The sequence below is a fragment of the Scomber scombrus genome, chromosome 14, assembly GCF_963691925.1.
Source record: "Scomber scombrus chromosome 14, fScoSco1.1, whole genome shotgun sequence".
NCBI classification, from domain to species: domain Eukaryota; kingdom Metazoa; phylum Chordata; class Actinopteri; order Scombriformes; family Scombridae; genus Scomber; species Scomber scombrus.
The window spans coordinates 22573634-22701551 of record NC_084983.1 but is presented as its reverse complement, the minus strand read 5'-3'; the positions used below and the strand labels follow the sequence as shown (position 1 = coordinate 22701551).

Here is a 127918-nt window from a genome sequence, read left to right as displayed (position 1 = left end):
ACATGAAAACTTGAAATCCCATCTCTCTGTTTTTATCCATTTATACAAAACGTCCCCAAAATGCAGGGGACTGTGGGTATAAGCGTGCACTGATGATCATTCCAGCTGTTTCCTGGTATGTTAACTGGTATTAACACTAGAGGAGAAGAAGACACAAACAGTGGATCATGCTGAGTTAAAGTTACAGGAGATGGAATCTGATTTGTTCACAAGTTTGTTTTTAACAGCACTGCAGAGCGCAATCATATGAGGTCATGAATATATATGAGGTCACAAACATATGCCCCATTTTCCAGCAGTCTGTGGATCTACACACTGTTCCTGCCCTTTGGAAAAATTCTATTATAGTTCTACTAGCTAAGAAACTGTCTCCAACTAAAAACAATGATTTTAGACCTGTGGCCCTAACTTCGAGTTTTATGAAAAGTTTTGAAAAATACATGTCTATGCTCAAGACAGAGGTCAATTTGGCACTTGACCCATTCCAATTTGTTTATAGGCAGGGGAGGGGCACTGATGAGGCTATCACCGGCTTCACCCACCTCACTGTCAAGCACTTAAAAGACGCCAAAGCCTTTGCAAGAATTGTATTTGTTTTTTGCTCAGCTTTTAATACACTCCAGCCTCATCTGCTCATTTCAAAACTGAAGCAGATGAGTGTCAATCCTTTTTTAAACCACTAGGAAACTCCTGTATTTTCCTCTTTAACCAATTGAAGTCAGCATATCAGAGTCAACAACACCCTTTCCAGGGGCGATTCTAGGATCAGACCTTTTAGGGGGGCTCAGCTCCTAATGAGTATTTGACATACACATTGCAAGTGTTCAAACTCCCTGCTAAATTCTCATTTCACTGGATAATAATAATAATGTGTATAATAATTGTCACAACCAGAAATAATAGGACCCCAGAGCAGACCAGAGACAAGCGAACACACAGGAGGTAACTCAAAAGCAGGGTTTAATGACAGGGTGAGTGGGGCAGTGAGGGAGCAGTGGCTGGGTCTGGGGTAGGGTTCCAGGGGAGGTTGGTGAGGTAGGTCCAAGATGGGAAGGCAGTGCACAGGGAGAGGGATCCAGGGGACAGAGGCAGGGCACCAGTGGGTGGGGTAGGCAAAAACTGTATAGGGAACAGGAGAGAGCGGTTACAAAAGCAATAATCTTCACCAAGCAAAAGACACAAGAACACACTAGAGGTTCGGCCAAGCGTTACCACATGAGTAGCGGAACTATCTGGCAGGGGATGCAAGGGTGAACCAGGTCTTTATGCTGCAGCTGTTGATTGAGATGAATTTCAGGTGTGCCAAACCTCCACCACTGAGCCCTGCCTCTGCCAATTGAAACACAGAAAAACAGGGGAGGAGCACAAGGGGAGGAGACAAGACAGACAAACAAGGAAACTCAGGAGGTCACAGCTGGGGCTGTGACAATAATAATAATAATGGTTCAGAATAAACTATCACAGATTTCTACAGAGAGGACCCTAAGAGATTTAATGAACCCTGAGGAAAAGACAATATTAATGACGGAACTATACAAAATACATTAAAACTGTTAAAATAAAACCATTTGAACCTGTAGCATAATTGTTTGTCCCATCTTTAACAGACGGGCAAAATAATTAAAGTCGTATAAAATCATTTTTAGAAGGAAAAAAAAAAACAATTATTTTTAGGGGTGCTGAGATCAAATTTAGGTGTGCTTGAGCACTGACCCTTTCAGAAACCAGATAAATCAAAATAGGTGCCATGCAGGAATGTGTCAGCTCTCCAGTTCTTTTCACACTATACACAAATACATGTTCAAACAGCCATCCTAGAAAACTTTGTGCAGTGGTGTGACACCAATCATCTAATTTTAAATGTTGTTAAAGAGATGGTTTTGAACCCTGCATCAGTAGGGGCTCATAGTCCTGTGGTCATACCTAATACACACATAAATCAGGTTTGCTCGTACAAGTATCTCAGCGTTCACTTGGATGACACTTTCAGGCAGAAGGTTTATGTTCTTGTCTACAGCAGAGACTATATTTTTTTTACACAGACTCAGATTGCATGTATGGACCACAGGATTATGTTTTTATTTTACCAGGCTGTACTAGAGAGCTTAGTCAGATATGGGATGAGGAATGAATACTAGCCCCTCCAGTCAATATATGAGAAGTCTGTTTTTAGCCAAACTCAGAGGATAATGACCAATCCATCACATATCCTCAACTCAACACAGAATATGAACTCTTGCCCTCTGGCAGACGATACAGAGGCCCCTACTGTAAACTCATTTGTGCCTATTTCTATCAAACTTTTAAAAAATGCTGCTTGACGCTTTTGGAATTGTGCAATGGTCTCATGGTGTTTTATTATAGGGTGTGTGCAATATGTGTTATGTCCATTGTGTTTTACCATGAGGTGAGTGCAAAATTTTATGTGCAATTTATTGTTGTGATTGACACAGCTGGTGCTGTTTTGTTCATATGTAGTTTGTTTCTTGTAACTGCAGTTACAAAGTATATCATATGGTATTGTAATATCTGAACTGAATTGAATTGAATTGAACTGAACTGAATATGCTTTTTGAGGTCATAAAAAGGGCATAAATATTTAATGCAATTCAATGGGCTTTATTGGCATGAAAGTTTTGAGTGCAATATTGCCAAAGCATCGAAATATAATTTGTCCAAATATTTGTACAGTACAAAATAATAACATGAACATGATATATGATGATGATATAACATGATAATGAGTAAGAAAAATGATACTGCCACCATTTCGCCACCCAGAGCACTGACAAATTACATTTTAAGAACAAACAGCAAACTTTTCTTTCCTGGTTTCTCAGTTATCTACTTTCTACTGAAGAAAAACCACAAACTATTGACACTAAAGTCTGGATTATCAGAGTAATCAGGACATAATTTCTGGAAAGACAAGTTTCTGTTGAGTTTGTCAAACATAAACACAAAATAAAATGATATTCACCTCAATTGTATTTAGATTGCTGTCAATATTTGAGAGGTGCATATCTTAAAACATCAGCACAAAAACTAAAACATATCTGCATGGATAAATACCCTTAGGGGTAAGTGCAAAAATGTGTTGGTTTTTTTTCTATTTGCTTGAACTGTTCCAGTAAAAATTGACAAATTTGCCAGCTAATAGTGACACCTTGTGGTTAATACACATAATTACATTCTGAGAGGATTTTAGATCAGGTGAAAATTGATAATTGTTACTGCCTTACTCTAACCAAAATCTTTCTTGACTATTACAATACAATATTTCAGATGTTCCACTTCAGTTTACACATATATTATAACTATGATATGAGCATATGTCTTGATCTAATGAATTGTTAGATGTTTGACATTCATGTACATTTATTGTAAGCAGCAGAAGCAATCATTCACAATGAATTATGATTAGACCAATGAGCAAAAGGAATAAACATCAGTGAAGAAGTGTATTACAGGTGCTTAAAATACACATGTAAAAAGCCTGCAACTTAGACCCCTCTATGTATAATGTATTGACTACTACTTAGCTGATACTCCTTGTTCCCTGTGACATTTCATTTTTAATAACATAATTCAGTCAGAGGGTTTGGTTCTGTATGACAGTGTTGTGTTTTGTCATTTTGAAGAGCTACTGAATGAATGAGGGAAATGTCACGTACGACTTTCCTTTTGGGAACACCATGAGGGCCTCTCCACTCTTCGTCTCATCTGTCACCAGCTCAAGGAGGCACTCGGCTACCTCAGATACACTGAAATGTAAACATACAGTGGCTTCAGTAAATACATATGTACTAGGTGTCATACATAATCATGTTTAATCTGATGTCACCAGGAAGTCTGTTTTTTTAATTGGTTTTTTGAGGCTTTAAATTTTATTTTTCACATCTAAATAAGTGGTTTAGATAAACTAGTTAAACTGGGAACGTGTTTAAAACATTCCCAACATTCATTTTTTGCCATGATGGGTTCAGGGCTGGAGCCTGTCACTGGTTGTCACAGGACATTCATACTCATATTGTGCAACAGCTGTATATATATTGTAAATATATGAAAAATAAATAATAATAATAAATAAATAATAATGTAAATATATGCAATATATAATAATTATAAATATCAAATAATGACAAATTTCCTCTTTTGATCACAATCTTTTCACTGAGGCTGCAGGAAAACACTGTCCACCGAGACACAAAGAGGGAATATATTTTACTGAAAGGACTTAAACTTTCAAATATTTTTTTCTCAAAACAAGGACTGTGGATTTTGGACCCTATCACACACTGAAAGCTAATTTGGAGGGGGATCTTCTAATGGTCAGTATGAACCGTAGGAGTGATTATAGTAAGAAAAAACTGTTTCAATGTTCTTTTGGGCGCTTGAATATTGTTTAAAGACAGACTTTAAAAATTGTGAACCTATCCTTTAACAGTCAATCCCTAAATGTCTCAGACTAGAATTGGGTTTAGTTAGGCAATCTGTCGTTTTCACTGAACTTGCATGGACTAACAATAAAAGTATGAACAATCTTTGATGGGATATCTAAACACAAGCAACCACTCACGTTAGAATCCCAATTTTGTCTACTATTTGTTGGGTTACATCAGCCAAGGAGGCGAATAGTCCCAATTTGGATGAAATGGTAGAAAGGAGGTCAGTTTGGACGAATCCTGGGCAAAGGGCATTGAACCGTATACCATAGCCTGACACAGCAGAGGCAGCCTAGTAAAAGAGACACACAGTTAGGCTTTAACTGTTCAGAGTCACATTAAACAATACAAAAAAAAAAAATAGTCAGACTATTATTATCTTTTTTCTGTTTGTTTGTGACATTCAAACATTAATACACCGTTCTTTCCTGGCCACCTGGGGGCAGGAGAACTCAACAATAATCAGACAAAACAGCCCTGACATTACCTAATTAAATGGTCATGGGTAAATTGTTAGCATACAGTTGTTAGCATACAGTTGCCTATTCAAACATCCATGATACACAGAACAACATTAGCATCCCATTGTAATCATATTTCAGTCCACCTGACGAATGTAAGTTCGTTTAGCTTGGTCTCCACCAACACCTGAGACAAATATATCCTGCAAATGTTTTTCCTTCATCTTCCTGGATTTAACCCTAACCCTAACCCTAGAAAATTGTCCTCACCGCCATGGCTCTAGTGAAGCCAACCACTCCATGCTTGGTGGCTGTATAGACAGGGCAGCTTGGTAAAGGGCCAATACCTGTAAGACAGTTATATCAGTCAACTAGGCCTCAGACTGATGATAATTTTCATTGTAAATTAATCTGTTGATTATTTTCTCAATTCATTCCTTTACCGTCTGGTCTATAAAACATTTAAAAAAAACAATGCAAAATAATAATTACATTATCCTAAAGCACAAAGTGACTTCATCAAATGTCTTGTTTTGTTTGTCAAATAAGCCAAAACATCAAAGTATACTTTATTTACAATAACGTAAGACCAAAATAAAAAACATGGAACCATCAAATGTTTGGTATGTTTGCTTGAAATAAAGACTTAAAGGATTAATACACTATAAAACATTTTAAAAAATAAACAAAATGTGGCCCATTAATTTTTTGTATATGTCTTTGAATTTGTCCAAATCCTGACAAATAAGGATGAAAAAAAAAGTCTGTCCCTGTCTATATTTTATCTTATTTCATGCAACAAATCTCTGTTACACAAAATAATGTTGAAACCTGGCATTTGTCACATGTCCCATCTGCGTGTTGTGACTGTGTGGAAATCTTACTATTGCTTTGCAGAGATGGGGCCAAGATATTGTCAAATTAGGCATATTCGGCATATTGCCAATTGCTAAATTAGGAATGCTACAGGAAACTTGTATTACTTGTGCCGGACATAGCTTCTCTATATACCTATTCTCCTCTGGTCTGCAGACTGTTAAATTAACTGCAAACCAAATAATACATGTCTGCACCTTTAAGTATCTTGTATAATGGTATGTAAGTTTTATAATCTTAACCTTTTTAGATGTGTATCTAGTCATGCCATCAGCTGTGTACAGATCTTAGTAGGAGCTTACTGTGGGGGTCTCTTTACGTGTGTTATGTCTCTGTACTGACTACATTTTCAGAATTTACAGAAAGTACACTGTCCTGTCTTCTTTTGTTGAATAATGTAACCTACATGCATTCCATCATGAGCTTTACCTGCCATGGACGCTGTGTTGACAATGACCCCTCCCCGACCGCCAGTCAACTTGTTCATGTGCTCCAGAGCCAGATAAGTCCCTCTGATAACACCCATCTGCAACACAGAGTGCTTTCTGTTTATTTTGGTGTTGGCAGCTGTCCTTTGTGTCCCGAATGAGGAAATGTAACGCAATGTAAACTTGTTAAATGTGAGTGTTGCCAAATCCTTGCTTACACACCAACGATTTCTAAAGAAATGTTAGCATGTCCTGTTTGCGTTTTTGTTAGCAGCAATTCATTAAATACACTGAAAAGTTCATGTGTTGTAGGTTAAATGCTCTTGTGGGAGTGGTGCAGCCCCGAACACATAGTAAGGTATAATCACAACCAGGTGCAGTCTTTCGCTCTTACTGCTTCTTACAAGATTTATGGAGACAGTTTTCTCCCACTCGCTCTCATTCACAATGCCGGCATTGTTGCATATGATGTCTATTCCTCCGAAGATTTCAGCAGTTTTCTGGAAGGCAGCTTCAAAGCAGAAAATAACACAGATCATTTTTCATTTCACAAGTGCGGCATCAGTCACCGAAAAAATGGAATTGTGATTACTAATAATTTCCTGCACTGAAAACAACTTATTCACGTTATCAGTCCCTCAGGCAATTTGCAACCAATTCATATAATTTCTATTGAAGTTATTGGAGACCGACAGTTGATATAATTGATCAAAATTGATGCCAATGCAGTTCAGCTTTATTTTAATGTGCATTATCAGTGTAGTCACCCAAACACTTGTGCTCTGGCAATGTTCTGATGACTAATAACATAAAGTATACTTATACAAACATCCACTTTGATACTTTTTAAAAATTGTCTTTTGTGAATCTAACAATCAGTGCAATGCTAACTTGGTTCAGTACTCTAAATATGTTAAGACTGCTGTACTATACTACTAACTATAATTAATGTAATGTAATACCTCTAACTAATCCCTTCTTAGGGTGTGGTTCTTGTGAGATTAAATGTCATCTAATAGTCTTAACGCAGGACAAAATGTCCATGAGTTTGTGAGCTTCCTGGTATCAACCATCCACTGACTGGAACTTGTATTTGCAAGGAAAACTCACAAAAAGTCGTTGAGATCACAGTGGGACTGATTAGCTTCATGTGTTTATCAGCATGTTTATTCTAATAAATTAGAATGCAGCTGTTTTCCTCTCTATAGTACTTCTGACATATACCACATTTTGTTTTTCAAGTTTGAGTGTGTTTGTGTTACCTTTGATCTGCTCCTCTGACTCAACATTACAGCTCAGGAACAGAGTCCTCTCTTGCCCGTACTGTTTGTTGAGGTCTTCCGATAAACTCTTTCCCTCAGTTTCATTCACATCCAGGAAGGCCACCTGGATATGTGACAGATCATCAGTCAAAGTCAAAGTCGGCTTTATTGTCAATTTCTTCACATCTTAAGGCATACAAAGGAATCGAGAAGACGTTTCTCACTATCCCACAGTGGAACAGATAAAGTGCACAGGCACATCAGATGAACTCAGTAGCTTTGTAGTAAATTCTACCTTCATGAAGATTATGATGTTTATCTTTTGCTGTAGCAGCAGCCAGCTTCATAAACCTTCTTATCAGGGAAGGTGATGCTGACCACAGCATTTCCACATGGCAAGCTAATTACCATGCAACCAAATAAACAGAAATAGTTTTACCGGATTGGTCTTTCTGAGAAGATGCTTTGCTGGTTTTGCTTCTACATTAGTGGTTTCTCTTTTACTTTACTGGAGGAACATTCTGCATTAGTCATTACAACATATTTCAGAGAAGTATGACATATCTGGTGTTGGGCAAGGCAGTTTTTATATGCATATAAATGGATGTCCACTACATTAAAGCCCTTATCAAACGAGTTCACACAATGGAGATTAAGCTTATCACTGCCAGGGAAATTTCTCTGTATTTAATAGTAGGCTATACCAGAGTTTTTAAATGTGTGGTCTGTGGTGGCTCTCCTGTGCTGGTGCACCAGTAATGCTGCATTTTTAACTTTCGAAGACACAGAAAAACTAATGAATGCTTTTATGTCTAGTTGACCTGACTATTTTAATGCTCTTTTCGTGGGTCTCTGTAAAAAAAAACTAAACAGCTGCTAGTCTGTTGCTGGTCTGTTAGAGGCTGGGATTCTGCTTGATATAATTTTCTACTAACACATATCAGAGAGGCACACCCAGTAGCTCCATATATTCTGGTTTTATCTACCTTTTACTCTTTTTATGTCACTACTTCTCTGATTAATCTATTTCTTTAATTTGACTGTCTAGATGCTCTGACATCTGCTCTGTCATTTTGAGCTGCACTCTCTGTATGAAATGTGCTATACACATAGAGCAAGCTAAACACATTATTTAAATATGTACATCAAGGTATCCTGACTTTTAATCTCTAGTATGGATCAAGCCAAAACATGCACACAAAATACACTGAATCCTATAATTCCCATCACATTTCACAAAACCCTCAAGACCTCAATGTAGACAATACACAGTATTGATGCAGTATTTTGCTGTAGTAAATAGAAGCATTTCTCTATGCAAAATAACTTTACTGTGGCTTTAAGTTAAAGAGCCTAAAGGAGATTTAAAAAGTACAGTGTTCCCTCTAACACTTAGAAGTATAGTATAAAACAGCTCAGTCACATGCCAGACTTCCTCTTCCCCTTTTTTTCTACACAGAAACAGATGTTTGATTGTTCATTTGCCTGTAATGCTGTATGCCCAATGAACGTATGCTGGCACCAACAATATCTCACATATTGTAGGCACAAATTTACCTGAGCACCGTTTCGCACAAGTATCTCCGTCACTGCTTTTCCTATTCCCATTGCTCCTCCGGTCACAACCGCGATTTTCCCATTTAATGCCATTTCACTTCAGTAAAAGAGGAGGAGATGTTCTGCTGTAGTATGCAGACAGGGAAAATATTTTAAAAGGTTGAGTCAGAGGAACTTTGTGTTTTCAAAATGCGACCGCCCATCAGGAGCGTGTCTAAACATGATGACAAGGAGGGCACAATGCGAAATGAAGAAACTGAAAACTAACTGTGTCGTTTAAGGCATAAAATAAATTACAGCAACTGTTTTAAATAATAGCAAAAAAACACGTGTTTTGAATTAAGTAAGAATAAACAAGGAATCAGAGAAAAAAAAATGCGTTGTGAACATTTTTTGATTGTAAATGAATCCAGACCTTTTATGTAGTTATAGTAGGGTATAATTAATATGATGAATATGATAATGCAATATAATCTTAAAGAAATACTCCTAGGAAATATTGCCTCATACTTCCATTTATGAGTGTAAATCGCTGCACATGACAAGACACGAATCTCTGCTCAAACCGTTGGCAACTTAATCTGTTATCTATTTATTGCATGTCGTGTGTAGTTATGAGCTGATTAACGAGCGAATATATTTTATGTTTTGTTGAAACACCCTTTTCTCTTATGCATAGCTACGTGCTTTCCTCGTTTGACCTCCTCTTCCTCCTGAACCAATGGCTCTCACAGTGCGGGGAACCCTCAGGGGTCGATGAGGGAGGTACCAGAGGGTCCGCTGCAAAAGGGGGACTCATTTTTTTTTTTATTATAATCTGATCCATAAGTAACACAATGACAGAACGTACTACTATTTTGGTTTACTACATTTTCTGTAATAAAACATCAAAATATCTTATCAGACTGGGGACCCACTGACCCAGGGACAAAATCCTATCAAATGGGTTTCCATGGTCTATAATTTGTGTCAGTTTAGGGGTCCATATAGTGAAAATGTTTGAGAACAACTGACCAGAACTACCCCTGTTGGCGATGGATCAGCCCTAACCAAACACGAAGGTTCAATGTTTAATCGGTAAGAGTTCATATTGATTGACGGAGCTCTCAAGTCTCACGCATTGATCGCGAGACACACGCATTTCAAGCAGTTCACACGCTCACACGCCACACCTGTCATTTCTCACACTGAGAAGTGATAGAGCCCACCGCAAATAAATGAATATATAATATCTGCCAAGCACACACACACACACACACACACACACACACACACACACACACACACACACACACACACACACAAACACACACACACACTGAGCCCTGCTGCTTAACTCTTACATACTGTTCAGGGTCAAATTTGACCCATTTTTACATTTGAGAGCTGTAAAAACACCCTTAATACTTTTTGAAGTCTGCTCTCTGAAAGCTGCATTAAGAATTAATCTTGCTGTTTATATGTGACTGATGATGGGGTATTCATGAATGTGAATGGTCTGAATATGAACAGTGTGTGAGGGTTAAAAAGCCCATTTTGGGCCAAATGGCTTTTTCTTATTGATCTATGTGTTTTGATTTTGCATAGATAAAACTATTTATTTTATTTAGCTGTATTCGTCTTTTATTGGATTAACACATTATTTTCATTTCTATTTGTGCTGGTCAATTATGAACAGTATGTAAAATTTAACTGGTTTTTAAGTAGCAAAAATAATTGGGAGAACTGGTAGACTGCGGCCAAAACGCACAGAATTTCGAGTCGCTCGGGTCCTAACAGATGTAATCTCACTCCAAACTTTTCATGAAATTTGAGAGCCCTGTTGATTGATTATATGTAGCCTATGCCGAATTTAATAGTGTCTCCTTGCAATTTTGACGACTTCTTAATAAATAAAAACTCAAATGGGTTGTATCTTTGTTCATGTAGAGAGCCAGTTAAACCGCTGGATTGTTCAATAGAGTTTGGCAATCTTCAACCAGCAAAAAACGTTTCCTGTGCCAAACGCCTTCATTTTGCATCAGTTGCATTAAGCGGCCACTAGATGGAGGCACAGAGCTGTGTGACTTGAAAGCTCACATTAATCAATAAATCATCAATACAGCAATGGATAATCAACAGAGCCCTTACATTTCCTGTTCAATATGTCATTTATTTTCTCCAACCTGTAACTTATTTGTTACATTTTAAACAGAAAGTAATTGAAAGTTAGATAAATTTAGTATTTGGTGACTTTTTTGGGGGGGACATCAGGTGACAACTTGAAAGTACTTACATGCAAAATCTGACTCACTGTGTGACTTCTGTGGGTATGTGTCATAGGCTACTTTCAGGAAACATGTTCAGACTAAAGACAGGTTAATTGGAGACAGCTTGTCCAATTGGGGACAAAAGTTGTCTCCAGTTGGGAATAAGCTGATTTTTGGGTCAGTGGTTAAGGTTAGGGTACGGGTTAGGCAAGTAGTGGTGATGGTTAGTGTTAAGGTATTACTTCAGGAAATGAATATAAGTCTATGTAATGTCCCCAAAAGTGTCCACCGTCTGATATGTGTGTGTGTGTGTGTGTGTGTGTGTGTGTGTGTGTGTGTGTGTGTGTGTGTGTGTGTGTGTGTGTGTGTGTGTGTGTGTGTGTGTGTGTCATTGTCTGATCATTACTTAGTGTTTTTTTTATTTTCTGTGGAGAGGAGTGATCAGTGGCACTATCAGCAGGTCTCAGCTTTGGCACACCCTGTCCTGATAACCAAACGAACCTGCTCTGACTGGGACACACTGGCAATGATCTGGTGTTTAACACTGGTTTTACTCAGATAATGTTTGGAATTGAAATGAGTAGCGGGGAGTTGAATCAAATACTATAGATGAGTTAAGGCTAATTTTATTTGAATTAAGTAAGTAACACTTTATGTAGCACTCAAAACCAGAGTTGAAGTGCTTAACAATTACAAAAATGTAATGAATACATGTCTAGATAAAAGACAAGCAATAACTGTTTTAGTACAAACTGTTTTAAGTACAAACTGGGACAATGATACATCAATACAATACTATTTATAATAAATAGGTTTTCATATGAGATTTAAAATTGTTTGCGGACCTCTAGAGGGAGACTGGTAATATAGTGCTCAATGAGTGTATAAATAAACATGTACAGTATACACACAGTTTGAGGGGGAGGGTTAAACTGGTTGAATAGTATTTATACTTGTAGAAAAACAGGAGCAACTCCCCCTTTTTTCAGGTACTGTAGCAACCTGTATAGTAGGACTTCCACCCATGAAGTGTATGTTCAGGACGACTGTTGCTTAAAGCAGTTTTGATAAGCATACTTGGCAAGACTGTGCACGCTGCTGTAACCGTAGCTCACTGAAGGAAATACTGTGTGGGAGTCTGGCCAGAGAGCTGTGTCACAACCACATGAAATGTGCCTTGAACTGCTGCAACAAACATTACAACATAGCTGATTCATTATGTGGATATTACTGAATATTTGAAATATTGTCTCTTTTTGTAATTCAGCAGGAAGGTCAAGAACTTACAAACACAAACTCAAACTGTATGTGGTGATGGGAGATTATAATTATTCTACTGGTGCATTCACCTTAAATCACGCTGGATAAGAATAAATGATTACAGCATTGAGTTTTGTTTTCTTGACTATGCTGTGGAGAGGTGCTCTGTGTCCTGGACTGCCACTAGGTGGAGCGTAGAGTTGCCACATGATGGCATGTTGCCACTTTCACTGAGTCCATTACATCATAGTTACAGCAAGTTTAAGCACATGGATACAGAAAGAGGAGAGTACCTGTCCGTCATGTGAGCCTTCTTCTTCTTCTTCTTCTTCTTCTTCTTCTTCTTCTTCTTCTTCTTCTTCTTCTTCTTTGTCTTCATCTTCATCTTCTTCTTCTTCTTCTTCTTCTTCTTCTTCTTCTATCTTTTTAACAAGTGTTTGTAATGCGCTTGTGTACTTTTTATATTCTTCAAAGATTCAATCAGGTTTATAATTTGCTATATCCACTTTTTCATGTTCATGGTGCTATTGTCTCCATGTTGCAGCCTGTGGTAAAGCAGAGTAAAGTAAAAAAAGAGCAAAAATTACAAAAACAGCAACTGATGTAAAAAAAAAAACATAGTTGTTTTTAAAAAAAACATTATTGATATATATTTTATTGAAATTATCACAATTTAAACTGTATTGAATAAATCACAGTACATGACAAGTTTATGTTATTTTACATTGATTCATATGTACCATCAATATTTTACATGTACTATTAATATTTTTATCCTCATTCCTTCAATCTTGTATTATTTTCAAAGCATTTTATAATACTTTTTGCCACTGGTAATGTTTTTAAACATGTTTTATAGCATATCATATGAACAATTGTCGAATTAAAACCATTATTCAACATTCCTATTTTAACAATGATGACCAATGAACGACACTAAAAATGCTTCCAGTCAACACCAGTGTCCAGCCAATACCAGAATGAAGGAAGCAAGAAAATCTTTGCTGTCTTACATTTTAGATCAATCGTTTTAATTAAAAGGTACTTTGAAAAATATCAGAATTGAACTTTTCTCAGAATTTAGAGACCCCTTAAGCCAATTCTGGTAACAGTTTAGGTTGTGAAAACATGTCTGTGTCTGAGAGTTTTGTCAAGTGAAATATATTAATATATACCAATAAAAGTTCAGAAGCTTGTCCTCACAAGCTATGAATCTAACTGATATCAGTGCTAATGAAAAAAGTCTCTCCTTCAAACTCTGTGCACTCACAGAGCGGGTCCACAAAGGCCCCCCAAGCTCGTCTTGCTTACGGGGCAAATCCACCATTTAGCGGCTTTCAACTGTGATTTGCTGACCAGCTGCTGACTTGTGTTTTCATCCCAGTGGCCCATTGCCATTTCACTGGTGATTACACTGCTAAAGAGCTCCAGAGAGCTGGACAATGCCAGAGAGCTTTACATGTCACCAGTGTCATCGGCCACAAAGAATAGGACGCCGCCATTGATCGAAATATCAGCCTGTTTACAGTGAGGGGCCACGATGGGAGGCAGGCAGAGGGAGGGTGTGCGTGTGTGGTGTATGCCTACAGGGCAATACCTACAAGAGACTATGTCTGTGAATGCAGCGGCTTTGGTGTGTGTGTGTGTGTGTGTGTGTGTGTGTGTGTGTGTGTGTGTGTGTGTGTGTGTGTGTGTAGTGTATGTGTGTATGTGTGTGAGTGTAGTGTATGTGTGTATGTGTGCGTGTGAGTGTGTGTGTGTGCGTGTAGAGATTATGTGGTCTGAGGGTGTGTAACTGATGATACAACTTAGCAGAGAAGGGTGTTTGTTGTTTGTTCAATGACGGTTATGCACTTCTCTGCTCATACACTCAGACATGCTCATGGAGTTTCATTCACATACACAAAAACAAACTGTGGTGTGTTTAGAAACCCACAAAACTACGAGTCAAGCAACAGACGCACAACAGATGACATGTCATCAAGCCAAAATCACTATTGTGCTATTTAAGTGCTTCACACAGTAGATTCATGTTTGTTTAAATACTGTTAATAACAAAGGTGAAGTGTAATGCTTAAAGGTCCACCCCAGACATGTTTTCAGACACATGAAAATCCTCACCTTGGTATAGCTTGCAAAAAATGTTCAGGTACCTTGTTAAAAATCCTTAATATGACATCTACCCCTTCTCCCTTGTAAAATTCAGAAACTATGAATATGTAAGTATTTTCCTATCAAACGTTTAACTGATGGATATAATATGTCTCCTACTTCACAGAGAACTTAATTTCCAGTGTGGGCATTAAATGTCCACATCACAGTTGTTTAAATTGAATATTAGACCAGAATTGACTCCAAACTCCCAAATCATGCTCGTAGGGATGCCTAGGAAACTCAGATTAACTTTCCCTCTTCAGTACATGGAAGAAAATAAAATAAAAAATTTTGACCAGAGGGGGACTTATCTAAGCCATGATTTTTTTAAAGCAATAAACAACCAAATTCACATCATATTTTTCACAGCTTCAAAATGTGTAACATAGTTTATCAGTGCAAAAACCCTCAGATCCCCGATGCACACAAACATTTTAATGCACCAACAAAGAACTTTCAAAATGGTCCCTATAGTCATGATGGCTCTCAGGCAAATACAGAGTGTGCAAAACTATGAAAATGCACTAAAACCAGTGGCAGTCTGGAGTGTAGGAAAACACATCATCCACAGTTTTTTAGGACATGTACTTGGCATGGACCGATGCCACATAACAAAGCTTGTTTGCAACACCCGTCCCTAGATAGGCCTTTATACAAAAACATACCACTCAACAGTAAAAAACTAAACAGCACAGATGAGTACAATAAAAATATGATACAAATGTAATGCAAAGCCGCTGAAGAATGCTACTGTTTCAAAGATAGCCACGGAATTCCAAGATATGATTTGACAAATATACACAAGAGTTATGATAAACTTCAAAAGATAACACGAGAATAGAGAGGTTCTCTTTAAAAAACTATTTAAGCAATTCGGTGGAAAAAAGAGAAAACAAGTAAATGCATACCAAGACTTCTGGCAAAAGCCAAAGGTGTAAAATAAATCTATTCTTACAGAGAATCCCATCATTTACTGCAGTATTTGTATCTGTACTGTTCTTCATCCTCCTATCTTCAGCAACAGCCTGTGAACACAGTCAGAATTAGTAAACCTTATCTCTTAATAAATAAACTGATCCAGTGTGGGATCACCTCAAGATAAACCAGATATTTGAGCCACAGGGCGTGTGTTGTGTGTGTGTGTGTGTGTGTGTGTGTGTGTGTGTGTGTGTGTGTGTGTGTGTGTGTGTGTGTGTGTGTGTGTGTGTGTGTGTGTGTGTGTGTGTGTGTGTGTGTCTCGTCAGCTGTGTATTGTGTTGATGTTGTTATGGACAGGCCAAACAGTTGCCCAGCAGGTACAAAATAGAGAGACATGCACAGAAAGAAGGATGCAGGACAGAGGGATTAGAAAGTATTGTCACTGCTGGTCTGACACTGAGGTGTCATGACTTGTTTTTCATATGTGACCAAAAACACAAACACACACTAGTGCCATGTCAAAGCACATTTTCAGCATTTCACTGTCCAATATATATTTCTGCTAGGAATATGATATTGTCTAATTATAAAGCAGGCACTTGTTTGTTGTGTAATTGTTACAAAAAATGTGGGGAGATGTCCAGTGTGAAATCCATAACCAAAAAACTACAACCCCAGATCCTCCCGTGCACCTAATCTACAGTGCTTTGAATCTTACCTTACAAGGCAATCGCAGGTCGCATAGCAAGAAGAGTCCAAGTGTGACTTCCTTTCCACTGGAATACCTCAAGGATCAATGCTTTGTCCGCTTCTCTTTTCATTATGCACCACTTCCAATTATCTAATTATCTGCTCAAATATTCTGTCCTTCCATTGATATGCAGATGATAATCTGCTCCATCTTAAACCTCCAGTGGTGTAACCTCTCACCTCTCTGCAGTGATGTACAGGTGCACTCCAGGACACGGATGCATCTCTTTTAAGTGTGGTTACAGGTGCAACAAAGCACATCTCTAACCACACCCAACCAGAACCACTCCCTCATTCAAGATAATGAGCCTTCTTGTTCTCTATGATAAACTAGCAAACAATGACTGGTTCTACTGTCAATGCAAAGCAGGAAAACTGTATGCACTCTGTATCCCAAATCACAATCTGTACAGCAATATAACATCCTGTATCCTTAAACCCTCGATTCAAATAAGGATCAAGGGTCTAAGGTGTAATGTTTACCATGCTCACCATCTTAGTTTAAAGTGTTAGCATGCTAAAATTTGCTAATTAGCACACAACACAAAATACAGCTGAGGCTGATAAAAACGTCACGAGTTTTGCAATTATTTGGTCATAAAACAAAGTATTAGACACATTTTGGCTATATGGAGCTAAAGGAAAAGTTTAATGATCACCAAGTTTATAGCAATTCCTGGGACCATGAATGTCCACATCAATTTTAATGGCAATCCATCTACTAGTTGGAGACATTTCAGTTTGGACCAAAGTGGCAGACCAACCGACCACAAGTTTTCCCTCACTGCAACACACTGGTACCAAGTTTTTTTTTTAAGTTCCTTCTCATATGTAGCTACTGTTTGTCTTAATGCACCTGCAGCCTTGTGGCACTTGATGGTTTCTCCTTACTGAAACTTGGTTAGATTTCCGTATATTTCACATCACTTTTGACTAATGTGTTTACTGCATAATTTATCCTGGAGCCAGACTGATACAACATCATTAAACCATGTCAGGTTAAAGGAACACACTCTCTGGTTTTAGATTAAATAAACAGACAACCATTAACAAAGGAGGGCCAACTGAAATGTAATGCGCACACTTTGTTTACTCACAGGGTACAAATTAAGTAAATAGATCAAGATTTGAGTAGTTTGTTAAATGCTCTCAACATACAAACAGACACATCCATTATAATGACACAGGGAGAATTATTAGTCACAAAAAAGTCTCCCCAGAGACATTTTACACAAGGTGTGTACTGGAAAAACAGGATATTGTGAAAGTAAACCTTTATGCAATATGTGCCATCTTTAACACCATGGATGCAACAACCTGATTATTTTCTCTTGATTTTTGATTGGAGCGGGTTGTTCAGTCCTCTTCCATGTCTGATGGTTAATACATGTAATTTTGAGCTTGATTGTGTGTCTCTTCTCCTACAGTGGGGTTTTCCAAAAGCACCACAGGCAGAATATTTCTCTGGTCTGTTTGTTAATATTAAGTCAGCTAAACATGCCTTGGAGGAATCCTTCAGGTTGGGGCAAATAATAACATTTCTGCTCTGCAAATATAATGTTATTGGACAACAATATTACAACTTCAAATATTTGTCTTTTCTAATATAAAGCAGGCACATCTCCATTTTGATATTGTTATAAAAAATGTGGGAAGATGCTCCATATGAAATCCATAATCATCTGGAAATTACATCTCTAAATCCTCCAGTCCATCTGAAGCAGTTTAAATCTTACCTAACAGGGCAATTACATGTAATTTTGAACTTGACTCAGTGTCTCTTCTCCTTCAATGGGGTTTTCCCAATATCAGTCATCAGGTTGTCACAAGACAAAAAGTTAAATTTTAAATTTTCCTGCAGCTTTTTCTGAGGAATGGGTTGATAAGACCCTCTTGCCATGTTACTGTTACCATTTTGACCCCTAAAGTAACTATTTTGCAGATGCAACATTAAAGAATAGTTTCATAAATGCTGTGAATGCATTTAAGTTTTAATTCTGTCATTTTTTATCATAATTTTAATCTGAATGCGTAGTTGCCAACAAAAACTCTTGCATTTGTTTTGTCTTTTTAATCTTTTCAGTTAAATGAAGGCTTAAAAAAATTCAATGAATATTTCAATAAGAATATTTCAATAAGAAACTTCATATATACAGCACTTATAAAGTACTTTACATGGTTAAAACATTTAAGTACTATGGTTAGGTGGTACTAGTACATGATTTAAAATAAACAAAGAAACAGTAAAAACAACATTGGTACTAAAACTGATAAGACATGCTGGAAATAAATTAGTGGTTTCTGTTAAATAAAGACCTTATTAAAAAAAAGAAAGTAAGTTTTCAATTCAACTGTGCAATATTTATTTTTTCTCTGTGCAAATCAGGTATATTATCGTTCAACACCTTTATTACTCTTGTACATAATGTTACTATTTTCTTTTAGTATATTTTTTACTACTATTGTTTTTTATTGCTTGTGTACTTACTTATTATTTATTGTTCTTTATTCTTTTATTGATGCTCTTTCTATGTTTGCTATACACTTGCTGCTGCAATACTGTAAATTTCCGCACTGTGGGACTAATAAAGGAATATCTTATTTTATCTTATCTTAAAAAGAAATATGAAGTTAAATCTACCAGCTACTACTATTTGGCACAAATGTCCACATCCACACATTCCTCTTCATTACATTACATTCAGGCAGGAATATGACATTTGACTGTTTGCTTTTATCACCCGCGGGATGGATTTGTCTGATGTGACTAAAATGTGAGTAACAGCCAGAGGCTTTACAGCAGCTAGAGAAAGGAGGCGGGCCCAGTCTTGTCTGCCACATCCATTCAGCTGGGGGGTTGTCGCTCTAATTTGTGAGTTTTCTCAGTTTTATATGGCACTACTGCTGGTTTTATATTGTAATGAAATGCATTTCTAAACAGTCATTTTGATGGTGTTTCATGTGGTAAATCATTGCCTGGAAACAGGAGACCTCAAATTTCACATATCTACCTGTGTTGAAAGAGGATGTTTAAAAGTTTCTTTACATTCTTGGAAAGTTCTCTTTTGCTTCTGCGAGGAATCAATACATATCACAGCTTGATAAGGCTGCCCTGCCACTGAATCATAGCTCACTTTACTAACATAATGTTTATAGGCATTCACATACAGTGAAATCAAGTGTACAGGCAGTTTCAGTATTAATGAGGGAATTTATTATTAACTGCTGGTCGACCTCATGAGTGAGCGACAGCACAGGTATGTGTCAGTAAGTGGTGGACATGAATTTATTTATGTATTTTTTAAATTTACTCTTTTTTGGCTTCTTCCTTTCTATTTGCTTTCATGCGCCACTCAAGTTTCTCATGAACTCCCCATTGACACGCCTATCATTCAAACACAGAGTTGTGGCAGCGCCCTTCATAGTCATTTACGGTGCATAGTGAAAAGCTACACACAGGTCATCATCAGTATGACAGCATATTTCAAGCTTTAGTCATGAACACGAGGAATCCTGCAGGCTGTATGCAGCAGCAGGAGCTCCTGTGCTGTTTGTAAGTGACAATTAGACTGCATTTCTAGTCTTATGACCGCTCATAGCACTTTAAACTATGTCAAGATTTGCACACACATTCACACACTGATGGCAGAGGATGCCATGCCAGATGCCAACCTGCTCATTGGGATCTAATCTAATGCACATTCACACATTCACACACTGCTGGCACAGCTATCGGGACACAAGGACATGCAGAGTGGAGGAGCCAGGAATCAAACCGTCTATCTTCCGAATTGTGGCCGAGCTGCTCTACCTCCTGAGCCACAGTGTCAACACTTTTTAATACTTCAAGTCACACCTGGTATAATTTGAATTGATCTATTCTGTGTTAAACCTTGCAGTGGTTGAAAGAAACTGAGTACATCTACTCGGGCACAGTTCTGAGGTACCAGTGGTTTACAACTTTTTTGTCTTTTGACGTCTTACAAAAAGCAGTGTGTAGTTGGGTCACATTTCAGATGAGTTGTTAACAGCTCTGCCAAATAGTGATTTTTCCCTCTAAACTAACCCTCACATGCTTTCATTTTAATAAATGTTCAAATGATTTAATATTTCACTAAAAATCCAAGATTACGTAAAAAGTCAAAAAACTGAAAACATTTGGATGAAATGAGTAGTTTTACTTTAATAATTCTAGTACATTTGGCTGCTAATATTTATGTACTTTTACTTAAATAGGATTTTCAATGCAGGACTTTTACTTGTAATGGAGTATTTTTACATTGCTGTATTGGTACTTTTACTTAAGAAAAGGATCTAAGTAGAAAACTTCTTCCACCACTGGAGGCTATAAAAGCAGAGCAAACTCAAGTGAAGCTCTTTCATTTTCAACAGAAGCCAAACTTTCTTTCTCAAACATAAATAGACATTTTCGCTCTCTCTCTCTCTCTCTCTCTCTCTCTCTCTCTCTCTCTCTCTCTCTCTCTCTCTCTCACACACACACACTCACAAAAAATCACACACACAAAGTATCAAATGGCAAGTCCGACGTGAACTCCTATGGCGATTATATAATCAACCACACAGACTTAAAAAAGCCATTTAATGGACGTCAATACACACACACACACACACCCACACACACTCTCTCTCTCTCTCTCTCTCTCACACACACACACACACACACACACACACACACACACACACACACACACACACACGACCGACACGGACTCTGTAATGACACAAACTTAAACTTCCACTCTGTTATGGTAAAAGTATGATGTTAAAAAAACAAAACAAAAAAAACCTTTGCTAAATTTCACTGGAAAACTGGACTGAGGGCGTGAGCGCACACGTGCAGCTCCAGTATGGACACGTGTGTATAAAGTAGGAGTAGCGCAGAGGGACTTCAAGCGCATTTTCCCACCTTTATTTTACAGATAACGTAAAACAAAATAACTTAAAATAGGTGACTACATGACAAACAATTGACACAACATATCCACAAGGCTGTGAGCCCTAATGGTTACAGTAAAAACTGATATTTTCAACAGACGTTCAATGAGTTAAAGCTGATTTGTCGAGTTCAGAGGGCGACGACGACGTCACGCAGGGGTCCGCGCTGCGTTCAGGTGTTTTCGGGGAAAAAACATGTCGTAGGAATACATTAAGTAAGAAAATAAATTGAGAAATGCAGTGAAAGACTAAAATCTGGAACCCTGTACCTGAACACTTGAAATTGGCTGCACACTTAACCCCTTTCAAGACAAACACAATCCTGGTTAATTCAGCAACAAAAATTTACTCATGGCTAGTTTTATGTGTATCTTATAGTACCATGTATTATGTAGATAGATAGATAGATAGATAGATAGATAGATAGATAGATAGATAGATAGATAGATAGATAGATAGATAGATAGATAGATAGATAGATAGATAGATAGATAGATAGATAGATAGATAGATAGATAGATACAAAGATACACAATGAAATAAGTTGACCTTGCTTGTCTTCTTTTTTATTCAGTGCTGTATTGTAGGCCTATTTATCATTGATGTACTTGGTTTATGTGCTTTTTAAAAATATTTAAAATATATATATTTTCATCTCTTACTTTCACAAAAGCCATTGGGCCTCATTGGGACAGGTGTTGCAAATTAGCATTTGTTCTAGCCTGCCTATGTATATTGCATCTGCCCCTATTAAATAAACCATAATAAATAAATAAAGAACAAAGTGACTGCCTGCATGCTGCTGTTTTTTTATTATTTGTTTTATTGATGTATGTAATCTGTAAATGGTTTAAAATGGTCCTTCCTAGCACTTATGGTCAATATAGTTCTTGCATGTTCCATCACAAAAAAATTGCATAAAAATAAAATAAAATATAATTGTATCAAGTAAAATAACATTAGGTCACTCAGAAAAAAAATAGTGCTGACTAATAAATTACATTGTTTTAACTAGTTGCACACACTTGCAGTTGTTATGACTGTCAGTGGTAAAAAAAAAAAAAAAAAAGAAGTAACAAATACTTAACTTAACTTCTACTCCATTACACCTATTTGACAGCTATACTTACTATAGTTTGCAGATTAAGATGTTTCCATTAAAACATGTGATGCATTGTTATAGATTAATCTACACAGAAATCAAATAGTTAAAATTAGCTCCAGCACAACCATATAGATCATTTAATATGCTGCTTGCATGTTAATGTATCACATAATTATAACTCAGTGATTTATGTTATAATGTGCTATCATGCCATGGTTGTAGGTTGTACAACTTGTACTTAAGTCAAGGATCTGAATACCTCGTCCACCACTGGTGACTGGTGTTGGTAAACAGGCAGCAAATATGATGAATGTGTGACTGCCTCTTTGAATTTGATAGCATGACTGATTGTGAATGATCTTCTTGTCATGTGTTACTTTGAAATGTTACTGGCCATGTTATGTAGGCCTATACTGTATGTGTATCTTACTGGCTATAAAAAGCAATCAGCTTCCCTGAAACAAAGAAAGCTGTAATTTAATCAAACCATACATAAAAGATATGGCAAGATTGACTTACAACTAGTACATTTTTGATTATCTCTAATCCAAGTAGTGAGATGAGCTGCATGAACAACTTTATATGACAATATGATTGGTATGTTTTAGTTTATTGGAGTGGTATGTGGTAATTAACATTATATAGTTCAATTCCATCTTAAGTTAAGGCAGTTAAGTGCAGTTAATGTGTAGTTTGCGTAGATTTAATGCTGCAGAATATTTAACAGAAACAGAAATAGTGAGCATTTTCTCACATACTGAAACACAAAACTGGGTTTCTTACTTTCTTAATTTCTGTTTTAAACACTTAACTAAACTTGATTAAATAACTAACATAATACAAATATTTTCCCTTAATAAATTTAGTTACTAAGAGCACTTAAATGCGACCAACAAAGTGCCACTTTATTATAATATCAGAAATTGGTCATCATTTACATTGAAAGCACATTTAAAGGGGATCATTTAATACTCAGTATGATTACAGCGAGGACACTTGGCTGTTGTTTTAAGACGGACTTTAAAAAAAACTTTGAACCTTTCCTTTAAATGGGATTTTCATGACGGGGGTGTACGTGAAAGCAGCACCAGCTTGCTTTGACTCAAAAGCGCGCTCCCGGCTGTACGTCGCTACACACTGTACGTGCGCGCACCCCTCTATCGCGTGGTGGGGATCATCCATATTGCTGCTAGTGGTGGAGATAAGGTTGTAATCCTGAGACGCCCTCGGACACGTTTCTTTATTTTTATATATGTTTTAATCCAGCGCGGACTGCTTTGCGTCTTAAACCGAAGCTCTTCTGGTCTGGGAGTGACAGAGGAGCTGCAAACAACCCGGAATAACTTCACGTTTCCTTGAAATTGAAGGCGAATTCGGGCCGGGGAGGGGGGGGACAGAGGACTGGTAATCCTGAGGGGGGAAGAAAGACGGTGGTGGGAAATGGCCACTCAGGTGGAGGCTCTCCTGCCCGGCAACCCGCTTGCCAAAGCGGAGGAGCACGGCGAAGTGATCCGTGGCGAGCCGGAGGTGGAAGAGAGGGGCCGGGGCGACGGGGCCAAGCCAGAGACGGGTGTCGCCGAACAGGGGAGCAGCGGCGGCGGCTGCTGCCCCGGGCAGGGAGGCACCCACGGCGACACGGCTGAGGAGCAGACCCCAAAAGAGGCGACAGAGGGGGGCAAGGAGGATTGTGACAGCGGCGACAAGCAAAACGAGGAGGGTGTTAAAGGCAGCAGCAGAAAGGAGTTTACTGAAGCTCCCCCGCCCAAGGTGAACCCGTGGACGAGGAAAATGAATGCGGTGACCGTGGTCAGCGTGAATGGACAAGCACACCACGGTTTGTACCCTCCCTTCATGTTTATCCTCTGACTGTCAGTGTCTTGGTCTGTGTGTTGTTTGTCCAGTCCAGGTGTGGTCACACTGGATGACCAAGCAGCTGTCAACTGGATCAGGTAGCATTTATTGACCCCCCCCCCCCAAAAAAAAAATAAATAAATAAATAAGAGAGATTTTAAGTGAGTGGAGTGCATAAACAAGCCCCTCTTGTTGCTCCCCCTGCAAAGCTCGGATATATTTGGAGTGAAAGCCCCCTTCCTCCTCCTCAACTAGGTGAAGGCTATTCCTGGAGTTTAGGGTGGCAATGTTGAATGCATGGGGGTGGCTGGTTGCACAAGGGATCACACCTTTTTTAAATGAGTTAAAATTCTCCTTCCTCACACCTTTTTTATTGTAGAAAATTAAAAGATCTTAACTGACTCATCTGGTTTTAAGTGTTTATTAACTTCCCATCTGGTTGATATAAGATGCAATTGTTATGTGTGTGCAGTTAGGTGTTTATAAGAGGAGGGGGGAGAGAAATGGGCATTTGGCTTGGTTGCTCTGCACGTTTATGGGCACGTTGTGTTATCGTGCAATGCTGGCGCAAAGTTGCTATGCTTGGTGTCATCACTCCAGACAAACTGCATTTTAATAGGTGTTTTTAATGTGTGTGGATGATTGTTAAATGTGTGGCTGTTTTAAAGGGGGAGGGGAAACAGCATCTTTCTTTATTTTAAAAGTTAGGAGTGTGACTTAATCTTTGGGCCCCCCCACCCTCATTTTTTTTAAAAGCATGCCACACTCCCTGCACTTTGCCAAATATTTGAAGCAGGATTTACTATTATTTACATGTATGTTTTTGAGACGCACAGCCAGGCCCAGACATTGCATCAATTAGTAGAAAAAGCCACTAGCAGCTTGGCCAGCTCTGCCAGCTAACAATAGCGCACAGACAGACTCCTCTTGGCCTAGTGCGCCGTCAGAGACCTTCCCATTCAGATGGTGAGTTAGCTTAGCTTCTGGGACTGGGGATGTGCTATATGCTACCGTCCTCTATCCTCCTTAGACAACCCTGTGAGAAACATGTCAGCTTTTTCGAGCCTCTCTAGGATCGATTCTGGACACCTAAACGCGACCAAACATGAAACATCTGTTCGTTTTTAGTGTGTAAAAAACGAGCAAGGTTTTGTTGTGAGACGTCACGTGTTCACTCCACGTGTTCCCGAAAGAGAAAGGCATGGCCGCTGCTAGCAGGGGCTAACCACACCGGATCCAACTCGCCAGGCCCTGGCGGATGATTTCTAGGTTATCCGGTGCAAGACAGTGTGGTTGTTCCGTGGTTTATAACCCCGGTTGTCACGTCGTGTATTTGTTGTCAGTTCAAACCCGACGTCTCCCTTGCTAGTCCACCCTAGCTAGTTAATGTTAGCATGGGAGCTAGCAGGACAGACAAGCAGTGTGCAAGAGTCATCATGGCTCCTGCATGATCTCACAGTGATCCACTAATTAATTATGTTCTGTCATCAAGAGAAAACATACTTGTTTGCATGCAAAAGGCATAAATATGTCGTTGGCTTGCATGTTTTATTAAAAAAAGAGTACATTAAAACACAAACCACATTCAGACAGGAGTCATTAAAACACATTTACTTAAAAATACATTAGAAATACATGTGTATATATGATTTATCTCAAATGAAGGGGTTGATTTGCCAAAAAAAGCCCCATTAATCCTGTATGTCAATACAACATGGTTTCTTGAGACTGCCCTGTGTGTGTTTTTTTCTGTCCTGTCGGTTTTGCAGTCATACAGCCAGGTCATCATGCCTCTGCCCTGACAGCAGCCTGTCTGTATTTTTGTGATGTCTTTTGTTTGCCAGGCGGTTTGTTTGCCGTGCTGCAGCATGTGTAACTAACATCCACATTCAGGGTACAGGTTGTACCCGAATGTGGACCAGCCTGGGTGGATTTGGATGGATGTGCTTCCAAAGCTGTCACATCAGCAAGTTAACCCTGGCTGGCGGCCAACAGTTGAGATAACCAGGCAACGCTGCTCTGTTTTCAAGCTGCACTCAAAGACCCAAATTGGCATAATTGGCAACAATCTAGATTCATTGTTTTTCAAGCAAAAATAATGAAAATTGCCAACCAGTCTCTGGTCTCAGCCTCTCAAATGAGAAAGTTTCCTACTTCCCCCTGTCATAAATTGTAAAGTAAAATCTTTCTTTTGGTTTATCAAAACAAGACATTTAAAGATGTCTCTTTGGACTGATGTAGGTTTGTTTATTCACATTTCATAGACTGAATCATTTGTCAATTAACTGAAAAAAGAATTGACAGATTAATAGATGATTAAAATAGTTGTTACTTGCAGCTCTAGACTGTGTAGAAATGTTCTAATGTTTTACTGGTTCAAACTGCTCCAGCGTTATATATTGAAGATTTTAGCATCCTTAGCAAAGCTGAAAGTCCTACATGGTTTCTTCTAATCAGTCGTGTGTGTACTCAGTGTGTCCTTGAACAAGAACCTGGATAAGAGCAACAGCTGAAATACTGGAAATGTATTTCCACGGCTCAAACAGCTTGATTTAGGATCACAGGGTGGGGGTATGTTACTGTCATGTGTTAATGGGTTAACATGGGTTAATTTGTGGCCAGAGAACGATTTGGGCTCAGAATAAGCAAAGCATTTCCTACTTTTGTTGGGGGATAAACGAGTTTAGCCAAAAGTGGCCGTCACATAACCAGCTACAGTACACACTAGAATTGAGAGGCTGAACCTGTCATTGTGGCATTCTCCCCAAAGAAAATGCACAAATTTGAACGTGACACATGATAAAATAAATATGACACTTTTCTGTGTGTGTAATAAAAGTGAATCCTGCTGTACATCCAGCCATCAACATCCAATCTGGCCTTCAATGGTTAAGCATCATCATCACTACCCACCTCTAGTTATATACATGAGTGATCATCAGATGACTCATCATGAGCCTGATGACATGAAGGATGAAAGAAAGTTTCACCTGTTAGACCTGGCCTTTGATACTCTAATCTCCATCCAGAGGAGAGTAGCTCAAACTCTCAACCCAAAGGTCAGAGGGGACATTATTGGAAATGATTTGAATCACTTAACTGTTCTGATGCAGCCTGTTCTTGTCAAGAGATTACCACATGCTCGCTGGCTTCAGAGAAGAAGACTCACTGATGTTTGGCTGCTTGTATTATTAGAAGTAAACATGATTGTGATTTGTCTCGTCTTCAGGGTGCTTGTGGCTGTGTTCTTCAAACTATCACCAAAAACCACTATTGAGACTCTGACGTGAAACAATAATTTCCTCCAGGCTGTTCTGTAGAAAGTACTGACAAGTGGCTACAGGCTTAAGACTGCATTCAGACCAGATCCAGGTCTAGCCATTTTAGTGACTAATAGCAATACCAGTTGATAAAAATGTATTTTGCACATACAGACATCGTAGCATAGCGACATGTCCACAGATAGAAGTTGGACAGCACTGCATGTATGACTGATTCTATGAGACACAAATAAGACAAAAGTGCTCATAAACAGGATTTCACTAGAACTTTCTCACTTGGATTTTGAGGTCAGGGCTGGAGAGGTTCGTCAGATATTCAAAGATCCGACGTCAGGGGGCATTCCAGTTGGAATTTCCAACTGTGAAGTCGGATATTTTGACCTCGGAGTACAAATGAAATGTACCCTATGGTCCAAGAAGTGGAGCTGGAGTTACAGATTAATGCATTTAAGGATTTATCAGAAACTAAAACACTCTTTACAAGGATTTTACAATTCTGGAAAGTTTTCACAGCCGCAAATGTTTTATTTTTGTCACAATGATTCAGAGTTAAGCAGTAAAATATAGCGTCCACATCACTAAGTGATCCACTATGAATGAGCGGTTGCATATATGTGATTGGCCAACGCATTGTGACGTCAGCTTGCGTTGTGGCTTCCTACCTTTTTTTTTTGGTTTATTTAAATTTTAGTTTTTTGCAGAACCCTTTGCATTTCTGCAAACTCACTGTCCCCATTCAAATGAATTGGAGGTTGCTGCTTTTCATCCCTGCTGTTTTCGGATTGACCCCGCCTCCGATTTGTGCTGAATTCAGTAAGTTATCGATAACTTTGACTAGTAAAATCTTGAAGCTCTCAGGTATCCTGTCAGCTAGAGAGATGAGACCGATGCGTCCGCCAGGAAGTACTGATCGTTTACAAAACTGCACAGTGATTTAATACAACCAACAGAGATGAATGCTGCTTGGTGTCAGTGAGTGTCTTTGACAGAGGTTAATAACAGTGAAGAGTTTCATAAGATGTGTAATTTACTTTGTGGGCTGTTGTTGTTGCTAACTTGCTATCTTATCCTATCCTAGTTGCTGCAGTTCAGGCTTACCATTGCACCCATGTTTTATGCCCCGCCTGTTTTTCACTGCACCACATGATACATTTTGCTGGTTGAAATCTGGTCTGACAGCAGTATTAATGGGGCAGCTCTGACTGTAAAGTTTTTTTATTTAACGGTTTTGGTATTTTTTTTGAGGACATTTTCACCTCTGTTGGACAGGTAAGTATGGAGGCAGACAGGAACGCAGCAGGGGAGAGAAAGTCTGACATGTAATTTAATTCCCTCACTGGAACTGAGCCATGGACATTGCGGTTGTGTGGTATGCTCTATAACTATTCAGCTAGCAGGACGGCCCCTCTGACTGTAACGTTAAAGCTTGTCTGACATTTTACATTTCAGGCATTTAGCTGACTCACTACTCCTGTTTGTACAGCAGCGTGTTCAATGCATCTGCAGTCTGTTGTTTTGTATGTTTCCCTGCATTGTTACAGACATGCCAGCAAAGGTAAAGAGAGGTGGGTCACTGAGGTGGCAGGACAGTTGTGAAAGAATTAATTTCACTCATCTGATACAGTGAAGATCCTTTTTGAAAAAAAATGATCCTTCTGACAGGATTGATGTGTTTAAGTAAAACTAAGATGAGTTAATAGCTTTACCATTTAATTTCAAATCAGCTCAGTTGCTGCAAACACTTTAATGTCCTGAGTCATCATCAGTGGATCTCAGCCTCTGAAGGAAGTTTATGAATTAGCGCAAAATGTTAGCAGCGGTGTCACCGACCTCCCTCTGATGGGTCACCACAGAACAAGAGTGTCTCTTTATGAGTCACCTTTCTGCTTAAAGTTTCCCTCGAATTCTTAAACATAGCAGTTTCAGGTGGCAGCAAAATCCAATTTGCTGCAAATGGGAACATACTGAGTAAACACCTTCCAATTAATCCGACAGTCCAGTGCACAAGATTAAAAAGATTAACTCTTAACTGCCAGCAAAAAGCAGCCACTTTGGCTGGTAAATTGGTTGGTTTCCTGCCTGGCTGTGGCACCTGTTGCTGCTAGGAGATGGTAAAGCTGTGTCCAGACTGAAAATATTGTATTTTGATGAGCCCTGACATTTTTCATTCCTCTTTTAAAAAAAAAAAAAAAAAATGTTATGCATGAGGGTAGCAGGTCTTTGACTGAAGATAATGTAATCACACAGTTTTCAATGTGAGGTATTAGAAGTGATACTGAGTCCACGCACAGCTCTTATTTACGTCATTTTTCTTCTTAGGGCCGTTGTGAAGAATACAATCTAACATAAGTTTCTGTTTTTGTAGGTCAGGTGTGTCTTTTGGTCAAAGAATCAGGAGTGTCAAGCTGGACTCCAATCATTAGCATTCCTTTAGCATATGCAGGAACCTTAATTAACACATGCAAATGCAGCTCTGTTTGTTCCGAACTTTGGTTAGAGTGGGACTGTTGAATGAAAACCCCCTCCTCTGTTCAGTTGATATAACATGACTTTGCAAATTGTTGCCTTGTGAAGGATCATCTTTAACTTCAATTTGATTCATAAAAATGAGAAACACCCAGCTGGGAGTTAGAAATGTGACTTTTTTTGTTTTTGCCAGGATTAAGTTGAATGGTGAATTTAAAAGGACTGATGTTTAGAAGCAGCAGCATGGCTTTAAAGAATCGGGGGTTGCATTTTAAAAATTAGCACGGTCACCCGACTATTCTTCACCATTTGTCCCTGAGCTGTGAATCTTGTCCTCTTTGTTGTGGCCATGAAGAGGAAGACCCCCACCTTCTGTCATCGGACACCCCGGGGCTGTTGGCAGTCGGGTTTTACAAGGTGTTTGGACCTGACAAAGGTCACGAACCTGGAAGGAGTGCTGATGCGTGAATGGTTAAAGTGGGTCTACAGTTGCAGGACTGACTGCTGCTTCTTGAATGGGGTGCTCACTTTGTTCATTCAGGCTCACCTGATGGTCGGCCTGTGGAAATGTAGGTTGTCTTCCTGTTTGGAGGTTAGGTGAAAGTTGATGCCTTTTGTTTGACCCACACCATCAGATTTCTTTCCTTTTAAATCAGCTGAATGCTCCTACACCTTGCCACTGATCCAATAGATCTCGTTACTAAGTTTCTCTTCATTTTTGAGACATTCATTGGTTGCTTGAACTCTTTTAACCTCATTACTTACGAATTATATTATATTGTTGCACAAAACACAGTTGCAACAATTACTCGTTGACTTATTTTGATAATCTTATTTTAATAAAAACTTATGATAATGGATTCATTTTTTTGTCTCTATTTTAAAAGAGAAAATGTCCAAATTCCAACTTCTCAAATGTGAATATTCTCTGGTTTAGTCTTCTGTGATAGAAACTAAATATCTTATGTAATCCAAATCCACAGGTCTTTATTATAAATTCTTGTGGACATCCAAAGTGAATTTTGCAGAAATGTGCTTAAAATATAACACACTAGGCGTCTATCCATGTGATTTGATTGCGTAGCCATTAAATGACACGCCATTTCGGGTTGTAATATTTCACTCAGTGTAATTGTCAAAACCACAACATGCTCATTAGTTTTACAGCGGTTGCAGGATGTGGACAAAGTCACATTAACAAGTGCACATGTGTATATTACACCCACTCGACTTGAAGCTGGACACTGTCAGATATCAAAGTTTCCGACGTCACAGCAGAGTAACTGGGAGGGAGGAGGGTGTAGCAGCCTGGCGTCTATGGTACCCACTCTACTCCACCTATACCTCTACATCTAACACACACACACACACACACACACACACAAACACACTCATCTTCAAGTCATCCAGCTCAAACTGCTTTATCTGTGTGAGTGTCTGTGTCTGGACTCAGTGATAGCGGTCCATCCCTCTGTGCAGGCTCGGCAGGGTGTGGACCGTTTGCATCAACAGTGAGTCCAGATGATGGTGTACAAATAATGCGACTGAGCTCTTGTAGCCATAAGTTGGAGTCCGTTGGGATTTTAACTTTAAAACTTTTTTTTTTTTAAGGGAACATGTTTATGAATATGAAAAAGTGATTGAACAAGATGGGTTTAGTTATGGTCCGTGTTTGTAAAGCCAGCAGAAAACTCCAAACAAAATTATTCTGGATGTTGGCTCGCTGTGACTCGGGGTTTGCTGCACTCGGAATGGAGTAAATAGGAAATTAATCGCCAACCAGAAATAAAAAGGCTCCATCTTGTTGAGCAGGTGCATTGTTGGGAATATAACAACCCTGACTATAGACAGAAAGTTTCCCTGAGATACTATAAATCCAAAGATGAGGAAGTCTTCATCTTGGCAGCTTTTCTCTTATAAAAATGAAATTCTTCCATTAAAGCAAAATGTAAATCCCACATATGTAATGGTAGCTTGTCTATCAATAACATCACACAGCTCAACAGCTCACACTCGCTCCTATCAGGCTCTTGGAAGCGGTCAGACTTATTTTCTCTGGCTGTTAACATTTTTCAGATTGGGCGGGTAATTCTTGACCGCTTGACTGTTTCTGGAGCTTTTCAATAGTCACTCGTTTATTTCCAATGTGGCAGAAAAACACGCTGTAAAAGCCATCAGAAAGTTCTGACTTTAAGGCTGACTGACTAAAAGATGCACTTTAAACCAACTTGGAGACACTTGCTGAAGCTAAAAACAACCCATAATGCATCCCTCTCTGCAAGTGCTGATGTCACACCAGTACACCCCCCAGTCAAAAACACTATCTGATGTTGTGAGCACATCAGTGTCTCATCCCCAAATATAAGACCACTCATGAAGTGTAATTTTCTCTATAAAATATCTTCTTATATTTGGATCAATATGGTATTCCTATTCCATGAAATAGCTACCAAAAATACTGTATATATTGTCATTTTATATACATGAACTAATAATAAAGATATGGACATATTCCTCACCCTGATCAAAAAACAGCATTTTTGTTTTGCACATAAATTGTGATCTTTAACAATTGACACAAGTTTATATCCTGAGTAAACATTCTTTCAATTTTGGCCGCGATGGTGGTAAATATTTTGAGTCATTAACATCAGACAGCTGTCATCAGAAGCAGCTGTGTAGTTAAAACTCATTGCAACACATTGCAGCTGAAATTAGCTCCATGCAACCTGCAGAAATGCGTCAGACTTTTGAACTTCGAGGAATTTGGATGCAGAGCCTAACAGTTTTGAGTTAAACATCGCACCCTGTGACGTCAGGTGAGATCTGTGAAGGCCTGTGTCATACTTTGGTTGTGTGACCTCTGCTTATTATGTGTTTGTGTGTCTGCAGCTCATTGAACACAGGGAGACGCCTCCTGGCCCTCTGCTGTCTGGTCTTTTTACCCTGCAAGAGATGATGTCACCACACTAATCATGTGACGCCGGGGAGAGTCTTTGACGTGTGTGTGTGTGTCTCTGTGGCAGGCAGGCAGGCAATGTGCAGTCATACGCTCTGGCTGTCGTTTCCTCCATATTTGGTTCTTGCAGACAGGCTTCCCTCCTGTGTCGTCACTATGCCGTGCTGTGCATCAGACTGCATGTGCCTGTGAGACACAATGGCTGATAAAGTTTCACACTGATTACTTGAGATTTTGATTGCAAGAAATGACATTTATAAAACTTTTAAGGTGATATTCACACCACCTCCAGTTCCTGTTCCCCTGTTATGAGCACTTAGAGACATCTTGGCGATCTTCAGTTCCTTTTTGGGAACTGTGGTGTGTCTTAAATCAAACTCAAATCCTGCAAGTGTTTTTTTTCATTGAGGAAGAAATTGAAACCCATCTTGAGAATTAAACCTGGTGTTTATTACCAGGATTTTCTCTGTTAGATGCTTGTCGCTGTGGGTACTGGTGCTGCTTTTCTCCCTACTTAACTTGCTACGCTAATTGGGAAATCCCAGAATCCAACACTAGTGTGAAATAATAAGTAAATCTTTCAAGTACAATATGACCTTAGAATGATGATACAACGCATGTGGGAGTAGAAAAAAACCTACTTTCCGCAGCCAACAAAAAGTCCCAGCATCTGGCTGAAGACTGGGCCGCTTTCCCAAAACTACCACTGTGTTTATCTAAGACTGCAGAGCCGACGTGGCATAAGGTTTATTTATAGGTTTAACCAGTGATACCCTGTGGGCCTTGGAGCAGGTATTGTCACTTGTGCTTGTTGCAGCACACATGATAATTTATGATTGGACTCCACCTGAGGTGTGTGTGCTCGGTTGTGTGTTTCTTAGAAAAATGGGAGGACTTTGTCTGGTACAATTAGAGATAATACTAACTGGAAAGAAAAGGACGCTGTCTAAACAGTGAAACAAAGTTATGTTTATGTAAAAGGTGCATTAACAATTTACCTTTTTTAACATCCCTGCGACTGCTGTTTTTGTTTTTAATCAGTAAAGGGTTTTGAACTTACAATATGAAAAGACAGCAGGAGATATGATGTGAGCAGTCGGTGGGGGGGGGGGGGGGGGGGGGGGGGGGTTGGGAGGATGGTGTGGGAGCTAATGTTAATGGTCGCCTCTGGCAGTCTGGCGTGCACAACAGGCTGCAACAACTGGCTCCTAAGTGCTCTGAAGAAAGACGTCAGGAATAAATGCAGCGGACAGACCAAGTGAAATGAGGGTGATGATGGACTTGAGAGGAAGAGGATTCACTACATACTAATGTGTGTTGGATAAAGTGATGATTAGGGGAAAGGCTGTTAATGGATGAATGTTTTTGTAGTTATATGAGAAAGGCTTGTGAGCTCGTGAGTCACTTTTATGTTAAAGGTAGACGTATCATGCTTTTTGTGATTTTCTGTTAATTATATGTTGTTAACATGTTGGATTTCTTTGCTTAACATGGTCCAGGACTTGGTGAACATATATAAATGTTTCCTGCAAGCCAAAAGCCAGGGCTTCAACATTCACAAACATGCCAACATTCCTTTGTTGCTAAGGTTTTTCCATGTGTTGCTCATGTGGTTTATTTAATTTAAGAAGTTGACATTTTGAGTAAAGAATGAGGAAAAAGCAGTGAAAGCGTACAACTGTAATTTGTTTCATGGTTTGTTGATGTAACATCCCAAGTGGTCTGATGTCGGCTATGACGTAGCTTCTTGAAGTTGACCAATCAGAACAGTGGGCTCATTGGGGGGGGCTTAAAGAGACAGTACCTAAAACATCTTGTTTCAGACAGAGGCTGAACTGAGGGGCTGCATAAAGGGCTGGTATAAGACAAATAACTTTTTTTTTTTTTTTGGTGTAAATAATGCAAAGACCTTCCAGTAAAGCATCAGAAAATAGATCTAGACCTGGAAATGTGCAAAATATGCCTTCTTTAAAATATTGATGGTAACATTTCTGTAACACTTCCAGGACCGTAATCTATTTGCATTTGGTCCAAAACATGCTTAGCATAAAGATAGGAAGTGAGGGTAAACAACTAGCTTAACTTTTAGACAATTTGGTCCAACATACTCTTCAAAAACAGATGTTACAATTATCTGTAAATACAAAGTGAGACCGTGTGGTTTAATAAGCGGTTAGCTTACACTGACTGTCAATAGTTGGACTCAGATGTCCTGTACTCATAGCTTGAATAATTCTGAGCAAGTTCTGGTAATTCTGAGATATATTTGTGGCAATCTTTTGCTAAGCTAGGCTAAACACATCTTATAGCCCTTTGCTGAATATGCAGATTAAATGAGTATCTGTCTTGTCATCTCACTACTGCTTCAATCCAGTTTTATTTATATACCGGCAAATCACAACAAAGGTTATCTCAAAGCACTTTTCACATAGAGCAGGTCTACACCGTACTCTTTATTTTAATTTAAAGAGAGCCAACATTCCCCAATGAGCAAGAACTTGACAAGTAGCAAGAAGAAACTCCACTTTAACGTGAAGAAACCTAAAGCAGACCCAGGCTCTAAGTGGGGGGGGCATCTGCAAACACAAAATACTGCGTTAGGACCGTGTTTGTTATGTACACTGCTGTTGTGTTTCAGGTACAACTGATCCACCTCAATCTGCTGTTTGAGTGGTGTTTGTTTATTCACAATCGCTCTGGAGTGATACAGTTACAGGTCAAACAGGGAGATCACATTTGCTGGTGACTGGTAAACTGCAGCAAGTGTAGTGAAATGGTGACTATATTCTTCCCTTTTAAAAAAATAAAAACATTTAGAGCTGAATGACATTAAGATTATGTTTTTACTTGTGCAGTTTTCAGGGAAATTTTCTGTGGTGATGTTTCATGTGGTTGTATACATTCGGAGTGTTTCTCAGCAAATATGAGAAAATATTTTGACTCCATATGAGCTTTTATTTCAGAAGGATTAATGTATCTCTTATTTGCTGATGCAATTTAGGGATAAATTAGGAGCACTTACTTTGATTGAACAGATCTCCCTGCTATTGCATATACAGCAAAATCATCAGCAATCTCTCTGTTTGGCTTGGCCACCCAAGCCCTGACCTTGAGTTTTAGAGAATATCACACTTTTATCAGTGCTCTTGTACAGTTGAGCACATAATGCTTAGATAACACCCAATATCTCTCCTACCTGTTGAGCCCAAGGTGATTTCATGCTTGCAGGACCGTTTTGAGCAAATAACAACTCATGAAATAAAGATTTTGGAGAGAAAATTTTAAGAATGAAAGTTCCTTTTTAATGTATTTTCTTGTGGTCTGGTGCAACTGAGGAGCCGTGAAGATCAGTCAGATAACACTGATAGCTGATTCAAAACCAGTCGTGTGGTTTGAGATGTAATTTACTTTCTGCCATTTATTGATGTGCGACTGTGATATTAGAATTTTGTCAACTCTGCAAAATAGTGCGGATCGGCTGATTTTTCAATTCTATTATTATTATTATCTAATATCTATTCTGTACTTGAGTATTATCAGGATGAAATAAGCAAGTGAAGTTATCTGTTCTGCAGACTTCTGGACTGGGAATAACATCTCATCTGACTCTTAACCTTAGTTTTTATAATAGTTGTGAGGGCAGCTAAATAGCTTTCTTATTAAACATCAATTAAGTAGGAAATTGGGAAAATGGTAAAAGATCTTTGGATCCAGCTTCTGAAACGTGACAATTTGCTGTATTCTTTTGTCTAATTTTTTTTTGGGGGGGGCAGGGGTCATGTCACAATAACCAAATCTGAAACTAGGCTTTTGTGGTTAAAATGCAAGTTTCTAAAAACTTTTTTATTATAATTATGCTGTATCTTTAGTTGCTATAGTAGCTGGTGATATCAAGCTTTGGAGGAGGACATTCAATGAACCACCATTTCCCAAATTTCCTACTGCAATAATACGCCAAGTAGAAAGGTCAAGAGACTGTGACACCAAAAAGTCATTGCATTGCTTTAAAAAAAAAGTTGCTGTAAGGCATTAAAACCCCTAAAGAAGCAGACTTCTAAAGAAGAACTTCTTGTCTGGATGCACTGCTGACTGTGTGAGTGCCTGAGGAAGAGCAGCTTATAGTTTGGCAGTTGTCCTGGTCCTGAGAGACCCTCCTCTGACCTTAAACTATCATCTGATATCATCTGATACGCAGCGAACACTGAACAGCCCTGTGAACATCTCTGTCTGACTGATGTCCACATGCCTGTAGTGGAGGGATCGTAGCGCCAAGCTCAGCTGATCAGGAGGATGCGGCTGAGCTCAACAAAGTTAATGCAAGTCACATACAGTTTTAGGAAAGAGGAAACAAGCTGGGTTCGATGCACTAAGTTCTGTATTAGTTTCCTGAATCCCTGAAGTGGTATAAAGGATCGCCAGGTTAGTGAGTAGACTTTCTTTGCTAATTAGTTGCCTCAGAAATGTGCACGTTACTGTGTATGCTGCTAATTGTTTGGACCGACAAAACATTTATCCAAATAATGATTAATTATTATTATTAAAAGCTTTTGTTTTTATATTTCTGGTCACAAATCTAGAGCCCTAATTATAGATTATTTTCTTTCTTGATTGGTCTGAATAATTTCTCAATCGTTTCATCTCTAAATGTTACAAAATGGTAGAATGCTTGTTATAATTTTTTAGAGCCCATGACGATGTCTTCAAATGTCATGTTTTGTGTGATAAACAGTCATAAATTTAAAGATATTTCATGTTTTCCTTGCGAGGCAGCTGGATTTGCGAGATCACAATATCATGTGAGAATCCATCTTGTCAGGCGTCAAGTTAGTCGCTTGTGTCCAAACCACCGCTGGTTTGGACCAATCTGCTTCCTATGAGAACTTTTGCGTGATCTTGTGAATCCAGCTGCCTCGCAAGGTAAGACAACGATGGACAGATGGTTCATCCAATCACCAGCTTAGTATTTTTTTGAAAGTGCCTGCTTTTTTTGTGTCAAACGTTTTTTGTAAGGACGACATTACGGTTAGGTGTAACAAACCATCTGGCGTTTCACGGTACTAGTCATGTATGAACACACAAAAGTTTCAAAAGCTGCAACCAGATAATATTTGGCGATTCTGTGTTTGAAAAAAAAAAAAGATTTAAATCATTATTTGATTATCGAAATGGTTGCTGATTAATTTTCAGTTGATTGACTAATGGTTAGAGCGCTACACTCAAGCACAGTAAAATGTAAATTGTAGTATGTGAGGTGAAGGTGTTATTGCTGTGATCATTTTAGGAGACTGAGACTTTGAGAAATGCTAGAAGTACAGCTAAGTAAAGGGAATTAACAAAGAAAAGCTTCTCAAGTTATATAAAAATGATATAGAACATTTTTCCCCTGAGAGTCACTGTGAAGCAGCTTGTCCTGAGTCATGATGACGATGAAGGCATTGAGACCTCCTGAGGAAGCGTTTCATCAGTTGTCCCAGTTCCTGTGATAAGAGGTGAGGGAGAAAAAAGGCTTCAGAGGAAATCGGTATGGTGAAATTGTCTGGTAAGATCTGATGGTCTCAAATTGACCTGCATCCAGTGTGTGGTGTCTCTGCCTCTAAAACATGCTCTGTCATGCACAGTAAGCAGCTATTTTTTTTAAATTGAATCGACCAACTTTAAGGCTACAATTGTTCACACGTGGATTCATACTAAGCAGATAAGAGTGGATAAATTCTTGTGGAATTCACGCTGATTCCTTGAGTCAGTTTAGCACACAGTCATTGCCCCGTTTCTGCTAAGAGGAGAGCTGGAGTTTGTGTTGCTATATGAATTATGACCGTATATTCACACTGATGTTATTTACTTGTAAAAAATGAAATAAGACACTGAACAAATGCTTGACCAGGTCTTACCTTTTAATGTTTAAGTTACTAGATATATACCTCTGCCATGGAGGTTATGTTCTCTCTGGACATATTATGCTTTTTTGTGATATTCTGTTATTTATATAGTTTTAATGCTAGATTTAGATATTAAACATGGACTGAGTTCCAAAACTTGAGGTGAACATGTGTTTAAAAAAAAAATTCTCCTCTGCAACAGTTACTTACCTCTACTTCCTCTTTGTGATGAAGTCAGGGATCGTTTGCACATGCTCACAGACAGCTGTCCTTTGGTAGCCTTTGTTGCAAAGGTTTTTCCACAGGCTGTTCACATTGACCACTTGTGTATTTCGTAGCGGATGTGAATTGAACGTTTATGGATGTATTTAAGAAGTTCATATTTCCAGTAAAGAACAAAAAAAGAAGTGAAGACTTAAAGAGACAGGAGCTAAAACAGACTGTTTTTAGACAGAGGCTGAACTGAGGGGTTGCATAAAGGACCAGTATAAGATAAATAAGGTGTTTTTTAAAAAAACTAAATCATTCAAAGAAAATAATTATGGGAAATTTGGTATAAAGTTGGACCACGAGCCAAACAACAAATGGCCAGTTCTTGCTGAAGATCCTATTTTTATATTAAGGGACTTAAGTGGGTCAATGTGTCTATCAGACCATTGTTCTCTATTGTATTGTGTAATTTGATGTATCTGTTTAAAGTTGAGATTAGAAGATATTTAGAGTATTGCACAGGTTATCTTCGTAGTGTGAAATGGTCAGATTGTGTTGTTGGGATGTTGCTGTTTTGTTGTTGGTGAAACTCTTCTTAATAACACTGATGTGCTGAGTAACAGTAGATAAATTGATATTTCCATTACAGGATTTTAACAGTAACTGAAACAGTCACCTATCAAGGTGAGTTTATACTTAATCTCGTTGGTGATGTTTGGAATTAAAGTGAATAAACTTTAAACAGGATCCTGATGCTGGGTTGAATCAGACTGACAACGTCTTTAATTTAGGTGAAACACTGCAGCTTTGCCTGCTTCAGTTTGAGAAATCCTCTTGTTCCCGTCCGTCATTAGTGATTTTTGGCGGCTTCACGTCATCAGCCACGATTAGGATAAGCAGCAGACCGTTGAAGCAACATTATGCCTGTTGAATGAGAAATGTTGAGTTACCATGAAACAGCAGTACCCCCTCCACCCCCTGTCCCTCTGGTTTTAAGAAGCTTGTATTTAACAGCAAAATGTAGGTTGTTTAGAGGTTAAGCTGCCAGCTTCACAAACGTCTCTGTGTTGGATTAGCTCACAGTGGCCTGTTGATGAAAATACTGTGGTGACCAACGACTAACCCAAAACAACTGCTTCTGCAACAGATAAAGAGACAAGATACTTCTGCAAATCCGCCTTTCTATACTGACTGAAAGGCAAAATTTAATGCACCATTTCATTGATTCAAATCACTTTTATTTCTTGTTAATATGAACATTTCATGTCTGACCAAGAGAAGTAAAAGGAAGTCAGTAAAAGGCTGACTTTGTGGACTGTTTTTGATTCATGTTCATCGCTGCAAGGAGCATAAATCTACACCTCCCTGCTCTGCTGTCACACAAGAAAATCTATAAATAAGTTGTAAATGAAGAAGAACAGTGTGCATTGGTTTAAAGGAACGATATGTTACGAATATTTAACCGTCCCTGTCCGTCTGAGCTGCTGGTTTTTTTTAACGTATTCCTTCGTGTTAGCTACTGTGGCAACATCTGAAGAGGAAAAGAAGAGTTTACAGTGTTTTTAGTGCTTGTAGGAAGATGATCATTATACTGTATTATCCAATTTAATGTTGGACTTATGTGTTTATGATGATAAAGGACACCACACCCTCATTATGGGCTCAGGATTCACGATTATAGTTGGGTTTCATCCTCTGTTTGATTCTTCCTTACACCTTCTTCTGTGTACCATTAAACAGAGAATACATTTTCTAGAAATCACGTTTAGGGGAAAAATGTTTTTGCCCACAAAGAGTTGGTTGTCTATTGAAAGAGGACACATGGCTGTGACACAGTTTAGCAAAGGAAATGAAACAAAGGTCAGAATTGTAGCACCAGAAGCTGAAGTCACATCTCTGTTTCACCATCTCTGCAATTTGTGACTCCAAACTAAATAAACAGTCAAAGTTTAAAGTTCACCAATTGTATAAATGTGAGTAAATGCCACATTTCACATTTTAGGAATACTAAAGGACACCAGAGACACACAAGACTGGATTATTTTCATATTCATTAGTCTGCTGTAGAGCTAATTAATCAGTTGACGGAAAATTAATTGACAAGGTTTTAAAGGAAAAATGCCAAATATTTGCTGGTTGCAGCTTCTGAAAGGGGATTATTGACACTAATATGCGTCACACGTGATGGTAAACTGAATCTTTGGATTGTAGATCAGACCAGTAAGACATTTGAGGATAGAACGAGCATATTTCTATAAGTCTGCAAGTCAATAAATTGTTTTATGACGATTTAGAGACTTAAAATTATTCATTGAGAAAAGTATTTTTAAACATTTGGTGTTATCTTTGGTGATAACTTCAGATGTGTTGTTTTGTCCGACCAACAGTCTAAAACTACATAATATGAAGTTTACTATAATGCTCCATAGTAGGAAAAGCAGCAACTTATATAACATTTGAGAAGTTTAAACAAGTGTCTGTGAATTTTTAACTTTACTTAAGAAGTAACTGATAATCAAAATAGCTGCCAGTCCATTTACTGTCCATCAGTGACTTAAAGTTTCAACCTCCTGTCTGTTACCTGCATGTCGCCGCCCCCCATATTAAGGGCCGCCCTAAAGACTTTGGATTGGTAGTAATTGTTTAGCGTTGTTGACATGTTTTTACTTTGAGTGTATTTTTGTTATTTTCTAAACTAGTCTAATATTATAACAAAAAGTGTGATTCAAGAATAACCAGGATCAGTAGAGCAGATGGTTCTCTAGCTGCTGTTCAGGTGACCGTTAGTCTCTTGCCAAGTTGTTATTGGTCACTTTGTGCACATTTCCATGTTATGACTGTACTGTGCATGTACACAAAGGAGATTTATGATTATGTACTCCTGCTTTAGAGCCTTATTTTCCATACTCTTGTACAATGCTTCTTTCGTTCGTACAGTCATGCTCTCTGAAAACGTGACCTCTGGTTGGTCACAGTTTTTGCCTGAAGGATTGTGAAACTGTAAGTAAGAGCAACATACTGTACAGCAGCATAGATGCTGTATTTGCACTAATCCCCCCTGTGGTCCTTCACTAGACTAACTAACGGGGCAGAGATGTTCTAGAGGTAATAACTTCTTTGTTGTTCATAATGTACGTTTGACCTACTTCCTTCACAGATCGTTCAAACTTTACCAGAAACAAAACTCAAGGCATCAGCAGCAGTATTAGCCAGTCTAGTCAAGAAGTTATGCATCAGCATCTTTATCCAGCCCGACCTTTGTTATAATAAGGATTTTTTCCCCTCTTAGTGTCCAGTCTCAGGAATGTGAACAGTTGTTTGTACCCCAACATAAGCTGATGAAGAAACGTTCAACATGTGAAAAAACATTTTAGCCCAGCTCTGCTGCAGACACACAGTTAAAGTTGTGTGTTTCTGCACCAGAGACATTTTACTGAACTGATAAAGACATAATGCAGATATTAACTCAACATTCGCTGCTAAAGTAGGTGTGTATAGGGCTAGAGCCGCAGCTAATGATTGTTGTCTTTATCGATTTATCTGATTAATTGATTCATTTAGCCTCTAAAATGTCACATAACAGTGGGAAAATGCCCGTTTCTAATTTCCCACAGTCCAAGTTAACTTCTTCAGATGTCTTCTCATATCTAAACAACTGTCTAAAACCCAAAATATTCAGTTTACAGTAACGTGAAACAAAAAAAGGGGAACATTTGGGCATGTATTCTAATAGAAACAGACATTTTTGATGAAAAATGTCTAAAACACAGTTCTATAAAATGTATATTATGTAAAGTTATCTTAATTATCTCAATACTAATAAATGTAATAGTAAATTAAAACCAAGATTGTCAGATATTTTCACTTCTTCTGGCTAGGGGTTGTAAACATAAGATTTATTTAATAAGGATCATGATGATTTAGATTCGAAAGACAATATATTGATTTATTTACTTGCTCCTGTTTAATGAAAGATTTTAAAATCATCTTTCATTTTATATAAAGCTCATTAAAATATTTTTAAACACATGTCTGTAATGAAACCCTGCTACTCCACTGCTGGTGGCGGTAGTGTTGTTAGTGATGTAGTCCACCTAAGGATTTTATTCCCCTCTTTCTGTCTCTGGCGTTGTCCCTCGACATGATTGTCCTTAAGGAGCTTACCAAGATTTGCTCTTTGGTGTTAACGGCTTGGCGAAGTCCCCATGAGCCACTTTGACTCCCTCGTATCACAGTGCAGCGACAGTGCAGCCAAAGGCAGCAAAAGGCAAGATCTCTGGATTCAGGACTCGAGCCAGCTCAGCACGATGAAGTGAGCCTCGCTCAGCTGGTGGTATGATTTTGTTGCGACACTAATTGACCAGGAAAGAGTGAAATTACTACTTGATTAATATGTGAGACAATCTGCTTCTTTTCTCAGTTTTATATCATTGTAAATTAAAAAGATTTAAGTGTGTTGGGTGGACAAAACAAGCAATTTGTTGATGTCAGTTTGTCTCTGGGACTTTTCTGACATTTTATAGGTGAGATAATTAATTGATTAATTGCTCTAAATTATTCTTTAAAGTTTTTTTTTGAGCCACTAAACTGATAACTTCCTTTTTTTTCCTACACTGGTGTATTCATGAACTTCCCAGTTTGTCTCTTGTCTAGTGTGATGCTCACTGACCTGGTTTAGCCGTCATTCCACTTCCTGTTTCCCCCGTGTTGAATCAATGAGCTCTACCTCTGATCATATATTCCAGTGGTTTGCACTTCCTTTGTTTTGGTCTGTTGGACTGACCTGTTGTTGCTGCTGCTGCTGTATCGAGTTACAACAATGACGAGGCAGAAAAATGATGGTATTGGTATCTTGTTGCAGCTGTTTCACTTTTTAGTTTATCTGAAAATGATGCCACAGCAGCACATTAAGCAAAGGAGACCTGGGAAGACAGCCAAAAAGATGATTCATTGAGATCCTACCAGCCAAAGGTAGATAAGGCAAGTGATGGAAAATTTACCGAAAGGATAAAAAACAGGCTAATTAAACTGAGACCGGTGAGTCAGTGCATGTGTGCCACAAGAGATGATGACGAACCAAAACCAAAACTGTGCTGTTTTTTTTGTCTGTTCAGCTCAGTTTTCCCACAAGCTTTTCATCTTTCCTTAAGGCAAAAATCAAATTAATTTCATACAGGGTGCAAAAAAATTAACTTTTTTGTCCATCAGCCAAATGGCTAATGAAGTTTTACCAGCATTCAATAGATTTTCTTTGTTTTTTGGCTGGTGAGCAAATCTACCAACCACTTGCATATTTCAGCAGCATTTGGCTGGTGGATGGTGCTAATTTGGTGCCCTGATTTCAAATGGGGAATCTGTTGTTTTCTGTCTTTCCTCGCCACACGTTGCTGCTCTTGCCAGATGATTTTTGGTCGATCTGTGTTCTCTGTGCGCAGAGCCGGTTGTAACTTCCACCATTTTTACATGTTTCCACAGAGTCTACCGGCCCCGCCAAGGTGGTGAGAGCAGGGAATCCACCCAAGGCCAGGCGTGGAGGAAAGGTAATATATATTTTGTGTGTGTGTGTGTGTGTGTGTGTCTGCCTGCCTGTATGAGAAAGTAGAACCAAAGTATGAGCTCATTGTTTTCACAGACTGGTGGATATCAAGCATTTACAAGTGAAGAAAGTAACTAAAGAGGTTTAATACTAAAGACAGAATAAAGTAAAAAGAGGAAGTGATAAACCACAGAGCAGTTCTCTAATTTCAGTTACAACCCAATTAAGAGTTTAAATGTACTTAAAAGTAGAATTTAAGTTAAAATAATGTCACTGCAACATTTAGTCGATCGACAGAATATTATTTGATAATTAATCATTTTGAGTTACTTTCAATTTCTTTAAAAGTGAATATTTTCTGGTTGAATTAGTCCTCTATGATGATGAACTGTTTATCTTTGTAGGGCTGCAACTGATCAGTAATTTCCTTATTGATTAACCTGCTGATTCTTCTCAATTAATCGCTTTGTGTATAAAATGTCAGAAAATAGTGAAAAATGGCTGTTTATAACTTTGTACAACTCGTGTTGATGTCTGCAGGTGATGATAATAATAACTTTATTTATATAGCACCTTTCAAAAACAAAGTGCTTTACATTAAAAACACATAATGCAAGTAAATAAGAGCCAAAACAAATGATATGAAAGATGTTGCAACGTTTTAATTTTAAACATTTAATAGGCAATTAACAAGAGATTCATTCATGTTCATTTAATTGAGGAACCTTTTGGTCCTTTGTGAGATGTTTTATGTTGTGGGTTAGCTGGGAAAGTCTTTGTTAGGGAGAGTTTGGACGCGTGTTCTAAAACATCAACAACAAACTGAACACATTTTTCTATGTTTATTCATATTAAGCTTGCAAATAATTTTCAATTTGACATCTTATTAGGAGAATATTAATCATACATTTAAGTAATTTTTTTTGTTTGTTTTTTTTTTTAAACCTAAAACACACAGAGGAGGTTTGAGTAGTTTCCTCCGCCCTGTTAGTATCTACAGGCCCAAACAAGCTCCACCAATCACAGGGTTAGATCAGCCTGGCAGGTGAGTCCCAGAACAAGTAAACAACACAGAAGGATCTGTACAAAGTGAAAGCTACACAGACGAGTGCAGCTGCATTTTGATCAACAATTTTTTATTCTTCCATCTGGATTTCATCAGTTGGACTATTAGAGGGCAACTCTTTGAGAGGCTTGAGTGAATAAATCAAACTGAAACTGGGGAAGACTTAAAACTCTATTATTGAACGTCTTTAACCTTGATGCTTTATTGGTATGATACATTAAAGTCCAAAGCGGGGTGACACAAGTAGGATTGTGTCCTCCAGTAGAAATTACACTTTTGTTCAAGATATTTGTGACATCAGTAGGTGAACCAGGATTTCCTGTATTTTTGTCTGAGTCACAGCTCTCAACTCTCTGAATGGATCAAACTGCTGATAATATACCAATTGAGAAAAATGAGGATTTATTTGATGTCATGATAGGCAGTAATGATAGGCAGTAAATCTAGGCGCTAACAGAAGATCTCCATTAGAGAGCTCAGTGAAGGCATGTGCGGTCACAGCCCTGGTATTTATCTGTCATGCCTGAAGCTGTGTGTAGTAACCTCCCTTCACACTTCCTGGAATGCAAATGTGAGTTCCTGGTGAGCCATTGGCATGGCAGATAAAACACACCAACTCTCCTCAAAGCATTTTCATTCACAACTTCACACCTTTTTTTTTTTCTTGTTTTTTTTTTTACTGACAGACGCTCCTTCGCTATCCTCGGCCACAAACTTTTATGACACCCTTTGTGTGTCGTAAAAGTCTGGTGTTGCAGAAACAAAAGAAGCAGAAATTGACTAATTACAGGAAAGTTACACAAGCTATAAGGAAAAGAAATTGTCTTATCTTTCTTCACAGGATTTTACAGCTGTGAGGGTTGAAATTGAAGTACCTATGTACTTGTGAGAGCAGTGTAAACGTGCTCAGTTGTTTGTTTACATATGTTAAATAAATTAATCATCCGCACTTTGTTTGTTTCTAGTTTCTAACAGCTAAGAGGTTTTTAAATACTAGCGGTGTAAGAGAGGGAAAAAAAGGTCAACACCAAGATGTCACATAAACGTCTGAATTTGATTCAATTGGATGTTTGTGATACATTTTAGTACATGGTGTTCAAAAAAGAAGTGTATAAATCCAATGAAAATGTAAATGCATGCAGCTGTAAAAGCCCCAGTTTTTCAACTTTTAATATTCACTTGGAAGACATCATTTTGGGTAGGCGCCTAGAGCGGCGATGATTAGTTGATCCACAGTATTATATTAACCCTAAAAGATTAATACACTAATCGATTAATTAAAAAAAACAAAACAGATTAATTTTATAATTGTACTTGCAGCCCCTAGAGTTTCCTGCCTCTGCTTTATCATCCCAGTTTCCTGCTCATTCAGTTGTTCTTTTTTCTAATTTGTTGGATCAGGTTGGAGATTTTGGTGACACTAACAGCTGGCCAACTCCAGGGGAGATTGCGACTAAAGACATGCAGGTAGGTCTTTTCTTACTTTTTGAAAAATATGTCAAAAAAGTCAGTGGTTGGTTGGTGGGTGTATGGCGGACACACTGAGGTCAGGGTGGTGTCTGTTGTCCAAAACTCTGTTAGGAACTTGGACCACTGAACTCTCTGATGCAGTGGAACCAGCCTCCTCTCCATATATGTCTGATAGGCTGTAGGAGGAAATGTTTCTATTTTATTATAAATGTACTCTGCTAACAACAATTTTGTTTTACAGCAACGTCATCCACAACAGTAAATGTTGTCTTCAGAAAGATGGTACAGTGACGTCACTCTAACCACACATTTTTGATCATTTTAGGAATCAGTTGGAGATGTGACCATGTTGGCATCTTAATGATGTCTCTACCTGATACAATCTAAAGCGATTAAAAAGTTTAAACCTGCAGCTTAGCGTATATACTTACTGTCGCTAACTTATTTTGATGAATCACATGGGCACACACAGAAATCTTTGTTGTCTAGTTATGTGCTTATTTTCTGCAGGTGTCTTCAGTACTTACTTTTTTTTTGTTTGGAAGAATACAGCAATGAGTACCACAAGTGGGCGGCGTCTTTTTGCTGTTTTTTTTGCTCTCAAACTATGTAAGAGATTGCCTTATGCCAGCTCCGTCTTTGTCGAGTGTTAATAATAGTTGAATATTTACAGATTTTAAACAGATCGTATCGATGTTTTAAGCTCATCACCTTAAATAGTCTGAAACTAGAACTTCCGGTTTTGGGGCTTCAAGGTAGCTCATCCTGTCTGTGAGGTTAATGTTAGTTTAAGCAGCTTAAGTGCAGTAAGTAACACAGAATCAAAACATTGTTAGACAAGACTTACGGTAGTTTTATTAGGTACTTATTAATGAATATGAGCCAGAAAGTCTATTTTTAAAACAGAAAACTGATTAAACTCATTTAGAAACAAGATAATTTTAAGATAATGCTTTGTATAGTCGTGTCTTCTTAACACTATGTAGCAATTTTAATACCAGCATCTACTTTAATATACAGAAATTGCAATATCGGTCACATAAATCCCGATTTGGTTAATTTTTCCTCAACATTTTTTGCCCTAGCAATAAAATGTGACAGTGATAGGTGTAAGATGTGGTGTTGTTATACATTATTGGGTTAAAACAAGAACTGAGGTGGTTTAATTGATCAATAAAAATCATAAAAATGGACTTTAAGCAGGTAGAGGCAGACAGGAACTTGTTTCTGGTCCTGGTGGTACTCTGATATGAGTGACCAGAGAGGTTTAAAAGGCTTATTCATGTTTATAAAAAGATCATCTCAGCTGCTTTGAGAAATGAATTATAATATGCAGCAACCAATCAGAACGAGCAGCTCGGACTTGTTGAATGAAGATGTTTCAGTTCAGTAGTGAATCTGATTGGATGAGCAGACAGAGCCCCGCCCCGCTCTGCTACACTCTGCTGTAGTTGGTTGTGTGTAGTTTTCTACAATAGGTATTTATTTCAGTGGTTGTGGCTGTAATTACACAGCAGCTAATCAGCACGTCCAGACAGAGCAGTCTGCTTCTGCTGCAAGACTACAAGTTTCCTTTTTGTTTTAGATTTAGTCCAGGCTCACCACCATGACAGGAGACAAAGAAAAAAGATGGCTGGTCTCAAAACCTTTTTACTCTGAAAGCAATCCTGTCTTTTTATGTAAAATTTGAGTTAAACAATCTTTCTCAGACCCGTAGGCCTATTACTTAAAAAACGTTCTGTGTAACTGTGACTGAATTTAATACCTTTTTAAACCTTGATAACCACACATTTTATCAGCTCTTTTTGTGTGTAAAACTGTAAACTGATTGATGTTTTAGGTTGGACTGTTGGACAGGTAAATTATATTGCTACAGGCATTTGTTGGTACATTGAGATAAATATTTTCCCCCTTTTCTGACTTTTTTAGAAGAACTCCATACTTGTGTAATGAGATGTAACATTAAAGAACTGTAACTCGAGGACGGGGTCTCAGCCTTGAACACCAAGCTCTGCTTTGGTGTAGACAAGCTAAGCTCAGGTGTCCGTAAAACATTTAACACACTGACCCTCGTCCACAGCTGCCGCTCCCACAGGGGATGCATCAAATTTGTGCCCTCTTAGAGTAGCAGCCAGGAGTCAATTCTATTTTTGATCTCTGGACGATAGTGTGGCCCCGGCGTAGCGACCCCTGAGACCTCCCCTAATTTAGGCAGCCAGGTATGCGTGAACATTACCGAGAGTGCGCGTGTCCCAGAGCAGGAAAATGTGGGTCACATCATCAGAGCCAGGAATAACCGGAGTGTCTGACGGCAGGAGGGGTCGAGTTTGGAGATGGTGGCTAAGCCCTGGGAAGGGATGTCCTTTTAGGGGATCCCCTTTAATAAACCACCACTAGATCTGTGCTGCTGCTATTCTTAGTGGGCTGCAGTTCACCGTCCATCACGTAACATTTAAAGCCGTAAATCAGTCGCCAAATTTCGCAAATGATGCATTCTGGGAACTGAATACTGAAATTTGATAAAGGAGGGGTTTTTGATTGCAGGGTTGTGCTTCAATACAGAGCTGTGGTAAAAGTTCAACCTGAGATTTCATGCAGCAAAGTGTTCTGCTGCCTACATTTTTAAAGTTTAGCCACCAAAAAAACATTGAAATTAAGTGTGAGTTAGGACATTATTTAAAAGTGATGATTTTGTAATTGTGATTTTGCTCACAGAGGTGTGCAAAGAAATGGAAATTTCGGTGTATTATCTTGGTCAAAATTTCTCAGAATACGATGTTATCACGCGGCTTTAAACACACTTCAGTAGCATGTTGTTGTGACAGGTGTGTCCTTTTAAACAACCATAAACGGAAATTCAACTAGTGGAGATCTCAGCAGCATGAAGCCAGAACATTTTGTGCTCAAACAGTTAGTGGATTAATTAATCAACAGAATTGTTTTGACAATTGGTTGATTTACAAAAAAAAAAAAAAAAAAGAGCTGGTTTCAGCTTCTGAAATGTGAGGACGTGTTGCTTTGAGTTTGGTCTGTTGTGTCGAGTAAAAAATGCAATTTTTAAAAATTGCTTGTATGACATTTTATAATTTAAAGGACTAAAGTATACCCACACCGCTTTAAATGGGCCCCACCACCTGCCCGTTAACAACTATTAATATTGAAAATATTGAAACATTTTACTTGTCCTCCAAACTGATGGAGGTTAAAATTCTGTAAACGGTCAACACTGTTTCACAAAGTCTCCAAAAACAGAAAATCAGTACTGTTGCAAGTGAGTAAATGTGTGAGATCCTCATTTCACTCAAGGGGGTTTCACAGTTTTAATGAAACTGACCAACATCTTACTCCCAGTTAGGGAGTATCACTCCTTCATTTCCACAGACACAAAAAACAATGAGTTATGTGAAGTGTAAAGGCTATTGAATGCGGAGGAGCACTTCAAAGTGTCAGTAGCATTTTTTTTTTATGCAGTATTTTATGCAGCTGTAGACGTTAAAGCACAGGAGAGACTCAGTTCTGTGGCATATGAAAGGTGGCATGTAGTTTGGGGTTTTTACACCCACAAGAGCTTTTGTTAAAATCTGATGATTAAATCTATAAATCAGCAAGTGCTGACTCATACAAATGTGACTTATCTGTGGATTTTCAGTGCTCTGATTTAGACACGCGAGTGACTACAATTAAGGAAATCGAGCATGGCTCAGTTTAAGATTTGGCGCACGCTCTCTTCACAAAGCACCTCTCCATATTATCTGCTGTAACCACGGCTGTTAAACTATTTCTCACTCTACCTGTGACTGCCACAAGTTCTGAAAGATAATTCTCAAAACTAATTAACTAATTAATCAGATATGTTTTATTTAAAATCATTAAAACATATATGAGAATCCCCACGGCACAGGAGAGACTGTCAGAGCTGACCATCCTGATTATTGAGAATAGGCACACTTGCAGTCTGTAGCTACTTAAGAGGGTAGTAAAGGGTTGATGTGGATGTTTACTCACCTGCGACCCTGTAAAAAACAGATACTATAATCTTATTGTGAAGTGAGCTTGTATTCAGAAGTGATGTCATTTTTGTTTCTCTTTTTAGATACTGATTTAAAATTTAAAGTTTTGCCTTAAAGGAAAAGCTTTTTCCATCCATCTTCACAGTGCAGTTGTGTAACAGAGTTGAGTGGGCAGGTGAGCTTTTTACACTAACTTTGATAATGAAATCCTGCCCTCTGCGACAATGAGTAATGAGGAGTCGTCAAATACGTGGTACCCTAGACAGGTCCCGCAATCATGGCCGACATTAATAGTTTGTAACGTTAAAAAGCTCCAACAGTTTAAAATGCATTCAATACAATTAACTCCATATTCTGTGTCCAGTGTTCTGAGGTGGTCTGATAAATTTCATCGTGAGTTTTAAATGATGAGTATCGTCGCTATGAAAGATGTTAAAATTCGCTGCTCTGTGCTGCAGGAAAGGGGCCCTATGAGGGTGAATGGCCGGGGCTTCAGATGTTTGCGTTGCGGTGCCACATGTGTCTGCATTCAGTCCACAATGTTTGGTGTAGTGGAGGCTCTCATGAAGGCAGAAAAAACCAAACCTAAACCCAACGTTTGTCTTAACCATTATCACCCCATTTTGTCATTTGTTTGTGTCCAGAGTGAAGTTTTCTCACCTTAAAGCAGTCAGCTGCCCAAATAAACTGAAACAGGTTTTGCTCGCTGTAATCATTCTTACCATTAGTAGATTTCCTCTTAATGCAGGTATAAAAACATACTTAAAAGTTTATCTGAAGATAATATGAGGCTTCAGCTGTCTGAGTCTGAAGTAATAATGAAAACAAAATATTTCACAGTGCGGTGGAACTATAGTAAGAAAAAAAGTAGAAAGATTGTAACATTGAAAGAAATCTACTTGATTTGACTTATTTGAACATCTGAAACTTCACATTAGCTTCAGATAAACTTTTAAATACATTTTGCACAACAGAAAATATGTGAACTTTGTACACCATCACTTACACTAAAGTACATTATGAAGGGATCTTCTAATGGTCAGTATGAACAGGAGTACCTTGGTTGGTCATCTCCTCTGGTTTCAGTGCAGCAAAGAACAACTCACACTTAAAGAAAAAAGAACAACACAAAAAAAGAATTCAGACTGCAATGTGAATTATAGAAATATTTAAAATCCAAATTCCAGAGTTGTACAGACAGTGAAAAAAAGTGCAAATGTTTCGGTCCATGTCGGACTTCAGTGCTAAAGAAGGCATACATGATGAGTCATGTGTGGGTTACTATGCAGGTGCAACTAATCAATGATCTAGGCCTTGATTGAACACCATGAAGCCAGCTGCTTGCAGATCAGGTCATTACAAACACATTAGTAAAGCATCATAAATAGAAAGACATTCTCACACACATCCTATATATCACAAAGTAGAAGATTTCTGAAATAATAACTAACCACCATGAAGTGATTTAGTTTAGTTTTTTTGCTTGTGAAAAGCAGCTGTAACTGAAGCTTCTTCTGTACCTTCATGTGGTGGAAGAAGAAGAATGAATCAGCATCTTTCTGATTTCACCATTATTTTCAACTTTCTCGCAGAGCCGTTGCACCACGTCTTTATTGATTTTTAGAAAACGCACTCCACCACTCACACCTGAGCTTTGAACACATTCGCCTATCTTAATGGTTGACTTCCATTATTTCACACTTATAAAAGTAATCCAATCAGTAATTCCATCTTTGCAGAATCCCGTGCAATAAAACATAAAAATGTGTGCCTGTCTTTGATATAATGACACGACATTAGCCATTTTAGCCATTGAAATGATATTGGATATACTTCTATAAAACCCAGAGGGAGCTCAGTCGACTGTAAACGCAGCAGATGTTCCTTATTATCCACAGTTTGTGCTGCATTTATTTGGAATTTTCCATGTTCGATGGCAACAAGAAGAAGCGTAATACCCTCATGTTGTCTGAGAGGAGCAACACAACAAAGAAGAGCTTTTAAAGTGGCAATAATTTACGATTTCTTTACACTGCCTCCTAACACAAAATAACCAAATTAGAACTGCAGGGGCTTATTGATCAATACGGACTCACTGATGCCTTGGTCCTGACTTAATAAATTCACTTTACGACCATAAAACACCCCCAAACATCCTCATGTCCATTTTTAACTGCTTAGCAATACTTTGTCATCTTACAAGCAAGCTTAGTGTTTGTAATCCCATTTCTACATTTACTGCATACAGAATGGATGTGTTTTGGCTTGTTTTTATGTGTGTGTGTTTGTGTGTGTATACATCATGGTCCACCTCATTGTCTTCTCTTAACTCCTGTTCCCTCCCTCTGTTCAGATCGAGGCAGTGACACGGACCGTGTCCTGCCCGCCGACTGTCAGGCAGGTCAGAGACTCATGGAGATTCACTGTAAGTTCCACCTGAAGCCCATGAAACCTGCAAACCTGCTGACATTCAGCTGCTGTAAACAACTAATATGTTAAACATTTAAAAAAAAAAAAAAAAATAAGAAGAAATAAAAACAGTTACTGATTTGCTTCTTTAAAGTCAAATAGAAAATTTGATTCACTGCTTTCTTTTTTTTGTAAGAAAATGCATTTACATTTCGTCATTTCCTTTCCTTCTTTCCCTTCATTTCATCAAATTAAGCTAGACTTGGGCTCAGTTCATGACCTGTGCACTATTTAAAGCTCCAGACATATTTTTAGCAGCTCGACTCAGTTGAACTTTTTTTTTTGGCGAATGATGAAGCCTGTTATCAAAAGCCTGAAAGCCATCTTGTTCTGGTTAATCCTCCTCCTGCACTTCCTTTTTACATCAAATGTTTCAGAAAACACCTAATGAGAGCTCAGGGCATTTGAAAAATTCAGTATAAAATCAAAAATTTCAAAAAGTAAAAAAAAGCAAAACATGCTTAGACTGTCTACAGATGTTGTCTGTATTCATTTTTTTTTTTTTTAATTCAAGCCAACAAACAAGTTTTTAAAATCCATCACAGATGAAAACATGTCAGTTGTGACACCATTCCCTCTCTCATGCCAGGTTCCAAATATTGTGCAAGCATTGTGGCTCTTTCCGTTGCAGTCCTATCATATCTGAATAAAGCCACAATGGACATTTACATAACTGACACATACAGTACCAGTCAAAGATTGGACACACTTTTCTCATTCAAGTGAATGGGAAGGTTTCCAAACTTTTTATCGGTGCTGTATATCTAAATGGGGAAAACGCCATAACTTAAACAGAGAGGGAGTCTGAAAGGAGTTTGTGTAAGTGAACTTTATCCCTAGTATTGGGAATAATATAAATAAATTGTAAAAGTCTCATAAAATGTAATTGTTGGTTCCCCAGACAGTTTATGTTTGACCTGGATGGACCTTCTTTCACAGGTGGAAGTATTGAATAGCATCAAATTAAGAGACTTAAGATGTCATTAGATACTGATTTATGTCTTTATATGATGACAAGCAAAAGGTAACGAGGGCAAAGATCAGACGCTCTGCAGCCTGTAAGTAGTAGTAGGAAAATACTTCAGTTAGATTTGAAATATGTTCCTTTAGCTTTCTTTGACCATTTAAAACGGTTATATTTTATTAAGGCTAAGTGTGTAGCAGGTCATCAAGTGTAACAGAATTGCTTCCTTTCTTGTTTTGTGTTTGGTAAGATTCTGTGTTTATGATGTTGAAAACTACGATGCATGTTTCAAATGAGTTCAGTGTGATTACGGTAGTTGACCATAGTGTCAAAGAGTGTTTGACCAGGATTATTTGGAAGAGTTTATTACCTATAACTACTTACTCGATTTAAGACGGAAGCTTTGCATGACTTTTGTACAAACCCTTGAGAAGTGTCAAACTTTGCTGATACTGTGTGTGTGTGTGGCTAGCTGACCTGTCGTAGCACAGAAGAGCAGCTGAACTCTGTATGATTTGAATTAGAGATGCAGATTTTAGGCACTTATTTTAAGTCATAGTCGGCCGCGTTAACTATCGGTTAATTATTAGCAATTCATGACGTGTTGGTGTTTTTCTATTATAAAACCATGTTAACTACTGACATGACTGACAGAAACATTCAGTCTATTTACTGCCACCGCTAAAATGCATTTATACTCAGCAGGAGAGTGTCACTTGTACAGTTAATCACTTTTTTGTCGATTTTTTTATTTTTTTGGATGTGTAATTAAGAGTCCTGCTATCTGACACTCTGCTCATAGTCAACATTAACCGAGCAGATGGCTAAACTGGACATCCACCAAACAACAACTCTGTAAAATTTCCCAACTTTATGCTTCAGAGTTTTAAGACAACTGTCACAGTGAGCAGAGCAAGGCACACTGCGACTTTTTTCTCCTTTGTCAGCAAATCTACAGAACAGGTTTTGACAGTTACACCGCACATCCCTCATCTTCTGCATTATTGGTCAATATATTTTGAATTGGTTACATTTAAAACAACAATTAATCAATAAATAATTGACATCCCTAATTTGAATAAACTCATGAGCTCTGTGGGCAAAGGCATTTAATATACGATGAACTGCTGTCTGTCTTTTACTTAGTGTGATAGTGAATGCTAATCCTCCTGTTGCTCTGCTGCGGTTATCATAAGGACACTGAACAAAAGACAGGATAAATGCATTTTAAACCACATGCAAAGTTTGCTTCATCGCATTCGCTTTTATTGTGGCCCTAAGGATTATTTCTAAGTATTACCAATTTCAGCTTGAACTGATGAAATGCCATCCTTTAAATGTTTTGATTAATCAGGATATTTACTCCCTCCTCTGAAGGCAAAATTAATTTATATACTGATACCAATTTATTCCACAGACTAGATTCTTTTGTTGTTCTTTGTTTATCTACTCATTTGATTTATTTAATTAACACTTTCAGACCAGATTGTAAATATTACATTTAGTTTAAAAGTTTATTAAAATGGAAATATAAAGAGATAAAAGATTAAAGATCCCCTCCAGACTTGTTCTAAATAATTTACCAAATTATTTATTACCAAATTATTTGTCATAAAGTCTCTTTATGACAAATAATTTGTGTCTGATGCTGTTTTTCTACAAAAAAGTTCAGTTACCTAATTAAAAATTCACATCACATGTGTATAAGTTGCGTATTGGACCACAATTGGCTCCGAAGTAGATGTGATGTCTTAAATCCTGCTTGTGGATACATCGCTTGAGTCCAAGGTTTAGGTTTAGGTTGCAGTGCAGGTTTATAGTCAGATGTGACCTGCAGACGTGCTGTAGAAGTGATGAGATCTTCATGTCTCTTCTCTGACTAAACATCAATGGAGAGAACTTTCACAACTCTGATCTCAGCATTGAAGCAAAAGAGAAAAAAAGACAAAATAATACATACTGTTGTATTTGAACACATTAGCCTGATGGTTTGGAGTTTGCTTTGGCACACGTACTGAGAGAAAAGACAGCAGACTTATTCACATTTTCATTATCATTCATCATCTTATCCGGGTTTCAATTTTTGTTACACTTTCTAAACAAGCAAAGAAATCAAAATCCGCATCATCAGTAGACTGACATACATGATGAGATATTTTGTTCTTATTGATTAGAAGGTAAAATTAAGGTAAACATTTTGTCTTTTTTTTTGTTTTTTATAAAGTACATTTTATTAAAAGATTTAGGTGATTTCTTCAGATTTCTGGACTCAATGAATTCATATTTTTCCTGCAGTAACTACCAGAGAAGGTAACAGTGTTTTCCAGTGTTATATGTTTATAGTGATTATATTGCTGAGGAACAGTTGTTTCAATAAGACCCGCCCTCCTTAGCTACTTTTGCTACGTCCGTTAAGCTTTACGATCTCTCTCACCCACGTATGGTTTATAATGTTAACGTTGGCAGATTTACCACTTAGAATTTATAGTAAAACTTTATAGGAAAACTCGGTCTTTGGTTGACTTGTTTTAGATAAGAAGCCTGTAAAAGGCTCTTGAATGTGGATTTCATAGCTACTACATGATAGCATCTTTAAAGGCTAGAGCTATATCTCTCAGCTAAGAAGTCAGTGAAGTTTTAAGGTTTTAAAAAGTCTAAAAGACACCACCCTTCAAAGTCTTTGGATACCAAGTATCTCTCTTACCAGAAGCCTGTTGCCACCACTCTGACATAAAAATCCTAATCCTAATGATTCTAATGAGAAATCCTAAACTTGATATACCTAGCATAGCTCAGCGGTCTGTTATGTGCTAGTTAAGGTTGCTAAGCTATCATAGGACAACTGCTGTATGGGGGAAGGGATTAGTGAGATCTCAGTTGCCTGAATCTTGTGCATGTTTAACTAAAAAAATCAATAGTGTGTTTTAAGTTGAGATTTCACTTTGCACATGTGAACATGTTAACATTGTATTTGTGCCACTAACCTCAGCCATTTCTTTGTCTTGTAAATCTCTTTTCTTGTATGAATGGGCTTTCTTTTGCTAAACATGATTGTTTTTTCAACTCTTTTCTAACTGTCTGTATGAACCTGTTTCCTCTCCAGGGCCCCAAGAGGACAACAGTCAAGAAGGAGTTAAAGGAGAAGAGAGAGAGCAACGAGGAAAGCAAGGAGAACCTGAAGGCTAAGTCAGATGACTCTGGAGAGGAGAAGAACGGCGATGATGACTCCCAGAAAAATGGACCGAAGAAAAAAGGTAAATATGGATCTTAACATTTGGCGTGTTAGCATGCTAAAAAGCTTAATGTCACATATTAAACATTGTAATCCAGCTCATATGTTTCATGCTAAACCTCAACCTGTTTACATCCATCAATTATAAGTACACTGCGCCATAAAATGGCCACCAGTTTAAATGTCCACTGGCTCCATCTCTTGAACACTTTTTGCCAAAATAGTTGTAAGGAAGTAGCAAAGTTTCACATTTTGCATCCATGAAACAATTAGTTTTTTCTGATGACTAATACAATCTCAAAACTGGTTCATTTAGTACTATTGTTGACATATTTTTAGCCTCTGGAAGTATTTTTTGTAATACTTGCTGATGAGATCATTGAAATTTCTGAAGTATTCAATCTAATTTACTAATTTAATCCACTTGTTGACTATGGGGGATTCCCTAGTATTATTTTCCCCCCTCATCTTTCTGTTTATGTTAGTCACAAAAAAGTCCAGCTCTTGTGTGTGTGATACCTTGTTTTATATGGCCTGATACCAACCACTAAAGCTAATAAACCATGATGACATGGTGTCAGTTAAACTATGCTAGAAAAAACAATTCAACAGTGACTGGAAACAGTAAAATAAAGGTTGTGAGGACAGTAGAGTCAGTAGGTTTTTTATGGATACAAATAACTAATACTGTGAATACTGATTTAACATACAAAATCCCTTGTCTTGTACTTCACAGAACAAAAACTTTCATTACACTGCTTAAGTTATCAGCGTATGTCAAACACATTTTGGCAAATATGGCATACTTACGATTGAGACTAGTTAACACCAACTATGACTTAAATGCTGGTGCAAATGATTCACTGAAGGTGTTTTCGTGACAGTTCAAATTACTGGTATTGCAATTGAATCTTTCTTTTTCTTTTTAAAATTTGACCCAAAACAAATGACTATGTAGAAGTTATCCAGTGAAGGGTGTTGGGTTTGTTATGGTAGGGACTTTCTCTGGTGTAACTTTCCCTTTTTTATGCCTCTGTGCCGGTGACAGCTGTGGCCATCTATCCATTTCTCATGAATGCGATATCTCAGGAGAGCCTGGTACACATTTTTTCAAATTCAGCACAAATGTCCACCTGGACTCAAAAATGACCTGATTAGAATTTGGTGGTCAAAGGTCAACATGACAGTGACTTAACAAAATACATTTATGGCCACAACTGAATCATTCATAATTCAATTATGACAAAGTTTCACATAAATGTCTTATAGGATAAAATGATGAACTGATGGCATTTTTATATCTCAAAGGTCAACGTCATAATTTTCTGTAAAAACAGTTTTCTGGGCATTATTCAACGCCATAACTCTGGAACCGAAGGGAAGAACATTGCTTTTGCTGATTTTGAGCTTCTGGTGATGATTGTTGCACCATGTGACGAAGCTCTCTCTGTCCTAAGTACTCTTCCTGTAAAAATAGTCTCCAAGTAAAGACAGCAAGTTTCTCACTGAAAAAGATTCACTGGAATCACTCTTGTCAGTATATTGATAACTTCCATCTCCACTCCCTTATACACGTAATACAATTTAACTGGTTGGCAGAGGCATACCACCACGTGGCGGTATTTCTACTTTCTCTTTAATTCTCACCCTCCCTCTCTTTCTCCTTCCCTTTACACACTCAGTCAGCAGATAAACACAGGGCCACGTCACTTTAAAGTAGCTGTCATTTCCTCTGTCCCATTGCATGTGGTATCTGTCACACACTCAGACACATTCACACAAACACCCTGACACACAGACAGACAACGTTGTAGACAGAAGGTCACTGATGCCGCCTGGTGGCCAGCAGAGGTACTGCAGCAGATTTTATGCTGTTTCACCGACAAAGGACTCCGCAGTAATGATCACAATATTTACCTACCAGATGCTTTTAACCTGCAGGCAAAAACTGACTCCCCTTCCTGCTGCATGGGTAATGATGTAGAAATGTATTTTCAGGATGAATTCATTATTTCTGATTTTATGACATGGGGCCATCAACTGTTCAATAAATGGTGAGTTGAACAATGTTGACAAAAATGCCTAAAATATAATATAAGTGTAAGAGCTTTTTAGGCTGAAAACGAAACTGTAACCCTCGGTTAATATTTTTTCAGTTCATTTATTCAGTTCATTGCCCAGTGTGAGCATTTAATTGATGCAGATGATGTGAGCATAAACCTTTTTATGTTTTGGTAGTTTAGAAAAGGAGATTAAAATGGAAATATAAAGAGATAAAAGATTAAAGATCCCCTCCAGACTTGTTCTAAAATAGATTTAAAGTCTCTTTATGACAAATAATTTGTGTCTGATGCTGTTTTTCTACAAAAAAGTTCAGTTACCTAATTAAAAATTCACATCACATTTGTGTAAGTTGCGTATTGGACCACAATTGGCTCCGAAGTAGTTGTGATGTCTTAAATCCTGCTTGTGGATACATCGCTTGAGTCCAAGGTTTAGGTTTAGGTTGCAGTGCAGGTTTATAGTCAGGTGTGACCTGCAGACGTGCTGTAGAAGTGATGAGATCTTCATGTCTCTTCTCTGACTAAACATCAATGGAGAGAACTTTCACAACTCTGATCTCAGCATTGAAGCAAAAGAAGAAAAAAAAGACAAAATAATACATACTATTGTATTTTAACACATGTGCCTGATGGTTTGGAGTTTGCTTTGGCACACGTACTGAGAGAAAAGACGGCAGACTTATTCACATTTTCATTATCATTCATCATCTTATCCGGGTTTCAATTTTTGTTACACTTTCTAAACAAGCAAAGAAACCAAAATCTAGGCCAGCATCATCAGTAGACTGACATAAATGATGAGTTATTTTGTTCTTATTGATTAGAAGGTAAAATGAAGGTAAATATTCTGTCTTGTTTTTTTATAAAGTACATTTTATTAAAAGATTTAGGTGATTTCTTCAGATTTCTGGACTCAATGAATTCATATTTTTCCTCTCTAACCTTGTGTTTTATCCCCCTGTGTTCACAAACAGGAAACAAGCAGAAGTGGGTTCCCCTGATGATCGAGGTGAAGTCCGAGGGTCCCAGGGAGCGCTCGGCCTCCAGGAACAACAGCAGACAAAACGAAAACCCCCGTCTGCCTCCCAACGCCAGGAACGACCTCAGAGGTCAGTCTGTTATATCATCACCCAGCGTAAATATGAGCCAAACTGAGAAAATATGAGTTCAGATTGCTAATTGCAGATTGTGGATGTAGACATGCTGTAGAAGTGATGAGATCTTCATGTCTCTTCTCTGACAAAACATCAATGGAGAGAACTTTCACAACTCTGATCTCAGCATTGAAGCCAGAAAACAGACAAAACAATACACAATAACTGTAGGTGACAGTGTTGACGGCCAGTATGAAATTAATTTCAGCTGGTTTTATATGAAGCACTTAACCCCAGGAGTTATTAGCTAGTGCTGATAACTTAGATCAGAAACATGTGACGGCAAATGTTTAAAGTTTGTTGAACTATTTTGTTTAAATGTACACGGCATGACTTTGTGTTCACTGAGGAAATAAAATGTGCTGCCAACTAAAAAGAAACAAGTAATTCTTACTAATTAAAAACGGTAATGGGAGTCCTTTTCCTTTTGTCACAAGTTGATGAAAAATTAATTGGCTTTCACAACTTGGTTTGCATCAAACATGTGATTTAGATTTTCTCCATAAGTGATTATATTTGTGCTGATGGAAAGGCTGTCACTGGTTTTTCTGCAGACTGGCACAGTCAAAAGTATGAGCGGGAGTGGCGCGACGACCACGATGAGGTGTCCAGTGTGAAGAGCGAGGGGGCGCCGTTCCGCGGAGGGTTCAGAGGTCGCGGACGCGGTAGAGGAAGAGGCCGGGGACGAGGCAGAGGCGGTAGAGGTATGTTTATTTTCACCTGTAAATAGACACAAAAACGGATGTACTGTAAAACATATTCAGTTTTCTGTCCTCAAATGTATTTTCTTGACCTCTCTTATGTGGTCATCAACCTATTTTTATTTCCTGAAACAATACTGGCGCACAGAGGCGGTGGCAAGAATTTCACCACTGTGCTGCTTGTGTGTTTTCGGTCACCACAAGGAACTTTTTTTTAGCACCAGTTCAGTTTCTTACCACTGCAACAAATGATGATTGATTATCAGACATAAACAGTTCACAGAGACACATACGCACACTACAACATATGATAATAAAAAGCACTGAGTTTATGTATTGTGCATAAGAATATACCTTCTCTGCATTTGGAATATAAAGTTTATGGTTGGTTTGCTTTTACAAAATAAAACCAAAACTTAGTGTTGCTTAGACTGGACATGTTGCATCAGTCAGATTTGATATAAAAGGGATGAGCTCCTCATTGAGACGATTTCCCTCATAGCAGCTTTCAGAAGATCAGTTCCAGATGGCTGCGAACTCATTTGTCATATAAATGAAACTGAACTTGGAAAATAAAAGAGCCTATTGTGATCAGCAGATGATCTACAGAATCATATTCTAGTTTAAAAAACGCTGACGCTTTGTCAACATTTTTAGATTGTGGCCATCTTGTTTGATGAAACTTGTTTTGGGTTGTTAATGGAACAAACCAATCGATTTTACATGTTAATGTTCAATGTGGGCAGTCACCTTATCATTTGATTGATCCATACAGTGTGAGCTTAAATTCACATGTTTTGGTTGTGTAGAAAAGGAGATTAAAATGTAAATATAAAGAGATATTTAAAGATATGTTTTAAGATGCATATAAAATTTGTGTCTAATACTGTTTTTCCACAAAAAGTAAACTAGTTAAGAATTCTTGATTACATCTCCTCATTATCACTCATTTAAAAAAATAAAAAGTCCATGAATATAGAAATATTATTTAACTACTGAATACAACTTATCATCTTCCCTGATAAGTCCATTATCGCTGTATGTGCACTGAAGGCTTCAAGTTTTTACATCACATTCATGTAAGTTATATATCAGACCACGATTGGCTCAGAAGTAGTTGTGATATCACAATTCCTGCTTGTAGGTACATCACTCATCAATTGAAGACAGATTTTTGGTGGGCACAGACAAACTTTCCACTCTCAGCAGATGAATGTGAAAACAGCCTTTCAGTATCTGAACATAAATCATTTTTCACAGTGAAGCTCAAACAACTGAAGGAACAAGAAGAAAAACACATTTTTGAGTGGAGAACGACTTTAAATATTCTCTGTCCTCTTCTTGCTACAAAGTAGAGATGCTGCAGTTTGTTTGAAAAAATCAAACCTGTTTTGATAAAATAATGTGAGTTCTGTCAGACAGAACCGGAACACTTTGTGTCCTGTGTGGTTTCGTGTTTGGGCTGTCTCTGCTCTCAAACTGGGTGGTTGGGACCCTGCTCGGGCCCCACAGGGGCTACAGTAAAAACAAAAATGTGCAATAACAACGAAAGAGTGGTGGAATGAGGAAAGGCCTACGGATCCAGCAGGAGAAGCAGGTTTCCCTGAAGGCCTGTTGGTTTTGGCAGGATTCTCCTTCTCTCCTCTCTGTTATACACTTCTCTTTTCACACACAGTCTTCCCTTATGTCCCCCCCCCCCCCCCTCCTCTTTCACTAACTCTGACTTTATTTTCTTCTTCCTACCCTCACCATACAGAGGTAGATAAAGTAGTGGTAGCCTTTACATTTTCTAAGAGTGAGGGAAGAAAAGTGTGAAAGAAAAATAAGATTACACACAACTGGGAGCAAGAGATAAGAAGTGAATCCTGGTGTATTCATATGTCCAGCTTTAGGTATCTTCTGTCTCCTTCATCAAGAGGCAGATGTAAGTTTAATAAAAAGATGTAATACCAACAACTATGAGAGTCTGAGTTTAGGTTGTGGATGTAGACGTGCTGTAGAAGTGATGAGATCTTCATGTCTCTTCTCTGACTAAACATCAATGGAGAGAACTTTCACAACTCTGATCTCAGCATTGAAGCCAGAAAAGAGACAAAACAATCCACACTGTTTACTGTACTGTTGTATTTTTACACGGTTTGCTCTGCTTTGTTGACTTTCAGCAGCACTAAAGAAACGGTCAGATTTAATAGGACTGAGCAGAAGAACTGTGTGTATTTACTCAGCTTGTGGGTACGCTCACACACACTTGTCTTACACTCTGTATTCGTCAGGACATTTCAGTGACCACATCCACTCCTTAAGCTCTTTTTGTGTCATTTTTATGATTATGTTTTGATTTGCTTTTGAGTGGGACCACATTTACCAACATCCAGGGAAGCTTGACACTTTAACATTTCAGAAAACTAAATAAAGCTGAATGTTTCTGTCCTCTCCAGGCCACTACGACTATCACTACGGCTACAAATCCTACGACATGAAAGACGGACCCTACGGCCAGAAGTTCAGCAACTCAGTGACCTACTACTACGACAATATGAGCAGCAGCGACCTTTATTCCGTCGATCAGGACCTGCTGAAGGACTACATCAAGAGGCAGATGTAAGTTCACAGGAAGGAGACAAAGACAATGACCACGAGAGTCTGAGTTTAGGTTGTGGACGTAGACGTGCTGTAGAAGTGATGAGATCTTCATGTCTCTTCTCTGACTAAACATCAATGAAGAGAACTTTCACAACTCTGATCTCAGCATTGAAGCAAAAAAAAGACAAAATAATACACACTGTTTACTATATGTTGTATTTTTACACATTCGCTCGATGGTTTTGGAGTTTGCTTTGGCACACATACTGAGAGGAAAGACTTATTCACATATTCTGGTTCTTATCATGGTTTCAATTTTTGTTACACTTTCTAATGAAGAAACCAAAATCTAAGCCAGCATAAACAGTCAACTGACATAAATGATGATGTTCTTATTGATTAGAAGTTTGCTTGATTCAGCTTACAAATAAAAGTTTAATATAAAGTGTTAAACAAGCCAGAGTTTTTGTTCTTGGGCTTGTTTGTACAACACAAATTTGTGATAGTTTTGACAGCAGTGCTCTTTCCTTTTTGTGTTTATTGTTTAACTCACTTTTTATTTAAAAAAAAAAAAAAAAAAAAAAAGATTTGCAAGCACATTTATGAGGAGTTACACAAGTCTGATTACAATATTTTGCATCATGTCCAATCACAACAAGTCTGCAGTTCAAGTTTAGCAGAACAAGTCTGTGTGTGTTGAGACGGTAGTTTTTTTGGCACCCAACTGAAGGATCATAACAGCTTCCTTGTGTGCACCCAGTGCTCCCTTCAGTGTAAATCTGTAATAAGTTACTCAAAGTCTTTGAAATCCTGTCAAATATTCTGTTTTAAATTAGTGGTTCCTTGGAAGGTATTTGGTTACACGTGACGCAGCAGTGTTTTCGCTAAACGTCTCATGAAAGCAGTCATGTCGGGGTTGTTTTTATTGAGGGAAACAACCTCAACCAAACAACAAAAGCTGATTTGTCAGTATATACTGGACAATGCCAATAATGTGTTTTTCCTGCTGCTCTGCCCCCCTGTAGTGAGTACTACTTCAGCCTGGACAACCTGGAGCGCGACTTCTTCCTGCGGAGGAAGATGGATCAGGAGGGCTTCCTGCCCGTCGGACTCGTCGCCAGCTTCCACAGAGTGCAGGCCCTCACCACCGACGTCAACACCATCATGGAAGTAAGCACTTTTTTGTCACTGCTTACTGGTCCTGGCCAAGAACTAGTTAGTGGAATTCTTCACATTCTCAAGGGGGAGACATAGTGCCGTATTTCTGTTGCCACACAGACTAACTGACCCTGTGTTTCTTCTGTCAGGCTTTGAAGGACAGTAAGGAAGTGGAAGTGATCGACATGAAGATCCGTCGGAAGGTGGAGCCAGAGAAGTGGCCTCTGCCGGGCCTGACCATGCCCAACCAGACCCACACCGACTTCTCTCAACTCATAAACTGCCCAGAGTTTGTTCCGAGACAGATAACGGAGGAGCCCAGAGGTGAAAACCGTCATCTGCTGTTAATGAAGCTGAACTTTGAAAACAAAGTGTCAATTTCCTTTAATTCTCCTGTGCTGATTGTCCTTATTGTGTCTTCTTTAAAGATTACTGACACATATTTCTTGAAAGTTCTTGAAATGAGGTGTTTTATACTGAAAACAAATCCAAATAATTTTACTATTTTTAAAATAGATAAATAAATAAATAATTGTATCTTGCTTGCTGACCTGCTCATCCTGCATCATGAATTAGTGGTTTCAAATCCCTAATAGGAATGTAACTCTGGTTATACTTAAATAAGTGAGGTAAATATGGGCCAGTAGGCTGGGGAAGCAGCAACATGTATTGTAGATTAGTGTATGCTAGGGTGGATTAGGGTAATGTGGGACACTTTTTGCAACTCTGACATGTTCACAATATTTACATATGAATCCAATACATTATATCAACGCCTAATATCATTATGAAATCCCTGAGATGTTTCTTTGTTAAATCAGAAGACAATTTTTAGATATTGTACTCAAAAGGAAAATGGCACCTATACTAATGTTCCTCAGAATTTGTAGATTTTGTAATCTGGGACACTATTTTTTAAGCTTTGAAATACTTTATACAAGCTAGCCTTATCTGCCAAAAATTTCTGAAATGTGCATACCCATATTTGGTCTTTTGATTTTGTCAACCTACTTTTTTTTTGCTTTCTGCATCAGATAGGTTAAACAACTAGTAGCCTGTATGTTAACGTGTAATGTTAAACAATATAACTTGCATATGTAGTTAGCTTTAAAATAACTGAATAGAAAAAGAGATACATACATGCACTGGAGCCTATTTGCTTCACATTACCTTAATCCACTCTATATGTAAAATATTTTCTCTGCTTTACATGCCGTCAGACAGCCCTTTTCTTTGGCACTATATTTTCTCAACCGTAGAACCTCGGTTTTCCTACGCGGAAGTGCACCTGTGCCTCTCATCGTGTCACGCCGCAGATCAGCTGTTAGGATAGTAAAGTGTTGTTTTTAAGATTAAACTGAAACCAGACTTAGTTTTTTTCTGCTGTTCCCGTCCACAGCAGCAAGTTTGATTGCTTAGTTTTTACGTGCGGGTACTTCTGGTAATCCTGTCTACTTCTGCAGACTGGAGGCGTGCCGACCGCCATCTAATTACTGTAGGTAATAACACTGACCTCAAGTACCTCATACAACCACAGTACAAAAACCCTCACTAAACCTTCATATCACTCATTCAATCTATCACCACTCATATGGTTCACTGACAAAAGAATTATGGTTTACTAACCACGTTTTTTAATCTATACACCACATGCTAGTATTGTTAGCATTGGTCTATGGCACTTTAACTTATGTAAGTTAGCCTAGCGGCTAGCGGAGTTTTCCGCTCCTCAATTTTCGACACATCACATGTTTATCAGCAGCTAACAGACTTCTTACTCGAGACACGACAGACCAGCACAGTTATATTCCAGTCTTTTTTTGTACGCTTTCACCCAACAAAAAGTTTGAAGTAATAGTTACACATGCCCCTAGGGTAACTAAATGTGCTATGATGCCAGCCAGGTAGCTAACACATGGTAACCATGACGACGGAAGTCTTATTGATTGGCTACTTGAAGACTTGATGTCCAAACTAGGTAGGTTATGCCCCCAAGTGCAACCAGTTTTAGTAAAAGATTTAGTTACAAACTAATTAATTAGCTACTGAGCTTCTAGTGTCGACTTTACATCCTAACTTAGGAGAGGACTTAAACACATGTGCAGCCTCTGATAGGCTTTCAAGGGCTGCTGGGAGACTCCAGTGTTTGGCTACTCTGCGCCAGAGTCGACCACCAGATTGGCTCACTTTGCGAACTCTGTTATGCAAGTCCCCAGGAAGAGCTCCAGGCTTTAAAGTCAATTTGACATATTGGCCAAACTTCAAAAGGCTATTTTTGTTCTCTATAGGCTTATATTGTGCAAGAGACATCTGTAAATCAGCAGATACATTTTTTTTGTGCATCATAACCCCCACAAAATGGTTTTACTGTGAGAATTTTATCCATTTAGTCCGATCACATTTGGAAAATCTAGAAGAGCTGCACAATTGAATTGTTTTATCTCCATTCAGAGTTAGCTGTAGGGCTAAACTCTAAATAGCTGGTTTGGCCGGCGGAAGTTGCTAGTGTGCCTGCTCTGTGGACACACTGATCTGGAAGATCCAGGCAATTTTACACCTGGAATTCACATTTTTTTGGTTTCATGCGCCACTGAGCAACTTTTATAGGAATGAAAGGGGCCCCTGCCCCCAACGTTGTATCCAGTTGTCTTTATACATCCATGTGTATATGCCACTTACAATATAGCCACTCTTGATAACTTTTCTAGCATTGGATGCAGGAAACTTCTTGCAAAACAAAGTTTTGTTGTCAGTAAACATATAAAACGTGATTCTCTGTGTCTGTTGCAGGTTCTCCCAGGTCCTCCACACCCGTGAAATACCAGACCAAGACTGAGTCAGACATCTCCAACCTTAAGACGATGCCCAAGGGCCTCTCTGCCAGCCTCCCCGACCTGGACTCGGAGTCCTGGATTGAGGTCAAGAAGAGACCCAGACCTTCCCCAGCTAGACCCAAGGTCAGCACAGAGAAGGTGACATTCAGTGTAAACTTTTAGGAAGGAAGTGAAAGAGGCACTGTGAGCTTTAGCATCAGTTCTGATTTGTAGCTATGAATTTGTATAAGTGATCCTTTATGTCACTCAGCCCCTTGATTGATTATGATCATCTTATGTTTTCCATCCAGTGGACCATGATGCCTTGTGGCCACCTGTCAGCTGCACTGCTTAATATTTCTTAATAACTAGATAAGCAACAAGTTATATGAAGATGTCACTTTGGATTCTGGATAAATACGATTCCTATTTTTGGCTATTTTCTGTAATGACTGAACACATAATTGACAGATTAATCAATACTGAAATTTAGTTGCAGCATTACAAGTAACACACATGTAAGCTGGCAAATAGCCCTCAGGCATGGTTTATATAGAACCCATGTATTTCATCGTCTTTATCCACACGCACAAGTCTTTTTTGTTTATTTTTTTATTTCAGCATTAAACATTTTACACATCCGTCCTTTTGATTAGATGCATTTTCTTTTTTCCCCCGACAAGAATAACTGTAAAAATCAGTTTGCCTTCTCCTCATTTTATTTTGAACGCTCCCCCACAGTATCTGTTCTTCCATCCATTCATCTTTTATCTTCCACACCCTCCACCTCCTCCCTCTTTCCTCTTCCTGTGTGGTCGTTGTTCGTTGACTGATGTAGGCCCCCTCGTTGCAGCAGCAGAAGGAAAAGGACGATTTGAATCGCTCTCCGGTGCCCCAGTCTGGCTCCTCATCCTCGCCCGCTGCCCCAGGAAATAAGGTGAGACATGAAATGTGTTTGAACGATCTTATTTGTCAAAGACTGTCTTAAGACTGCGAGTATTTCTGTTCTTTTTAGAGCTTCAACTAGTGATTTCTATCTTAATTATTGTATTTAATAGTCATTGAGACTATTAAATGTTAAAGAATTTCTTTCACTTTAGGCGATAATACATCTCATATGATGAGTAGTCATGAATTGAGTTTTAATAATTTCCCCAAAACAAATGATTAGTAATCAGAGATAAATACTATCAGTTGACACTCTAATCATTTCTGTCTTTCTTATTTTATCTTTGACCTCTGATCAGGGGGGAGCTGAACAGGACGAACCGGAGGAGCTCGACTTCATGTTCGACGAGGAGATGGAGCAGATGGACGGACGTCGCAACACCTTCACCGACTGGTCGGACGAGGAGACGGACGGTGAGATAGACGACCACGATGTCAACAAGATCCTGATCGTGACGCAGACGCCGCCTTACCTGAGGAAGCACCCGGGGGGCGACCGCACCGGACACCACACATCGCGTTCCAAGCTGACCAACGAGTTGGTCAAGGTGATCAACGACGGGCTCTTCTACTATGAGCAGGACCTGTGGGACGACACATACGAGCCCGAGTACGCCACCATTAAGGTGAGGTCATTTTTCCTGCTGCTTCATCTGTGACTGATTTAAATCGATGTGAAGCTGTTTGTGTTCGCGTTTTGAGTTTGTGAACCAGATGTGTGATGATTCTGCCATTACTGCTGAGCATGGTAAGCTGAGAGACTTGTCAATCAAGCAAAGCACAGCCCCAAAATCTTCATGAAGTTTCAAATTTCTAAAACTGTAGAAAAAGTAAGAAATGTCTCATTTTAACTGTGGCTTTTTTTCTTTTACTTCAGTACAATCTGACGGACTTTGGTTATAGTATTAAGGGAATTTGGGCATTGTTTTAGGCTTAGTTATTGCCGTAAGATCTAAAATAAGGTATTAGACAATATCGGTGGACCATGAAGAAAAGATGGAATGTATTATATGACAATAAGGGTGATACATGCGGTTTGTATTTGTATTTGAACCCTTAAATAATAATTTGGTTGTTTTCTCAGTTAGAAAATCTTTTGTAATTCTAAAGTAATTGTCCATATCTGGTCACTGCTGGCAGAAAGACAAAAAGCCACCAATCAAAACTTAAATAAAGATAGAGCTTATTGTTTTTTGTTTATTCTTGATTCTCTCTCTTTTTTTTTTTTTTTTTTTTTTTTTTTTTTTTTTTTAACAAGAGTTAAGATCAGTTAAGATTTTCTGCTTCAAGACGAGACTGATCAGTACGTCGCTCAAAAAATGCTTCTGGCAACAGAAAGTAAAGAATAAATGGACCAGTGTGTAGGATCTAGCGGCATGTAGCAGTGAGATATACACGAATTAAAACATAATTATGTGTCCATTCCACTAGATGCTGTAAAGTCTACACACTGCACCTTTTAATGAACACAAATCATTCAGGGATGTTTTTTGTAATAAATAACGAAAATCACGAGGACTCAACCAGAATGTCTGTCTCTGTCAGTGGACATTTTAAGGATCATGTGATCTGCACGTTGCTTTCTAACCTGCCTGGAAACATTTGAGGGCATCATCACAGTCAAATAACACAACCCGTAGCTGATACATAACTCGAGGCCGACTCTTCTGACTGCTTCCACGTTGTGTCACCGTCATATTGGAGGTGTTTCTGCCCAAGGCCAGAGGACGAGTAGATTTATTCTTCTTCAGTTAGAGCTGTTTCTGGATTTGGAAACGCAACACAGAACAGAAAGTTTTGTTTTGTTTTTTGTTGTCACTGCTGCCCATTGTAGCATTGTTGAACTCTTTGTGGGACCTTCACGTGCTCGCAGGCACACGTCCAGCTGCGTGTGGAACAGAGGATGCTTGTTTATAAATAAACCCCGCACACAAGGCTTCGGCCTGAAGGGTCGAGCTGCTGAGCTGCAGGGGGGAGGTGAAGATGGACACCCAAAAATCTGAGGATACTTGGTGGAATGAAGGCGCAAGTGTGAGTCACACATGGTGAAATAATCAGAAGAACCGTTGCACTGGAGACTGGTTGTGTGTTTTATTGTATGATTTTTAAATTGAGCTGTTGTTGGAGGAGGAGCACGTGTTATTTGGAGGCCTTTCCTTGTGGAAAATTCAGGGAGTTTGTGTGTTGATGTAACCCAGCTGACGAGTGTAGAGTCAGAACAGTATGAGACGTCACCATGAGGGTGAAAAGAGTGTTTTTGGCAGCCATGTTTTGCTGCTGTATCTTGATCTCCAGACTGCTGCAGATAAGGTCTGTTGGTTATTTTTATTGATTTACTTCCCCACCTTTTTTTTTTGGTAAAGATCTCAAGTTTCTATTGAGAAATGTGTAAGAGACAAATTAAGTAAAATGAATCCATATGTGTCAGCCAAAATAAACGATCATCTAAAGAGTTGTAGGAAGAGGATGTTTTTCCACCTGTCCTCACATTAATGTTGGATCTTTTTCATTCTTTTTTTTTTTACAGCAAGAGGTGGAAAACTTCAAGAAGGTCCACCTGATAAGCCGCGAAGAGTTTGACTGCCTGACTCCCGAACCCCCTGTGGACCCCAACCAGGAAGTCCCCCCAGGACCCCCAAAACCTCATCAGAGTAAGGACATTAAAAAAAGACAAACAAACACAACACACACATGATACGATGCCAAGTTTATGAATGCAGAGACATCACAGTGTTAACTAGTAAAATGGTTTCATAAAAGTTGTAGCTCATTATTAAGAAGCCTGTCCTGCTATTTCAAGAATAAGAATATTCAGTTTGCTATTCTTCTAACTTTTAACTCTGTCACTATATTCTCTCATTTGCTTAGTCTACTCATTGATGAAAGTGGTCCTACTTTTCATTCTGATATTAGATAAGCCTTAAAGGTTCAATGTGTAAGAATTAGCCAGAATTTCAGTTTGAAACATCCCAAAATTAACTAAAATGATCAAAAGAATGTGAAGAAAAGAAACAGTTTTGATGTTAAGTCATCAAAGACTTATATGTGCTGTGTTGCAGAGACATCTACTGAAGTAAGCATGCTAAACAGCTAACTCCAGCCCTGTCCGGCCCCTCCTGTCTCGTAATATCACTATGTATCTCAGGGGCGAAAGTGAGTCACTGTAGCGTCCAGTCTGCTCTCAGTCCAACATGAAAAGAAGAACAAGTTACGCTGCCCTGAGCCACTGGCAGTAATGATAGAGGCAGGCTGAATCCTGTTGAAGTTTTACTATTTTTTCAGGCAAGAAAGTAACCATGTGGATTCCCAATATGTGCTCAGTTTATCCAAATAACACCTTATTGGAAAGTTTCACCGGCACTGGAGCAGCCGCTGCTGGGGAGACACCAGCTGGTAATGTCAGCTGATCTGACTAACTGCAATAAGTTGCACCCGCCGTGTGAAAACTGGCCATTTGGCATTGCAGCACATTGTAGTAAGCTGGACCGATATTGAAATATCATATAGATATAATTAGGTGTCTGCAGGATCACTGTAATGCAAAATGGCTGTGACACCCGCCTTCGAGGCATGTGCATCACTATTTGGTTATTTAAAGTTAATGTCGTAGATTATCTTTGTGGTGCAGCTGCTTTCTGGTCTGTGCGGCTCTTCTTTAATTTACCACTGTATCTAATGTCTGAGGCTTTTTGATATGTTGACAATGTAATATTCAGTGAGTGATAATGATGATGCATTTGGGGAGAAGGGTGGCGTAGTGGGGTCAGGTTTAGATGATTCTTACACATTGAACCTTTAAGAAGCTAAAATGTGAACACAGCGTGCTGCTTCATCTCTCTGTCATTCTGTTCAAGTGATAACAGCTGAGACTTTACTGCTCATCAATCATGAGCCCTGTGTTGCACACTAAAATAAATGAAACTATTAGATCCCGGCTGTTATGACACTAAATTGTCTCATTTAATGTCTTGAAGTGTTTTAATTTGAAGATTAAATATGTTTTAATGTATCAAACATCTGAAGGCAGTTAGGTAGATAAATGCTCCAGTCTGAGGTTGTGTTTTTGCTGCTCTGTAACTAATGTCCTCCCTCACGTCCTCAGTCCCCACAGACGCTCTGGCAAACAAACTCTTCGGTGTCCCAGAGCCCTCCTCAATAGCACGCTCGCTCCCAACTACCGTGCCTGACTCGCCCAACTACCGCAGTGCCCGTACACCCCGCACGCCTCGCACCCCTCATAGGAAGGACGCCACCATGACGCCACGCTTCTACCCAGTGGTGAAGGAAGGCCGGCCTGTTGATGCCAAGGTAAGGTGGCCGACACATGAGGGTGAAATCAAATTCATTTTTTGCCTTTTGGTGGTGGTTCGAAACATAAAATACACTGGCATTTGTAGACAATCAGTGACTGTTCAAGTGCTGTAAATGCACCCCTTTAAACATTTCTATTTATTGTGTAACCTTTCAGACGCCCAGGAAGAGGAAGACCCGACACAGCTCCAACCCGCCCATGGAGTGTCACGTCGGCTGGGTGATGGACTCCAGAGAGCATCGCTCCCGTACCGCCTCTGTCAGGTGAGACTTGCTGCTTTTAAATCCCTTCAGACACTGACACCAAAACTATTTTCTGTTGTAAAAACCCCAAACAGACCACATGGGTTTGTGACCATAAATACTGTACGTTGTGTACTCTTCACCTAAATTACTTCAGGATTAGGATTTCTGGGTGACGTTATTTCCATCCTCTCTAAATGTTAGGGTTAGGCTTTTTAAACTTTAAAATGAAGATGTTTATTTTCCTGAATGTGAAGTGAAACATTCATAAATGGTGCCAGTCTCTTCAGGACTGACTTCATCATTGAATCAGTTATAATATTTGATGTGGTATCACTGACTCTCTGTCCTCGACCTCTCTCCCTCTCAGCTCTAACGCCAGCCCATCAGAGGGCACTCCCGCTCTGGGTAACATTGGATGCACGCCCCAGTCCCTCCCCAAGTTCCAGCATCCATCCCACGAGCTGCTCAAGGAGAATGGCTTCACGCAACACGTTTACCACAAGTACCGCCGGCGCTGCCTAAATGGTACACAGGTTTTCTCTTTTCTTTCCTTACTTATTATTTATTCTTCAAATGGCATTAAAATCATTTTCAGAGACAATTCAGCAGCATTCATTAACAGTAAAGTAATTCTGAATGTTAAAGGGGGAAAAAAAATTATGTTTATCTGTTTTGTTTAAAATGACAACAAAAAAAACCTTGACCACTATCTCTTTCCTTTTGACCAATCACAGAGCGAAAGCGGCTGGGAATCGGCCAATCGCAGGAGATGAACACACTGTTCCGCTTCTGGTCATTTTTCCTGCGAGATCACTTCAACAGGAAGATGTATGAGGAATTCAGACAGCTGGTGGTAGAGGACGGGAAAGAAGGATACAGGTAAAGAGCTGTAGCCAGTGATGGATGGATAAATGCAGTATTTTGATGCAGTGAACGTAGCAGAACCACCAACAACTGATTTTTAGGTATGTCAGTGACAGGGATGGAAATTATTGAAGGGAATGTTGTTTATTCAGCTTCATTGTAGTTAGAGATTAATTGAGGATCATTTCACCTTCATTGTTTTTACATTTTTACAGAAATCTACATAGGAGAGCCTTCAGAATCTATCATTTTACCTCATGCTTGTTATTCTTGAAGTTATAACCGTATCCAAAATCTTAATACTACTCATTTTAAAAGTGCTAATAAAATGTCTCAGATGCCTGTGTTATGCAAATTGAGATGCAGTGTGTGTTTGACATGTTTGCTTCGCCTATTTTTGGTAATCATCAAACTTTTTTAAAAACAGTTGAGTCATCTGTAATGAATATCGGCTGATATAAATTTGCATCCGCAAGCATAATTTTTCAAATTTAACCTTGTCTCATTATAGTAATTGATAGTACGTGTGTTGCTTCGTATCTAAGCTGTGTCCAAATCCATTTGCTCAACACTTTGTTGTTCTGTTGAATTCTCAGGTACGGTTTGGAGTGCCTGTTCAGGTACTACAGCTACGGTCTAGAGAAGAAGTTCAGGCCAGACATCTTTAAGGACTTCCAGGAGGAGACCATGAAAGACTACGAAGCTGGTGAGGAAACCTGGCAAAAAACGGCACGCAGTGTGTTTGGATCAGAGGAAACTGAATGTCGACTCAGTTTTCTGCTGTTCCGTGGCCCATGGAACGGTCCATTTTAATCAAGTCAAGCAATTTTACTGTGTTGTCACAGCAGGAGATAGCTGCATTGAGCCAGTGATGTTCCCAAATGTTTTTTTCTATTTGGTCTAACATGTATGCATTTGCCTCCTGTTCACAGGCCAGCTGTATGGACTGGAGAAGTTCTGGGCCTTCCTTAAATATTCCAAAATCAAGACCTTGGAGATCGACCCCAAGCTGCATGACTTTCTGAGGAAGTTTAAACGTCTGGAAGATTTCAGAATTGACGTAAGTTGAATATTTCTGACACTCAGCTGGACGAGTCTGTTTGTCTCTACGCCGGTCGATTTGTAGGACCAGAGACACAGCTCTGTCAGTGTCGGAACAGGATGCATTCAGGCACAGGACTGAGTGTATGTCATCTGTGTTTTGACAGAGATCAACGTGTAACTTTTACATGCATAAAATGAAAGAAAGATAAACTTAGAGAGTAAAAAGGAGCTTCAGGTCACAGTTAGCATGTAAAGTTCAAGTGAAAAGTGGGCCAGTACACAGCTCAGATAGATGCCTGAAAAATACAGATGAAATATTAATAGTTATAGTAGTCAATAGCAGATAATTAAAATTGTTAAAGGTAGATTGTTACTGAGTCCCATTTTTGATTGAAATAGATTTTATATTTGATAGGTTGAGGCTGTTTGCTCTTGACAACACAAGGTATAAAAGTCTACAATGCTACATACATTTCTAAAGTCATGATAGTTTGGAGTCCTAAAAAAAAGTATATTGTGACGGGTGTTTTTGTTTTGCTTTGCTTCTAAAAGTGTTTGTGCTTGAAAACGAGCTGCCATCTAATCTGTACGGCGGATATTTATGTTTCCAGCCGCCTATGGAGGACGGAGGCCGCAGAAGACACTCATCCAGCGGGGACGGTCGTCGCCGGCATCCCTCTCTGCCCTCCAGCCGGCCCCACAGCCAGGCCAGCTCAGGACCCAGCCCCGCCCTCACCACCCAGGGCCCCGCCCTCACCACCCAGGGCCCCGCAGCCAAGGATGATGCCAAACCCGCCTGCCAGAGAGCCCTCGCCGTTGACCTCGCACCAGATGCCAAGACACTGAAGTAACTCCACAAACACGCCGCCACACACGGATCAACTCAAACACGTCTGCAAGTCGCCGGTTCTCTCTGTGCCACAGGAGGGGGGAGGGGGGCAACCTGCCCTTCAATCAAGCATGAAAAGTTTTTTTTTTTTCTGTTTTTTTTTGAGAAATGAGAAAGAAAATAACTAAAATGGCGCAGTTTATTAATATGTTTTAAGGTTTTGAGAAAAATATTTTTTTGTCTTAATGAGGCAAGGAATGGAATTTTATTTTTTACAAACCAGTCCACACGGTGGATGGTTTACTGGTCATTTACTATCCTGGATTTTTTGTTTTTTTCATGTTCTCCCCCCTCTCTGTCACTGGGACCCCTCTTTGATCGTCACTGTCCTGCTGGCTGAAAGATATCTGATTCCTCACCCAGATCTCAGATTTATGATTATTATTTCTTCGGCGTGTGGCGGGTTTGGAGACTTGGAAATAATTTGAACAAGGCTGAGCATCTGAAAGCCCTGCTAGCAGCCCGCTGGAGGCCGCGCTGCTCCCGACATCCAACCGGACCAAAGTGGTTTGAACCGAGCGACTGACATTTCCATCCGCAGAGCCCCAGAGTGCTCTCAGCTCTCAGGCTAAAAATTACAACTATTTGATTTACTTTATGGCTGGATTTTGAGGGGGAAAATATTAAAGAACCAAATGATAAAGAGGAAAAAAGAGACTTGTACCAATCCCTCAGTATGGACACGATCATTGAAAGTTGCCTTATTTTAATGGTTTTACTGCTTCTAACTTGTGCCCGCCACCTTATTGTCGATTGTACAGCATTGAATTCAACCATATATCCAGTCACCGTTTCCAGCAGAGGCCACTACGTGGTGCCGTGTCTGCCAAAACCCCCCTCACTCTCCTCCGTCACTTTTTCTGAACTGTCTTCCAGGTGTCACTCGGTCTGTTACAAGTCCTGTAATTCTTCCCTGTGTTTGCAAGTTGTGGCTTTTTGTGCTGAAACACCTCGACCTCTTGGAACTTTTCCGCCTTTCCCTCCCCCCCGAAAAAAACAAAACAAAAAACACTTCAGTGGGGTGGAGAGTTGGACCGGAGGGTCCTTAAGCTCTCCTACATGATCTCCCTTTGGGTGCTTCCTGACTTTTTTTTGTTCCGCTCTGCCTCCCTGTCACACGAGCTGCATCCATCCGTTCATCCATCCGTTTGACATCCATCCATCAGTCGACCATCAGTGATGCTACAGGACTGGAATCATCTATCTGGATTACTTGAAGAACCGATGGTTACGAGGAGGGCCGTCATTCTCTGACACAGGTGCTCTGGGTGGAGACGCTGGCCGGGCTGTAGTGAGGCTCAGACATTTGGCCTCTGGCTTCGCTGTTAAAAAAGAAGTTTGCTCGGCCAACCCGCTGCTCAAAGAGGCTGATTCAGCCTCCGGCGCTCCCCACCTCTTCTGTTTGACACACACACACACACACACACACACACACACACACACACACACACACACACACACACACACACACACACACACACACACCAGCTTACAGGCATGAACACTGACAGGTTTACTCGCACACAGGTACTGATGTAGCAGCGTGAGCAAGCTGGATATGAAACACACACACACACACACACACACACACACACACAAACACACACAGCTCGATGTCTTGCCTCGCTGTGGACAAATAAAATCAAAACTGGATTGTTTGTTCAGTCGTCACTCTTCCTACAGTCAACTGAACTCTAATAGTCTGGTGTGGATAATTAAATCTTTATCCAACTCGATGATATCAAGTAGAAGAGGAATCTTTTCTTTTTCCCTCCACTAATGTAAATGTGAATTTGACAGATGAAGAGAAGTGATCACAGCTCCCTGCTACTTGTTTTATTGTTTATAGAACAGATTATATATTTGCCTTACATGTGTACGTACTCTTTAACGTTACTTTTTTTTTTTTTTTTAATGGTCTCATAATTATCTTATGCTTTTTAATTTCAATTTGCAGTGTTTCTAGCATTGTTGTTATGATGGATGTGGGGTTTGTGTCAGGCTGTCAAAACATCTGTAGATTTCAGAAATGGGAACATAGTTCACAACACAAAAGGGAAAGTTGACATCAGGGCGTAAACAGGTATTCAGTGCGACGACAAAAATCTGTAATGTTATAGTATTTCATGTTGAAATCAGTTAATTTTGCTCTTTTTTTTCTTTTAGTAAAGATGTTTGCCAACATAGACGAGAGCAGCTTTCCAACAAACTAATTAATGAATTTGCAGCCTCCAGGTTTTCTGCAAAGTCTAAAAACATGAAAATAATTAGATGTTTGGGGTTTGAATTGCACAAAAAGTTGCAAAAAAGTCTTAATACATAAATGGATACGCAGGTGCTCGGTGAAATGACCCGTTTATCGCTGACATGCTGCAATTTTTGTTACAAACTTAGCTTAGTCAAACAGCAGTCATGTGTGTGAAAATGAATTTGGAAAGAGTTGAGTTTGGAAAAAGCCTGACATTTTCTAATCAGAATGAACACCTGTGCCTGTTTTTTTTTCTTTTTCTTTCAGTCCTTTTCCATTTAATAATTTGGCCTGTTGGTTGATGTTCCAGCAGAGTGGAAAAGATTGATGTCACTTTGTCTTGTCAGTGTTTTTTTTTTTTTTTGCCCCCTTTTAATGTCTTGTTGATTTATCTTCAGGGAGATTTGGATCAGTTTTTACAGGCTTACAGTTGATGCATCAGTGTTTACTGGAGGTTTAAAGACAAAAAAAAAATTAGAACTATGAAATATTGAGAAAAGGAAACACATTTCCCAAAAACCAGTGAATCCTTTGATGTGTGAGCTGGTGTGTGGCTGCAGACATTGGCGGACTGCCATTAGAGAGGAGGGGGGGGGGGTTCTTCCCCAGGACAGTCACATGATCCCTCCCTCTAATGTGACCACCTGCCATCACCTGTCACTGGACATTTCGGGGGGGGGGTGGAGGATTTCAGGTGGTGTGGGAGTTTTCAGCCTTCTCTATCGGCATAGAACTGCTGCTAGCTGTCCAAACAAACTCTAGAGGGCACTGGCCTCTGCCTGACAGTTTTACATGGACTTGGCCAGACGGCCGGACACTGAAGAGATGAACGATGGATGTGGGACGGGAGGGGAGGAGCAAAAGAAGAGAAAACAAAGAGAGAAAGGAGCCCGACTGGTTTGTGATGTTGCTGAGAGGAATATGGCTGGTTATGATGTCTGGAGACTGAAAAAAAGGACAAAATTCCATAAAGCCATATGAATATGAAATAACTGTATATGAACCATTAAAATAGTTCATTACATTACAATATCTTAGGCTTGTCATGAGGAAAAAAAGATGAAAACAAGGAAAAAAGGAACAAAAAAAATATATAAAATGGAAAAATGTAAAATACTTGAATGAGATCTTGTATTATAACATTTAATATTCATAATATCTGCTTTGTAGGCTGATGTGATTCGCTTAGTGTTATTTGTAATTTGTAGTAATTATGCTTTTCCTTTAATAAAGAAAAAAAACACAAAACGGACAAAAAAACCTCAAACACCGGCTGCTGAGTGATTATTTCTATTGTGTGTGTGTGTGTGAGAAATGTTTTGTGTCCTGACCCCACAGCAAGAAAGAAATGAAGTGCATATCTTTTTCAATATTAAACAGTCCAGCTAAAACTTGAACACAGTATCAAAGTATAAGCTGTTTTTAATTCAACAGTCATTTCTTATACAAACACCACTGAGGCCTTCTGTAATACATACACACATTCAACAGTATGTTCCTGTTCTCCGAGTGCGACAGAAGGAAAAGTGCATGTGTGTGTTCTCTCTTTTTGGTGTAGAAGACAGATTCTCTTCTGTCTGAGCCACAAGTGAACGCAGCAGAAGAGTCTGGACTGGTGAACTGGAAGTGCTGTTATTAAACTCTACATATAATACAAAAATGTATCCAATAATTAATACATAACACTACATCATTCATGTGTTTAGAATAGTGTTTACTCTAGTATTCATGTAAAGAAAGAAAAGTGTTAAGTGGTCATTGTCCTAACATTTTAAACAAGTTAGTGAAATCTCTGTTTCCTCCCACATTTTGGTTTAATCAGATGGAGACGGAATAAGAACAGATGTGTTTAAATATGAGTGGAAATATGAGTAAAAAAAGGCAGCTGCTTGTGTTTCGAAAGGTGAGAAAAACATTAACTGAAGGTAACTGGGCTGAACATTGGAGGTTATGACAGTGTTCAGTCTTCTACATTTTCACTATCAGATTAATTAAACCAATTATTTTTCAACATTTAAAGTTTGGTTTATGAAATGTTATGTCTGATCTGAACAGTCCAAAATACAAAGAGATTCAGTTTAATATATATATGACACAGAAAATCTTAAAATCCTCACATTCAATATCCTGCACCAGCAAATCTTTAGTATTGTTGCTTTAAATAAAAGAAAATTAGTTGATTATCGACATAGTGATTAATTTTCTGTTGATTGACTAGTCAATTTGACTAATCATTGCATTATAGTCAACCTTAATTGACTAATCATTGCATTGCAGTCAAGCTTATCATAGTTCAAGTTCTTAAATCTACTACAGCAGGAAACTGTCCAGTAAATTAAATACTTCTGAGTACTCGTGACTTGTAAAATGACTCCATTAGCCTCTAATTTTGAATAAAGTCATCAAATTAGGATGTATGCACCAATGACAAACTTTTCCATGATGGTTTGGAACAAAGATAATAAACCACAGGTATAATTGTCACTGTGGCCACATTCATGCTTAAATATGTTACCCGTTCCAACAAATAAAATAACAGCTTGACAAGGTCACATGAGATGAAATCAGGTTAAAAATAACCAAAGTGGCAGTCGACTGCACGCTGACAGTGAACTTGGACGCCAAACTGCGTAAAACTGCACGTCTGATGAAGTGCAACAAAATCCTTTCTGCGTGGAAAAAAAGAGAAAAATAAAAAGTGACCAGAGTCTAAAAATGAGCAACAGGTTTTCTGGATTAAAACAATCAGAATCAAACAATCACTAAAGACTGATTGGCCTGAAAATAAATGTCAGAGGTCGCAAAGTCGTCACTGGCCCTTCTTGGGTGTGTCGGGGATGCTCTCGTTCAGCGGGGTGAAGTTGGTGAGCAGGGAGTGGCGTTCATACTGTTTGGTCTGCCTGAATTTGGTGTCGGTACTGTGGAGCCTGTCCAGCACGCCCAATACCCCATAACACTGGTTGAACCTGGAACCAGGAGGAACATGTGAGTACAACTGTAAAAGTTAACAATGATCTACAAACAAAAATGAAATGAAGAAACCCTCACATTGGATCCCTATTTTATTTTTGTCCATTTTCCCATGTTGGATTCATCAAAAAATACTTTTAAAAGATAAGGTGGTCATTTTCTTTATTGTCAACAAATCCAATAAAAAGACCAAAACCAATAAGGCATAAATACTGTCTGTGTATCCTGATATAATTTATTCCTCACCTGTTGCTCAAAAACTATTAAAAAGGAAGTGCAAGTTGCAGATCCTTTCTTCAAATCAAATTCTAACTGGCTTGTAAAGCTGGGAGGACATGTTGTTGTGGAGAGCTGGAGGAATAGCGACTGCATACTTTATCAGCTTTTATTTTACAAAAAATAAAAAAACACATTTTCAAAATGTGGGATCTTTAAATGAGCAACACCAACGACATCTTCCTTCATGATGATCAACACAGACAGTGTAGTTTATTTTGAGGAAATCCTACAAGCATCATCCTGCTGCTGTTAATACTCAAAGAGCACCAAATGTGTATTAATCCGCGGTTAAAATAGTTCCCAACAAATACACTTTTTAGTCCTGTCAAGTAACATCTGCTAAAAACTACCATATCCGGCTTATTTGGAGAATGATTTTGGCTTTTTTTTTTATGCTTAAGGCTGAGTGCCACAGATCAGAACACGTGGAGGACAGACAAAGTCTTGGTTTTGGTCATTTCATGGTAATTGTTGATAATAACAAAAAGAAATAATGTCATCAACCTTATCCCATTTTTAAGCAAGGAGATTAATTTAAATTAATTTTCGCCAGGATTTTAGCAAGAGTTTAAACAATGCCCTTTTGAGACAAGCACAACTCAGAACATTGTGTCCAGTAATGGAGTTCAAAAGATCAATACAAAAAAACGAATTATTATTAGTTATTAGTACTTTTGGGACACAGAGTGGACAGGCAGACTTACTTGAGGTGGTGGTAGTCGTGGAACTCGGGTGAGGGCAGGAAGGGGAGGTGGTATCCGCAGTGGGAGACGGTGGTGCTGATTAGAGCCAGGCAGTACCACATGGAGGCGGTGCTCACATGGGAGCCCAGGAGCACAGGCCCAATTACTACTGGCAGCGTGTTGGAGAGCTAACAGCAAAGAAGAAGAACACTTAGGTTTTTATATTATCCAAGGAAGATTTTAAAATCCAACGAATTTAGAAAAGCGAAAATTGAAACATATAGGCAAACCACTGAAGAAAAACTACTGATTCAAGATGTATACGAACACAATGAGTGTGGTGGCACTAGAGGTGTTGTTGCCAACCTTCACAACCTGTGGTCTATGACTAGCCTCCAGTATCCAAACCAGGGATCTAATTCCTCTTTAAATCATTTAGTGTATCCTCACCTTACAGCATGTATTAGTTTAAAGGCTAGTGTTTTTCTGGCACAGCAAAACTACTGACTAAAATCTGACAACTAAAATGAAATGAAAAGAAGGAGGGTTCATTCACCACATGCTCCAGAGGATGGGCGTAGATGGCGACGATTCCAATGGGAGCAGTCCACTCATGGTGCTGTTTGTGGAAATACTTGTAGAGGCTGGGATGGTGAAACAGCCTGAGAGAGAAGAGGATGAAGATCAAAATACACACAGTCAACATTCAGTTATCCACTGATGCATGGTTAAGCTCTGATGTCCATTAATCAACTCCAAATTATCTAACGCCACAATGAGAAAGATGTTCACTGTTCACAATGAGAGGATGTTTACCATGTCAGCATGCTAAGGTTTGTGACTCAAACTTCATGACAATCCAATAGTTGTCAAGACATGTTGTACAAAATCAATAATGTCAACCTCACTAAAGTCAGAGGTTTCCCAAATTCAATAGGATTCATCTTCTGTGAAACACAAATCTCTGAACCAAATTTCATGCTAATCCATCTAATAGTTGAAATATTCCCACCTGGGCCTAAGTGGTGGACTGATGGACCAACATTGCCTTGAAGCTGCACTGCTACTGTGGCTACAAATTGCTATTAAAAATTTGACACATTGAAGTAAGTAAACACTATCTTTGGCCTCCTACAATCAGCATCACCTGTCAACTGTAGCTTAGCGGTACACAAAATACTCAGTGAGTGTCTAAGATACACTTCTTGTTAGTCAATTAACATCTGGAGCTGTCTGAATGCTTGAGTTGACTGACGTCCATCACTAAAGACATACTGACATGTTAAAGTAGGAAAATCAGAGGTGTAAGGTTCAGTTTCAGAATCCTGATAATGCACATAAACCTCATTCCTCCCTCTCGATCCTGTCCCTACCTGTGAGAATAGTAAAACATAAGTTCCTCCACGACGGCAAAGACAGCCAGCTCAGTCAGGGCCCAGTGGAAGGTGGGCAGCTCAGGGCCACAGGGCTTTCCTTTCCAGCTCATCAGGTGGTAAGCTATCACCACCATGGGCCCAGAGATGCATAACCAGTTGAAGAGGACACACTTCAGCGCCTGGCGCAGCTTAACAGGATCCACCTAGATGGAGGGAGGTTTTGAACAACAAAGAAAATGTCAAATGTGGATATAATAACAGAAATATGCAAACAGCATTTCTGTGGCAATACTTATTTTACATGACACGCATCTTCATTTGGGGGCATGAATTCAGACTTGAGAGACACAAGAACGATCTGGCTGCTTAATGAGACAACAGGGAGTTGGTGTGATGGGTTAAGTAGAGGAATGGGAAGCTACGGTGTTATGAAAAGTCATGGCATGTGACAAATTTTAACCTACTCATAACTAGAATAGTTAAGTTTATCTTGGGTTTACATGTTTACATCATCATCTTCACTCAAATGCAAACAAGCAGACAGACACTTTTTTATATCAGATTAAAAACAGCTCAAGTTTGTGTGTAAATATAAGTCGACTTGACTTTTTATCCACTAAACTTTGGACCCTGGCCATAAACACATGGACGTGTCATGACCGTTGTATGTTTGTGTGAGCACATGTATGTGTCTAAAGTGTACACAGACGAACTTTTACACAGTTACAGTACAGTACAGTTCTGTTTTGTATTTTTACATGTCTACTGTAAGAGATTTTTAATTATGCAGCCCATATGTCAGTGGAGAGAGTACACAGGAGTCCAGGATGTCTTGTGTTGAAAAGGTTTATTTACTTGATCAAGGAGAAGTGAATGAATAATCAGTACATGTTATGTTCTGATGCTCCCTTCAATTCTGAAGTGTCTGTCCTCCAGGGATAGACTTTAAACACAACACATCTACAACATACAGAATTTAGTCTACTGGTCGACAGACAAAACAGTGCTTAGACGCCTCTCAGGACCTTTGTCCTCCATCCAACACTATCAAACCTTTGACTACAGTTTCTTCTACCCCGTTCAGGGAAACAGGCAAACACATATCTGACCTCAGCTGCTATAGCAACACTATCAGAATGCCTCCTGTTTTCCCTAAATAGGAGCAGACTCCCTGCTTACCACTATCTCAAGGGGAGACAGTCTCTAAACCAAGATGTGGTGTGGCCTTGCGATGACCGCAGAGCCTAGTTTGACCCAGTGCATGCCAATGATTGACGTAAATGATGAAAAATGAAAATTCCCTAACATTTACCAAGAACAAATGTAACAACCTTTTCAAAGCTGACAATTTGACTTGTCATAGTAGTAAAAGCACAGGTGTTATTAAATATAAAACATACAATAGCTCTGATCTATTTAACTGTCCCAGTAAACTATGACAGTGTGACAGTGAGCCAACATGCACAACACCAGGAACCTGAAACTGAAGCAGCTGAATGAACTTCAGCTCTCTGATTTATTATTTACACCAGAGCTTCTCCTATTGTGATGTCAAAATGTGTTGAAGGCATAATCAGTTGTTGTGTTTCTAATCTGATAAACGCCTGTAATTACAAAAGTATATTATGTTGCAACAGTGCAAAAGTTCACATATGTACACATACATGTGCTCACACAAACATGTGACATAAGAATATGTCTTGAACACATACAGTATGAGTGTGTGTCGCATCTACAGTATGTATGATGAGTGTAATGCTCTGCTCTCAGCTGCATCACCATACAATAACTTTAACATGACAAATAAATGTTGTAATGTTTATTGTGAGATGTTACAAGCAAGTTTTATGTCTCTGATTGTTTCTTTTTTTTTTTTACTTTGCTCATATTTAAATAATCAGTAACCAGCAGCTGCCTGTAAAATACTTAAAATTACATTAATCAATGTAAAAACCCTTAGTTGAATTAGGAAAAGATGAACATGAGTGTGTTCAAACATTAGTCATTTAGGTGTTTGTTCTTCTTTTCAGACATAACTAGACTTGAAAAAGCCATCAGCGCATGGGATACACTTTCCGGTGGTTGGTTTTATACCAATTGTGTTATCAGCCTGCCTTGGCTTTGTTTCTAACTGATAAGACTCAGGATTAGACAGTCATTCTCAGTCAGCTACGTTATCTCTTCTCAGAGGGACAGACTATAGAAATCCAACATCAAACACTTGATGACCCAGTAGATTGTCACAGATTAGATGAGATTATTTTAGATAATGTAAATTTTATTCCTGACATCAGATCAAACAGAAATGATATGTCAGTCTATAAAGGTGATGATCTCATTTAAAACAGACAACGCTGGATGAAGAGATTTTTGAGGGGATTACACTCTACATCACAGAGTAAATTCACAGAAAAGCTAAATATAAAAGTTATTTTGTTTGACCATTGACTGGTTTGAGCATAACCTCCTGCCTTGGTTATCAGTAATGTCTGTCTTTATCTGTGCAGCTTCCAACAACATCCGTTAATCAAACACGGTGAGAAGACTTTGGTCAGATTGATGTGGACACGTCAGATCAGCAACACTGAGGGCGATGCACTCATTAAACTTTACTGTCGGTCATCTCATAATCACGAGATTTAAAAATCTGTCACACTGCTATTGTCCAGCTGGTGAACACAGCGATGCTGGAGGATTTCTAAAAGCTTGTATTAAAAGGTTATTTAAGTCTTTTATGATTAAAAGACAGAAGTATATATGTTAATGTTTATTTAGTGGGCCTAAAAGTGAGATGGGAAATAAATATATAAACAAATAACTAAACACAGAAATAGGAAAAGTTAATAAAATGTGGAAATAAATTAATAAATATATACACAAATAAATGAATAAGTAATACATAAAATACATGAATTTGTTTTTATTTATTTCTAATTAATAAAAACAGACAAGTGTTATGTAATGTATATAGTTGTAATTTGTTATTTTAAACATTTATTTTTTTATTTATTATCTTGTCACTTTGGCGCAAATAATTATTGTGATTCCAGTGATGTGACTATTACTGTATTTTAAAATAATGTCTGACAGCTTGTTTTCTATTAAAAGACCATTAAAAAGATTTATTAACCAAAAGTGTCTTCGTCAACCAAAAGTCTAACAAACTTTAAGCGTATTCCAATATTTTTAATTTTTAATTTATTTAATTATTAATTTGTTCCATTCATTCAGGCTCATTAAGAAAGCAGATAAATTCTATCAAGCCAATATAATGTTGAGGAAACAAAGTTTAGATGGGTTTATTAGCCTTCACTACATGAAATGTCATAAAATTAGTTTTATTCCGATTACTCAGAGCCAGCTGCACATTACAGCCGCAGTCTGAGGTTAAACTGGGTCATAAAGTAACGTTCAGCTACAGCAGCTAGACACAGTGTGGGTAGCAGAGGCACCAGTGGTAGTAATATCAATGCTGGTATAAGTAATAGAATGGCTGCAGGTTGCAAAAAAATCATTTGTATATCAATACGGGTAGATATGTAAAAATAAATAAATAAATAACTGAAACCTAAAATCCTTGTGAGGTGAAACTGGAGCAAACACTCACAGATTCAATCAAAACAGGATACAGACAAAACAGCTGATAACAACATTAACAGTGTAAGACTGGAGCCTACCGGGTTATTCTTTTCCACTTGGATGCGGTAGCGAGTGATGAAAGAGGGTTTACCACTGGTGTCCACCAATAGCAGCAGAGCATTCGTCCCCCAGAACGCAATAGTTGGGAGTATCATGGTCCCTGTTGAGAAAAAACAAGCCCACTGTCAGAGCGGGACAACATGACAGCTGCTGACCTGACCCTAAGGATTTCAGCAAAGGCCGAAAAGACAAATACTGTAGCTTTTTGAGAGGCCTAAGCCAAAAACCAACACTATGCTCTAAAATATGGCTTCAAACTTTTTGATATTTTTTAAGAAAAGCCTGTGTGTGAGCTTCTTATTTTTAATCTGTTCTTAATCATATCATATCAAAGTCTGTATATTTTATATTTGTACTGTATGTAATGTAATAAAGGGTAATTCACATTATTATGGAGGCAGAATTATCAGTACAAACAGGACTGAACCCGATTTTTATTGCACTTGCTCTGTGCTTTATTGGTTTGTCATACATAAATTGAAACACGTTACCTGTTTACACTTCCACACATCATATTAGGCTTGCACATAATGTCCTACACAGATAATATCCGATTGTAGAATACATGACACGATAACAACACGATGGCTGAATTATAAAAGTGAATAAGTCGACACCAGAGATCATGACTATGCAGAGTTTGAACATGTGCTACATTTGTGGCTGGTACCAAATCAGGGTAAATACCCTTTTGTGTACACACATGATTCTCTAAGCTAAGCTCTGAGGGGAGATGAAATCATGTATATAATCTAATTTCAAACTACATCATTAAAATTTTATAGATCTAGCATGAACCTCTCCTCTGACTGTGATAACCCAGATTCTAACAAAAAAAAAAAGATCGATATTCACGATGATACAAAGAATGTATTGATGCAAAGCAAGTTTTTGTAATGTAAGTAACAGATGTGTTGTGTTTGATCTTTGACCGACAAAGACTGACTCTGTTAGGAAGCGGCAATAACTAAATATTTAGTTGCAACATGTTCGTCAACAGATCGATTTTTGACCCTTTTTTTTTAGTTTTTTCTTACCACAGTAGAACAAAGCTGATTCATGACCCTCGAACTTCAAGTACAGCTTGGTCCACAAATTCTGCCAGAAATCTCCTGAAGCTCCCCAGCACTTCTGAAAATGCCTGAAAGAAGAATTAGTGTCAAGCTCACAAGATTGTTTTCTTACATGGTTAAAACACACATAAAAAAAAAAAAACATAAAGGACTCCAGGCACAAGACACATTTGTAATTTGGTGTAAAGAGCTGAAGATATGGTGGGAAATGTGTTATACTCTTCTTATTGTCAACAAATCTTATATGCAGAGCCAAACCAACATTTAACTCATCCCACTTTGTGTGTACCCAAAGCCTGATATATTGTGTTCCTCTGTGCCGTTGACCTCCATTGTTCTCTAAAAACGAAATAAATGAACCACACCTCTGCACCGCGTGACACGTTCCTCCACTATGAAGAGTTAGAGCGGGTTAATCTCAAAGACGTACCCTTTATATCTAGCTGCATGGCTGTCTCTGACCCGGTTTTAGTGCCCGTTCTCACAGACTCTTGGGTTTTGACACCTGATGTCTGATAAATTTGCAAGAGCTCAGAGCTGTCCTACTAACCACCTAGCAACCACCTAATAATGCCTGGGCAGCTGTCCTGTAAGACTTCAGGAATCACCTAGCCTTACCAAATACCTTGCCACACTCTACCAAACAAAACACCCAGAACACCCTAGAAACCACCTAGCAACATTTTATATAACACACTATTGTGTACTTTCAAATACACAATCGTGTAATTATCTTGTCTAGTCCTATTTGGCCCAGTGCCACTCTGTCCCGCCTGACCCCTCCCATCCAGTTCTCTTCTTTTCTGCTCCATTCTTTGTTCTGCATGTCTTGCCCTTTCTAATCTAACAATCTGTGCCACTACCACTCCTCAGGGTTCATCTGAGGACAAGCTTTCTTGGTTTGTTTTATGGTAATAACTTGTAAAGGGATCCTACCATGTCAGCGAGTTGCCAAATGCAGCCAAGAATAAGATTCCAGATCCGATGACAAACACAGCTTTCTTCACGGAGTCCCACAGTCCTTCTGGGCCCTACAGGACAGAGAAAAAGCAACAATTGTATATGAATGTCTCTTTGTTATGATACTGTGCAGTCACATGAGGTTGAGTTACATCAGCTTTTTACCACAGAAACATCTTATGGTGTTAGAAAGGTCTCTACAACAACACTTAAACTTTAATTTCATCATCAAACCTTACGTCACTGGTTGCTAAACCAGTGAAATTGTCTTTATAGCATTTCTAAAGCACTGTATTACAATACTTTGGATGGCTTATGTTTTCATAAGGGTGAGGCATCTAGCACTATGGGATTGCAAATATAATGCACTATGATGGAGAGGGTGTGACTGAATGACAAAATAAATGACGCAGCAGGAGAGCAACAAAAACAAGCCTCTAAATCTGTCATGTGACATATGATTGTCTCTCTTTCTTTAACTCATCCTCAACATGTTAACATTTGTTTCTGTAGATTTGAATAATTTGCATTCACAAATGCTGTGTTAGATCAGTGTCATCATGAAATCGTAAGAAAAGACTTTGCAGGTTATAGTGTATTTGTGCATTTAAGTGTATTCATGTGTAAATTTCCCCATTGTGGGACTAATAAAGGAATATCTTATCTTATCTTATATTCCTAGATGGGCTTATTGGATATATAACAAGATTGTGTTTTTGGTTTTCTGTTTGCTTTGTGTTTTCCGTCCTGCGTAACCAGCCTGCTACTCCCTTCACACCTGCCCTGCATCAGGCTCGATAGCCCTGCCCTTTCCCCTGGCCTATCAACTCCTTTTTTGTTCTCATGATCCACCTGCACCTCATCCCGTCATCAATTTAATTTGTATTTAAGTCGTGAGGGCTATTACACAAAAGCAGAATTAAGAAATCCAAGACAATTGGAAAATTTCACCTTAATCCACTATCTAGCTTTTGTGCAACAGCCTTCAGGTTTTAAGTTTAGTGTTGATGGATCCTTTGTTCAGTTTTGCTTTGCCTGCACTCCTGAGTTCTGTTCCCGAGTTGAGTAAATAAATACTGATTCTTCAGTTCCTATGGCCTGCTGTCTCCTTCATTTGAGTCCACCTGTTCTGCTTCTCCTAACAGTGGATCAGTTCACTCAGCGGGAATTAGGCCCGGGGATTGATGTCACATTCACCAGACCTTCTAAAAGGCCAGCTTTTACCCAGGCTTTTACCCCAGCTCAGCCATGGCAACCGTGGGAACAATGTTGTGCTGGACTCAGTGCTCAGCTATCTGTTCTCTTTTATTAGAGCCACAACACATCTTACAGATGCAAATACACAGATGTAGATATTTATACATGGAGGAGGACATTTTATTTACCTATGTCATTTCTAAGAAGTCGGGTCTGCAAAAATGTCCATAAGAACACCAATTAATTGTAAATACTTCCCAGTGTCCGGTATTCACTTATTCTACTTTTTCCCCATATCTGAACATAACAATCACCTCACTGTCAAAGATCAAAACACTCCTAATTTTTCACAATCATGTGCACAATCATTTTTACCCATTCACTTTATATTCCATGCAGGGTTCTGTATTTTTGCCCAGGGGCAAAAAAATTAACTTTTCAAGTCAAGCCTGTCTTTAGGACCAGGGGACAGGTCTCCACGTGTTATAGCAACAACAAAGCAATTAGGAGAAAACTGTTTTGGTTTCAAGAAGAGTCAAGTCAACTTTATCTAGAAACTGTTTTAAACAGAAATGATACTGTATGTGCTACAATGTGCTTTACAGAAAGTCAATATAGATAAAATCTGAGATGCAGAACCTGAGAAATCAGACACTGCAGGACAGATACGAGATTGAGATTTTTAAAGGATCATTTAAAGGACAGTCTCACTTGACAGATTACATACAGCAGGTTATGATTACCCATTGTAAGACACATACAAGACTTTCAGGTTTCCTGGGAGAATTTAAGAGCTTCTGACACAGCAATTCAAAAGGATTTTCAGACACTGAATCACTCAGTTGAATGACGTAGTTGATGGAATCTGAAGGATGTGAAGCTCCTTAAAGCATTGGGAGGCAGTTGTTTTTGCAGATTTTACACACCTGAAGCTTTCTTCAATATGGATAAATATGGTACAATAAAAAAGGTGCTGGTAGTGGTGAGGAAGGAATTTGAATCATATTGTCAGTGGGCAACATAGAAAGGTTAAAATCTGTGTTCTAATAAAATAAAAACACTTGGGTACAAAGTTAATGGACTATAAAAATATTATTTTTCAATTTTTCTAGGTAATCTTCCACCAATAGTAGGAAGATCAGTAATGCAACTGATAAAACCAGAAAAAGAAGTTACATATCAGATCATCTAAATGTTGAGCCTGTGTTTACTGTGACTTATACTGTTGCGTTGCTGCTGCTGCTGAGCCGCCTGCGTTTGATCACCCACCTGCACTATTGTATTATGGTAATAGCATAGCATGTTGTTGTAAAGGTGTCATGTCCTTACTTGTCTGCTGCTGCTTCCTGCTCCGGCAGCTCCCATCGTGTCTGTAAACACAATAACAAAATACACTGTAAACAATGTGCTTTTATTTTTCCAGGTAGAATTAGAGCAGCTTCATAACCGCATTATGTATTTGATGGGGTAAGGCAAGGCAAGTTTTTTTAAAAGCACATTTGAGCAACAAGGCAATTCAGGGCGCTTTACATAAAACAGGAAAAGCTTCAAGATTAAAACAGTCATTAAAGAACTGAGAGAATAGAAAACACAAACAGGCTTTAATAGAATAAGACATATAAAATGAGTCACTCCATAATCATCAAGGGTACAACACAATTTTTAAGTCCCTCGGTGGGGTTGTCAACATGGATGTTAAAATCACTGACAGTAACTACACAGTCAAAGTCAGAAAGCTGCTCATTAGAGTCATCAAAAAGGTTGCACAGTATATAGGTGGCCTGTCTATATTAAGGAACATAGCTCAAGAGGAGGAATTCAGCTGAAGAGCCACATATTCAAAAGAAATGTCCATAAGTTAGCTGCTTTAATGATGCTTTCATTGGAGGGATTCATTACACAAAACTCCACCTCATGTCTTACACTCTTATACAACCTAAGTTGGGAGGGGTTGACTCGATAAGAACAGCTGCAATGTTTTCTTGGTCTCACCATGTTTCAATTAAATACATCAAATCAAGATTGTGCTTGTGATAGATTTAGTGTGTTCAAAGCTTTATCTGCTAAATCTTTTGAATGCAGCTAATGAGGAATGGATTCTAAATTTGATAAGTTTGCAGAACAGGTTGGACTCTTCCTGTTTTTTTAGCAGATTCACCATTTTTATTTATTCAGATATCAGTTGGAGCTCGCTGCATTTTGAACCCAACCAGCTGGACATGCTGTGCTTTAATTAGGCTGTGGAGACAGAGGGTGAGTCTGATTCTGTTGTGGATGGTGAAGAGGCGGTGGGTATTGTAACTGCAATGATTGTGTCAAAACAGGTGGCGGTGGATGCTGAGGGGGGTTCAGGGGAGAGAAAATTAGAGCAGGGTGGGGTGACTTTGGTTTTAGTGAGCAGCTCTTTTATCTGGTCATTGAACTCCAAGAGGGGGGAGGAGAGGGGCAGTGTGACTGGAGAGGATAACCACGTCAGCTAATTATTAAAAACATAACTTCAGCACAAGAACTTTAAGAAAGGTTTTTTTAAATCCTCAAAATGTATACTTAAATTGAGAATTTGGAGAGTAAATGTTATCTCTCCTGTCCCAAAATGACTGACAGCCAAAGATTAAAGATTATTTAAAATGAAACTGTCTTGCAAAACAATGTTTTTAAAAAAGTATTTTATTTTCATTTCATAATGAAGTTTAAGTTTAAGGAAATCGATCTTAAATTTCATCATTTAGAGTGAGTTTATGTCAATCACACAAACAAGTTGTAAAACACTTTCAATGTTTTTGAAATATATGCCAATTTATTCATCAGTAATACATTTACATGTAATTCAGTATATGACTAAGACTTGCTGACTCCAATCTGGTCCCACACCACACCTCCACTGGCTAAGTGAGGCTACTTTACAACAAAAATGTGAATTAATAAAACTATGTAAAATGTAGTACAATGAATGTATTCTGTTTAACTGCTTTTTATCTTTCCGTGGTACATTAATCATCAGAGTGCCGTGTAGCCAGCAGCAAAATTTACAGCTGGGGGATTATAAATAATCCTATTATAATACATCCTTACAGTGTGCACTTTTTCAGTTAAATTCTTGGGGATAATAACTTGCCCTACATCCACTCTATGTTTGTAACTCAGCAAAAAATAGAAAGTTTAAGGGAAGAAAGTAACAAAAATGTACTCAGACTGAAGCTGGCAAAACAAGAAATACAGACAGCAGAGATGTTTGAATGGCAGTGCTGGAAAAAGTATTTAAGTATAAAGATAAAGTATAAGATCTCTTACTAAAGTTAAGCATCAACACCACGCTGTAAAAAATAAATACTACAAAATATTTCTGTATATAAGTATTATTACTAAAATACATTTAAAGCATGAAAAGTTAAAGTACTCTTACAAGTGTTAGTGTGAATACTACCATTATATTACACACTTGTATTATTATTAATGATGCATTAATGTGTACTGTATATAGAATGTTACTGATGATGATGATTTTGAATGAAGCTACAGATTATTTTCTCCATTAACTGATTGATTGGTAGCAAAATTGCAAAAAAAAAAAAGAAAAAGAAAAAAATCCATCACAAGTTCCCAGAGCCCAGGCTGTCCTGTTTTGTGTGAGCAACAATTAATTTAAAAAAAAAAAATCATTTTTAAGATGCAACCAGTGAATGTTGGCTTTAAATATTGCTTTAATGATTATTTGATTGACTAAATTGCAGATAAACCGTTTTTTGTCCATCAAATCATGAATTAATCAACTAATTTTTGGAGCTACAGTGCAACATCTTTATAGGAATATCACAGTTCATGCTTAAACATTATTGGCTAGATGTGTAATTGACAGAAATTATGTTATTTTAGACAAACTACCACTGATTAGTGTACTGATTAGGTTAAATAAGACTTTGACACTGTGATTTCAGTTTTACATTTTATTATTATATATTATTATTAAATAGCTTTTGTATCATATATTAGTATTTCAGGTACATACTACTACTTCATTATGCAATACATATATATACACATTTCACTTTAAATCTGTGCCAATATCAAATTCAGGTATATTATCAATCAACACCAATATTACTCTTGTACAATTATTATTTCTCTATATTTTTTACTACTATTGTTTTTAATGTTTTTGTGTTAACTCATTATTTATTGTTCTACATTAATTGAATGTACCAGGACAAAAATCAAATAAAAATCAATTATACGAGAGACAGATTGCCTACAATAGATACAATATAAGCCTAAAACTCATAGGAATATTATAGATAATTCATACTATACGACAATAGTAGATCTACAATCATGGACTGTGTGCTGCCTTCAAACTGCTCAGCTGCTAAAATTCATAATGTTGTCTTCGGGTGATACAGACAGCTGGACTTATCGATATGTTAACAGGTGAAATGAATAATGAACTTACCGCTGTGCTTCGTCTTTGCCGTCATGTCTCAGCTCTGTGTCTCTCTGTCACTGCTGCAGCTTTTTCACATGCGTTTATTTACAACGGTGTGCGACTTCTGATTGGTTCGTCCTAGGTCAGCTGACGGTAACCCTAGATTTGCAACACTCTCGCGAGATTTGTTGGCATTGTTTCTTCATTGTACAAAATAATTATCTTGTATGATGTGGCAACGCTGTGGTTAAAGTCTGGTTAACTTTAGGCACAACACATATTTGGTTAGGATTAGGGTAAGATCATGTTTTCAGTTTAAAAAAAAAAAAGATAGCTCTCGCGAGATCTTTCTCAACTCTAGAGTTACCATCTAGACATGAACCTTTAGATCTGAGGATGTGTTATTTTTCGTGCAATCGGCCACATGAATTCAGGTGAAGGTTGAAACTCAGCATGGGGGATGGTGACTGCGCTGGTATTCAACCGCATGTTTACCGGGGAGGGGGAAAATATAACTTACTAACAAGACGGAAAAGAAAACAATAGCCTGCAGTCTACTTTGTATCAACTACAATCAGATGTAAAACATTTATTCTCAGAAGAACAACCCATAGAGCAGTGTGAGGCAAATGGAAGTTTTGACTTTTTTTTAGTTTTTCATAGTTTTCCTCAAATAGATGACAATATAAATACAAGGCTGGTGTAAATCCCAAATGAATATAAATTTGTTTGATCTAAACCGGCCTCTACACCATGATTGTAATGTGCTGTTTGAAAAGTGCATGCTGCTGAAATCATAAACCAGAAGGGACTTTTTTTAAATGTTTGAAAACTCAACTTTTGCCTGTTTGGCCAGAATAGATTTGTTCCTCATAATTGTTGAGGGGCAGTTGTGATAAAGTGCATCTCTGGTCTCCAAGTGCAACACAGAACAGTTCCTGTTGACATCCGGACCACATTGAATTCCTTCTACTTACTACTTGGCAAATAAATCTGATTCTTACTCTGATTATTTTTTACATGACAGAAGCAGAATAAAGTTACCTGGATAATGCAACAAAGTTAAAAAAATGTGAGTGTTTATAATCTTGTTTTCATTTATTTATAAGGTTGCCATGTCAATAAGTTATACATCAGGTTAACCTCCCTCTTATTTTATTTTATTTTAAATTTAGAGACCTCAAAGAAACCAAATATTTCAGGCTGACTTTTGGGGAAATGTGTATAGCTTATTTTGCAGTAACACCCAGATCATTATATGTACAAGGTACCAATTTCTTAATGTGATGGAATAATGTAGCCATAAAAAAAACATGTGCACATATGATACAATCAGACAGTGTAGAAAAAGAAGGTTTTTAACCACCTTAAAGCTACATAAAGGGAAATTAAAGGTGAAAACTGGGATTTGAGGAGTTAACTAACTGCTTACAATACACTAGTGTGTCTGGTTTGAGCTTGACAGTCAGCTAGAAAGAGCATCTTTTATCTGGTTTCATATTATTAGCTTTCTCCTAACGTCATGTTTTTTTCTACACGTGTTAAATGTCTGATATTTGTTGGCCTCTGAGGTTTTACTCAGTCTCAGGAGCAGTTTTTAACGTGAGAAATGTTTAAACATCAACTTACTTATTTACGACCACTGCTGCTTTACACAATCAGAATATTGATGACTGTGAGACTATACAAGGTGCACACACACAGACACACACACACACACACACACACACACACACACACACACACACACACACACACACACACACACACACACACACACACATACACACACACACACACACACGGCCTGTTGTCTGCCATCTCCTTGACCTCTCAGCCTGTCCCAGATAACCTGCAGACCTGTCTACTGCTGCAACGTGTGGCTCCACTATCAGTCATTATTACTGTACAGGGTCAGTCCACCATAGCCATTATGTAAAATTAATATGACTTTTAACACCCGCCGAGGGCTAAACTGAAGTGTGGATCAGACTTTCTTTAATAAATGTAGAGAGATTATTAAAGTACTCGTCATTTCACTCAGGACCTTCTCTTATCCACATAGAGATTTATTGGGGAATATGTACTAACGTCTTTATTGTCCATTTATGGCACATTTTATGACACGTGTTACATTTGAAGGCACCTTTGGATGGTCATTTTATATTATGAAAGACAGACTGTGTTACATCACACTCACTAAATTTCACTTTGTACAACTTGCTGGTGAACAAAAGAGGTGAAAGGTCATTATTTGTGTTGTAAGATGGTTGTTATGCTCTATTTCACACTTGAAACACAAGTTAAAGTAGTTCACATGAAAGTTAAACCCCTTGTTTCTGTTACCACTAGAGTCTCTCTGAGACAAAGTATTTCTGAACAGATAGTGTTTTATTTGCACATGATTTTCTATGTTTTCAGGGGTCTTGACCCTCGAGTCCCATCTCAGCTCTTCCAGTAGGGGGTGCCAGAGGGGAGATACAAAACCCTGACAGCTCACTGTGAGTGAGGAGAAGTTATTCAATTTATCACACACATGTCAAATGTGACTGAACATGATTTGCCATAAGATTTACAAATGACTGGTCTGTATGTTTGTGGTCTATCATGTAATGAACTACTTGTTTTTTGTTTTTAAGTTTACTGTATATGTATAGTGATTTTTAAATCATTTTTTAATCAATTTATATGCTGCTAACTAGCACAGCTCTATATTTTGTTATTGTTGAGTTTTATGTTTCTATAGACAACAATAGGAGAAGTCAGCATTGTTGTACAATGCAACTCTTTTATCGGCCCATAATGTAAAAATTAATATTTTGATATTGACTTGATAGCAATAATTATTTCAACATACAAAAAAACATACTCAGAAAATTTCACTATACATCATAAATGGGGCTTTTACATAGTCAGTAAAGCTGAGGAAATGGCATGTTAAACCTGTTATGATTACAAACATTTCTACTTGGCAAAGTTACATATAATTGGTTATATTTCCCATGTAAACTTCAACTCCAGAATATCTGCCTTTGGTTTGATTTTTATTTTATGTAGCATTTCATGGAACATGATTTCTCAGATCTGATTAGATATAAATGGCTGCATATTTGTCTGTATGGCAACAAGGCTGGCTATACAGAGACGGATATTTCATTCACAGCAGGTCACTTCCTCTTGCAGAAAACACAGTTTTACTGCTCAGCTCAGGTCTGACCTCTGGTGTGAAACTTCCTCCACTGCATCAGTCAGTGTACTCTTGGGTTTTGGCACACATCTGTCACATACACTACTGTTCACTTCACAGGCACACTGAGGGGTATAAAGCCTGACAGTCTTTGGATTTAAATAAATCATGATCCATGATTCATTTAATAATTTGGGTGTTGTGTGTTTCAAGAGTTGTACAATAACACAAGAAATTGAATTTTACACATTTTCTCCTTTAAAAAAAAAGAATTTAGTGATTTAGTAAGAGATATGTACTTCACCTTTACTTGACCTCTATTTCTATTGTTAATTGATTTACTGAATGTGTGGGACCTCAAGAGATAGCTGGTATCATTGTATATTTCAACTCTACCTTTTCACTATGAGCTGTGAAACAGTTTTGCATCATTAGGTCCTCTAAGCAGTGAGTGACTGAGTTTTGAGTGAGTAAAACTAATCTGCAGTAAATTACATTTTGTTGAGGTTGGTGCACACATCAGTGTGTGTGTGTGTGTTTTCCCGTTTGTAGCTTTTGATTTGTTTCCTCCTTTCACCCCTCCAGCTTAAGTTAGTTTTATTGGATTTCCTACATTTCATTTTTGCCTCCATTTCATTCATTTTTTGTTAATAAATGCCATCTGTTTTGCACAGACATCTGCCTACAGATCTGCTTCTTCAACATCCGTTTGCAGTGCCACACAACATCTTCTGCTCTTCATTTGGGGTGGTGGCACTTTTTCTTTTTGGAAAATGCCAGATGAAGATCTCTGTTATATTGAAAATATTGTTCCGTTAAATTAAATTTTCTGGGAGCTATCAGTGGAGTGTGAGACATCTTTTATCTGAATTTTGCTTTCATGGTGGACTATGTCCCCCTGAATGCAACAGCATGGCTCTTTGTTTTTAACAGTTTTTGGTCAACAAAAGAGCTCAATGGCACAGACTGTATCTGTGCTGCAATTAAACAACAGCTGTTAGTAAGATTCCCTTATGGTCTGTTCTTTTCATTGGATTTATTGATAATTGGCCATTTTCACTGAAGGCATTTGAACATGCTACAGTAGGGAAATCACAGGTGTAAGTAATAAAATGACTGATGGCTGCTTCTGTTCAGCTGCTTCAGTTTCATGCCCCTGCTATTGTGCATGCAGTGCCATGGCTTATATTGGGACACTTGAATAGCAAAGAGGGCCATTTTTAATGTTATTAGTAACATCTCTATCTTGTGACCATCATTAACCAGAGGAGTCATTTGAATGTGTGATATGTCAGCGCCAAGTATAGTCAGATGCAGAAAGAGACACACTAAAGAGTCAACACAGAAATAATTGATTTGAAGGAATGACTAATCTTGGTTTGGGGAGTTAAGCAGTTTATTTGATTACTGAGGAAAAATTGGGCTGATAACAGAATCTGTTTCTTTAAAAAAAGAAAAGAAAAAAAGATTCATTTATTTTATTAATTAAACAGCAAGTAACTGGTCCACAGATAAATAGGTGACAGTAATGCATCTTGTAATTGTTACCTGTAACTTCTAAGAAGAGGAAGAAGAAGCCTTTCTGATGGCCTGACCCTATTAGAGAGACCTCATTCAAAGACAGTCTGACAGCTCAAACTGCAAATGTTCATAGAAATGAGATAGAACTCAGTCACAGTAATCTGATTAAAAGCTATCCATCGCTGCCCTCTGATTTAGGATCTAAGCTGCAGTGATGTCGTCAAGGATGAAAGACCTCAAAGATGAACAGAAATCAACATCTGTTATCTAGGAAAGCGCATGCTGAAGCAGATATGTCTCAACCATACATCCAAAACTGTGGAGGGTCACTGAAACATCCAAACCTGCAGATATTGACAACATTTCCGAGAATAAAAGGGAGCAACAACTAATGTCTTCATCTTTGTTCTCTGTGTATTGATGCTCTTGTGCAGCACTGTGCTGAGCACTGCTCTACAGGTGTGTATGTGAATCATGAGTGTGAGTGTTTGTCAGGTTAAGCACCATTGGTGACACAAGTGACACTTTTGACAAAGTGACAAGTGACACTTATAATACAAACAAACAAATATACTTTACACTTGAAGGTGATCAGACCTCTGACCACATTAGCTATATCTTATTTACCTCCTTAAATACATTTAATATAACAAATACATAACATACATAATGTATTTGTTATATTCAAGTTAACGTCCACAATAGTGTCATGTGTGTGGTGGAGTGTGAAGAAAGCAGCTTGCATATATTTACCATCCAATGTGGAAAAATGTTTATCAGGTTTGTCAAGTTACATCTGCTGTACTGACAAAGAAAATCATCATCACTTAAGTACCAATAAATTAATACATTAAATTGGTTTCAGAGCATTTCGCAAAAGCACCACAATTGAAAATGAGCCAGATTTCTGACACTGGCACATTTACAGACATGTTCATTTATGTGTGTTGTTGTTGTATCATCTTTGCTGTGGCATTAAATGTAAAACTTCATGAATTTTAGCTTTAACTCATAAGCAACAATAATTACTAAGGTGTTTTGTTGTTGATGCCTAAAAATGATCCATTTTGACTTTTTTCATAAACTTCACCACTCTCAAGCTGACAGCCAAACACTTGGTCCTTACAGAATTGGATATTACTTTAACCAAGAAAGACAAATATCAGTGGACACACATAAATACACACGCACATACTTTTTAGCCAAAAACATGAAACTTGGTACAAAAGTTGGTATGACCTCTCGTGTGGAATTGTAATCAATTTGTTGATCCCATGACCTTAGCACCATCACCAGGTCAAAAGTTCAACTTGTGCAATAATTTGTTAAATACTAATAATGATGCTTCAAATCAGTTTCAGCTGGGTTGCAGTTTGTGTTTAGTGCTAATTAACAAATGATAATGTGCTAAACTAAGATAGTGGTGAACAATATATTATCATATTTATTATCCTTGACAATAAATTAAAATGAATGCATAACTGCATAACATAAACTGCTCATCATAATGACAAAAACTAAAGATGAGAAGATGCTACTGCCAACACTTTTTTTGTTTGTTTTTAACAGATAATTGATTTCAATGGATTTTTATAATGAGATAATTAAAGTCAAACAACAACACTTGTAATATAGAAGCTGAAACACGTTGGTCTATAATAAAGTTCTTCTATACTACAAGTGTTGCTGGGGCTTTGACTTTCTTCATACCTTTTTCCCTTCTTGTGCACCTTGGAAGTAAGGGAAATTGTGCCAGAACAATTTTTATTTATCTTCGTTTTCTACTGTACAAAATAAACAATACAGGGATAGGGTTAATCAAAGGTGTGAGTGTATTGGGGGGCCAGAGAAAATAAATATTTTTACAAGATGTATGAAATTTGTTGTGACACCCCTGCTCAAAGAGTCAGATTTAATATGGTAGCCTAAATATTCATGGTGTGACTGTAGGAAAGCTTAATTTATCTGATTGGGTAATAGTTAACATCTCAGGTCAAATCACGTTTTCTCGGACAAAGTAAAGGTGTAAAGAGCATAGGTAAAGAGTTTAAATGCCTCCCACTCCAACTAAAAAGACTAATGCTATCCTTACTATGTTAATCCCAGGAACATTGCACACATGTATATAATCTCAGGAATTTCTGCATATTGCACAGTTATATATTGTAGATTTATTTACACAGAGATTGTTTACTGTGCCTATAGTATTATATTTCATGTATTTGATCACTTTCACCCTTACGTTGCTACCCCCCCCCCCCCAACAAATAAAGATACATTTTATCTTTTTTTAGCATTTCAAGTTAAATCACTTCTTTTTTCAGACAAAGTAAAGGTGTAAAGAGCATAGATAAAGAGTTACAGAGCATCTTGGCAGCTGGTCGTGTCTACAAGGTTACCCTAGAGTTGCGAAAGCTCTCGCGAGAGTTATCATTTTAACCCAAAATATGATCTTTCTATAACCCTAACTAAGTGTGTTTTTGTGCCTAAACCTAACCAGACCTAACCCTAACCAAATCATAATTATTTTTGCAGAATGTGTGAAAATGTATAATAAAAGGCAACAAATCTCGCGAGAGCTTCGCAAATGTAGGGTAACCATCTGTAGACACGACCCAGCTTTAAGATTCAGCAGGTTTGCTCTCTGCTCTCCACTCTCCAGTAGTCGCTTTGCTCCGCGGGCAGCGCTGGCTCTCGCCGATATTTCCAGCTCGCTGTGGATTGTGGGAGAGACGAGGACACTGCCCGAGCTTGTTACCGGAGACATTTTTTTTTTCGCCGTGCCCTGCTTCTGTAAGTACTCCACCTGGGTTTGCACACCGCCGTTCCGGGTCGGGTATGGTCGCTTCTTGTCGGCCGAGCCTCTCTCCTTTCACCGGACTGAGGTCTTAACGTTGCCATTTCGTGGTTGTTCTGGCATTGGAGGCCGACAGCGGAGACCGAGCCGCTGGAGCTGACAGGCAGGCAGGGGAGGGGAGGAGGAGCGGGCAGCTGCTGCCTCTCTATTGGGGTTATTTCCACTAGAAAGCTCGCTGACCTGAAACGTAAAACGTCCTCATATCGTTTGTTGGTTCGTTGGCACAGTATGGAGATAGAAATAAAATGAGATTAAAGACATCCGGTGGGCTTTTGACATGCAGAAATATGTCTTGTCAGTGGCCAGCAGGAATAAATGCCCAGTGTGGCGCTTAAACCCACCTGCACCTGGCCGGAGTGCAGAAATGCCGCAGATGTTGTAGAGAAAAAAACATCTGTTTCTGCTTTCTGCTGGTCTGTAATGTTTTGTTTGACATGGTTTAACTTGTGAAATTGAATTTAAGCATGTTTAAGAAAATACTCTGGCCTATGGTGGGGGCTAATTGATTATCAGTACAAACAGCTAATTGGTGTCTGCATCTGGCACACTAACAAATGACATACATTTATCATTTATCATTTTGACGTAAAGACATAATCTACAGGATTGATTAGGGATATTAAAAATATGTTTAATAATATATGAGTTTAACCCCCAAATCATATATATGCATATTCAATATAATAATAATCTAACAGTCCCAACATGTTAGGATGCTAATGGATTAATAATACAATATTTGTTTGCAGCATTATCCTTGTCTTCCTTCAGTTTATGTGACATCCAGGCTGCTCTTTAGCCTGAGGGTAATTTAAAGAAAACACAGAAAGCCTGATTTGAATCTTTGGTAATTACTGCACCAACATGCTTAATGAATGGGAGTCATGAAGCTGAGCAGCTTATTGTGTCCTAAATCACCTTGGGTTAGTCATCAACATAAACATTTAGTGTTATTCTTGACGAGGAAAGTTTATTTTTTCTTTTTGGCATTAGATAGATGGCATCAGAAGCTTCTTTATGTGTTTATAGAGAAATCACAGACTGTAAAATCAGGAGACTGAGCCCATTCACACTTTGATGCTCCAGAAAGAAAGTTTCATTCAGTATGCTGTTGCATTATTTTAAAGCACAAACCAAATGTAAACTGCACAGTGTACCAACATGAGTCATTCTTTTGGATGCATCCAGAGGAGTAATAGTCACTAAGTTAACTTAAACGGAGCATAACTTACTCATGATGACAACAATAATATTTTTATGAATTGTAAGGGCTTAGATCTGGACGTTGGAGTCCTAATCCTGCTACACAAGCTCAGTTTTAAGGTGTCACAATGTGTCGGATCTTCCACACACTTATAAATATGTACAAGAATTGCATTTAATTTGTTGTGACACTATTGAGAAAACACACTAAATGCATTAGTGTCATACTGAGAAGAATGTTCCATGTTTTCATCCTGCAAAGAAAAACATTACCAACGTATAATTTTAGTAGGTTTTAAGCGCCAGAATTTATGTTTTTAAATTATTCAGTGATTCCCAGCCAGTCCCAGGAACAGGAGCGATCGGATCCCCTAAGGCCCAGATGCACGGAAAGCATCTGACGCATGCGTTTTGAAGTACGCCTGTAGTTTTAAATGGCAGAATGCACAACAAAAGTGTTACGAGGCATGTCAAACTGCCTTGATGCCCCTATATTGACCTTGTTTTATATTTGTGGTGTCAAATGAGGCACGTCATTTATCACTTTCAGTGTGTTTGGGACTTAAGTTTAATTGCATTTTTGGGAGACAGTTTATTTATTTAACTATTCTTTTAAATTGCAAATAAGATGAATTTGCAGAATTCAAATGTGGTAAAGTTTGGGGTGCTTTTTGCCATAGTTTTAGATTTTTACCATTAAGATGAGGTATTTACAAAATTTGTCTAATGCATTTGTTTCACCATAAAAGAAGGAAAAGTAGTAATCTCCCGAGTTAATGGATTATTATTAATGTGTCCCTGCAGAGCCTGACACTGGTAGCTGTCTCAGAATCATGTCTAGCCGAGGAGGAAAGAAGAAGTTGACTAAGACGTCCCGGTCCACCAAGGCCGGGGTCATCTTCCCTGTGGGGCGCATGCTGCGCTACATCAAGAGGGGCCTGCCCAAATACCGCATAGGGGTGGGAGCACCTGTCTACCTGGCTGCTGTCCTTGAGTATCTTACTGGTGAGTCAACACTGTATGTACTTAATACTGGTAGTTTTATGTGTTTATTGTTTCAGAGAAGACTCAATATTAATACTGTAACTACAACTGAGAGCTGTGTGTCTGCATCTTAGTTCAGTTGACACTGTACTTTATGACACTACTCTGAAGTGAAGTTTCTTTTTACATTTTAAATTATTTTTTTTACATCAATGACTTTTACCATTTTTTTTTATATTTAGTGATATCAAAAATAGAGTAATGCAGCCAAAAAGGCAACTGCTGCATGTACAAATTAGAAACCTTTCCCACACAAACTTGTCAACACCAGCTTCAGCTTAGAGATACGACAGGCTGTGATTACTGATGAGGAGGCACTTTAAAGCTGTATATTCAGAGATTTCACAGTTCAGAAATCACCTAATCTCCTGGTATTTGCAAAAAAAAAAAGTTGATGGGCTACATTTGGAGGCTTGCATGCACTTTGAGTGTAGTTCTCACATATAATGATTCATTTTTACACTATACTACTATTTATAAATCATAAGGACCATGTGAACGTTAATTCAGTTCATCTAAGCATTCAGAGGCATTCATTTTTTCCTCATGCTCTAAAATATTTATTGATGAACTCTCCTGATATTTTTCCTTTTACGATCGTAGCGGAAATCCTGGAATTGGCGGGGAATGCAGCCAGAGACAACAAGAAGGGTCGCGTCACACCACGACACATCCTGCTGGCCATTGCCAACGATGAGGAGTTAAACCAGGTCAGTCGCTTCTTGAAACTTGATATTATGTCACATTTATTTTACCATTTGATCTGCTACTTGAAGGACACCAGTGTTGTTTTCTTACCTTACTTTCAGCATGGGGCTATGTGCACTAACTTCTAACTTCTTTGACTTTGTCTTGCTGTCTCAGTTGCTGAAAGGTGTGACCATCGCAGCAGGCGGAGTCCTGCCCAACATCCATCCAGAGCTGCTGGCTAAGAAGAGAGGCATAAAGGGCAAACTGGAAACACCCGTCTCACCAGCCCCTGAGAAGAAACCCAAGCCGGTTAAGAAAACAGTGGCTAACAAAATGAGTGGGAAAAAGGCAGGAGGGAAGGCGAAGGTATGGCATGATATTAACAGGCCACATGATTAGTGCTGAATGTGGGTAAAGTTTCATTACTCTACAGCTGTGATTAAATATATTTGGCTGCTTAAGAGCACCGGAAACATATAATTTTATGTGTTTTTGTAATGTAATGTTTTTGGATCGTTATAAGCATGTTAAGATTAACAACTAAACTAAAAGAATAGCTTATGAAGAAATACGATTTAAAAAAAGAAAAGCATGTGTTTACAAAGCATACCCAATAACCTGAGGTCAATGCCATTCAAACACTTGATTTTATATAAATAAGAACATGAGACTGAGGAGAATAAAATGAGAAATAAATAGATAAATGTTGACATCTCATTGCCAGCATTTTCTCAAACTTGGAAATCATAACTAAACAAAATGAAATCTGGACTGATGCTTATATTTAGCTATTTCCTGATGTTCTTAGCTGATTTAAAATGTTAGTAAGAAAAGAGTGGGCACAAGTCCAGAAGGTTTAGGTTAAATTTTAGGAACTACAGTCAGATTTGTTTGCAAATAACGATTATCTTCTGTTTATTCTGGCAATTATTTCATTGATTATTTGTTTGGTCTACAAAATGTCAGAAATTAATTGAAATTTCCCAGAGTCAAAGGTGACATCATCAAATGTCTTGTTTTGTCCCAGAGATGCTCAGTTTACTGTCATGTGTGGAAAACAATAGCATTTCATTTTTACATTGAAGAGTTTGAAAAGAGCAAACATGGCGTATTTGCTTAAAAAATTACTAAAAGATGCAAAGCTCTGTAGCTGACTCTGACCTCTGACCTCCCAATAGAGGGAGACAAGAGGAAATAATATTGCTGTATTTAGCATCACATAGTGTCAACTATTGTGTACTTTGTCTTCAACAGAAACAGGGGGAGGTGAGCAAGGCGGCATCGGCAGACAGCACCACAGAGGGATCTCCAACCGACAGCTTCACCGTGCTCTCCACCAAGAGCCTCTTCCTGGGTCAGAAGGTCAGTTTTCTGTCAAACCACAGATACACTAACCCCAGATCAGCGCTCAGTATAAACAGTAACTTTTTAATGATCCTTTTTATGCCCTTAAAGGTATACTATGCAGGATTTGTCGAATAGTGTTTGTAAACACAACATTGCAAGTCAGCTCCTCCGCTCCAGCTCAATGAAATCAGAGCAAAAAGAGAGCGAGAGCGGCTGTGTTCAAGTGAACCAGGGAGTGAATGAAGAGAGGGAGTGGCAGTAGGGAGAACAAAGCCGTGATGCAGATAAGCAAAATGTTATTTTCATTTTCATCCTGTCCGCTGCGGCCTTTGTGCTCTGGGTGTGTGTAGCTTAGCCCCGCCCTCGGTCAACCAGACACACAGACCTTCAGCTCTTTATTATATCCATGATACAGACAGAGAGCAGAGGAAAGAGACGGAGACAGGGATTTTAACTGGTTGCTACACTACGAGTCCCTACCTCACACCCTGCACGCTGTTATGGGCTGGGAGTTGATGCCCAGAAACATACTAAACAATATAATAAGAAAATACAAGCAGATCATTATTATTATTATTAGGTTTATCTGCAGGTAAATACACTGCCAGACACTTCTAGTGGGTCATAAGTGGTGATTGAGAGATTATATTTTATTCTGTGCATTGTTTTTTTTTTAGGAAAATCCTGCATAGTATTCCTTTTAAGAATCTGATAAGACACAAACTAGCAACGTTTTTTTTTTCAACTATTTCAACTTAAGACTATAAATTGTTAGATCTAGCTACTTAATATATTCACCTGTTTCTTATTCAGTCTTTTATTAGTATGACATGTATTATGTGATAATGTTTTCTCCATTAGTCATCTGTTCTGTCTCACAGGAGGAAAGTTGTTTGTGATATTTTGTCCATTAATTGCTTCACCTCCTTACAAGTCTGCTTTGATTCATTAAACGTCATATTAGAGCTTATAGTGCTGCACAACAGAGTAGTGACACAGAGCTTGAACTAAAATAGCTACAATCATGAATGCTGTGTTAACTGTGTGTCTATCACTGATGTGTAAGCCATAGCCCCCCATCCTCACTTTAATCCCTTTTAACCTTTTTTATAGAGCTGAAACATGGAAGTAAATTTGTCATCAAAGTTTTTTTTTTTTAATGTTCAAGTTTCAAGATCGTAAGATCAGAGAGATCAGAAGCTTATAAAAATAGATATGAGTCCGAAAGAGATAAAAAGGCAGGAGAACGACACTACTTGTAAGAGAATGAATTACTCAACAATGATGCAAGAAGTGTCACACTCCCTTTTCCTGATGTTAAAGAGAGATAATAAATGATAATATTTGTGATCTCTGCTGGAAATACGACATTGCACGCTCAGTTTGTGCAAAAAACAGTCTCCTCCCTCATTGTTGTATAACATGAGAATAAAATGACAGAGTTGACACAGGACTGGCTGATTGTTTTTATACATTTATATAGTTATATCATGATCTGATGAGTCAAAACCCTCCATTAACCCTCCTGAATGTGAAAAGTCAAATCCCCTTTGGCGAAAACACTGATATGGGAATTTACTTCTTGTTTCAGCTCAGGTGTGACTTTGGCACTTCATGCTTTGGTCTACCATGCATATGCTAATACTAATATACACTAACACTGTATATATATACATAGCTGAGTTATTAACCTGGCTCAATGTACAGTAGTGGCACATACATTTAATTGTTTAACTGCATTATTTGTCTTTTACTACATATTCTGTTTTGTAGTTATGTGTTTTAGCAAGTAACTATAACAGTTTATTGCTGCATCCATGACAAAAAAACAGCTACATTTTCTCAATATCATGAGAAAACTATCTTTGTGGTCCTTTTTAAAATAACAAGAGCATATTTTTATTATAACCTGCTAGTTTTATCATTGTTTTTCTCATTATAAAGAGGAAAATAATATGTCATACTATGCAAGTTATGATATTAGTTTAAACTATAATTAGATTTGAAGCATGTTATGAATAATGACATACAGGCAGAAACTCACTGTCAATGAAGAACTGCCAAAATACACAGACTGACAGAACAGCAAAGCGCTGTTTTAACTGCTTTTCACTTTATGATTGTTTGCAAATCATCCATGTAAATCACTTCCTGATGCAAATGCATGTTACTATAGTTGCATATACACGCTACTTATACACATCACTTCCTTGACAGTTCATGTCCAGAAGGTGGATTTAATAGAAGTTCAGATTAAATTCTAAAATCAGATATCTGATGGTAATAATAATAATAATAATAATAATAATAATAATAATAATAATAATAATAATAATACTAAGAAGAAGAATGATAATAATAATAATAAATCCTGTGGTCTGCCTGTTTGTCATAAAAACATCACCTACAATTATAAGAAAACATTACCATTATAACAAATTTTGCAATAAAGAATACATTTTATTAAAAAGTACTTTTTCGTCCTGTTGACAGCAATACCCTGCTGTTATCAACACCTGTAGCATTTAAAAATATATTATATTATATATATTTATTGATTTGTGAATTTACACAGTTTAAAATATGAGTCAAAAACACAGCCTGTCTGGACATCATGGTGTTTACTTATTCTTTTGTATTATATGTATAGGAAATTCAACTTAAACTGATTGAACTGAATGAGTAGGAGAAGCATTTGGCTGCTGTCATAGATTATCTTTATTAGTAAAATGGCTCTGTACATGATTGTGTAGCTGACCCACAGATTGCAGCATCTGTTGAAATCAGTAGAATGTAATTAATCAAATGAATGCAGTTAACCTCCCACTGATTAACGTAATGAACCCACAAATAGAAAAGCTAGTCTGTTTCTGTTTTATAGACTTCATTCTTATAGCTGCACATTTCCTGCCTGAGCTTTTTTTGCCCCTCAGTGTTTTATTCAGTGTCAGTCTCTCACGCTTCTTTCTCTATCACTGCTGACTGGGTGATGATCTGGGTCTTTATCATCAAATCTTCCTTTTAAATCCTTAGAGGATGTTTGTATAATAGACAACTTGTGAATCTTAAACTCTGAGACATTAACCGGATGTAGTGTGTCCATTTGAGATTCTTAGCATTTAAAAGGATACCTTGACATTTTTACTTTACTTTTTACTGTTTTCTTTTGCCAAGTCACAGACTATTGGTAACTGTTTGCAGTCGCCTTTCAGTCTTCCTAAAATTGCATCTTCCCCTGAAACTATGGGAAACAGGTACTGTAGCCATAAATCAATGAAATTTGAACCTTAAAAAAACTAATTCACAGCAAGCAGTATAAATGTCTCTAAATGTTTTTTCATAGCGTAACATAAATAAAAAGACCACTGACTGACTACATTGGAACAACAACATTAAAGGGACATTGCAAGATACAGTATGCAGGAGGTAGATAGAATAATAAATAATCATTAGAACTTAATTATAATTACAAATACAGCTTCTAAACTGGCTCAATTTATGTTACAGTACTACTTTGACTTTGTGGCCACTCATTGTCTCATTGACATTGTGTGCCCATGTTTCACAGGTGAGGTCACGCTGTGTTCTTTGACATATTCAAAATTAATTGGCAGTCATTTTTTACGCAGACATTTCCAACAATTCTCTGGTTCCAGCTTCATAATTGTGAGGACTTGCTGTTTTTCTTCAATAATCAATTGAGCATCTTTAGTTTCTGGACTGTATAAGCAAAAATAAGCAAATTGGAGGCATTACGGCAGGCTTGAGGAAATTGGCAGATGATTCAGTAATGAAAATAATTGTTAGTTGTAGTTCTACACTTCAAGGTGCTGCCAATAAGATGTGTTTAATCGTTGACAAATGCTAAAAACATGCATAAACCTGATGCAGGTGATTACTCACCTTTCTAGCACATTAGCGGTGTTGTAATTGTTAAGTATTTTTTCATAAGGAGATTATTTTCTCTACTCCTTGTGTACTTAACCTGTTACTCTACATTTAACATTCATACAGTACACTTTGTTAAATAGGTATGTTAAATATCTCATTTTCCAATCATCAAAAAGTCAAGGTATCCCTTTAAGCTGCAGTGTGAATCTGATTTTAATGGCTTTGCTTCCTCCCCTCTTCCTTCTTGCCCCCTCCCTCCCTCCCTCCTCGGCATGCCCGCCCCCTCGCTCCCCTCCGCCTCCCCCTCCGCAGCTCAACCTTATCCACAGCGAGGTCAGTAACTTGGCTGGCTTTGACGTGGAGGGGGTCATCAACCCCACCAATGCTGAACTTGAACTTAAAGATGATCTAGGTGAGCTCCCCCTCTCAGCTTCTCAGGTCCAAGTGGGGTTTTAAGATTTAAAAAAAAAAATCCTTGAATGTCCAACAGCTTGAAAACTTAAATAAATCATCAGTGAATCAGAACTTGAAGAACAAAGTTTCACCATCTTCCACCAGGTCTGCTCAATTCACACTTGCGGGTAACTTGGGTGTTTGGCTTAACTGCAGCTCATTATTTTAAGTTGCTATTTAAAGAATGTGTTCATTTTGATTATGATAAAGTAGTTGAAGATCTGATTAAAACGCCAATAAAACAAAAATCCAGGAATCCATTGACATAAACTAGTGACTATGTTTTTATACAGTCTGGTGCAAAAATCTGAAAGTCATTGGTGTTTTTCTCTGCATGTTTCTTTACACTTTCAATGACTATATTTTTCGTATTACATTTTCCTTTTAAAGCAGGAAATGCACATTTTAGACTAATGGGAATATTAAATGAAATGGTTGAAAATCAATATAAAACAATCTGTTCCTTGTATTTGGAAAATGAGTTTTCGGTTTAATACAGCTACTGACATGAACCTATGCAAATAATATTTTTTGGCTGATTTGATATTGTCCTTAAACATCTCAGTAAGACATATTAGCTGTAAATAAAAGCTCAGTCAAATAACTTAAAAATTACAGTAGACACCAGTGAAAGATGCAGCCATTCTCCAAGCAGTGTTTACTCATTTGTTGCTGCAGTGTTAAAAATAAATATAAAGAAACTTACTTTGATCTCTCAGTGACCTCAAGTAACTTGCAGATCAATAGAACATCATAAATAAAAACACAATTCTCAGAAGCAATACATGAATTTCTGTGGGGACATTTCAATGATTTTTACCAAAAGCCCCTCAGAGCAGGGATCCTGCTTACTTGTGTAGATGTGTGAAAGTTCATTCCAGGTTATCTTCCTTTCAGGTGGCTGCCAGACATTTGTAATGCTTGATAATTATTTTAATCCCAGAAAAACAATTGGACTGAAATAAAGCTTCAATTTACAGAAGAAAAAACTGACATGAACCTCGGTTTAGCCTGACTGTTAGGTGGTTCACCTTGGAGTGTGATCATAAAATTCTTGACTCATCTTAATGAGGCAAGAAAATTAGGATGACACAATTAGTCAGAGAACTGATTTTAAAAAAAAAAGTATATTTTTAATATATACTCTTCCATTAAGACTTGTGTATTGATAAGTATAAATTTAAAAATAGGGTAATTTATAGTAGTTCAAGTGTTCTTTCTTTGAATAAATCTGACTAAATGTGCAGCCCTGCTTCCTAATTACATTATGTGACCCACCGTGTTTTCAGTTGGCTCTTTGTTTCCTGTGATGTCATCAGCCCAATAAGGAGCGCACTCACTTCTCTCTCTTTTTCCTCCTGTTCTTCACTCTCATCCTTTTTGTTCTCTCTACTTCTTTGTCCCATCTTGTTACTCCTGATCACTGTGTTTTTTTTACCACCATGTTTTTTTTGCCTGTTGTTTTGTTGTCGTTGTCATCTGTAGTTGCAAGTTGTCCAAGCCGACATTTTCCATCGTGGAGAGCGACGCTGTCGTTCACACCGACCAACTCCTCCATCTATACAGGTGGTGAAGTAGGTAAAGGAACCACTGATGCCACCGAGACCACGACTGCCTGTCTGCGCTCTCTCTGCATATTCCAGATAGTCTGCACTGCAGTCTGTGGACAAACATCACAGCAGCATCACAGTTTATATTCTGCAGTGTTTATTTAGCTGAAGCTCTTCTGCATACAGTATACAGACCTGCACGATAGCAGAACTTCTAACCCAGAAACAACTCCTTTCTATAGTATATATGTAAATGAGTGAAATTCCAATTGACAGAAAGTCACTGTATGATGAGTGAAAATTAACTTGCAGAGGCTTGAATTGAGCAATCAGGGACTGTTTTGAAAACTAAAAATTATTTGTTTATATGCTTGTGGGGAAACTACAGTTTCCAGGATTTGAAAGTCAGCTGCCAAAGAGCATTACATTCACACACACTGTTTTCAATTATCCCAACCCAGAAGACAAACTCAAAGTTGACATTGTGAAAAGGATGATTTGAACCCAATAGTTTACTAAAATCAGAATGAACGAAGCTCACTGGTTAACCTGGAACACTTCAAACCTGAACCGAAACCTGAAAAACTGCACCGGCTTAACAAAGGTGCAAATAAACACAGGATCATCCAGCGAAAAACCTACACCAGGCTAAGCTTTACCCGCAATGCAGTGTCAATAATGTATTAGTGATATTTGCTGTGATATCTTCTCATAGTCATAGTCATAGACTTTGCAGTGTTTTGGATCAAATTTAATTGTCTCACCGGTAGCTGAAGTTCGACGCCTTCACCATCACAGCACCTTGGGTTGTCTGAACGCAGCGCTGTTTTCAGTCTGAACGCCTGATCTGTCCGCTCAGTGTTCCACATCCAACTTAAATATTGACTACAGTAAATGTTCACAGTCTAATGAAACTTTTAAATCTTTGCAAGTTTATTTTCACAACATACAGATAAATGAGCAGAACTGCAGCCTGCAAATCAGACATAAATGTGTAAAACAGGGATGACCCTCGTGTTGCTGTTGTCACCTTTCGGCGCTTCAGTGTATAACCATCAAGAGTTATGGCATCCGAGTGCTGTTAGTCATGTTAGAGATGAAGTGGTAACAGAAATGTGATCTACACAGAGCAGTTGAGTGCATCTTGTAAAGCATACACGACTATATTTCTGTCGGTGTAATTGTGAAACCATGCTGCTGCTGCTGCTTGTTGTTGGTTTTATTAATTTATTTATTTATTTTTTGTCCCACTTGACTGAAAACGCAGGCTGTCTTGGACTCGCTTCATTTCCTGTAACTTCCATCTCCTCGACTGTGCTGTCAGTTCATTTTCTGACTGAAACATTTATTTTCTGAAGTCAAAATCCTGATGTTGAATTAATAAGCGAAGGAATGTTAAACTATTAACTGTCCTTTTATCCGCTTGTTTCTATTGGCTGTTTTAAATGATTTCCTTTTAAAACTTGTCTTAAAAAGGTTGACATTAACTGTATGGTGCTTTTCTCTCCTGCTTGTTTAAATGGTATTGCAGCCAGAACATTTATATCTCTGGCTCTGGTGGACTTGAATCACCTCCCTTCTTTCTGGTTTCCTTTGTGGCTTCTCTCTTTAGCTCTGAGTAAATCTGAAACAGTGCCATCAAAATACATAGGAAAAAAGACAGTTTGCTTCCCTAATGCCATCACAAATTCTAGATGTATGTTCCTCTTCTTCAGAGTTGAACTTGAATCACTTCCTGGACTGTTTTTTACCTGAAATGTTTTGTGCGAACAAGGTCAACAAAGCTTTTACATTTTCATCTGGAACACACACTTTTTTTTTCTTTTAAAGAAACACTTGTTCAGTGTTTAATTTGATGGTAAAAATAAATACCCTCGGTCTCCTGTAAATGAGCCAGTATGTGAGGACAGAGGGAAGTAATTAGGGACTGGAACTTTTATACATTAGTTTAAATGACTCAGAATGAGTCATGTGGAAAATAGCAGCGTTGAATCTTTGCACTTCATTTGTGAAACTTTTCCTTGGTCTTACAAAACAAAGTAACAGAGCTTCAGTGCTGCTGCGTGAGAGATGTGATCTCAGAGATACAGAGAGAGGCCGAGTGAAATAATTGACAGCATTGTTGACAGCCTGCCTACCTGTCTGTCTACCTGTCTCCATGTCTGCCCGCTTGCCTGTCTGTTTGTCTGCATGACCATCACCTCTTCTCTTTTCTGCTGTCTGTCTGTCTGTCTGTCTGTCTGTCTGTCTGTCTGTCTGTCTGCAGTACATGAGGATGTGATCACCACAGTATTGTCTTCCATTTACAGGCTCTGCTCTGGAAAAGAAGGGAGGGAAGGAGTTCACTGAAGCGCTGCAGGAGCTGAAGAAGAAAAATGGCCCTCTAGAGGTGGCTGGTGGTAAGTGTTCAGTGCAGAAACAGTTTAGGTTTGGGAACCAATACCTGCTTCTTACCTTGTGTTTATACAGAAACTCAGACCGTCTTATCAGCACAGTTTCTATTTTGTGCCCGAGTGTTTAGTCAGTGACATTCAAGGACTGTTCTTTCATTTGATCATCGTTGAGTTCCTGCTGTATTCACAGATTCACAGTAAGTTAAGATATGAATTACCTTTGTGCCTATGAATGTGCCTCAGTGTTTTCATTGCAAAACTGCTGTGAATATGATTTATTATTTTTAAAACTGAAGTTCAGTATCATTCTACCAACAAGCCGTGCTGTGCACTTGAGCTCAGGCAGTGTTTTGTTACACATTCATAGTTTAGCCTGACAAGTTTTCCACTTCTTGAGTGAGAATTATGTAGAATACCAATAGTTATTAGATATTAGGCCATTCTATTTGGCAGCCAAATATGCAGCTTGTTGTAGTAATTCCCCACCTTTCATCCTGTATGGTTAAGCCAGTGAGGAACCATCAGAAAAAGAAAAATAATTTTCTTATTTTATTTTATCCATTATATAATATATTCTTAGTCATTTACCATAGAATCTATATGTTTCTAAGTCAAAATTAATCTTCCTAACATTATAAGAAAAGACCAGAAAATAAAACCCTGTTTCCCACCCAATCAGGATCTTATGGTTTCACTAGTTACTAGGTAGAAAATATGTCAGGGAGCTCTGTGGTTGGTGGTCCTTCTGTAAATTTGACATTAAAACAAACCAATCAGGTTGCACCTCTAGGAGGGAGGATTCAGTTATCCATAAAATGGTGACAACAGCTAGACACTAGGCAGACACTGACATTTCAGCAGTTACTTTCAACTGAGGAAAATAGAGGTATTTATTTATTGTTACAAACATTTCTGCGTGAACATGATATGGCCGTCTAATTTGGGTTTAGCTGGTTTGATCAAACAACTTGAGACAAGACAAAGCAGCAGCTCTAGAGCTAATATTTAATCATAATTTAGGTTGACGTGTTTGTTTCTAAGATGCCAGTTTTGCTTCTGTTTTAAATACAAAGCAGGATGAGAAATTCTTCTTTAACCTGTTTGACTTTTTGTGGATCTGGTACATTTCCTGCTGCAGTTAAAAACATTCACAGATCTCTCTAAGATTCTGTTTTGTATTTTAGAGGTGCAATGGTTCATTGGAAAATTAATTACCAAGTATTTTGATAATCAATCAATCATTTGGTGTCCTTTTCTTTAAGGAACATGCCCAAACATTTGCCGGTTGCAACTTCTAAAATGCATTTTTCATTTTATTTTGTAACATCTTATAGGCAAAATAAATAATTGATTAATTTAGAAAATAATAATCAGATTAATCGATAATTAAAATAGTTGTATATAGTTGTATTTGTTTTTCCTCTGATTTTTGTTTTTTTCACACTGCCTCAGCTTTGGTTCAGGAACAACTCAGGATGACATTAAAGTTTCACAATTTGACTTTTAGTGTCAGCATCAAAGCTTTTGTGAAGTCCATATTGATCCACTCGAGCGCCACCGAGCTCCTATGACAATGATGTCAGTGTGTCCTTTAAATCTGTCTTTTCACACACACACGCACACACACACGCACACACACATGCACTAAGCAAAACAGGGCCGGGTCCTTTTGGCTTCCACATTAAGCAAATGATGTCAGGACACTGCAGTAAAGATCAGCTCATTGGATATGAACACACGTTTCACACACTCAGACTCATTCATTGTTCTCTTTATTATTGAACCACCACAGACGTTAGAAGTTTCAGTGTCAATTGCACAAATACACTTTTTATAGAAACAGTGACTACTTGGATATTCTTGTCATGAAAACGATCAAAGGCATTTAGTACTGGCACGTAATATCAGTCCTTGGTGACTTCAGTCTTAAATTAAAGACATCAGTCTACAGAGAGCCATATTGTTTGAATCCTTACAGATTATTTTATCTTTCAGTCCATTTGTCTCCCTCTTTCTGCCCGTCTCTTATTCTTACTCCATCTGTCTCTCTCATTATCCATCACTCACACTCACTTTTTCAAGCACTCCCCACCTTCACCACTTCTCTTTCTCTCTCACATTCAGCCAAGTTAGCTCAGCATCCTAATCCCGGGCTGTGTGGAGCTCATAAATAGATTACCAGGTGACTGAACAGCGAGCCAGCAGAGCCTGTTAGGGATTCTGGGAATCTGGATCAGACAAACGGTCATCCTGACCGAACCTGGTTTGAGAACATTCGTCAAACAAGTTCTTCAGGATGTTGTAAAATGTTGTTTTTTTAAAAAAGTATTTGTTCATCTGGATTTAGCAACTCCCAAAGTCATTCAAACAGAAGTTTTATACATTTTGTTTAATCTTCCAAAGTTGTTTTTGGTTCTTTCATAAGTCATCTACTTCATAGATAGTAAATAAAATTAATTTATGGGAAGTGTTAGATGACAAATGTGAGCTGAGTAAGTTTCTAAGTTTATTAGTTATAACCACTGAAATTCATCTAGAAGACAAAATGGAGTGCTGTCCCAGTGATTCAATCATAGCAGTTAAATTGAACTAATTGTAATCTTTAGAAAGGTATATGATAACGAGGCATAGCAAAATGTATTTGTGTGTTCTTGCATAATAGTTGGTGATACAGTGAGTACTTGCAGGTTGTGGAAGTCGTGGCCAGTTTTTGGTCCCAGTCAGAAATATTTTAAAGGAAAGCTCTGGCCGTGTTTCTCATCCAGTGATTAGATGGCACAGATGTGTGTCCAAAAAATTGTCAAAATTGAACTCTGTGAATTTTTAGAGCATATTTACTTCACAATCCACCGACTGCAGTGAGTTCATTTAGGAATTTTGCTTAAATAGTAGTATGACCAAGTCCAAGCCTGCCTGCCAAGTTTTGTTTAGTTGTTGCTGTGGAGGAGAAGTTATTTAGGAGTTTGACAACTAAATACAGTTTCACATATTTGTGTTTAGGAGTAGAGCTGCAATGATTAGTTGATCGACTAATTTTATTATCAAATAATTTTTAGTAATTTTTTAAGCAAAAACCCAGAAATGTACTGGCTGCTGGCTTTTCTTTGTCATACATGAGAGTAAACTTAATCTTTGAGTTTTGGACTGTTGATCAGACCTTTGACTTGGGAAATTATAACAGGAACTTTTTACTATTCCCTAAAAGCAAACATTTAACCAAGAAAATAATTGGCAGATTAATCAATAATTAAAATAATAGTTAGTCGGATCGTGAGCCCTATTTAGACAAAAACGATGATAAATAAGTGTATTGATCTTCATATTTGTTGCCACAATTACCACTCAAATCCAGATGAGAAAAGTAGTTGGTATGCTACAGCAGTAGGTTTTACCACTACACGTGATAGTAATACAAATACAAACCTGACCTAGCCTACTGGAAAAAAAGACAAACCCTGAACACAAACAATTTCAGGATCACTACGCTATGGATTCACATGTGCTGCCACAGATCCTCTACAGCCAATGTGTTTTCTCTGCAGGAGTACAACAAAGGGCCACTCTAGAAAGTATTAAGTATTTTGTCTTATTGTCATTTATTGACTTTTAAGAAAAGTATAAAGTCAAATCTGGGAGATCTTTTGCAGCAAAAATTCATTTGTGTGCAGAAAGTAATGCGATTCACATTTCATAACATAGGCATTTATTTTAGTGTGTTGGATCGGATAAAAGAAATTGGTCATTAGCATGAAATTGACAGAAAAGAGGGCCACCTACACAAGCTCAAACTACATCAACACAAAGTCTACATAAATCTGGCAGTGCTGTCCACATGCTGTAGTTTGATTGACAGGTGATCTCCAGATGTGCAATACACAAACACCACCACACACTGTTCCACCTTTTCAAACCATAAAACAAGCTGAACTTTAACCGTAATCATCATCAGCCAAGACTTTTCCCCATGAACAGATCACACATGCGCTGTGGCTGACTCTCGCTCTGCTGTGTAAGGCTCCTCCATCTCTGTGTGCCATCTGGAAATCAGCTCGTCCTCAGCTTTGACTCCAGTCCAGTAACACGCTCGCTGTGGGCTAATAAACTCTGGATGCTTTCTCACTTCACAGCATCAGGGGCTTTGGCTTAGCTACACTGTCTACAGCTGCTGATTTGATGGAAGACTAAACTAAACATTTAAACTCCAGAGAACAGACTCTTTCTTGTCGTCTTTTCTTCTCTGTTTCTGTTCTTTCTCTCCTCGTCTCTATCTGTCTGGAGAAGTGATTTCTCCGGCCCACCAGGTCAAACCATTTTAAGCTCTATGAGATTTGCTGCATGCATTTTCCACAAAATAAAGTGTACTTTTAGCATCTCAGGCCCCCAAACTCAACTTTTGGGGTTTGACCTCTGACAAAACATGTTAATGTAACTGATTTTGACTGTAGACACTGAATGTGGTGTGCAGAAATCCAGCAAGCTGCAGCACGCCAGAGGTGAACAAGTTCACTCACTGACTATAGTAAATTAGCACAGATTTGATGTTGTAGCACAGCAACTATTTGTGTCTCACATATATTATAGATCTGATTTCACAAAATAATGCAAGTGGCATCTGTGGGTGACTACAGGCATTAACTTTCATTTTGTTTTAAGTATTATAAACATGTAAACATTTATTCAACAGCCGCATGTTTGCTGGGATTTGGGGAAGTGACACCACGTCTTGACTTTGTGTTTCAGAACAAACGGACTTCTACCTGAAGTATGTTCATCTTTATTTCCTCTTCTCTGCTCACCTTACTTACAATTCTTCCTCTTCTTTTCTTCTGTCACTCAGCTGTGTTGACCGGAGGTTTTGGTCTGCCCGCCAAGTACGTCATCCACTGTAACAGTCCAGGCTGGGGCTCCGACAAGTGCGAGGAGCTGCTGGACAAGACAGTGAAGAACTGCCTGGCTCTCGCTGACGAGAAGAAACTCAAGTCTGTGGCCTTCCCCTCTATTGGTAGTGGAAGGTAGGAAAACGCACACACACACACACACACACACACACACACACACACACACACACACACACACACACACACACACACACACACACACACACAGAGGAAGAAAGAAACCAGCTTAACATACTACGCATCATGTAATTATGTTTAGGTATTTTTGTATTTGCCTTCTACTGATTAATAATCATGTTCAGCTTTTTTGTAAAAGTAATTTCTGTGATGCTTGTCAGAATGAGAAACAGGTTTATTGCCAAGTAGGTTTGCATGTTAAAAGGAATTTGTCTAGGTGTTTTGGTGCATAGCAGTCAAAACATATGCAAAATTAAGTAATGCTAAATAATTAAATATTACAATGAAAATATGTTTAATATATTCTAAGTGAGAAAAGCTGGTACAGGTTTAAATTTTAAACTGAAGAGGATAAAATGAGATGTACAAATATTGAGTTTGTGATGAACAAGATGCTGTTAGAAATCATTTCACTTTGGCAATTTAGTCCAAAACTGGAAGTGGTTAGTCTAAAAATGTGGTAACATGAACACTGTCTGCGAACCTGGCCGCAGATGAAGAAACAGTACCGGAGTTCACCCAAACACGGTGAGCTGAGATTAGTTTGTGTGCAGTTGGAGCGTAATCCATACTCTAACTGAAGAAAAAATATTTGTCAAGAAAATTGTGTAAAAACTCTTCTTGAGGATGAAACATTTCTTTTGAAGAACCAGACAAAAGGTTTTTACAAAAGGAACTCCAAACATGCACATGAGAGGGGCAGAGAGGATCTCTTTTTAGCACTGTGTCCCACAGTGCTTCATACCTTGTTACAAATAAGTCATCTTGCAGGTCATCACCTCTGTGTCTCTGGTTGAAAGGTAAATTAAGAGGTTTAACAAAAGATATCCGTAAATAAAAAGTAAAACACTACAGAATACAAAAAGTTTTTCTTCATTGATGTGACAGTTAAAATGGAGCGGAAAAGTTAGAAATAAAGGAAATCTTAGAAGTAAATGCTCCACATCTTCTCACATATCATCATAACATAATGAGTGGCATTCCTGCATCGTCAGCAATAAAAAGTTTGTGTTATGTGTCTCTGCCTGCACGTACATCACTCTCCATTTTTCTATGCAAGTCAAAACGGGAGTTGAAATGGTTTCCAGGCAGCGGTGGTCAACATCACCACTTTGATCAAGACAGATTTACACAAACACAACATGGACTGAAACAACAGCGTGAAAACATGGAGGGTTAGAGCAGTGGCTGCCAAACTGTTTGGCTGGTGACTTCAAGGCAAAGCAAAGTTTACTCATGTGCCCTTGTCACAGGTTTAATATTGTATTGCTATGAGCTGCAGCAGTTTCAACCAAAGATGAGAAAGAGAAAGAAGAACCAAGTGATGTTTCCACTTAGTTTTTTTTTTACGCCTTAGAAGATAAAACTCAAGCTTTTAATAATAAAAAAGCAAAGGCTAGAGAAAAGTCTAATAAAAAATGAAGGAAAACTAAGCTAAATATGTGTTAAGCAGAAATCCTGTATGTCTTTTTTCCCTTATATTTCAAGCCCTTCAATTTATCTTGGGATTCTTGTTGCGTCTGGAGCTCCATGTTGGGAAACAGAGATTCAAATGAATGAACATAGTGAGAACATGGCTTTAGAGTTTTCACACTGAAAAATCAGGAAAAGTCCTGCGTGAACTGTGTTAAGAAGAAGAGTCTTTAAGTATTCATATTTTACCATTGGAAAAATTGAGTTCTTGTACTATTATGAAGTCTCCCATTCATATTCCTAAAAATGTGCTTTATACCATATTTGTGCAAATAAAATACGGTAGTCAGTTAAAAGCTGGGTCTCTGGTAATGGCTGGGGAAAAACAAGGGTGGATAAACTCGTGGTGCCTCATATATAATGTGCACATCGGTAAAGCATAAATAGTAGTTCTATGAGTACAGACCTTTTTAATCATTATGATGGCAGTGACGCCACATGAGCATGGGTAACAAGGGTAGCTTGGCTAAGTTAGCGAACATACATCCATGACGATGATACCTGCATGCTACAGCTAAGTGGTGCACTGCCAAAACTTTGTGGGTGGAACTCGGGTACAAAAATTATTGTTCCACATATCAGAGTAAGTGGATTACATGTAATGTGGTAACAACAATTTAACTATTTAACAGAACAAACACAAGCAATTAGAAATAAAGGCCTGTCTCTAATATAAGCCTGTTGCCAATAAAGGCCTGGCATCCTCTGCAGTTGAGGTAAATGAAGGCCTCTGCCACCATTTGAGGAAATGCTTTACACAAAGTAATCCAGGTAACCCAACTGGACCCTCACTTTTTAAGTAGTTTGCAGTAAATAGCCAAGCATATACTGCAATGTGAGCTACTGCTGACCTACAACAGCATGAAGCCATGCCAGTCCTGGTCAAGTAAATAAAAAGTGACAACACTCTCCAGCGTCTGACCACATCCCACTAAGTGTGTGTGTACTTTCCTGTCAGAAACGGTTTCCCGAAGCAGACGGCGGCCCAGCTGATCCTCAAGGCCATCTCCACCTACTTTGTGGCCACCATGTCTTCCACCATCAAGACCGTCTACTTCGTGCTGTTCGACAGTGAGAGCATTGGGATCTACGTGCAGGAAATGGCCAAGCTGGAGACGAGCTAAAAGAGTCTGGAGTATCCGCCTCCTTGTCCTTTTCCCCAACCATTTTTTTCCCTGCAAGGAAATAGGAAGGTGTTTACTAGTGATTTGTTAAAAAAAAATGGAGAGAAGAAGAAAAAGAAGAATCTTTCTTAAGGCCGGGAACTTGTTTTTGCATTATGTTTGTATTTTTTCCTATATTGTTTTTAATTTCTTATTTACTTGTCACCTCTGACGTTTAAATGTAGAAGTACACTGTTCATTCTGCGGTCTTTTAATACAAAACAGTGCCACACAAAACAGATTCAACAGAGTGAAAAGACTCACTTTAACATTTAATTTTCATGATATATATAAAAGATGTTATGAGAGATAGCTACTCCTCAATTACAAGGCTTCCAGAGAAGTCGGATGAATACGGGTTAATGCATGTAATGGCAGTAAAAGGCAGTAAAGATAACTGTTCACTTTCTTTTGATCTCAGTAACACAAAACACTTAATTGAGTGTATTTTTGGTATGAATTCCTGGTTTTGGAACATCTCTGTTGTTAATAGTACTGTATAATGAAAAGGTAATGCATACAGAAGAGTTCAGTTTGCTCTACTTTGATCTTCTGGAGACTAATATGACAAAGTGTTTTTGTTTTTGTGTTGTGTGTTGCATTTGTTTCCTTTTTGTCCTGCAGAGACCCTGAACTCCCAAAATAATTTTAATCAATTGAAAAGAGAGAAAACAAGTTCTAAATTCCCATATACAAGTACTCATCCTGATACTGACATTAAGGAACAGTTTACCTCACCTGAACATTCATTGGTTGTTATTTACAGGAAAGTAAATCAATTTATGACATGAAAATGTATAATTTGTGTTGGCGCTTGCAGGGCACTAATGGTTTATATTGTGTGTTTCTATCAGTGTTTATATAGATGGAGTATTTGTGAAAAGTTATAGTAAAATATTGGACTGTAACAGAGATTTTTATTTTCTATTTTAATTTTCACACTGATTCTAAAAAGGCACAGTTGATTTGAAGAAAAAAGAAAAATGTAAGAGATTGTTCTTTAGTGTGTTTTGTCTTTGTTAAGCCATAAAACAGATGTACTCATTTTTGCTGGAAGTGAAGGCTCTCTGCTGCTGCTTTTGGTTATTCTTTCACCACTAGATGGCTCCCTATTATCAAGAATTGGATTTTTTTTTGGATTTTTTTTTATCTCAGCCATTTTCTGTGCAGCAGCAGGCCTCTTCACACAGACGCTGGTCGATTTGAGTTTGATTTGAATTGGGACTGACGGACGTATACAAGGAACCGGACTGCTTTGCTGCATTTGGACTTTTCAACAGCCTAACTTTCTTATGAAAAAAAAAAAGAGAAAATTTCTAAAGAATTGCTACAATTGATGATTCTACAAAAAAGTCTGTACACACTCCGGTAATAAAATACCTTTAAAAACTTCATCTTGTTCCTCTTGATATTATGAGATCATTTCATGATTCATGCAGACCTTTAGGATGCTGCCAGGGACTGTGGGCTTCCATATAGTTAAAAAAGTGCTTGTGTGAAGTTAAACTATAAGAGAAAACTTCATTGTCCCCGTAGGAAACAAGTGTGTCTTGAATGTAATAATAAATCCATCTCAACTGTAGTTAAGTGAGCATAATTTGAAGTGTTGCAGAACAAATGGCAGAAGCATGACATGCTACTTTTATTTGATTTGACTGAGAGCCACATTCAAAGCCTGCAGGATCCCCAGCTCAACAAGCAGTGTGTGTTTCTGTGCTGTGCTTGTGAGGGCCAAATGGACTCACAATGAGAAAAGAGGAAAAATGTCAGCGTGAGGACGATCTGAAGAGCTGCCCTTTCTGATCAATTTTAGCGTCACGGCTTTAGGCAAGGTTCAGGTGTAGCATGGAGTAGAGCACCTTAAAGGTCATTCAGGATGAGTATGCCATTGTTGCTCAACTTTTACTTCCTCATTAATGACATTTTATGCTTGGCCCAATTTTTGACCTGTAACCGGTTTTACATAAAGCCTCCACACACCTTATCGGATTTCCAGTCGCACAAAGATGTAACACAAGACAAGGTTTATCATAGTGTGTCATTATTAGACCAGAAAAACAAATGAGAGAAGACTGACATTTCTACACCCATCCAACACTCTAAAAGTCAGCAGAGTGGTGATGGAAGCAAAAAAATTCAATGTGTTGGAACAAAATTCTGGCATTAGAGCTTTGTCAGCAGCGGTTTTCACTGTCATCCTATACATCAATTTCAATTATGTGTCTCCAGACGTGTGTTCATGTCATAATTCAACATGAATTTTTAAAAATGACACAGGAGTTAGTGTCTGACAAAGGAAAGACAATGCACACATGAGAACACAACATTCTTTGGTATTTGAGTTAAATTTGTGAGAACATCATGACTTTGTACCTGTCTGTAAGACTGCTTTCTCTCTTTCAAAAAATTGTGAGCTGCAGGTCTTGTGTACAAAAAGCTTTAAAACCCATATTTACCTATACAGTATATTTTCCTGATGTAGCGGGCTCTTGTGCTCATGAATAATGACTGTCCTACTGCAAAATTACAGTGTTGGCTTTTTAAAAAAAAGAATGAAGAAAATCTTTCCCAAACCTTAAACCTGATGCTTTGCCCAGTTGGGGCAGCGGAAATAAGACACAGACACATCACTGGCGTATTATGAGTTTTTAAATTTAAATGGTGAATGTGTGAATGAATAGTGTTGCGTACTTATACATCCAGCAGAGTGGTGCTGAGCAGGTGGTATATGGTGGGTTTATCAGTGCTGTGGCTGAAAATGACATTATCGGGAGCCATGAGTGAACCAAAAGTTGTTAAAACAAGCTTAAAGACTATTAAGTTCTGTAGAGCTTCTGGTTGGATGATATAGCTGAAAAATTATGATAAAATGTCTAATTTCAGTCAATATCAATAATTATTGGTGATATTTTATGACATATTTTTGACCAGGAGAACAAGAGGTTGGAAATTAACCACTTTATATAATAAGGTAATAATTTTAATTTGACAATTTTCTGACCATCTGCACTCATTTATTCACGCAACGCTGTGACATGTCAATGGTGCAACTGAACAACACACCTGTTTGTGTGTCACTCCTAACACACTGTTTTCAAGGGATATGAGAGACTGTTTATGAGCCAGGGAGGGAGCACACCAGGGGTTTGTTCATGCAACCAAACTTTGGCGGTTTGTAATTAATGCAATTAAGTGAAACTATCAAACCTCCTATCAAACTTTTTTTTCTATTGCTATTGATAACGTGTCTATCGCTGCTTCATATCGCTATCATTTTATCACCCAGACCTTGTAGAGTTGAGAGGGTCATTATTAACATTTATCTGGATATCGCCATCAATTGTGCAGTTTATGTTAGCACTCCTCTTTGCTGGGGCAGGGGTGTTTGACTCTGAACAGGTGTGTTTTTATTCCCCAGCGCCAGAAGAAGAAGGTTATTGTTCTAGCATCTTCTCACATTGTAAAAGCATGTCTCCTTTCTTTTTTATCTTCCTCCTCTATCCTGTCCATTTCTTTCCACCACTCATCCACGCTTAGCACACCCAGTACATCAAAAACCACGACAAAATCTGACTTTTTAAAACAATTTTTATGGGTGTCTAATTGGTGAAGTAATACTGTTGTAAGGCGCTTACAGGTGTGTGTTCATAGAGTATTTTACAATAGCTTCAAACGTAGCTGAGCCAATCATAATTAAGGACCACACTATTCATTTTATAACACTGAACAAATGTCTACCTTTCATCTGAATCAAATGTTGCTAAATCCTGACTGGTGCATGGAAGTACGTGACTTCTTTCTGTAAGTGAGCCCGACCACTTAAAACCAATAAGATGAGCACAGAGATAAAAAAAGGGAAATACAGTAATCTCTAATGTGAATGAACCAAAACCATTCTGTCTGAAAAATGTGTTGATATAAGATCACATCACTCACAGTAAGAAGCTGATTGACAAAACATTCGGGACCTTTAGGAAAAGAGTCGTGGCCTCTGCCAATTTAAAAATGTTATGCTTTGAGGAAATTACTACTAACATTCTACAACTACACTATAATTACTACAACTTTTCCAGAAGTTGTACTAAAAGTGTGTCACAAATACTATAAAGACTCTATCGTGAGAAATGAGAAGCAAGACCCTAAAGGCATCATTTTGTTTTACCCTTAAAAGACCTGATCTGTAATTTTTTGGGATTATATACTTTGGAGCTATATCCATGTTTTACTGTTGAGTTTAGAAACATCACTGATGTAAACAAATCTAAGACAGACATTTCCAAATATTGATGGCTGAGGTGTACTAGGTTTCGTCCCTGTGTTACATTTTAGTCAGTTTTGGAGTTATAGGCTCCACCTTGTGTTTTAGATTTCAGTGTTGGGATGGCTTTTGTTTACATTAAGATCATGAACTGGCACTTTAAAGTTTGGATTATTAGTTAAAATTGTTAAAGGATCTTTTTTTTTTAATTTTTTTTTTTTACATTTTTGGTAGTAATCTAAAACTCACCAAAGTTGTTGCAGAGATCAGGGAACATGGTAACATGATAAGAACAAACAAGCCAGCACTGAAGCCAAAAA

The 127918-nt window shown here is 38.2% G+C and overlaps 4 protein-coding genes across 6 annotated transcripts; 2 read left to right on the top strand and 2 right to left on the bottom strand.

Moving 5' to 3' along the window:
- Positions 1-992: 992 nt before the first annotated feature.
- zgc:56585 (uncharacterized protein LOC393297 homolog) lies at positions 993-9186 on the bottom strand. Of its 2 annotated transcripts, none has more exons than XM_062432923.1 (8): positions 9030-9186; positions 7473-7596; positions 6615-6721; positions 6212-6308; positions 5177-5253; positions 4580-4737; positions 1213-3764; positions 993-1119 (listed from the first exon to the last, which is right to left on the bottom strand). In XM_062432923.1, exons 1-7 carry the CDS (start codon positions 9120-9122, stop codon positions 3644-3646), a joined length of 777 nt encoding a protein of 258 aa, XP_062288907.1. In that variant the 5' UTR covers positions 9123-9186; the 3' UTR covers positions 993-1119; positions 1213-3643. The 2 variants fall into 2 exon arrangements, with proteins under 2 accessions (XP_062288907.1, XP_062288906.1); XM_062432922.1 differs by lacking the exon at positions 993-1119 and having other exon boundaries at positions 2610-3481; positions 3525-3764.
- A 14427-nt stretch (positions 9187-23613) lies between these two features.
- Positions 23614-80103, top strand: larp1 (La ribonucleoprotein 1, translational regulator). Of its 2 annotated transcripts, none has more exons than XM_062433848.1 (21): positions 23614-24255; positions 44543-44607; positions 47071-47136; positions 53503-53574; positions 57686-57836; positions 60852-60986; positions 61586-61735; positions 64171-64333; positions 65341-65485; positions 65623-65797; positions 68264-68430; positions 69125-69223; positions 69534-69860; positions 71762-71885; positions 73337-73542; positions 73703-73809; positions 74159-74316; positions 74526-74670; positions 75252-75361; positions 75588-75715; positions 76311-80103. In XM_062433848.1, the coding sequence occupies exons 1-21, from the start codon at positions 23862-23864 to the stop codon at positions 76548-76550; spliced, it is 3327 nt and encodes a 1108-aa protein (XP_062289832.1). In that variant the 5' UTR covers positions 23614-23861; the 3' UTR covers positions 76551-80103. The 2 variants fall into 2 exon arrangements, with proteins under 2 accessions (XP_062289832.1, XP_062289831.1); XM_062433847.1 differs by having other exon boundaries at positions 68264-68445.
- Positions 80104-80240: 137 nt separating this feature from the next.
- faxdc2 (fatty acid hydroxylase domain containing 2) lies at positions 80241-95572 on the bottom strand. Its single transcript, XM_062433849.1, has 9 exons — positions 95521-95572; positions 92403-92443; positions 89853-89947; positions 88881-88984; positions 87822-87943; positions 84142-84347; positions 83325-83430; positions 82790-82956; positions 80241-81802 (listed from the first exon to the last, which is right to left on the bottom strand). Exons 1-9 carry the CDS (start codon positions 95543-95545, stop codon positions 81646-81648), a joined length of 1023 nt encoding a protein of 340 aa, XP_062289833.1. The 5' UTR covers positions 95546-95572; the 3' UTR covers positions 80241-81645.
- A 7297-nt stretch (positions 95573-102869) lies between these two features.
- On the top strand, positions 102870-124732 carry LOC133993513 (core histone macro-H2A.1). The gene is given in 11 exon segments (XM_062432496.1): positions 102870-102994; positions 105066-105266; positions 105909-106015; positions 106170-106361; positions 107250-107357; positions 113172-113195; positions 113197-113226; positions 113228-113264; positions 115546-115635; positions 120467-120641; positions 123136-124732. Coding segments are annotated over 10 exon segments (1101 nt in total). The 5' UTR covers positions 102870-102994; positions 105066-105094; the 3' UTR covers positions 123302-124732.
- Positions 124733-127918: the final 3186 nt, after the last annotated feature.

What these genes read in the sequence shown, in the direction of transcription:
- zgc:56585 (XM_062432923.1), bottom strand. Translation starts at nt 9,122, where the DNA reads ATGGCATTAAATGGGAAAATCGCGGTTGTGACCGGAGGAGCAATGGGA. An exon ending in GTCAGAGGAGCAGATCAAAG is followed by an intron (nt 6,722 to 7,472) that starts GTAACACAAACA and finishes TCTGCTTTGAAG; the next exon opens with CTGCCTTCCAGAAAACTGCT. An exon ending in AAACTGTCTCCATAAATCTT is followed by an intron (nt 6,309 to 6,614) that starts GTAAGAAGCAGT and finishes TCTGTGTTGCAG; the next exon opens with ATGGGTGTTATCAGAGGGAC.
- faxdc2 (XM_062433849.1), bottom strand. Translation starts at nt 95,545, where the DNA reads ATGACGGCAAAGACGAAGCACAGCG. An exon ending in GGCAAAGACGAAGCACAGCG is followed by an intron (nt 92,444 to 95,520) that starts GTAAGTTCATTA and finishes TTGTGTTTACAG; the next exon opens with ACACGATGGGAGCTGCCGGA. An exon ending in CAGGAAGCAGCAGCAGACAA is followed by an intron (nt 89,948 to 92,402) that starts GTAAGGACATGA and finishes TCTGTCCTGTAG; the next exon opens with GGCCCAGAAGGACTGTGGGA.
- larp1 (XM_062433847.1), top strand. Translation starts at nt 23,862, where the DNA reads ATGGCCACTCAGGTGGAGGCTCTCCTGCCCGGCAACCCGCTTGCCAAA. An exon ending in AAATGGACCGAAGAAAAAAG is followed by an intron (nt 57,837 to 60,851) that starts GTAAATATGGAT and finishes GTTCACAAACAG; the next exon opens with GAAACAAGCAGAAGTGGGTT. An exon ending in TGGAAGATTTCAGAATTGAC is followed by an intron (nt 75,716 to 76,310) that starts GTAAGTTGAATA and finishes TTATGTTTCCAG; the next exon opens with CCGCCTATGGAGGACGGAGG.